Source organism: Podarcis melisellensis (genome assembly GCF_964234715.1).
Source record: "Podarcis melisellensis genome assembly, chromosome: 1".
Classification (NCBI taxonomy): Eukaryota; Metazoa; Chordata; class Lepidosauria; order Squamata; family Lacertidae; genus Podarcis; species Podarcis melisellensis.
In genome coordinates, this window is record NC_138528.1 from 12,412,259 (window position 1) to 12,556,437 (window position 144,179).

The following is a 144,179-nucleotide window of genomic DNA, read 5'->3' on the forward strand; positions in this document are numbered from 1 at the left end:
CCAAAGTTTGTGAGGCTCTTTTCCAGCCATATGTATATTACGGGACACAGTGTGTGTAAAATGCATATATTTGTGAAAATAACCACATAGAAGTTATACATTAGATTAGTGAAAAATCTAAAAATGCATTTTGGGAAAAATGGCTTGACAAATTTTGCAACAAATTCTTGTTTTTTTTTTTAAAAAAGGAATTTGGAACGTCGCTTTGCTCCTCTCTCCCATGAACTGTCCACTGGTCACTTAAGTAGGAAGGTGCTGATGCACAAACCTCGCACAGAGAGAGGAAAAACGGGGAGGATTGTCTTGCAAAGGGTGAGCATTAGGCCAAAATTTCATTTCAGCCAGTGTGGTGTTGAGAAGCAGCGCAGAGCAGTTTAACTAAGACGGGAGGATTTTTTTTTAAAAGGTAAAGGACCCCTGACCGTTAAGTCCAATCACAGACGACTCTGGGGTTTGCGTTGCTCATCTTGCTTTACTGGCTGAGGCAGCTGGCATTTGTCCGCAGACAGCTTCCGGGTCATGTGTCCAGCATGACAAAGCCGCTTCTGGCAAAACCAGAGCAGCACACAGAAACGCTATTTACCTTCCCGCCGGAGTGGTACCTATTTATCTGCTTGCATTTTTGGCGTGCTTTCAAACTGCTAGGTTGGCAGGAGCTGGGGCAGAGCAACGGGTGTTCACCCCATCGTGGGGATTCAAACCACCGACCATCCGATTGGCAAGCCCAAGAGGCTCAGGGGTTTAGACCACAGCACCTTAAATCTGTGGGGAAGATTAGGGAGGCAGGAGAGGATATATTATTTAATGATATCCTTCCTAACTTGCACTAGCAAGATCCATATTCTGGCAGAGTCCCCTTTTTTAAATTATGCAGCGATCAGCTCGTTGCTGACTCATCTGAGTCTTACTATTAAAGATTCCTTCGTGGTAAAATCCCTTCTAATCCCTCTTAAAACGAATAAACACAAGAATCTGATTAACGTTAATATAAAGTAGTTTACTTACAGATTCATTCAGGTTCACAAACATATCCCTGAAGGCAGGCTTAGGTTACATAACTACTATAACTATTCCTTAAAGGTCTGTATACTTAAAGCTATGGTTTTCCCAATAGTGATGTATGGAAGTGAGAGGTGGACCATAAAGAAGGCTGATCACCGAAGAATTGATGCTTTTGAATTATGGTGCTGGAGGAGACTCTTGAGAGTCCCATGGACTGCAAGAAGATCAAACCTATCCATTCTTAAGGAAATCAGCGCTGAGTGCTCACTGGAAGGACAGACTGTGAAGCTGAGGCTCCAATACTTTGGCCACCTCATGAGAAGAGAAGACTCCCTGGAAAAGACCCTGATGTTGGGAAAGACGGAGGGCACAAGGAGAAGGGGACGACAGAGGATGAGATGGTTGGACAGTGTTCCTGAAGCTACTAGCATGAGTTTGACCAAACTGCAGGAGGCAGTGGAAGACAGGAGTGCCTGGCATGCTCTGGTCCATGGAGTCACGAAGAATCAGACACGACTAAACGACTAAACAACAGCAACATTCCTTAAAGAAGTTAATCCCAAGTGACTGTGACTAAGCAGTCACTTCTCCAAACACACAGCAACATACAAAATGGAGAACACACACTGATCAGAACATGGAGGCCTTGTGCTCCTCCATGCTGGTACAACAGACCACACCCTCTTCAAGTCTGTCCCAGCTCAGGAGGAAACAGGAAGTCTTCTCCTGAGTGGTACAAAACATCCCCTAACATGTCGACTGAAGGAATGTTATACTTGACTGCAGTTTTACATCCCACAAAATCCCCACTTGGCCATGATGCTTCTCTGGGGTGACCTTGGGGCTAGTCACTGTCTCTCAGCATGACCTACCTCAAAGGGTTGGTGTGAGGATAAAATGGGCGGAGGGGGAAGAACCACATATGCTGTCTTGAAGGCGAGCTATAAGTACAGTAAATCCATTAATCGATCCATACATAAGTAAACTCCATTTATGTTGACTTGCAGCATGGGACAAAAAATAAATAGTCAGCTGCTCACTCGAGGGAAGATGGAGCCACCTGCTGGGCAAATTGTATTATCTGTATAACATACTTCATATAGAATATGCCTGGTTTTCTTCCAGATGTTTGTTCTCCTGTTGGTTAATTGTGGCGTTGGCGGCGGCGGTGGGGGGCACGAAAGCTGAATTAAACTAAACACCTAGATCTCCAGAGGCTGCATAATCTTGATTTTAAGAGTTTTATAAATGAAGCTACGTTATGGATGCAAGTGAGGTGGTGGTCGGAGGAGAGCTGAATTGAAAAGCTTACCAAAAAATGTAGTGTGATAAAACAGGACTGCCATGGATTTCGCTACTAAAATGAGTCTCTTGAAAGGTTGCAGACTTTGGCTCGGCAGAGGAACGTTCGCCCAGAATTGCTGAATTATGCGCTAGGAAAAGGGATGCTACGTTGAACGCTCTAGAACCTAAGATGCCTCAAACTTGCCGCTTGTTCAGATCACTTTCCTGCTCTCCAGGGCCTAAGTGTTGGACCTGTATATACTGACAGGCATCCTCTTTGACTCAGGGCCAGAAAAACAGTTGTTAGTGTGGGGGTCCACACCCTCCAGAGAGCCACCTGCAGCCTAGGCAACCCCCTTGACTCCACTGCCCATGAGCTAGGAGTGGGCTGTCCTTTCTTGAAGACATGGGCTGAGTCTTACCTGAAATTTATGAGATGGCTGAGGGTTTGTTTGTTTTTGCTCTGCTTTTTAACATCTCTGGCACCCTCCCAGGAGTGATGTGATATCATATTGCATGATGCCGCTCTGAAGACCTTCTGAGATGTGTGTCTGTGTGTGTATAGAATTTGCTTTCTGGCTTCTAACGGTGACATAGCTACAGTTTCACTTACAAACTGCTTAGTGTGTGGTTTGAGTCAGCAGCATGGAAACATTCTGTGTAAAAAACAAACCAGTGCGTTGTGGTGATCAGAGCGCTGTTCTAGGATGTGGGAGACCTGGGTTCAAATTTTCACTCGGCCGTGAAGCTCACCTTGGGAATGTCACTGCTTCTCAACCTAACCTACCTCAAAGGGGTGTTGTGAGGCTAATATGGAGAGGGGGAAGAATCCTTATCATGCCACCTTATCATAGAATCGTAAAGATGGAAGGGACCCCGAGGGTCATCTAGCCCAACCCCTTGCAATGCAGGAATCTCAACTAACGCATCCATGACAGATGGCCATCCAACCTCTGCTCATTGGAGGAAAAGGTCAGATATAATCACAAAAATAAATAAAATAACATTGAGTCACTGGCCTAGAGGGTGGGTTAGGCACTTTATTGTACGTCTCTCCTAATGTAAAGGTAAAGGGACCCCTGACCATTAGGTCCAGTCGTGACCGATTCTGGGGTTGTGGCACTCATCTCACTTTACTGGCCAAGGGAGCCGGCGTACAGCTTCTGAGTCATGTGGCCAGCATGACTAAGCCGCTTCTGGCGAACCAGAGCAGTGCACGGAAACACCGTTTACCTTCCCGCCAGAGCAATACCTATTTCTCTACTTGCACTTTGACGTGTTTTCAAACTGCTAAGTTGGCAGGAGCAGGGACCAGGCAACGGGAGCTCACCCTGTCGCAGGGATTTGAACCGCCGACCTTCTGATCAGCAAGTCCTAGGCTCTGTGGTTTAACTGTGTCTCTCTCCTAATGCACACATTTTAAATTTAGTATTTCTGCAAATGCCACATGGGTTTTGACACACTTGGAGCAAAAATCTCAATCTCACGAATTCGGAAGCAAGTAGCTCTGAATGCAAATGGGTCTTACTCTCAAGATGCAGGACTTCAACTGGGAAGAGAAGAAGCCACGTTGTGAGTGGTGTTTGATGGACCTGGAGGGGTTGGCAGATCATCACAATTCTGCACATTCTAGCACTTTTCATATTTTCATTTTTGTGTGTGCCACTTTGGGTTCTGTTTTGGGGAACCCTAAAATATAACAAACCATAATTCTCATGCAACTTTTTTTCAATTAAAAAAAGAGGCAGACTTAGAGGTGTATATTTAATATAAGCCAGTTTATTGCACTGAGGAAGTAGGCATATACAGAGAGTTGGAGAAGTTACGTTGTGAAATCATCATTAGTCCACCCAGAGCTGGACAAGGCTGCCCTCTTCCTTAAAAAACCAAGGCTTTCTACCAAAGTCCCACTGAATTCCTGCTTCTTCCATCTTGGGTTGGTGGAGGGACAGTAACACTGTACAGAAACAGGAAGTGTGGCAGGTGCAACCTGGAACGCAGGGATGTTTGACTGCAGCTACACTCTGTTCCACTCAATTGAAGGTACAGGAGTCCATCCCTCTTTGCATCTGGTTACCCTAGAGGAGAGCAGCAGCGGCGAAACCCACTACCTTATATTGAACCAGACCATTCATCCATCTAGCTCAGTATTGTCTTCTCTTCCTGGTAGTGGCTTTTCTGGGGTCTCTGGCAGGTGACACCCCCAACTCTACTTGGAGAGGCTGGGAACGAACCTAGAAACCTCTGCATGCCAGACAGATGGTCTACCACTGAGTATCGGTCTTCCCTCAATCCAGCCCCACAGCTCCCTATTGTCTATGCATTTGTTTGGTCCATGAGTTTGGTCTGGTGCTCTGTTGTTTGCCTGAAATGTGTCCCTTTCTGCTCACTATGCCTTGCAGAGATCAAGCCCTGACCTACTTTTTTGGGTTTTGCCTAGGTGGTTGGCCACAGGGAGATAAACGCCTAGCTGTTCCAAGGTTAGGTCAGGGCTAGATAACAGGACTTGGCAAACAAAACCACCTCCAAATATGACATGCACAATCAGTTTTAAGGTGCCCTAAGTATTCTCGTGATCTTTTCGACAAAATGAAATCCTGTGATCACCCAAAAAGAAATGGTCAGAAGTGGGTGCCCTCCGAGTCAGTGTTAGGCAAATTAAGCCACCATACGACACCCATCTCAGTTCAGCAGAGCGTCTAGCCTCTTGTAAGTCATTAACAAGAACGTGTGCAATTAATATTGTTACTAAGCTCAGCATATAAAATTATTTCCATACTTTCAACGTAATATTTCAATGTCACCTGGGTAAAATATACAGAAGGAGGCAGCTATGTACATATCCAACAGAAATAAACCATGACGTAAATCACTTCTTAGGATAGATTATGTAAGGTTCCAATTAGTGAACACCAAAAGGTTTTAAGTTCATTAAAGCCACATAGCCTGTACAGAATCCCTCGAGTTCAGGCAGTGAAAAACAACAACAACCCCAAACAAAGCAGGTTTTGAAATCCAGAGGTTTCTCATGGAAAAGTTTTGAGTGAAAAGCTTTTAGGGAGCTAAGGATGTTAATACTTTGGCAAGTGTTTTTTCTGGCAAAGACACACAGAGTTGTGGGGCGCAGGGTTCGTGCGTTCCTGAGCTGAAGGCAGGAAAAAAGTTAGGACACCCTCCCAGTCAAGAGTGCAGCTGATTCAGGCTGGATCTACACTGACCTGTTTAATGTTATTAGAATGATATATCATTCCAAAACATCACAGGGCATTCTGGCAATTTAAAAGCATTGTTTTCTCCGTAAAAATGCTGTTTCCCTACTGCCAGTTCCTGGTTGCTCTGCAGCGCCCTCTTGTGCCACATTTTAATAATGCATTATGAACGTTAAAAGTAGGATACAATGTGTCCACCCTTCCTTAACTTTATAAACCATGAGTTTAGATCCATCCTGTGTGAGGCAGAAGTGACTATTACCACTTCAGGCTGCAGGAAGGGGGTGGTCGTAGCTTTTGAGCGGACTTCAGTTTATAGCAACTAGCTTATCTAGAGAAAAGGGCTTTAGCCGGGTCTGTTGTGTTAGCTTCCGACTTTCAGGGATTTCTCTCTTTTTAAAAATAATAATAATCCAAGCCTGCATTCAAAACAGCCACTCCCCAGGGGGAAGGAGATTTAGCCCAGCCAGCTGTGCTAGTTTTCTACTTCCAGGGATTTTAAAAAATAATATATATAAGGCAGCATCCAAAAACATCACCTTGTTCTGATGTCATGCAACCCCATTTTATCTCTTTAGGACCTGACCACTTCATTCAGAGGCCTGCGTAGACTGGGCTTTTTGTCTGAAGTAATTGGAACATAAGAAGATCCTTGCCTGATCAGACTAAGCCCAGGATCCTGTTCTCACAGCGGCCAACATGACGCTGATGGGAAACCCGCAAGCAGGACTTGAGGACAGCTCTCTCCCTGCTTGTGATTCCCATCAACAGTGGAGGCAGAAGATAGCCATTGTGCCTAGTAGCCACTGATGGACTTATTGTCCATGGAGATGGAACACTATGTCGGGATCTGGTGGAGCTAGTATGTCTCTGTGCAGCTGTCGTGTTGGAAGCAGGCTATCAAAGCCACATACTGGAGTATATTCCTGGCAGTAAAGTATTCTTAAGTCTCTGGACTCGTCCTGCCCATCCAGGCTGTGCACAGAAGGGCTATAAATGGTTTCCTGTTGGAGCTGATTGAACAACAAGGTCTTCCTGGCTCTAAAGTGTTTCTGTGCATTCCTGGGCTTCAACTCCCTGCTGACCTGTGGTAGCTGCCCATGGCTAGTCATTGACACAGCAGATGATGTGCTTGATGCATAAATGCTGGGAGTTTATGCAAAATAGGTCTGCATGGATAGTGTCATTCTAACGTTTAGTCACTAGGTGGCACTAGATCTAGTTGTATCTGAGTGGAGTCAGGCACTTCCTTTTGCAGTTCTGTTCTTGCTTAAAAATCAATGAAGTTCTTGTTTAGCTTCCTGACTTTGGGTTCTCTAAGGCTTCCATGACAAGGTATACAGTATATCAGTGCTATTACCTAAAATGGGAACTGTGTATTATTTGGTACGTTTACAAGTTTGAAAGAGTAAGCTTTGAGAAAAAGATCTTGGGATTTCCTGTTCGCCTTCCTGCACAACTTGCTTGCTTGAGTCTGGTGAGGCCTTATAGCATTGCCAAATTTGTTATTTCAGTTGGAACAGGAGCGTGGGTCTTTGTAGGAACAGACACAGCAGAGCATTTGCATTTCATGTAACAACAGTAACAAACAACAAACAACAACACAACCTTGGTCCCGCATATCTTTCAATGGCCAGCGCCCATTTATACAGTCATTTAATGGAAGCACTTCCAATAGGAAGTTGACAGTGTTGGCTTAAATTATCCCTGCCATTGGGTCCTAGAGGTCTGCCCCGGCTTCGATCTGTGAGTTGCCCAGAGTGGTTCATCCAGTGTGGCACTGACTAGAGGCCTGTTGCAACAGCATGAAACCAGGAGGGAGTTTGTATAGAATTAGAACTTTGCATAAGGCACGTATGTTTGGAAATCTCTTGCATCTGGGTGCTACCTATTACATACCCACCGTCACCCTAGGAGAAAAAAACAAGCCCACCTCTACCCTTGTTACCATGGCTACCTTCCATAGCATATGTTACTGAAGAATGTGCTTCTTTTTATTTTTTCTGTCTCGCTGCGCCACCTGCAAAGGAAAGGACACATCAATTTCCTTAGTGCCATTTTGAAGCAAAGGGCTTCCTTAATTTGGAGGATCATGTATGATCTCTGTCCGCGCTGCAATCTGTTTAGCTCTAACACTGGTGCAGCTTCATGTGCCATTTTTTTCCTGGGGAGATGGCCGAGAGTTTTAGCAGTCTACAAACCTCCCAAGTTGAAAGGGATAATGAAATTTGAGAGTGCCACTTTGGTTCTATGTTGGGGGAGAGGGAGCAGTTTATAAATATTGCAGATAACTGAATTTTTTGCCTTGACTTGCGTTTTCAAGTAAATGCATTACTGGGAGGTGTGGAATGAAAATGTCTACAACAGCCTCCAACAGAAACAGTTTGCATGTTCGCCAAAGTCACTATGCGTATAAAGGCTATATTGACAGCATAGCTATTAAGATGAACATTTTATAACTTCTTTTAAAAACTGTACTTGAGCTTCTTGATTTTTGTTCATCTTCATGGACTGATTGGAAGATTTCCCTTTTTTGCAGGGTGTGTGATTGAGAATAGGGAACTCTGAATAGGATATCTACTGAACAAAGTGCTCTTATGGAAAAAGACTGGCCATTTGTGGACAATTATTGGGATCTCTTGGGATGTTCCATATCGTTTCCAGGACGGGTATTTATAGAGTTAGCTGGGTAAGTGTGTGGGAATGGAAGGCCTGGTAAAACAAACAGACTGGTCATGTAACAAGGCGTTTAGAGATCACATGTCATTGGTTCATTGGGTTATGTTATGGTGGCTTGCAATCAGAAGGCAAAGGAGGAGTAACTATGCAATTTCAGGATATTCTTCTTCTTCTTTCTTGACACTTTGTCCTCCCCAAACTTCTACCCTCCAGGCATGTTGGACTACAACATCCATTGTGCCTGACAACGGACCATGCTTGCTGGAAGTGATGGGACTTGGAGTGCGGCAACATCTAAAAGGCCACAGATGGGGGGGGAATGCCTGCTTTACACCACCGAAGGCAAAATCTGAGTGGAGTCTCAGTGAGCAATGGAAGAACTGAAGAGTCCTTTGGCTATCCAACAACAGCGCAAACCCACCATCAGATTATCAGGACTTTGATCCAGATTTATGTCACAGCTCCAGTGAACAGAGGAGTCTTTGGTGGTGGTGGGTTGGTGACTCACAGATACGCCCAGTGCTTTTTTTCTGGGGGCGACGCAGGGTTACGCATACCCCTAAACATTTTGTGAATCTTTGTACTTTTGTCCATTTATCCTTGGTTTTCAAACGGCCTAGTTCTCAAACGTTTTGGCTCCCGAATGCCGCAAACCTGGAAGTGACGTCCGATGGGGCTTCCGATTGGCTACAAGAGCTTCCTACAGCCAATAGCCGCGCTTTATATTCTGAACGTTTTGAAAATTGAATGGACTTCTGGAACGGATTCCGTTCAACTTCCAAGGTATGTCTGTACTGGATTTATTTTTCCCAATTTGAACTATAAAATGATGATTTTCTTGAGTCAAAATGAGAGTATCACTAAACATTTATTTATTTTTTTAGAAAAAAAGCACTGGATACGCCTGTCTGTGCACTGTGACCCTGCTGTTTGGAATAGGGTGGCCATGTGTCCTATTTCACAGAGGACAGTCCTCTATTTTAAAGACCCCTTTAAATGCAACCCTAAGAAGGCAGAGCAGGTGGGCCATGAAGCTGCTCCTCAAAAACACCTTGTAAACCTGTGGGTAAGGACTGTCTTGTTTTGATTCAACCATATATCTAATATTATACTTAATGTATATATACTATTGTGTTTTATGTGTTCTGTTTTCTTCCTACCTTCTCTACTGGCTATTGACCAATGTGCATTTTGAATTAGGAATCTTTAGTTTGAGATAACCACATTGGTCCAAGTTAAGGGGTTGCAAACATGAGAAGTGGTTTCAACCTGCCAAAGCACTGTGTGAACAATAAGAGTTATATTACTAAAGGTGAAGGACCCCTGGATGGTTAAGTCCAGTCAAAAGTGACTATGAGGTTGTGGCGCTCATCTCGCTTTTAGGCTGAGGGAGCCGGCGTTTGTCCACAGACAGCTTTCTGGGTCATGTGGCCAGCATGGCTAAACCTCTTCTGGTGCAATGGAACACTGTGACGGAAACCAGAGCGCATGGAAATGCCATTTACCTTCCCGCCACAGCGGTACCTATTTATCTACTTGCACTGGCGTGCTTTTGAATTGCTAGGTTGGCAGGAGCTGGGACGGAGCAATGGAAGCTCACTCCGTTGCAGGGATTTGAACCGCCAACCTTCGGATCGGCAAGTCCAAGAGGCTCAGTGGTTGAGACCACAGCGCCACCCGTGTCCCTAGAGTTATATTACTATAGCGTTTCAGCAATGGAGTGGGCCCGGTGTGTAGAATGGTTTGGGCCGAAATCTTCACTCAAAGCTCTATTTTGCCATGAAAGAAGGAGAACATAACTGAAATTGCATTTTTACAGGATTTTAAGGTATGGAAAACAGAAATCAAGACGAAAAGGACACCTGTAATCCCCACACGCCTGACAACATTAAACGATTCAACAGGAGACGAAAATTTTCCTGTGAGGAAACGGTGATTGGCTTGACACAAAAAAAGGTAAGACCTTGGACCCAATCCTGAGCAACTAGGAGTCTTGCTAGTGACTCCAGTAGCTACAGAGATTGGACCCGGATGGCAAAATTACACACACGAAAAGAATATAGCGCATATAATTAGCCATTACAGAGGCAGAAGCACAGCTTTACGTGGCAATGATCATTAGGCATGGGAAGTCCCAAACGCGACGGTTAGTTCACATAGAGAAGCTGCCCCCGGTGGTTTACATACCTCACTGCAACTCACAACCTCTTTTTGCTTTATTATCTCCAGTATCAACCATCGCTTTTAAATCAGTGTCAACCACTGCTTTCAAATAAAAGAGAGACGCTGAATGTAGCCAGGTGATTAGCAATACCAAAACTGTTAACAACAGGGCCATTCGGGCCGAAAGTCAGCGGGATGTCACAGAGAAGTCGCTCGATTAAAGACGTCTTAGCCGGTTAACCTCGGGAGCTTTAGTTGATCAGTCATAATTAATTAACTGATGACGCTTGCATACAAGTTAAGCAAGAGCTCTGAAGCAGAAAGGCAGACGTCCATCTATTATTATTTTTTTGTAAGATGGATGTGTGCATTTGCAAGGAATGAAAATGCAGAAGTCCAGCTGCAGGACATTGTAATTATTCTCTTGGAGGTTCAATAACTATTGTCAATGCCTACCAGCTGCAATAGTTATGATCTGCATCCTTTGGCAGAAGCAGAATGACGCTGAGTATGAGTTGCTGGGAATCACAACCGAGGAGAGTGCTGTTGCACTGTTTGTGGGCTTCCCATGGGCATCTAATCGGTAGATTAGATGGGGGGGGAGAAATAATCTAATTTAGATATACAGTGGTACCTTGGTACTCAAACGGCTTGGCTCTAGAACAAATCAGCTCCCAAACACCACAAACCCAGAAGTGAGTGTGAACATTTTTCAGAAGGTGAATGTTTGACGCGGCTTCCAATAGAGTGCAGGAAGCTCCTGCAGCCAATCGGAAGCTGCGCTTTGGTTTTTGAACTGTTTCAGGAGTCAAATGGACTCCTAGAATAGATTACGTTCGAGAACCAAGGTACCACTGTAAATAAGCTTCAGCTTCCTGTCTATTATATAAAAGTATATCTCCAATAACACAGCCAACAATTCTCAGATATTCTGTTTCGAAACGGAATTTGGTGGAGAGGGGAAGATGTTCTCCCAGCCACTCAGATTTCTCACCACTTATTTACTGGACCAGTGTGCACCTGTTGTTGTTGTTTTTTCTTTTTTACCCTCAAGATGCCAGAGGGAGGGCAGACAGAACCCTCGGAGCTGGCTACAAACATCGCCAGGCGGCCACATCTCATTGGCTGTGTCACAAAGTCAAATCAGAGTAAGGGAACGGAAGCGTCGCCCTCGGTCGGAGTTGACTTTGCAAGGACGTTACGTAGCCAATCGGATTTGGCTATGCGATGGCGACATCTGAAGCTACCTCAGGCTAATGCCAGTCCTTGCTGCCAATGGTTTTTTTATCTTGAAGTTGCGAACCGCCCTGAGATCTATGGATAACGGGCGGCACAAAAAGGTAATAAATAAATAAACAAATAAATAAATGTGCCAGGCAGAAGTCGGGAGTGTGGCTGCCATTCCCAAAGGGGATGAACGCTTTGCCCCTTTCCCCCATCCCTGAAAATCTCCAAAATAGAGAGGGCAGGTCTGCCTGAATGAAGCCCGTGAGCGAGCGAGCTAGCTAAGTTCGGCTCAGTCTTGACCTCCAGCAATTACAATTAAAAAAGGGCTTACTTGAGTTGCTCTTGCTGTGCCTCTTCTTCTTCTTTCGCTTTGAGGAGCTCCTTTGGCTCTCCTTGTCGGCAAGGGCTTGCTCCGGGGGGACTGCCGCAGAGCACGAAGAATCCGTCACCGGCTCCTCCGAGAAGGACTTCTCCTGAGAGATGTCCACCAGAGAGTCTATAGAAGGTTCTTTGTTTTCCTTGATCGCTTCTTTCGTCGCCTCCAGGGTTAGTAGCTCTGTGGTATGTCCAGGTTCTTCCTCCTTTCTGCTGCCTTTCCTGACGGCGCCGCTCACCTGGTCATTTGGATTTAAGCCGTTCTGCGAACGAACCAGTTCTGTTCCGCCAGCTGGGTCTCCAGAGCTTAATGAAATAGTTTCGCTTCCAAGGCCCGAGGTGCTGCTCCCAAACTTGATGAAGGAGGTCGATTGGGACAACACCAAGTCATTGAAGTCCACGTTGTCCTGGGCGCTACAAGGAACGGCCCCCTCTTGCATGCTTGTGCCGTTTCCTGATTTTCCGCCTCCCTCCAGTGGAAACGAATTCAAGGAACTCGTCTCAGTACCAGGCCGGGTTGGAGAACATCTCCCACTCCCCACTCCGGGAACGGGCTTGTCAGAAACCACGGGGTCAGTGACAGCCTCCTGCGTCTTAACTGGGGTCGTGACATCCAAAGCTGTTTTTTCTACTTGACCCTGGAGGCTAGTTTGCTCAACCACATCCTTTCCCCCTTCCTCCTTCGCTGGGTCTTTGGCAGGCTGGACACTTTGGCCTGAAAACAATTGACAAAATACACAAGGATCAGATCCATCTCTGACGGTTTTTGTGAATGACAAAGAAACACGCTGTCAGGCAAATGTTCAGGCTGCTCCTGAGTTTCCCTAGCACCAGCCCCCAACAAGACTTTCTGGTTTCTCCCCCTCTCTTTCTTAAAGGTAAAGGTAAAGGGACCCTGACCATTAGGTCCAGTTGTGACCGACTCTGGGGTTGCGGTGCTCATCTCGCTTTATTGGCCGAGGGAGCTGGCGTATAGCTTCCGGGTCATGTGGCCAGCATGACTAAGCCGCTTCTAGCGAACCAGAGCAGCACATGGAAACGCCGTTTACCTTCCCACCGTAGTGGTACCTATTTATCTACTTGCACATGGACGTGCTTTCAAACTGCTAGGTTGGGCAGGAGCAGGGACCGAGCAACGGGAGTTCACCCCGTCGCGGGGATTCGAACCGCCGACCTTCTGATCGGCAAGTCCTAGGCTCTGTGGTTTAACCCTTACCTCTCTTTCTTAGTAATGCGAGTTTCCCTGCCCTTCCTTTATTCTACTGCCTGCCATTGGGGGAGATGGGAAATGTGATGTGATGTCACATGCTGAGTAACTGTTGATGCGGCAGTGTTGTGCAGTGGCTAGAGCAGGCATAGGCAAACTCAGCCCTCCAGATGTTTTGGGACTACAATTCCCATAACCCTTGACCACTGGTCCTGTTAGCTAGGGATGATGGGAGTTGTAGTCCCAAAACATCTGGAGGGCCGAGTTTGCCTATGCCTGGGCTAGAGCATCAGCCTTGGAACTGGGCAGAGGTGCCCGCCTGAATAAAATATTGGGTGGGGGCAGGTACGCCCCATCCTGCATAACTGATCACATGATGCGGTACGCACACACCATTTGAATGGCAAAGCCCATCAATTTTGGGGGGCCCAGCCCCCTCAAATATTTTATTGACTCCTATGGACCTGGGAGAAGAGGGTTCAGAGCCCCACTCAGCCATGAAACTCACTGGGTGACCTTGAGCTGGTTACTGCCTTGCCGCCTATCCTACCTCACAAGGTTGTTGTCAGAGTTTAATGAGGAGAGAGAGACCAGCATACACCACCTTTAGCTCCTTGGAGAAGATGGTGGGATATAAATTGAATGTCATTGGGTTGCTGCTTTCTAGCTCAGCCTCCTATTTGACGTCTAGTCCCAGCCTTCGAAATGGTAAATTCCAGATTCCGCCACACGGGGGCTCAGTCAGATGAAACGCTACTCACACAAAGCAGCATTGCACAGATGCTCTGGGTATCAGTTGCTGGGACCTGTTGTGTTCAGGTCCTACTTGTAGACTTCCCATTGGAATCAGGTCCCGTAGGCCACTTTGAGAACAGGATGCCTGTCTAGGTGGACCTTTGCCACCTAAGCGAGCAGGAAATCTTATGTTCTTAAATCCCCACCCCACTCCTGGCTGCCGCCAAAAAGAGCAATTGTTTTATGGGAAAGGGCTGCCCATAAAATTAAAAAAACCCATTTTCATTGTAGTGATAGGTGGATTTTTGCGATTGCAAGTTGTTTAAATCTGTTTTAATGTTGTATTTTATCTTGCCATGGGATATCAGGGTAAAGGATGGGTAATAGCATGTTAGTTTTCACAACAGAAGCAGCAGCAGCAGAAACAGCAATCGCTACTACAGTCATACCTTGGAAATCGAACGGAATCCGTTCCCAAAGTCCATTCGACTTCCAAAATGTTCGCAAAATCACGGCTTCCGATTGGCTGCAGGAAGCTCCTGCAGCCAATTGGAAGCCATGGAAGCCCTGTTGGACGTTCGGCTTCCAAAAATAGTTCTCAAACCGGAACAGTCACTTATGGGTTTGCAGCGTTCAGGAGCCAAAACGTCCGAGAACTAGGCTGTTCAAAAACCAAGATACGACTGTATTACTACGACTTTTGGATTTGCTGTTCTTACCATTTTCTTTCCCTTTCTGTGGTTGACTGGGTGATGTCTTCGCGGGCGTGTCTGTATCGGCTTTGTTCCTGGCCGTTTTCCTCAGCTGGAACCCCTTCCTGATGTCAGCCAGCAAAGCATCGATAACACACACTTCGTCTTGCTTCACAGCCCCTTTCTTAACTGCTGTTGGAAATAGAGGAGAGAGTTAGCCGGACGATCAGTGTGATGGGCTGCTGACATGCTGGGGCTTCTGAATTTCAAAAAGAAGGTACTTATATTTAAGCTGCCATGAGATGTAGTGATGGCTGCCATCCTGGATGGCTTTAAGAAAGGATTAGACAAAACCACAGAGGATAACGCTGTTAATTGTTGTTGCCCAAAACATCTGGAGAGCATGTTGTATTTATTTTACTGTTGTCAGCCGCCCTGAGTCCGGCTTTGGCTGGCGAGGGCGGGATATAAATAATTTATTATTATTATTATTATTATTATTATTATTATTATTATTATTATTATCTGGTTGGTGGAAGAAGAATACAGTGGCACCTCGGTTCTTGAACATAATCCATTCTGGAAGACCATTCAAGTTCTAAAGCGCTCGAAAACCGAGGTACAAAGGGCTGCCTGCAAATTCAGTTGAGAAAATGGAAAAACACCCAGCGTTCGACTTTCAAGGCACGTTCAAAAACAGAAGCATTTACTTCCGGGTTTTCGGCATTGGGGTTCCGAAATGTTCATCAACAGAGACGTTTGAGAACCGAGGTACCACTGTAGTTTAATTGAAACTTTTTACTTAATTTCCTTCCATGCAGTGTGCTGCCCTCTGGCAGCCTACACCATTATTCTTTCCCTAGCAGTATGGCTATATGATCCCAAAATCCATCATATTGGTGATCCTGAGATGCAGAACGAGGAAAAGCCGTTAACATCGATTTCACTTGTACTCCAGGTCTCATGTAAAAATGTCATAATCTTGGATGAATTTAACAAAGGACGGGTCAGCTCCCTTTTTTTAGGCCAGCCTGCAATATTCCATGTTAGAAAGCTAAAGTTGGCTTTGGCTTTGCTGGAGTCTAATCTTTGTCAATTGTCTTCTGAAAAACTTTTGGAGTTTGCCATTTTTTGTGGCAACTGAATCCATGCACTAGAAGCAGTGGTTCTCAAAGGATGTGGTGGGAAGCTTCAAAGAAACATTTTAACATTTTAGTGTAGTACAGTATAGCATACTATCACCATTTTTTTTTTTTTTGCAGAATATGATTGGGTATCTTTTCAAAGCAGAGACATCACCTTGCCAACAAAGGTCCGTCTAGTTAAAGCTATGGTTTTCACTGTAGTGATGTATGGAAGTGAGAGCTGGACCATAAAGAAGGCTGATCGCCGAAGAATTGGTGCTTTTGAATTATGGTGCTGGAGGAGACTCTTGAGAGTCCCATGGACTGCAAGAAGATCTAACCTATCCATTCTGAAGGAAATCAGCCCTGAGTGCTCACTGGAAGGACAGATCGTGAAGCTGAGGTTCCAATACTTTGGCCACCTCATGAGAAGAGAAAACTCCCTGGAAAAGACCCTGATGTTGGGAAAGATGGAGGGCACAAGGAGAAGGGGACGACAGAGGACAAGATGGTTGGCCAGTGTTCTCGAAGCTACCAGCATGAGTTTGACCAAACTGCGGGAGGCAGTGGAAGACAGGAGTGCCTGGTGTGCTCTGGTCCAGGGGGTCACGAAGAATCGGACACGACTAAACGACTAAACTACAACCACAACAAAATCCTGTGCCTGCGTCCACAATCTTTTCAAAACGAGAGCAAGAGCAACAAGTGATACTCTTATAAACAAAGCACTGCTAGGAGTTGTTTCTCTTTGTTTTCCAGTGCATTTGTTATCAATAATAAAAATAATGAGTGTGGCCCAAAGAAAAAAAAAAGTCTGAGAAACCACTGCACTAGTGAGTACTCGAACAGATTTTCCTGATCCATATTTGTAAAAATCACCTGGGAAGACAGCAAGGCACTGAGCAGAACTTCCATGACCAAGAGCACTCTTGCTCAAACACCTACTGCATTACTTCAACAAGACCATTGAGATACTCACTGATCTTTCCATTTTCTCCTTTCTGCCTCTTCGCCTCTTCTTCCTCCAGCTGCTTCTTCCGTTTCTCAGCTCTTGCCGCTTGCTCCTTTCGGTCCTTGTTCTCCTGTAGGTAGGAGACACTGGCATGTAAAGGGCATATCAAAGGTTTGCTTTAGTTTTATTTGCAAATTATTTTAAATTGATTTTCCTTTTAAAAACCAAAAACAAATTGTCACCAAATTAATACAAATGTAATACAAACTTAAAAGCTGACTTCCCACCCCCCAGATGTTCCTTCTTTTCCCATCCTTCCGTTGCTGGTCCAAATACATTAGATTTCCCAATTTTTATTTCAATATTCAATTAAATTCAACGTAATTATGTTACAATACTTCATCTCCTCTCCCTGCACATTGGTTGTACAAGTACTAATTTCTGCTGAGACTTTTATATATTATTATAACATATCCACAAAATAATCAGGTAGAGTAAATCTCTTTTATCTGTCTATAATAATGATTACGGTAACTTTAAATCATTTCCCTCTGATACCACTTGGGTAGAGCTCTGCCTTAGAAAAACAAACCCTACTTCTTTTTTCTAAAAAAAACCAAAACACGAAAACAAAGGTTTGCTTTATTATCAGGCTGCCACAGCAGCTACTAACCACGATGGCTAAATTCTATCTCCACTGCCAGAAGCATTATCTGATTTTTCCTGCGCTTCCTTTTCTGTGCATATTGTCATCCTACATGCTAAATGATGATGCTGATGCTGATGTTGCAGTTCACAAACAGATTCCCCACCTTATCTCCTATTCCTTACAGTATTTAGGATCCCACTATTTCATTCTCAAACCTTTAACGCTTTGATGTAGAGATCCCGGAAAGTTTTCATGGTGTTAAACATATCTTCCAAAGACAACTTGTTTGGGTCCTCGCAGAGGTAGTTGGCAAGCTTTATTTTCTTCGTTTCAATGACTTCGAACTCGGCCTCCAACTTCTTGTTAGCGCTGATGCTCTCCTGAAAGACATTGGATTTAGGTCAGAATTAAAAAAACAATTCAACGAACACAGCAGCAGACTGCCCTGGCAAAATGGCGGAGGCCTCTAAGCGCAGTGAGCCTGTTGCACGCCTACCTGAATGGCTTTTCCATACTGGGCTCTCACGTCTTCCGTTGATGACGACAATTTCCGTTCAAGATCCTGCAGCTTTTTCAGATTGGAACTGGATTCAGAACGTATCACATCAAGGTTGATCCTGAAAAGGAACAGGCCACAAGTTCTGGCGTCTGGATCTGCTAATCCTGGGAAGGAACTAGGAGTTATGTGGGGCTTGTGTGGGATAAAATTCCCATTGGAAGTTTATTTATTGATAGGAGATATTTGCACCCCAAAATCCCAAGGCAAAATATAATGTGTGTGTGTTTGTGTGTGTTTGTGTGTGTGTGTGTGAGAGAGAGAGAATAATGTGTGTGTGTGTGAGAGAGAAATATATTGCAGCAGTTTACTATGCAAAAACATAAAACCATACAGTAATTTTATTTAAAAAATTAAAAGCAAAATAATTAAAAATAAAGAAACAAGCACCAACAGGTTGTACATAAAGGCCCTTGCCAATTTTACATAAAAGCTCTTTCCAGAGATCAGGGTCAGGCAACTGTAGGTCTTGGGCAGAGGATTAAAAACAATGAGGAAGTTCACTACAGTACATTTGGAAACAGAAATAGAGGACCTCTAGCCAAATCTTGGACTACAGTCTCCATCATCCTTGACAACTGGCTCTGCTGTCTGGGGCTGACGTGACTTGGCAGTTCAACAACATCTATACCGGGTTGCAAGTTCCCCACTCTGGCTCTGAAGTACAGTGGTGCCTCGCAAAACGAAACGAATCCGTTCCGCGATTCTCTTCGTCTAGCGGTTTTTTCGTCTTGCGAAGCAAGCCCATTGACGGCTTAGCGGATTAGCGCTATTAGCGGTTTAGCGGCTTTTAGCGATCAGCTGTTAAGCGGCTTAGGAAAAGGGGGAAAAAGCGAAAAAAGCGAAAAAAACCACGGGAACTCGCAAGATTTTTTCGTCTTGCGAAGCAACCCCATAGGGAAATTCGTTTTGCGAAGCGCCTCCAAAATGGAAAACCCTTTCGTCTAGCGGGTTTTCCGTCTTGCGAGGCGTTCGTCTTGCGGGCACCACTGTATGATGTTCAAAGACCAAAGTCCTGGCAGTTTATTTGCTAGTCTCAGTTTTTTCCTTGGCAACAACTTTACATTTTTTAAAACACACCCGCCCCCATGCATGCATGCACACAATGCATTCCTACCCTGCTGCCTTTGAAACATATTCAATGTCTTTCGGAAGCTGCAGCAAGTCTGTGTGGTTTTTTTCTACTTCCTAAGCAAAAAAGGAGAAGAAAACATTATTATTATTATTCATTAAATTTGTATATCGCCTTCCATCCGCAGATCTCAGGGCAGTTTACACAACATAAAATTACATTATGTAAAACCCATGAAATATCAGGAAATACCTCCAAAATATGGTGGAGCAACGTAATGCGAGTTTGGTTTGCTTTAGTTTCTGTTAGCTTGAGCAAAGTGCCAATTTTAAAGCCGTCGGCATCTCCTGTGTGACTTCCCTACGGAAAGAAGAAAAAAACCATAAGAAGAGTCTTGCTGGTTCAAGTAAAAGGCCCATCTAGACAAGCATCCTGTTCTCACATTAACCAGCCATTTGATTATGGGATGTCTGCAAGCAGGTTCTGAGTGCAATGGAATTCTTTCCACAAGGAATTGCTAGCAACTGGCATATAGAGAAATGCTGTCTCCGACAGAGTCAGTAGGGACAGGTGAATCTGCCCATTTTGGTTTCTGCCGGTTTCTCATTTTTCCAATCTTGTAAGTTCCGTTCACCAAATTTCCGCATCAGTTTGTGCATTTCTTACATAAAAAAAACTCATGAAAAATTCGCCTAAAATACTGTATTGGCCCGAATATAAGCCGCACCTGAATATAAGCTGCACCTTTAAAATTGGAGGGGGGAGGGAAAGAAAAAATACCCAAATATAAGCCGCTCCATTCCTCGCTGCTCCTGACTGCATACTGGGGGGGGGGGGGTTAGCTTTGCTGTGTTCTGGCAGCCTTTCCACTTCCTCGCTCTCTCCCTTCCAGGCCTTGGGGGAGTGGACAGGGGACTATGCGTAAGACGGACGGTGCTTTGCTGCACTCCTGGCGCTGTTTGCCCTGCGCTCCTGGCTGCATACTGTAAGGTCGCGAATATAATCTGCACTTTAACTTTTCATGGTCGGAATTTGGGGAAAACCTGAGGCTTATATTCAGGCCAATATGGTACATGTGGGGATTTTTTTGAGTGTGAATTTGGAGGGATAACTATGTTTTGGTTTGCAAGAAGCACAAACGTATGTAGGTTTGCCTTTGAAACTGAACTGAAACAAATCTCTCTCCCCCATCCCTAAATCACAGGGAAAGGAAGGGAAAGACTAAGGCCACTTCTAAAATGCATGTTTTAAACTATCACTTACGTAGTTCAAGAAGTTTCCAACTTTCAGGATCAACTGACAGAAAACAGGCAATCGTTGGCTGGTGAGGAGATCTGCGGGAGGAAAAAAATTAATTGGTACAAAGCCTGAAAACAAGACCTTAAGGCAACAGCCCTCTGCCCACCTGTGATTCCAAGCAACTGGTTTTTAGAGAAATACTGCCTCTGAGAGTGGATAGCTCAGCTGGTTAGAGCATGGTGCTGATATTGCCAAAGTTGCAGGTTTGATCCCTGTATGGGGCAGCTGCATTGCAGAGGGTTGGACTAGATGACCCTCAGGGTCCCTTCCATCGACCATTCTATGATTGTGGCTAGTAGCCATTGGTAGCCCTCTCCTTCATGAATTTGCCCAGTTCTCTTTTAAAGCCATCCAAGTTGGTGGCCATCACTGCCTCCTGCAGCACTGAGTTCCACAGTTTGTATTGTGTGGAAAAGTACTGTATTTTTCGCTCTATAGGATGCACTTTCCCCCCTCCAAAAATTAAGGGGAAAGGTGCGTGCATCCTATGGAGCGAATGCAGGCTCTCTTGGCTTCAGCGATAGCAACGCGAAGCCTGCGCTCCGGAGGCTTTGCATTGCTTTTGCTGAAGCCAGGAGAGTCTGGTCTTTGAGGCTGGTGGTGGGGGAAAGCAGCTCGGTCGAAAAGCCCGCAGGAGCCACGCGCTCTTTAAAGACTGTGCGGCTTCTGCCAACTTTTCTACGAGGTGGGGGAATTCCCCCACCTCGTAGAAAAGCCCGCAGGAGCCGCACAGCCTTTAAAGAGCGCGCCACTCTTGGGGGCTTTTCCCCAAGGAGGAAGAAGGGACTGATTGGCCGAGTCAGTCCCTTCTTCCTCTTGTGGGCTTTTGCGGGAGATGGGGGAATTCCCCCACCTCCCGCAAAAGCAGGGAGAAGGTCTGGGAAAAGCTCACAGGCTGCGTACAGCCCGCCTGCTGCTCCCGGAGCTGGGGGGCGGGGGGAATCATTCCCCCCCTTGATTTCCCCCTCTGAAAACTAGGTGCATCCTATGGTCAGGTGCGCCCTATAGAGCGAAAAATACGGTACTTTCTTTTTGTGCATAGCCGTGGAAGATTCCTATATCAGATTTAGAACCAGGAGTCTACGAAGCTTTCTTACGACGAGTAAATATCACTGGTCCATTTAGCTCAGTGCAGTTTACCCTGACTGGCAGTGGATCCCCAGGGTTTCAAAATAGGAGACATTTGAATCCCTAGATATGCGGAGAATTGAACCTGGGACCTTCTGCATGCAAAGCACATGCTCTGCTACTGAGCTACAGCCCATCCCAAATAAAGGTTAGGAAACATACAGAGAGGTGAGGCCTGCCATCGTGCCCCCAGTCCTCCCTTGCAGAGTTATCTTTGCGTGAGTAAGCAAAATGCCTTAATCTGGGGGGTTTGGAGGAGAACAGATTTCTCACCCAGGAAGCCGGCTTTCAAGTGAAGGGCAGCAGCACCTACAGCTCATTTATGGGCTGTGGTTTCTTTGGAAACTGTTGCTATGCAGATGGGATTAGCACACTGCATGCCGAACGGATCGTGGCTCCATTCCATTCACCATCACTCGGCTGATCTGTGCTAGCCTAATCTGGAGGCACCGAGTACATAAGACAGCTAAAGTTTGCATTTCCTGCACAAACACAGATCTGTGCATTAGGGAAGCGTATGACCTGGTTTCTCATTAAAAAAGCCAATTCTTGCATTCGACCGAGTCCTACCTATAAATGAACCCAAGTTAGTCATTAACTTCAATGGGTCTACTCTATATAGGACTGCCGTAGAACACCTCCTGGGGAGTCTGATTTCTTTGAACATCTCCATCTGAGATGGGATGTCTAAACATTGGGGAGCACAAAAGATCTCTTCTTCTTTGGTGATCACTCGTAGCCGTCTTCCATAAACACGGTTTTAACAATGAGTCCGTAAGTGACTGTGGAGGCCAATTCTGGACCCACACGTCCTTCCACAGTGGGGACATTGGTTCCCAGGAGGGAGTTGATCACGGTGTGGATTTGCCAAGCATGCCTTCCTCTTAGCACGTTTCTCCCTTGCGTCCTGAGTTCGAGCGTCTTCAAAGCCCATGACACCTTTGGTAAAGGCTGTTCTCCAACTGGCGCACTCATAGGCCAGTGGCCAGTGTTTCCCAGTTGTCAGTGTTTATACTACATTTTTAAAGAACTGACACAAGATCTACCTAGGGGTTGAGCCCTTGTTTACCTTCACAGGCCCTCCTGATGGTTTCGGCTTTGGGCTGCAGCATCTCCAGCAGAACGGCAGTCTCTTCGCACATGAGCATGCACTCAATCCGCAGCTGGTAGCTGGAACAGAAACAGTGACGCTGGCACAAAAACATCGCACATACACTATGCTGAAAGGATGAAAGTGCACTGGCCCTTCTCTTCCCTGCTCTCTCTTCTCCTCCAACTTTATACAGTGGTACCTCAGGTTAAGTACTTAATTTGTTCTGGAGGGCCGTTGTTAACCTGAAACTGTTCTTAACCTGAAGCACCACTTTAGCTAATGGGGCCTTCTGCTGCTGCCGCGCCACTGGAGCACAATTTCTGTTCTCATCCTGAAGCAAAGTTCCTAACCTGAGGTAATATTTATGGGTTAGGGGAGTCTGTAACCTGAAGCGTATGTAACCTGAAGCATATGTAACCTGAGGTACCACTGTACTGTAAACGGCATTAAAGTCTCACATCAAGTAGAACTGATCTGTAAAAAGGACTTTATGATCTGAAAATAGAGAAAGATGTACCGTACTTTTCTGTGTATAACACGACCCCATGTTTAAGATGACCCCTATTTTGGGGAGCCCTCAACAGTTGTTGAGCTTCTTTGATAAGTTCGCTGAGCTGTTGAGCAGCTTTTTGACGATCCCCTGCTTTGGCTGGCAGAACTGGTGCTGTAATACACCACATACTGGCACTCACCAAATACTCTTCCTAAGCTGGAAAGATCAGGTAAGAAGCCTCTCCAACATTTACCTGCTACCACTGGAACATCGGCCCTCGCTTACTTAGCATATTAATCCGTGTATAAGACAACCTTCAATATATTACATGGAATTATACATGGAAATTACACATGGAAAAATATGGTATGTACTTTTGTAACTCAAGAAAATATTTAATAAAAAAAACAACAACAACTTATTATTTATACCCCAGCCATTCTGGGCGGCTTCCAACAAAGCATTAAAAATACATTAAAACATCAGTCATTAAAAACGTCCCTAAACAGGGCTGCCTTCAAATGCCTTCTAAACATCAGATAGTTGTTTATTTACTTGACATCTGATGGGAGGGCGTTCCACAGGGCGGGCACCACTACCAAGAAGGCCCTCTGTCTGGTTCCCTGTAACTTCGCTTCTTGCAGTGAGGGAACCGGGTTGAATGACAGTGTCCGGGTTGAATGACAATAATAATAAATAGATAACCAGTGTTAAATGCTGTGCATTTAATCAGAACTAAGACTTGATATTATTTTAGGCTAGCTCTTGCTGAGGAGGAGCTTGGTCAAAGCTATGTTATGTTGATCTAAGTGGCCCAGTTTCCCTGCAGGCACCTCTAGATAGCTGAATTCTCAGGCACATTAACAGAGACAGGTCTTTTCATGGCTACTAGCCACCAGAGGCAGGTGGAACCTCCAAATCTGAAAGCAGTATACCTGATGTAGGCTGAACATATGTCACTGTCTTATACTGAACCATGTGACTGGCCTATTTAGCTCAAGATCATTTTACGCTAGAGGGAGCCAATGTGGGGACCCCAGGGGCTCTGGAGTACAACTCTAATCAGTCTTACCCAGCATGGTCAATGGTAGGAGATGATGGGAGTTGTAGTCAAACAATATATGGCAGCCTTTCTCAATCTGTGTGTCCCCAGATGTTGTTGAACTACAACTCCCATCACCCCTAGCTAGCAAGGGTAGAGCTCAGGGATGATGGGAGTTGTAGTCCAACAACATCTGGGGACCCACAGGTTGAGAACCACTGATATACAGCACCAGTGGAATAACAAATGGCACCACTATCTGAGGCAGTTCTGTTTAGGGATGTTTTAAATGTTTGATGTTTTATCGCTTTTTATTATTAATATGCTGTTGGGAGCCGCAGGGTATAAATAATAATAAATAATAAATTAATAATAATAATAATAATATCAAATATCTCAAGGGCTGTCACATGGAAGATGGAGCAAGTTTGTTTTCTCCTGCTATGGAGGGTAGGACTCCAACCAATGGCTTCAAGTTACAAGAGAAAAGATTCTGAATAAACATCCTTTCTGGTACTACAGATAAAATGCCTCCACTTCCCAAAAACTAATAAAATGCAGGCAAGACAAAACAACAACAACAACAACAACAAAAACCTTCCCTCAAAACAGACAACTCCTCACTAAGCAACAAAAGCCAAAAATTCTCAATCAAAAACAAATAAATTAGGAGGTGAACCTTGATGCCCACAGATAAAAATGTTAGGGACTCTGTCAATCTGTTAGAACATAGGATTCATTTCCTTAAGAGCCCCTGTTAAAAGATGTGAGGCTTTCCATTACCTAGGAACCCCAAGGAGCAGAAGATAGAACTGGTCTGCATTTGCTAATTTGTCCTTTTCTTCTTTGAAGGATTTCAGGTTTTCTATCTGAGAAGAAAGCAGAAGGGTTAAGTTCCAAGGACATCACTGCGTTTACATACTCACTGCAACACAGAGAAGAACTGAAATAAGACTTTGCTTATGTGTGTTTCGGGCACAGCTTACTTCATGCTTTTCGGGTAGGAGTTTCAGCAGCTGCTTGAGAACCTCCACGTCAAACTTCGTTCGGTCGCCCTTCTGGATCATGTCAACCACCTCCACATTTGGGCTATCGATCAAAGAGATTGTTGGTTAGACGCAACTACTGCCCTGCGGGGACAGGGGGTTATGAACTGGGAGTGGAGGCAGGGAAATCATATGACCTCTTCTGATAATGTTAGAATTTGAAGGTTGCCCATTGAAGTTGCCTGGCAAGTCAGTCCAGCATGGATGAATGTTAGGGATGGGAGAACCTATCAATTTTTGTGTTTCTCAGTTTCTCATTTTTCCAGCTTACGTTTAGTTTTCAAATTTCAACATCAGTCTTCATTTATTTTGGGGTTTTCAAGTCCTCACGTAAAGTCATTAGCATTATAATGCAATTTTCAGTGTATCTTTTATCTTTGTTGGAAGCCGCCCAGAGTGGCTGGGGAAACCCAACCAGATGGGCGGGGTACAAATAATAAATTATTATTATTATTATTATTATTATTATTATTATTATTATTATTATTATTATTATTATTATTTTCTTCTGATACAACATGTTTTGCATTTTCCCTTAATATACACATTTTTGTAGGCCCTAATATATTGTGCATTTTTGTATGTTAGTTTTGCTAAGAATATGTGTGTTTCTATGCACACTTTTCTTCAGAGGGCACATTCCCCCCCAACACATTACTTGATAGAAGAACTGCATTGCAAAATTCAGAGTAGTGTAGATTCAAAGGATGACTGTGTTTTGGTTCCTGTACTGTTTCAGAAAGTGTGAATAATGTGTGTTCACATCTAAATGCAAACGGAATCAAATCTCCCTCTTCCCTGTCCCTAACAAAAGCAAACTCTTCTTCATTCTGTGCATAATTGTCTTACGGAGTTCACAGCAACAAGCTGTAGTGCTGGTCACCAGCTAAGCCAGTTTCAGAAAAGAATTAAGACACATTCAAGGAGGCTAGATCAGCCAATGGCTATTAACCACTGTCTAGCTTTGAATATCTATTGCTAAGGTCAATCAACAAACTGGGGACTCAGCTATAAAGCTGCACATAAAATGTTTTAAGTGTATTGTAAAGTGCATTATACAAATGTGACACTAGATGGCGGCGGTGAGCTATGGCAAATGCAATAGATTTTTTAAAATGTTTTTTAAAAAATCATTTTTCACAATTTTTTTTTATATGTGTCTTGATTCCACTTGGGTCTAGGCTGCTGCAAGAAAAAGCCTCCCTAGAAATAAAAGTAACGTAAGTTTAGCTGCTGTTCAGACAGCTGCAGGCTCATGTTGGGGCACAATTATTACAGTCTTTGGGGGTTGTTCCTCTTATACCACCTCAATGCCAAAAAAGAGATCTGGGCTGAATACATCAGCTAAAAACTAGTCAAAATATGCCATTACTTTTATTGAAATGAATCAAAACGGCTGCTTGTGGGAATTATTTGCGTGCACGTATGAGGTTCTGGATTCAGGGCAAAATTTGCACAAATTTACAGGTTACAATCTTTTGGACAACCACATTTCCTTAAATCCTATTGAATTGCATGAATAACAATCCCCACAGGATTGCAGCATCTACTAGGATTGCTAAAGAGTGTTAATTATTCACCAACATTTGACCTTAATGCTCTTTTTCAGTCGTGAAACGAGATCTCACCACTTGAATTGCTTCAAAAAGATGTTCAAATTGAGACTCTTCTTGGACTCCAGAAACGTGATCTATTTCGGAAAAGGAAAACATTTTTGGTCATTCTTACAAAGAAGCACACGAAAGTTACTCGGCCACTTTTTCTTAATGGTTAGACCATTGGTCCGTTTGGCAGCAAAATACACGAATTGGCAGCAGCTCTCCAAGGTTACAGGGACGCGGGTGGCGCTGTGGTTTAAAACACAGACCCTAGGACTTGCCGATCAGAAGGTCAGTGGTTCAAATCCCTGCAACGGGGTGAGCTCCCATTGCTCGGTCCCTGCTCCTGCCAAGCTAGCAGTTCCAAAGCACCTCAAAGTGCAAGTAGATAAATAGGTACCACTCCAGCGAGAAGGTAAACGGCATTTCCGTGCGCTGCTCTGGTTTGCCAGAAGCGGCTTAGTCATGCTGGCCACATGACCCGGAAGCTGTACGCCGGCTGCCTCGGCCAATAAAGCGAGATGAGCGCCACAACCCCAGAGTCGGTTACGACTGGACCTAATGGCCAGGGGTCCCTTTACCTTTTACCTCCAAGGTTACAGTCAGGGGTCTCTTTTCCCAGCCCTACCTAGAGATGATGGGATTTGAACCTGCGACTTCCTGCATGCAAGACAGATGCTCTACCACTGAGCTATGGCCCTTCCGCAAGAAAAGAAGAGGATTAGACAAATTTAAAAGGGTTTAAAAGAGGATAAAACAATTTCATGGCTACTAGCCATAATGGCTCTGCTCTGCCATGAGAGTTGGAGGCAGCCAAGCTCCTGAACACCAGTTGCTGGATATCTCAGGAGGGAGAGTGTTCTTGTGCTCGGGTCCTGTTTGCAGGTTTCCTATTGAAACATTCGGTTGGCCACTGTGAGAACAGGATGCTGGACTAGATGGGCTGTTGGCCCGGTTTCCTTAAGGAAGAAAAGGCTGAAGGAGCTGGTTTGTTTAATCTGAAAAAGAGGAGACTGAAAGGAGTTATGATAGCCACCTTCAAATATCTCAAGGGCTGTCACATGGAGGATGGAGCAAGCTTGTTTTCTCCTGCTCTGGAGGGTAGGACTCGAACCAATGGCTTCAAGGAAGGAGATTCTGACTACACACTTTCTGAGGGCAAGAGCTATTTGACAGTGGAATGGGCTCCCTCAGCAGGTGGTGGACTCTCCTCCCTTGCAGGTTTTGAAGCAGAGGTTAGATGGCCATCTGTCAGGGATGCTTTAGTTGAGATTCCTGCTTTGTAGGGGGTTGGGCTAGATGACCCTTGGGTCCCTTCCAACTCTATAATTCTATCATTTTATGATAAGAAAAGAAGCAACTTTCCTCCCCAACTTTGAAAGCTTCCTTGCCTGGTCATCTAAAGGAGATTCTCCATCATCACAGGCGAGTGGCTATCTGCAAGGCAGTCTTATTGGTATCATTGGGACAGATTGCGCAGTTATCCAGATGGATCATGGTCTTACCTCCTTCGGTTCCACCTTCACCGGGGCTGCCTGTTTCTCCTTGGGCTTCGTTTGTGGGAAGCAAAACAATTGCTCTATGCTCGTGTAGTCCGGCTCAATGGTCTCCTCACTACTGCTTGTCACGGACGCCCACATAGAGTGTCCCTCTACAAGACACAAGGCATTATGGCAGGTGGCACACAACAAATTCTCCTTGCATATATCCCCTTGAAATGATGCACTGCAGGAAAATTATTAGATATTGGATGCAAAAAAGAAAAAGAAAACAGTACAGTAGAAAATGAAAAAGTTGATGGCGCTGAAGTCTTTAAAATGCCACAGGACTAGTGTAAAGTTGGACTGAATTACGGAGGCCTCTCCAGCTGTCCTTTCTATCGTGCATTAATGATAAGCTGTACTCGTTATAGTCTTGGGTGGCAGTTATTTGCTGCCCCATTTTCAACACTGTTTGGGGGGAAAACATTCTCAGAAAGAATCTGCATGGCTGTGGCTGCAATCCATCAATTTGCATTAAAAAGACATCTCAGCAGGAGAGCTGAAGATACTAAAATTGATGACGAGATATGAAAAAGAGACAGCCAAATACTTTGTTTTTACAAACACGTCAAAATAGCAGCATTCTAGAGCATATAAATAAATATGCTCTAGGCATATTTATATGCTCTAGGCATATTTCGAGCTGCCAGGCATCATGGCAGCTCGAAAGCCTATCAGGACAAGGTGGCCACATGCAGCTGTCGAAATGACAGGGAGGAAAGCGAGGCATACATCTTTGGGGAGAGAGTTCCATAGCACTGGGGCTACCACCGAGAAGACCCTACTGGCTATGCTTCAGGAGGAGCTGGCGTGTGGAAAAGGACCTGCAAGGAGGACCTTAACATGCAGGTAGGCTTGCACTGGGAGAGAATTTGCGCTGGCGACAAAGCGAACGGGACGTGGCGTTGGCATAACTTACCTCTCACCACGTTGGAGGGCAGCTTCTGCCAGTTCAGCTTCTTCATCCTTAGCGTCGGAGTCTTCACCCTCTTGTGGAAGGGCCTGTTGTACCCAAGCGGGACCTCGACATGGGCAACCACAATTTCATCCACGTTGCCTGCGAGGGGTGGAGGCGGTGGCACACCTCCCATGCCAGGGAGCGGAGGAGGGGGTGGCACACCTCCCATGCCAGGGAGCGGGGGAGGAGGTGGCACACCTCCCATGCCAGGGAGCGGGGGAGGGGGTGGCACACCTCCCATGCCAGGGAGCAGGGGAGGGGGTGGCACACCTCCCATGCCAGGGAGCGGGGGCGGTGGAGGAATCCCAGTCATGCCAGGCAGAGGGGGAGCTGGAGGTGGCGCGCTTATCATGCCAGGGAGTGGGGGTGGTGGAGGAATCGCTGCCATGCCAAGCAGAGGGGGAGGAGGGGGAGGGACCCCTGCCATGCCAGGCAGAGGGGGGGCTGGAGGTGGTGCACTTATCATGCCAGGGAGAGGTGGTGGTGGAGGCGGCGGCAGCTGTTGTGATGCCATGCTGGCTGTTCCAGGAAGCGGAGGGGGAGGTGGTGGCAGTAGAGGGACACTCGATGGAGCGGAGTTTTGCCCAGGCAATGCCGAGCAGGTCAGTAGCTGGGATGGCGTAATGCTCTCAGACATATTTGGAGCCTCTGGGTTGGGTGGGCCACCGGGAGAGCAAGTCGCGGGAAGAGGACATTTCTGGCAGGCATTTGGAAGACCCTCAGAAGCATCATTGGTCTGAGTGCTCTCATTCACTTTGTTGGCGCCTCGCCGGGAGTCTGGGCTTCTTTTCTTTGGCCTCTTCTTGATGGACAGCAGCCTCTCCATGACTTCTTCCACACTGTTGCCTTGTACTGCAATGAAGGGGAGAAGATCCAAGACATCCTTAGAACCGGTTCAAAGCCTCTTTCTGCACAAACATCAACTATTACTACTATGACTACTATTGCAGAACAAGGGATAGCCAGTCCAATGGCTGGTGGAGGGAACTTTTGGGGTGGCCGTAGAAAACCACTTTGGAAGCGCCAAGTATTTCTTCAGCTGCACCCATCTATCAAAAATGATGGACAAGTCACCTGGCTTTATTAGAGGTGCTTTGGGTTGGTGGTTTTCAAATGATGATGTTACCCTGCACCCTGCCGGAAGCTCTGCCATTCCTTCATGAGAATATAAATGATGGGTATCACAGGGGTTTGTTAGATGCACTTTCTGTTCAGATGACAGCTAGACACAACAGTGTGATGCGGCAGCTAAAAAAGCCAATGCAATTCTGGGCTGCATCAATAGGAGTATAGCATCTAGATCAAGGGAAGTAATAGTGCCACTGTATTCTGCTCTGGTCAGACCTCACCTGGAGTACTGTGTCCAGTTCTGGGCACCACAGTTCAAGAAGGACACTGACAAACTGGAACGTGTCCAGAGGAGGGCAACCAAAATGGTCAAAGGCCTGGAAACGATGCCTTATGAGGAACAGCTAAGGGAGCTGGGCATGTTTAGCCTGGAGAAGAGGAGGTTAAGGGGTGATATGATAGCCATGTTCAAATATATAAAAGGATGTCACATAGAGGAGGGAGAAAGGTGGTTTTCTGCTGCTCCAGAGAAGCGGACACGGAGCAATGGATCCAAACTACAAGAAAGAAGATTCCACCTAAACATTAGGAAGAACTTCCTGAGAGTAAGAGCTGTTTGACAGTGGAATTTGCTGCCAAGGAGTGTGGAGTCTCCCTCTTTGGAGGACTTTAATCAGAGGCTTGACAACCATATGTCAGGAATGCTCTGATGGTGTTTCCTGCTTGGCAGGGGGTTGGACTCAATGGCCCTTGTGGTCTCTTCCAACTCTATGATTCTATGATTCTTTGAACTTTCTTTGCCATAGAATGTAGGAAGGCAGAGCAATAGATGGTCTGCCTCCTTGTTGCCCTTCTGCTGGCTTTGGGGAACTGACTGCTTTCTAACCAAAGGGCTGATATCCTGTCATTCTTATTGTAATTATCTGTATGTTTCACATTTATAGAATTAAAACTATATATAAATACAATATATATATTAAGTTTGTATTTATATACAGTTTTAATTCTATAATTTTTTTTTATGATTTCCCTACCACCACCATTTTTTTAAAAAGTTTCTATTTTATCTGTAAGCTGCCTTTGAGTCCCTGTTAGGGAAAAGGGCATTATAAATATAAATATGCAGGGAAATGTTTCCCCTGTAGAATGTTTCCAATATTCTCAACATTCCCAATGTCGAAGCAGTGATTCTTCAACACCAACTTCGTTGGGCTGGTCATGTTGTTCAGATGCCTGAATATCGTCTTCCAAAGCAACTACTTATTCCCAGCTCAAGAATGGAAAGCATAATGCTGGTGATCAACAAAAGAGGTTTAAAGACTGTCTCAAGGCAAATCTTAAAAAATGTAGTATAAACACCGAAAACTGGGAAACACTGGCCTGTGAGAGCTCCAATTGGAGAACAGCCTTTACCAAAGGTGTCATGGACTTTGAAGAAGCACAAACTCAGGACAAAAGGGAGAAATGTGCCAAGAGAAAGGCATGTTTGGCAAACCCTCACCGTGATCAACTCCTGCCCAGAAACCTATGTCCCCACCATGGAAGGACGTGTGGATCCAGAGTTGGCCTCCACAGTCACTTACGGACTTACTGTTAAAACTGTGTTCATGGAAGACAATCTTATTTAGCTATGAGTGATCGCCAAAGAATAAGAAGAAGAAGACGACGACAACAACAACAACAGAAAGACAGCACTGAGGCTGCATCATAGGTTGCAGTGAGCTTCCACTTACTGTCATTTGCAAGCAAGATGGCTCTGCTTACTAGGATTTCTAAGGATTCCCACAGCAACAGGCTGGAGCGATGGGAAGGTTCGAGATGCAAGAGGCTCTGGAGAATGGACAGCAGTTGGATGGAGGCTGGAAAGCTGCTCACCTGAAACGAAAAGCAGCCGCCACAAGTTAAGCTTTCCAGATCGTAAGTCATTGTTACATGGCAGGGTGCCCATCCGGCTATTAAAACCTATGCTGTTGTAAGCTCAGGGTTGTCAAGTTATTCCTTGCTGATGCTGGATGTACGGGCCGAGCCAAATTTCCCCGTTGTGGAAGCAGGCACAGGATAAGGTGACGGGACCCCTGACCATTAGGTCCAGTCGTGGCCGACTCTGGGGTTGCAGCACTCATCTCGCTTTATTAGCCGAGGGAGCTGGCGTACAGGTTCCGGGTCATGTGGCCAGCATGACGAGGCCGCTTCTGGCGAACCAGAGCAGTGCACGGAAACGCAGTTTACCTTCCCGCCGGAGCACATTTATCTACTTGCACTTTGACGTGCTTTTGAACTGCTAGCTTGGCAGGAGCAAGGACCGAGCAACGGGAGCTCACCCTTCTGATCGGCAAGTCCTAGGCTCTGTGGTTTAACCCACAGCGCCACCCGCATCCACAAATTTCTCAGTTGTGGAAGCAGGCACAGGATACGTGTGGGCAAATTCTTGTGTGCATGTGTGACAGAGGGCATCTCTACACAAGGGATGTATAAACCTCAGGATAAATGGGCACCTTGCTCACAAACCTCCATGGTGCAGTGGGACTGTGAGTGAAACCAAGGTTTGCATTCTATATCACATCCAGTATTCATGGAGGACAAGGCTAGATGGTTACCTGCCACCTTCAGGATCTGAAGCACCATGCATAATGGTGGCAGAAGACTGTTGCCCTCACACCTTGCTTGTAGGCTTACCAAAGGTATCTGGCTGTCCACTGTGGCAAGGGGATGCTGGGCTTCACAGCCCCTAGGTTTGGCCCAGCATGACTCATTGCATCTTCTAACTTCTGCTGCAGCTGTTTCTCTTCTGACAAAGCTTTCCCTCTCCTGGCTCCTTCATTGCATATATTTAGGCACCAGGCAAAAACATTCCTCTTTAATTGTTAATTAAACAATCTATGGCCTTTTAAACTGTGTGTGTGCGGGGGTTATTTGTCTGTTATTATGGTGTGCATTTTTGCGTTTTTATATTGCAAACTGCCCCATGATCCTCGGATGAAGGGCAGTATAGATATTTAATAATAATAATAAGAGTAATAATTGATATAGTTGTTTCTAATGGGTTGAGAGGCTTTCCTTTGTTTATTGCTTTATATCCGATATTTATTAGGTTTTTAATGGATACTTGTTACAGTGGTACCTCTAGATGCGAACGGGATCCGTTCCAGAGCCCCGTTCGCATCTAGAAGCAAACGTAACCAGCGACTGCACGTCTGCGCATGCATGTGTCGCTTTTCGCCGCTTCTGCGCATGCGAATGACATCATTCTGAGTGTCTGCGCATGCACAAACAGTGAAACCCGGACGTAACGCGCTCCGTTACTTCCAGGTTGTCAGGGAGCACAACTCGAATGTGCTCATCCTGAAGCACATTCAACCCAAGGTATGACTGTATTAGCTATTTGGAAAGGGGGAGGGGACAGAACAGGAATGTTCTAAAAATGTTTAAAGCTGCATTTAAAAACAAGACCCCCCACTCACTTTGTTAAACAGGGACGAGAAAACCTCTTGATGGTTGCTCATGTCAATCCCATCGCATATCCGCAGCAATTCTTCGTCGTCTTCAGACTTGGCCTCCTCAAACGTTTCACACTGGATAAGCAAGTCCTCATCCTCTATATCTCTGCAAAGAACCCGCAACAGTAGATATTTGCAAAGCCCTCCGTTAAAAAACTGAGCTCATTTTGAGTTACATACAGGTATGAGAGGGTGTCCCCAAATCTCAACTACTTCCTGCTCTCCTTAATACAAGCATCCATACTGAGAAAGTGAAATACACATATTTAGGGAAACCTCTTCATATTTTAAGTCTCCTGAAACATTTCTGGAGGGTGGGTCAATTTGCAAATCAGAGAATCCTGTGGCTTTTCTTAGTAGCAGTGCCCTTGGTTGGGGCCATAGCTGTCAACTTTCAGATTTGTAAATAAGGCATCAGCAGCCTCGAAAATAAGGGATCAGCAGCCTCACGTGTCTGGGGACAGTCGACGGGATATCTAACATTCCGGGATAGCAGCGGGAAGCAGCGATGGAATAAGGGAATTACCCGCAAAAAAAGGGAAGCTTGACAGCTATGGTTGGGGCACAGCTACCCTCCAGACACCAGCATCACTGGTGATTACCTGGATGGGGATGCAGGTGGTGGTAAGGTTGGGGCCAATGCAGCTATGCTGGCAGGACTCCAACCATTGCAGATGTATGACTCTGACTTCACCACTGCCCTGTTTCAACTCAGCCCTGGTAAACCATTGCTACACTAGGGTCAGGAGGGCAAACCCATGGCTCTGCCTCATCACAAGTGCTGCTAGTGTCCTCTTCCATTAAAATGCACCCATGGACCAAAAATAAATGAGAAGAAGGAATAAATGGGGGTTTCCTACTGGTGAGTGTAGCTAGAGACATTAATGGATCAAATCCTGGCTCAATAACCTTGGATACTGTTAACTACTGCTTCTCATTATGTATGAACTGGGAACTGCAGTTAATGGCTTCCAAACGAGCTAGAATTTGGAAGTGGGAAGCAAGTAGTTTATTAAGCCAGTGTTTCATCATGAAAACTGGGCCACTTCCTTAGAGCAATTGTCTCAACCTAGGTCAGCTGGGACTGGAGTTGCTTGGCTGGAGTGTGAAGAAATCCTAGGTGATCACAGCAGAATCTGATGGGTTTGGAAAAAGCATGCTTCTAGACCTCATGGTAGCAAAAATCAAACTGAAAAATACCTATATTGTCATTATTTGCAAGAAAAAGATTGAGGGGTCTTAGAAAAATGATGGAGATAGTAAAAAATCTCCAACACGCTCCAGTGTTATTAGTCATTTTGACTAGAGGGGAAATTCCTTCCACGATTTAAATACGGCGATCCATCAGTCCCTAAATGTGAGCACAGCACAGCTGTTTCAAAGGAAATGTAATGGTGGTACAAGTCTATTCAAGCCCGAATCTCTTGATGCATAGGTCTGTCATGCAAAGTGGTTGGAGCTAGACAGAAATAACCACAGACATAATGGCTGGCCTGAAGATTTGTACCGACAAGGGAATGATAATCATGAAATGATGTGCTACTGCAAAATAAATCTCAATGGATATAGTCAGAAAGGTAATAAATGACTCACCTCAGCTTGGTTAAAATATCCAACAACTGCAGACCTGGAAGGAGCAAATTAAAAATGTGTTGAAGAGATGGTCTAATGCAGTGTTTCCCAACCTTGGGTCTCCAGCTGCTGTTGGACTACAATTCCCATCATCCCTGACCATTGGTCTTGCTAGCAAGGGATGATGGGAGTTGTAGTCCAAAAACAGCTGGAGACCCAAGGTTGGGAAACACTGGTCTAATGGACCCAAAGTTTCACTGACATAAAAGAACACAATCACTAGCAAATAGGGCTGGGCAATATATCAATATATCGTCCAAAACCAGTTTGAAGTCCATAGTGTGATATTGGTTTCATAATATTTGACCTTGCAATATATTGCGAATCATTTTTTAAAAAAATTATCACCATTTCCAAAATCAAATTCAAATATACATTTCCACTATTAATATCTTTCTTTATAATAAAACAATCAACGACTTCCCTTCTTCCCCTTCCCTGGTTCCTTTAATTTTCCCACTATTCCTGCATCTTCTTATACAGTATATCCATTTAGTTTGATTTCTCCCCTTATTCTTCCTTTATTACATATTTTACTGTTGAATTCACCTTAATACTGCTAGCGTTTTCACATGTTTACAGTTATTTTCCAAATACTCCACAATTTTCCCCACTCCACTTTTTATACTTGATCTTCTTGCTCCCTTATTTTACTTGTTAGGCCTGCAAACTCTGCATATTCTATCATTTTTTATCGCCAATCCTCCTTATTAGGGACCTCACTCACCCGCCATTTTTGGGCTAACAAGAGCCGAGCTGCTTTAGTAGCACACATAAATATTTTTTCCCTGATTCCTAGGTACTTCCATCTGTACCATTCCCAAAAGTAATGCCTCTGGTTTTTTGGGATTTTTTTTTAAATTGCAAATCATGATGCACATGTGTCTGTGTGCAATGCAAAAATAAAGATGTGGGACAAGCCACAAAGCCAGTCAATGCCTCAACATGGCTATTTCCTTATTTCAGACATTGTGATAGACTAGTATATTGCGATGTTTAGATGGTGATATATCATGATGTTGAAAACCAGGTTGTGTCCAGCCCTAATAACAAACTTATTTTCTTTAATTACATCTCACCCTTTCTCACAAAGGAGCGCAGTGTAGCAAACAGCAAGAGTAAAAGGTAAAGGTAAAGGGACCCCTGACCATTAGGTCCAGTTGTGACCGACTCTGGGATTGCAGCACTCATCTCATTTATTGGCCGAGGGAGCCAGTGTACAGCTTCTGGGTCATGTGGCCAGCATGACTAAGCTGCTTCTGGCAAACCAGAGCAGCGCACGGAAATGCCATTTACCTTCCCGCCAGAGTGGTACCTATTTATCTACTTGCACTTTGACGTGCTTTCGAATTGCTAGGTTGGCAGGAGCTGGGACAGAGCAATGGGAGCTCACCCCATTGTGGGGATTCGAACCACCGACCTTCTGATCGGCAAGTCCTAGGCTCTGCGGTTTAACCCACAGCGCCACCCGCGTCCCTTCTGTATATGACTAGTCTATACCTAGACCACAGCATCCTAGAACCCCAGTCTGGATCAAGGAATGGCTCTGTCATTGACGTTGCATCATGTTCTAGGTTTCCGGATTGCCGTCCTTACCAATGAACTCATTGCGGAGCTGCATCCGAGCTCTCAGTTCTTCCGTCCCCAGGATGACTGCGTTGATGGCACTCAAGAGGGTTATCATGTAGGGCACGTTGTCGGTGGTCGAGAGCTCATTCATGATGACGCTGAAGCGGTATTGTTGGTTCTTCACCGTCTGTGACACAGAAATCGAAGACGCGTCAAATCAAGCTTCAAAATCAAGAGCAACACGGGAAGCTGCTTGCATCAAAACTGCCCAGACCCTTTTTCACATCGAGCCCAGAACCGCCTACTTTTGACTGTCAAGGGCTCTCCAGAATCACAAAAGGGTTTTCTTCCCCATCAACTGCCCTTCATGGAGATACTGATGACCAACCCTGGGATTTCCCCCCTGCAGAGTAAGTGCTTTACAACTTAGCTATAGTCTCTTAATAAAACAGCTGAACACAGGAAGCTGCTTTAAAATGAGTCAGGCAATTGGTTCTTCTAGCTCAGTACTGTCTACTGTACACTGGCTGGCTGTTGCTCTCCAGCAGGAAGGAGATAAGTAAATATACAGCCTTTGGAAGACATCTGAAGGCAGCCCTGTATAGGGAACTTTTAAACATTTAATGCTTTACAGTGGAACCTCGGAAGCCAAACGCCTGTGAACTCGAAGGTTTTGGCTCCCGAACGATCGGATACCGGAAGTGATTGCTCTGGTTTTTGAAGCCAAACATCTGGCACAGCTTCCGATTGGCTGCAGGACATTCCTACAGCCAATCGGAAGCAGCGCCTTGGAAGTCAATCATTTTGGAAGCCGAACGGACTTCCAAAACGGATTCCGTTCGACTTCCAAGGTACATCTGTATTATGTTTTTGTACATGCTGGCTGGGGAAACCCAGTCAGCTGGATTAATATTAACATTAATATCAACACTGATATTAATATTGAACCTGGGGCCCTCTGCATGCAAAACAGATGCCCTACTAGATGAGCTACAGCTCTCCCCATATCGCTCTATATGAAGAGCCTACGTATGTAGATACACGGGAAGTAGCCTTATACAGAGTCAGATCATTGGTCCATCTCATTGCTGCCTACACTGACAGGCACCAGCTCTCCAGGGTTTTGGGCAGGAGATATTCCCAGCCTTACCTGGTGGTGCTGGAGATTGAAGCTGGGACCTTATGCATGTAAAGGGTGCTACAGCCCTTCCCCTATTTTTCCCCACTACTAAATCTCATTATTATTATCTATTTACATTTGCTAGGTAAACCACTTTCAAAGTGGCCAATCCACCCATCCCTATATGAAGCTCTACCTGCGGGATTCCTGGAGACATCCAGTTAGTCGCAGTGGGAAACAAGACACTAGAGTAGATAACCTTTGATCTGATTCAGCAGAGCATTTTCATACGTGTGTGTACATTGCGTCCTTAACAATACAACTGACTTTCTGCTTGCCTTGTAATGATCCAGGGCGTCCAGTGCCAGAGCGTGACCATCCACTGAGTAAATGCAGAGAGCCGCCAGGAGCTCAAACGCTTGTTTCTTGACCATGACGTTCGAGGTGTCAAGTGCTGCAGAGACAGAGGGACCGTGGTCAGCAATGAGGGTACGTCTAACCTATGGTGACCAGATTTTTTTCAGTGAATCTGGGGACACTTTTTTTTAAGCATCAGGGAGTCAGTAGTGGGGATGGGCCCAAGCACACATGCATATTGTATAAAGGTGCAAAGCCCTTCTTTCGCACCCTGTAAAACGTAAATGCACAGAGTTTTTTAAAAACTGGGCAATGGCGTGCCACCCACCCACGACTCCCAAGCCTTCCCCGATCTCCTGCCCCCTTCCTCCTTTGTTTTGACTGATCGGGGGAGGCTCGCGAGTCACGGGTGGGTGGGTGTTGCCTGGTTTTCTGAAAAAAACTCTGCACATTTATGTTTCACAAGCTGCAAAAGAAGGGCTTTGCACCTTGCCTGGCAAAGAAACCACACGCCTTGTGCACCTTCTGGGCAGCGCCCGCCTGCCCGTGACTCCCAAGCCTCCCCCGATCTGTCAAAACAAAGGGGGCAGGAGATCTGTACCACCGGACATCCCTGGTTCCCCTTCGGCAGTGGCAGCGGCAGCGAGCAGCTCCTGAAGCCAGCCAGAGCCAACTGCGCTACCAGGCTGGCTCCGGGCTGCTGAGGCTGCCATGTTTCCCAGGGACAGATTTGCAAATCTGGGGACATTCCAGGGATGGAGTTTGTCCGAGGACAGGTTTGCAAATCCGGGGACGTCTGGTAACCCTAGTCTAACAACAACTTAGGAAATGGCTTGGTTCAGGAAGGCACAAATCCCACCTGCTTGTGCCCCTGCCCAGTTTGGTTGCGTACTTCCAGTGCTTTTTTTTCTGGGGGTACGCATGCCCCTAAACATTTTGTGAATCTAACGGGAGAATAAACTAAAAAAAATTAAAATTCTAAGTTTATTCTCTAGCACGGTGAACCCAATGGCGGCCTCATTTCCTCTCACAGTGTTTCCTGAGTCTCAGACGGAAGCAAGTGTTTAATGTGTGGAGCAGTGTGGAATGTGGATGCATGGTGTTTTACGGATGAAAGTTGGGCCTCATTGAAGGGCAGTATTTCAATACGAGTTGGAAAATTACTATAATGGAGATTTTCTTGAGTAAAGAAAGTCCAGTATACCTGAAGGAGTGTCTCCACCCCCATCGTTCTGCCCAGACACTGAGGTCCAGTTCCAAGGGCCTTCTGGTGATTCCCTTACTGCCAGAAGTGAGGTTGCAGGGAACCAGGCAGAGGGCCTTATTGGTAATGGCGCCCGCCCTGTGGAACGCCCTCCCATCAGATGTCAAAGAAATAAACAACCATCTGATGTTTAGAAGACATCTGAAGGCAGCCCTGTTAGGGAAGTTTTATAACTTATGTTTTATTGTATTTTTATCTTTTGTTGGAAGCCAGATGGGCAGGGTATAAATAAATAATAATAATAATAATAATAATAATAATAATAATAATAATAATTATTATTATTATTATTATTAAAATGAGAGTACCCCTAAACATTTTTTTTAGAAAAAAGCACTGCATATTTCTAAACGTTTTATTTATTGCCTAGGTCAGGGGTCAGCAAACTTTTTCAGCAGGGGGCCGGTTAACAGTCCTTCAGACCTTGTGGGGGGCCGGACTATATTTTGAAGGAAAAAAAATGAACAAATTCCTATGCCCCACAAATAACCCAGAGATGCATTTTAAATAAAAGGACACATTCTACTCATGTAAAAACACGCTGATTCCCGGACTGTCCATGGGCGGGATTTAGAATGCGATTGGGCCGGATCCGGCCCCCGGGCCTTTGTTTGCCTACCCATGGTCTAGGTCTACTTTCATTGCATTGCAACTACATGTTTTGTGTGCCTGCAAACGCCGCATGGAACGAACGAGGGAAACATTCTCTCACCTTGGGAGAGTTTCCTGACGTAGCCTTCATTGCTCACGATGTACTCGATGCCCTTCTGGGAGTTCATGACTGCTCGCACGCAGTTGATGCAAGTCAGCTGCAACAGGGCATCCGAAATCCTGGAGACCCCTCTCCCGGAAAGCCTGTCCAGGGCCTCAAGCAGGAGATCCAGTCCGCAGAGCTCCAGGAACTGGACCATCCAGCCATCGTCGCTGCTCTCCAGCCGCTTCTTGAGCCCTGAGTAGTTCACCACGGATGGGATCTGCAGGAGGCGGATGCACAGCTCCGGCTCTGCGTTTTCCAGGTTGGCCTCCGTCTGATCGGAGTCCTGAGAACCCAGCTTCTCCTTCAAGGCAGCCCATTTCTTCTGCACACCTTCCTTCTTGAGAGACATGTTGGCCGGTGACTCCTAAAAGTGGGAGAGAGAAAGAGAGAATCTCAAGCATTTATTTATTATTGGCTTATTTACTTAAATATCCATAAACTGTACTTTTATATAACTCATCACAAGGCGGCACCACAGACTACAAAACACCGCATTACAATAAGAGGCATTGGCCATGGAAGTTTTAGATTCCTGCATTACAGAGGGGGTTGGACTAAATGACCCATGGAGTCCCAATTCCAACTCAACAATTCTACGAGTCTAAAAAATGTCAGACACATCAGCAAGAGATGGCTGGCAAAGAATCTCAGGTGCAAAAAGTCAGCCTGAATAATAACAGTTCTTAGAATACGAGTAGAGATGGCTGCTGCTGAACCTCTAGTGGCAAGGAGTTCCACAGGGCAGGTGCTGGCCCACTGGAGGTTCAGCCCCTGATGACGTTCAGCCAAACCTCAGGGGCATGGGGGAACCACAAAAAGTGCCTCAACTTTCAAAATGTTGACAGCTTTCAGATAAAACTCAGCGGCTGCTGCAAAAGCCTCTCCCCCCACAACACAGATGTGTCACCACAAAGGAATGTGCTGGACTTCCAGTTTCTCTCTGCAGAGCCTTATCCATGTGATCAAGCTCCTGTACTGCAGCCAACACACTTCAAATCCACCGACTGGGTTTCCAAACAACTCAACAGAAGTCTTCAAAAAGTGCCTGGGGTGCGTGTGGAGAGGGGGGGCAGAAACGCCATATTTCTGCGGCAAGCACTACGTGGAATGCAGTGGTGCAATCCTCAGGCACACCTACTGGCTGCGATGTCAAATGAGCAACAAATGAGTTTAGGGCAGCGGTCGGCAAACATTTTAAATAAGATGCATTTTAAATAAAAGCACGCATTCTACTCATGTAAAAACACCAGGCAGCCCCCACAAATAACCCAGAGATGCATTTTAAACAAAAGCACACATTCTACTCATGTAAAAAGACGCTGATTCTTGGACCGTCCGAGGGCCGGATTTAGAAGGTGATTGGGCCGGATCTGGCCCCCAGGCCTTAGTTTGCCTACCTATGGTCTAGGGTCTCCAACTCCCATTTTAGCTCCCAGCTAGCATGGTCAATCGGGAGATGAAGACTCACAGAATTGTAGAAGTGGAAGGGATGTCCAACCCCCAACCCCCTGCAATGCAGGAATCACAGCTAAATAATCCCTGATTACCCTGGAGAAGCCCATCACCTTCCAAGGAAGGCTGTTCTATTGCTGAACAGCTCTTGGAGGTTGTAGTCGGAGGCCAATGAGATCTGAAGATCCTCCCCACCCCCATCCCTAAGGACTGGGGAGACTCAAGTCAAAAACTCCACCCAACCACTGGGTGATCTTGGGCTTGTCAATCTCTCTAATCTACCTCACAGGGTTGTTAAGATTAAAATGGGTTGGATGGGGAGAGCCATACATGCAGGGAATAGCTGCTACCAGTCAGTGATGGCTCAGCTGCCATTGAGCCAGATGGACAATTGGTCTGGCTTGGTCCAAGGCAGTTTCCTATGTTGCTGGCATCGAATTCCTTGCAGGGAAAGGGTGGGATGAGAATGTCCAATAAGTGAAAACAGGGGTTAAGCATCAGGCTCTTTGTTTTTCGCCTTCTCTGCCACTCTTGAATTCCAAATAGCTTGGACAACAGCCCAGCTGCTAAACCACTCTGGTGGCTAACAAAAAAAAAAAAAAAAAAAGAAAGAAAAGAAAGAAAAAGAAAAGAAAGCAGGGCAGCATTGCTGGAAAATGTGAAACAGTGAATAAGCTTTTTGTGCGCGTACCGTGAAGCTTAGGAGGAGAAAATGCACATGGCAAATAAAATCACCAGGGAGCAAAGGATATGTTGAGGAGCAACTATTTCCAGCAGAAGAACTCCTTGGCTTTTTCCAAGGAGCTCTGGAAACAACCCCTTCTCCTGACCCCTTCTGAGCCAAGCCCTTCTGGCCTTGGCAGAGAAGAGGGATGAGGAATTTGTGGGGGAAGAAGAGATAAATCTGTCTTCTGCTTCTTCAAGCCTGAATGCTAAGCAGTGACTAAAAGGCTTCTTTAACATTTCCAAGCTGCCTCTTCTGACAAACCCTTTAGAGAGAGAAAATGCTGAGAGAAATAAAATCAAATGTCTTGTAATCTTCACTTTCCTGAGTGGGAGGATACCGTATTATAGGGCAGCTTTGCAGGATGAACTAACAAATACTATAGCTGTCATTTGATACAGTGGTACCTTGGGTTAAGTACTTAATTTGTTCCGGAGGTCCATACTTAACCTGAAAATGTTCTTAAGCTGAAGCAGCACTTTAGCTAATGGGGCCTCCTGCTGCCGCCACGCCGCTGGAGCACGATTTCTGTTCTCATCCTGAAGCAAAGTTGTTAACCTGAAGCACTATTTCTGGGTTAGTGGAGTCTGTAACCTGAAGCGTATGTAACCTGAAGCGTATGTAACCTGAGGTACCACTGTACTTGGAGCAAAGAATAATTTAATAAAATTAACCAAGAGCCTGAAATAATGAAATTAGCTTTATTCTTCTACCAAAAAAACCCTACCAAACAGTTTCAAAAGTTTCTAACTCCTCACAGGAGCTTTAAACAGAGCAGAGAGTACATTCTAAGGCACATTCTTGATCAGGACAGGCCCAAACCATTTTGCTGCCTGAGGCAAAGGAAAAGATGGCACTGCTTGCCGCTCCTTCCATGGGCAGAAGGCAGCTGGTCTGGCAGTCAAATCATACTTCATATACAACATTTCTCCACCGCACCTGAAGCTAGCTTAGGGAGCAAACGGTAGGCCACATGGTTACACACAGCTCCATCCTCCAAACCTACCCCACAGTTCACCATCCCATAACATTTGCTGCCTGAGGCAGCTACTTCACTTGGCCATATGCTAGGGCAGGCCCTGTTATTCATTTGCAGCAATGTGACCTAACATTATTGGAATAGTCAGGACTGATAAATTCCACTACTTCTTCACACAGCACAGAGTTAAACTACCCGGAGGCCCTGGTGGCCACCAATATGGATAGCTCCAAAAGAGGGTTGGAGAAATTGATGGAGAAGAAGGAAATCAATGGCTCTGAGGCTCCAGGGGAGAGTGCTCTTGGGATCGGGCCCTGCTTGTGGGCCCCCCCCCATACATCTGGTTCCTAAATGGGAACTAAATGGGACAATGGCTTGAACCAGAGGCTCTTCTTATGTTCTTAACATGCCTACACGAGCCAAACATGAACCAGCCACAACATGGTTCCTAATTCTCTGCCCGGTGCTCACCGTTTCCTCAACAGGTCAGTCAGGGGCTGCTTCCTGACAACCTGTTTAATGCACAAACATTAGGTGGTTTTAAGATGAAACTGACTCTTTATGGAGCGTTCAATCTGATGGCAGGGATGTTAGACAACATCGAGCAATTGTTACCCCACACACTTTCCAGCGTGTTTTTCTGCCATTTTAGTGATCACAAAAGGTATTGATTTTGAGAAGAAGTGAGCTTATTGTGGAAGAGCACCGAATTCACTTCAATTGGACAACCTGAATTTGCCAGTATGTACGTGATTGAATCCCACCAGAAAAAAATCTACTGTCTGGAAGAATAATAGTGTGTCAAAAGAAAGAAAGAAAGAAAGAAAGAAAGAAAGAAAGAAAGAAAGAAAGAAAGAAAGAAAGAAAAGCATTCCCTGAAGGCCTAAAAGGTTTGAAAGCCTCTGCTTTAAAGCCACAAATGACAGCAAGCTTATCTGTTCAATTGGCATTAACACACAGCTTTGAGGGGGGATTCTTCAGGAGAATAATAAAAACCGAGTCTCTTGAAGGCAAGGTTATCACAGCTGAAAGTAAACCAAACAATGGAACACAGTTATGTCTGCTATTTGAAACGCTCACCACTTAATACTCATCCAGGAATGGAGAAACCAAGCTATGAAACGAGGCATGCAGTGACACAGCCTTCTTGTTTTCACTTGGTTATAATGAAGTCAGACTTGTAAGACAATATAAGATTCCCCGTCACACAAAACTGAAAATAAATGATGCTGTCATTCTTGTTGATTTAACATGTCTATGCAGGGTTAGTACCAAAGTAAAGCAGGAAATCCTGGACTCGGTTTCCTGTTTGTCACTTTTCTTTAAGTAATAACATTGAGCTAAGCGTTTCCTCTCCACCTGTGTCTAAAAGACCTCAGTGTAGGCAGCTCTTTGGAATAAATCCAGGTGGACACGTGTGGAACCAAGAAAGCCTATGACTGTTGTTGTATCACAAGGGGGGGGGGGGTAGAGATCTAGGCTGAGCTTATTTCGTAATGAAAACAGCTATCACCACCACGAACATAACATTCATAGCACTTTTCCTAATGTGCAAATATGTTCCATTAATTGTGGTTTCTTTCAGCCTCTCATTTTTCCAAAATCCATATTGCAAAAATCAGAGAAGTGTGAATTTTGAAGGATAACTGTGTTTCTGTTCCCCTACTGGCTCGAAAAGTGTGCCTTGGGTAGTTTCTTATTAAAATGCAAACAACAGTGAATTTCTCCATTGTTCCTACCCACTTCCCCTCTGTCCCACTAACAGTTTGCAGGAATGGGATGTACTATGAGGTGAGAGTTGAGGAAAAGGAGCTGTATCGGGAACTGCAGAAAAAAAGGGTAAAGTATAAAGGGACCCCTGACCATTAGGTCCAGTCGTGACCAACTCTGGGGTTGCGGCGCTCATCTCGCTTTATTGGCCGAGGGAGCCGGCGTTTGTCCGCAGACAGCTTCCGGGTCATGTGGCCAGCATGACAAAGCCGCTTCTGGCGAACCAGAGCAGCACACGGAAACGGCGTTTACCTTCCCGCCGGAGTGGTACCTATTTATCTACTTGCACTTTGATGTGCTTTCAAACTGCTAGGTGGGCAGGAGCAGGGACCGAGCAACGGGAGCTCATCCCGTCACAGGGATTCGAACCGCCGACCTTCTGATCAGGAAGTCCTAGGCTCTGTGGTTTAACCCACAGCACCACCCGCGTCCCAACTGCAGAATAAATAGGTCCCAATTGAAATGTGAATCAAACCAAATCTCTCCCCAATCTCCACTGACAGTTATGCCAGCAGAATCCCATCACTTACTCCTGTGGGAGTGAGTCATATATTTTATCTATGTGCAGTGTAGTTTCATCTGTCCCGAATCTTCCAACATTTGGCTTCAATGGATGTCCACAAGTTCTGGTGTTGCGAAAGAGGTAGCAAAAGGTTTCTCTTTATTTCCTCCAGCTTCCATGGCCATTTGCCAGAAAGGATGGAAGCTGTAGTTTCACAACATCTGGAGGGCCAAAATGTCCCCATTTCAGCATGAGAGTGAGAAGGTGTGATACTGCCACAATTTGGCCACACCCCCCCAAACCACCAGCAGTTCTTGCAACCCATTTAACACCCGTCTCCTTTTAATCGCTTTTAAGCTGACCACAAGGAGAGTTTAACTGGTAAATGACTCAGTCAATGGGTTGGGAATAATGGGGCATTAGTAGGTAATGAGCACTTTGCAAACTATTGAAAGAATTAAAACTAGCAGTGGTATGTTTGCTAACTGTTCTTTTGCTTTTGTATGCAATAGAGAGTTTAATTCTGCCTTTGCAATGAGAACAGAGATCAGCTGTATCCATTTACTCTCTCTCTCCTTCACACACAGCAGCTGGAATGAGGTAAGCATCAAATAAAGCCATCAAGGAGGATTAGATTTAAGAAATTAGCTGCATGGTTCCAAAGTTTCACAGAAACAGTGAGCATTAGTTCAACAATATACAATATTTCTAGTTACAGGTAGGTAGCCGTGTTGGTAGTCAATTTTTTAAAAAATCCTTCCAGTAGCACATTAGAGACCAACTAAGTTTGTCATTGGTTTGAGCTTTCGTGTGCATGCACACTTCTTTAGATACACAATATTTTGCATCTTAATTATGCTACTTTCAGCTTTTCCTGTCAGTTGATATTTGCACTTTGCACTTACTCCCAGGATCTACCTTTTCAGTTAAAAACAAACAAAAAACAAGACATTTCCAGTGCAGATTAAGGGGTGTGTGCATGTGTGTGTGTGTAGGTGTGTATTGTGGCTTTGCACACGGTGGAGAGGAAATCGGTGAACAGATCTAGTTGACTTTCCCTTCCCCCTTGAAAATAGAGTTTTTAAACTGGAAAAGAAAAAGATCAACCTTTTGGATTGCCTCCCACTGGGATGGCTTTAAAAAAAGGATCAGGCAAAATTCATGGAGGGTACTGCTTCCAGTGGCCATCAGCCAGAATGATAACATTTCCCCTCCATTGTTGGAAGCGGAACTGTCTCTGAATACCAGGGGTTGGGGACTGCAATTAGGGAGAGAACTTTCGCACTCAGGTCCTGCTGGCAGACTTCCTATTCACCTCTGATTGGCCACTGTGAAAAAGAAGGATGCTGGACTAAATGGGCCTTTGGACTCTTGCTATGTTTACTCTCGTGTTGGGGCAGAGATGCATCGCCTCCTTACTCAAAATTACACGATGGTCTCCAAGGAAGGGTGTGATTATGAGAGCAGCGAGTGGCTAGGAAGCCCAGCTAGGACCAGGAAGTCTCTGGTTCAAATCTCCACCCGCAGTGGCATTGGAACCTGGATTCAAGGCCAACACGTTAGCCACTGGCAGTGCGGTCCTATGCACCACGTCACCTCAAAAGGAAGCCTTCTTAAATTCAGTGGGGCTTGTTGTTGTTTAGTCATTTAGTCGTGTCCGACTCTTCGTGACCCCATGGACCAGAGCACGCCAGGCACTCCTGTCTTCCACTGCTTCCCGCAGCTTGGTCAAGCTTCTAGAACACTGTCCAACCATCTCATCCTCTGTCGTCCCCTTCTCCTTGTGCCCTCCATCTTTCCCAGCATCAGGGTCTTTTCCAGGGAGTCTTCTCTTCTCATGAGGTGGCCAAAGTATTGGCGCCTCAGCTTCACAATCTGTCCTTCCAGTGAGCACTCAGGGCTGGTTTCCTTAAGAATGGAGAGGTTTGATCTTCTTGCAGTCCATGGGACTCTCAAGAGTCTCCTCCAGCACCATAATTCAAAAGCATCAATTCTTCGTTGGTCAGCCTTCTTTATAGTCCAGCTCCCCAACAAAAGTCTACAGTGTTGCCACCTGAATGGGGCTGGATTTAGGTTTGATGAGGCCCTAAGCTACTGAAGGTAATGGGGCCCATTATCCTCTGTCAACAACAAATTGTCGCTTTTGTGTGTGTTGAATATATGCCATATGGTAATTTATGGACCCAAGAGGTATCTAAAGCCATTTGCCACTGTTGCTGTATGTAGGTTTTATTTTATTTGTTTTTTTATCTTATATTTTGGAAATGTACATCCAGTTTTTTCCCCTTTAATATTTTTGGGGGCCTCCAAGAGAGTGGGGCCCTAAGCTATAGCTTGTTTAGCTTATACGTAAATCCGGCACTGCACCTGAATCAGGCAGACTCATAATATGTGCAGTGGCACAGTTCTTTTCTGCTTTAATCGCATGTCCCCATCCAAAAGGGTGTTTTTATGCCTCTGCAGGACTCTTTCTGCTTCTGACATCCTGACATGCTCTCCTCAGTAATGAGCTGTGACTCAAAAGCAGCTTATTGATTCTTCATGGGAATTGGCAAGAGGGCTGGATGCTGGGTGAATGCATTAATTCCCCCCAAATTAAGGGGGGGGGAGCGCCTTGCATTTCTGTTACTTCGTTCTGCATCTCAGGGCAAAAGTAGGTGTGACGTTAATTGCCCAAAACAATTAACATGCATGCTTTCTTGCTTCCCAAATAGCAGCTCAGGGGCAGGTCGAGCAAGTTTGATACCGATACTGCCATGTGTTGGGAAGGAAGAATTTAATTGTCTGTCTCTAAGCAATGAACTCTGACAAAAAAAACAAAACACCCCTCTTCGAATTTGCTATTTGCATTTCAAGGAAAACCTCCATGGATGCCAATGGGGGCTATCTCTTGAAATGTGATAAGCTGCTTTGGAGAGGGGATTTTAAGTATCATGGTAAGGAAGGAAAGACTTAAAGTCTACCCACAGCAGCTGATCCTTGGGGGGGGGGGGTGGAGGAGAATCCCCACTGAAGCTGCTGTTTACATTTCAAGGAAATGCAAAAAGCAGATGTGGAGCGAGCTTTTGTTTGGTCTGGTACCATGGCAGGGAAGGAAAGGGTTACATTCCACCTCCTCACCCTGCTCAGGAATCTGCTCAAGCTTCCTCAAGGCTGCTATATACATAACAAGAAATGACACATTAATTGCACCTGACATCACATTTAAGAATATTGGAGGAACACAGTAAGTTGCCTTATACTGAACCATTATTTTATCATTATTTATATAGTGCCATCAGTTTTGCAGTATAAGGAATCCTTGCCCCAATAAAGATTCCCCCCCAAAAGAAAGCATTGAAAAACAAACACCCCTTTTTATTAGACTAGAGAGAGCAACAATGGCAGGAAATTATTTGTCATAGAATCAAAGAATTGTAGAGTTGGAAGGGACCCAGAGGATTATTTAATCCAACCCTCTGCAACGCAGGAATATGCAGCTGTCCCATATGGGGCTCGAACCTGCAACCTTGGTGTTATCAGCACCAACTGAGCTATCAATGCAGAGAAGATGTTGGGGCAGGGAAAGTTGAGCTGGATCAAAGTTAAGAGTTGCAGATTTAAGTTAGATAAAATTCTGTGGCAAAGGAATTCTGTCACCAGAAAAGCAGGATTCTTGAATTTGTCTAAATTAGTTATATTGGGAACCTTTGATGCTCCAGGTTGTGCTGATCTAGAGTTCTCACCTGCCCCAGCAAGCCTGGCCAATGGTCAGGGGTGATGGGAGTTACAGTTCAGCAACACCTGGTAGTGATGTATGGAAGTGAGAGTTGGACCGTAAAGAAGGCTGATCGCCGAAGAATTGATGCTTTTGAATTATGGTGCTGGAGGAGACTCTTGAGAGTCCCATGGACTGCAAGAAGATCAAACCTATCCATTCTGAAGGAAATCAGCCCTGAGTGCTCACTGGAAGGACAGATCCTGAAGCTGAGGTTCCAATACTTTGGCCACCTCATGAGAAGAGAAGACTCCCCGGAAAAGACCCTGATGTTGGAAAAGATGGAGGGCACAAGGAGAAGGGGACGACATAGGAAGAGATGGTTGGACAGTGTTCTCGAAGCTACCAACGTGAGTTTGACCAAACTGCAGGAGGCAGTGGAAGACAGGAGTGCTTGGCGTGCTCTGGTCCTTGGGGTCACGAAGAGTCGGACACGACTAAACGACTAACAACAACAACACCTGGAGGGAGAATGGTTCCCCACACCTGGTCTAAATCGAACACATTTGCTGACTGAACGTGCTCTGCACACAGTTCATCACACGGAGGGGGTCAAGGACTGTGCAAGTTTGAAGCTCTCTCTCAAGTATTTTTCCACTTTCCAGCGTCAACATAAGTTCTGAAAAACCCTGAAGCGAAAGCTTGCATTCACTTTCCGGCTGAAATCAGTTCAATAATAGCTCTCACCATCCCTATTTTGTTTCCCTGCTAGGATATGTACAGTATGTACTCAGTACACTTCGTTTTTCTTTTCTTCTGGTCCTGTTTAATATCAATGTTCATCCGGATTCAGGAAACATTCCCAAGACCATCTGTTTTACAGCAAGGAGACCAGAAGGAGAGCCCTGCTGGAGCACACCAAAAAAATGTCCATCGAGTCCAGGATCCTGTCCCCGCACCATGGCCAACCAGATAAGCCCATAAGGAGGTCATCAAGGCAACAGTACTATGAGCTGGGAAACTACAGTCCTTCAGATGTTGCTGGGCCTGTAGCTCCTATCATCTCTGACCATGGGCCATGCTGGCTGGGGCTGATGGGATTTGGAGTCTAACAATATCTGGAGAGTCACAGCTTGTCTACCCTTGATATCTATGCCCGCTGTTGCTCCCCAGTATTTGGCACTACAGCCACATTCACCCAGTAGATTTAAAGCACTATTCCACCACTTTCAACAGTCATGGTTCCCCCAAGGAATTCTGGGAACTATGGTTTGTTATGGGTGCTGCGAGTTGTTAGGAGACCCCTACTGCTGGGATAGCTCAGCTGGTAGAACCAGAGACTCTTAATCTCAGGGTTTTGGGGTTCGAGCCCAACGTTGGGGCAGAAGAGTCCTGCATTGCAGGGGACTGGATTAGATGACCTTCGTGGTTCCTTCCAACTCTACAATGCTATGATTCCTCTCATAATTCTGCAGTTACAGAACGTTTGCTCACTGAACACAGGCACCAGCTGTCTCTGCCCAGGTACGAGTGTTTGTGTGAAAAGGGAACCTAGGAACCTGCCTTACACCAATCAGAACATTGGTCCATCTAACTCAGTATTGTCTACATTGACTTGTAGCATCCCCAAATGGTTCAGACAGGGATTTTTCCCAGATCTACAGGGAGGCCAGGGGCTGAACCTGGGACCTTCTGAGTGCAAAGAAGATGCAAGCTATGGTCCCAACAAGTGTTCATCTGCACTTCTTCAGCATCAGAGTCAAACAACTGTACAGTGGTACAGAGTCAAACAAACTGTACAGTGGTACCTCGGGTTAAGTACTTAATTCATTCTGGAGGTCCGTTCTTAACCTGAAACTGTTCTTAACCTGAAGCACCACTTTAGCTAATGGGGCCTCCTGCTGCTGCTGTGCCGCCGTAACATGATTTCTGTTCTCATCCTGAAGCAAAGTTCTTAACTCGAGGTACTATTTCTGCGTTAGCAGAGTCTGTAACCTGAAGCTTATGTAACCTGAAGCATATGTAATCCGAGGTACCACTGTACTGCTCAACTATTTCCATGCACAGGTACCAGGATTGTACACTCGTTGAATGTAACATGTGTGAACACCCTTAGAGTACCTAGCGGTTGCTGCAGAATATTCTTTTTAGCAGCTGCCCCTTCTCTGGCTGACAGATGTGCCCAACTCAGTTCTTTGTGGGAGGCAGTGGGGAACAGTGGAGGCCAGAGTATGCTGCCCTTTGGCTCTGATGTACTAAAATGACCATGTGAACAATTTTTGGTCCTGCCTTGGTTTTTTCAGATGTAAACAGGGTACAAGAAATATACGGCTATTGGGTTGTCCTAGCTTAAGAATAGTCAGGAACATATATATATATCCCAATGTTCAAGTAAAGCTTTAAATTTGTTTGAATACATTTCCAGTGTTTCCCAAACTTGGGTCTCCAGCTGTTTTGGGACTACAAGTCCCATCCTCCCTAGCTAGCAAGACTAGTGGGCAGGGAAGATGGGAATTGTAGTCCCAAAACAGCTGGAGACCCAAGTTTGGGAAACCTTGATTTGGACCATATTAAGTGGGTTCAACCACTATTTGTGTGTGGGGGGGGGGAGTTTTCAGTATATGTATACAGCCCTTGGAGTTTTATGCAATACAGACCTCATGTTGCGTAACCTCCATGTTACGGAATCTTTGGGTTATGGCCGCGTCAAACTGGGTTTTACCGCGCATGCATGTGCAGAAGCGCTCAATTGCGCCGTGCGTGTGCGCACAAGGGCGCCTCCGGTTACAAAGTTTTCGGAATATGGCTGGGCTTCCAGAACAGATCCAGTTCGTAACCAGAGGTACCACTGTACTAGTTCTACTCAAGAGTAGACTCATTGCAAGCAGTCTAATTTAGGGCTATTGATTTTGATGGGTCTACTCATAGTAAGGCTAACATTGCTCAAAAGGCATGTTATTATTATAGTTTGATGTAACAGAAGCCTGTGCTATACAATTTTTTAAAAATACATTGCTTAACCCACTTTGAATCCATTAAACTGGACACATTCAATGGGAAAAGGGGGGATACACAGGGAGTCGGCAAACCACTCCAAGAAGCCGCATTAGTTTGCTGCAGCTTGAAAGGAATCCCGGGGCGGCTTAAAGAGTAACAAATATGTTGTGAGTCATCGGCTTATTTCCTTAGAAATTCCATCAAACGTTCACCTAAACCATGAAAGCTTGCACAACAGCGAACCTGTTAGCTTTCAAGGAGCCGTAGGACTTTCTGCTGTTTTTAAATGAATAATGAGAAGTCAGGAACAGCCCAGAGGATGGCTTGACAACTGTGATATCAATGGTCACTTCAAGGAGGCAGCATAGCTCAATGGCAAATGCCCACAGAAAGTTCCAGATGCAATAGCTGATGTCTCCCCTTAAAGTAGCAGTGGGGAAGTGGACTTGGGGGGAGCTACCCACCTGTCAATCACCCAATTGATGACCCTAGAATCATGGAATTGTAGACTTGGAAGGGACCACGAGGCTCATCCAAGTCCAACCCCCTGCAATGCAGGAATGTTTTGCCCAGTGTGGGGCTCAAACCCATGACCCTGAGTCTCATTGTCTACCAACTGAGCTATCAGCTGACTGTCAGGTTGTGTGAAGGGAGGGGCACAGGGCTTCCCACAGGGTTATGAAAGGTTTTGCTTGCAAGCCTTCTTTTGGCCCAGCCACGGCTCTACCTGCTTGGCTGGATGGATGAAGGACCCTGGCAGACCTAAGCAGGTTTCCCCACTGCTGCCTTAGTATTAGGTGTAGGGAACCTCTGGTCCTTCAGATGTTGCTGAACTACAACCCCCATCATTCCTGGCGATTGGCCATACTTGCTGGGGCTGATGGGTGTTGTGGTTCAGAATAATAATAATAATAATAATAATAATAATAATAATAATAATTTATTTATACCCCACCCATCTAGCTGGGTTTCCCCCAGCTACTCTGGGCGGCTTCCAACCGAATATTAAAAACAACACCTCCTAGAAGGCTACAGGTTTGCCTTAAACAGGTAGCAAGTGATGGGAACATCGTATGCCTGAGAGTCTAGATTTAAAGGTTAAGGTAAAGGACCCCTGACAGTTAAGTCCAGTCGCAGACGACTCTGGGGTTGTGGCGCTCATCTCACTTTACAGGCCGAGGGAGCCGGCGTTTGTCTGCAAACAGTTTTTCTGGGTCATGTGCCCAGCATGACTAAGCAACGGAATGCCGAAACCAGAACAGCACACAGAAACGCCATTTACCTTCCCACCAGAGCGGTACCTATTTATCTACTCACATTGGTGTGCTTTCAAACTGCTAGGTTGGCAGGAGCTGGGACCGAGCAACAAGAGCTCACCCCATAGTGGGGATTCGAATTGCCGACCTTCTGATCAGCAAATTCTAGGCTCTGTGGTTTAGACTACAGCACTAGATAATCACTGCCAATCAGAATACACAGCATCGGCCTTGGCTGGGACTGATGGGAGTTGTAGCCCAAAACAAATGGAAAGAATCCAATTGGGGAAGACTGGGCTAGAGAGACCAACGGTCAGTCTTAAGAAAACAGTAACAGGGCGGGCACAGCACTTGATGAGCTGGTTAAAGGGACATGGCAGCTCCAAACTTTACTCCATCTCAGGCAATGAGGCTAACAGTGCAATCCTGTACTATCTACTCAGAGGTAAGCTCCACTGAGTTGAATGGGGATTACTCCCAGATAAGCAAAAATACAGGATTGAGGTGTTAATTTATTGGACTGTTCACAGTAGATTCTCCCCCCCTCACACACAGCTGTTGAGGAAAAGCACGTCACTAAAATAGCAGTGTAATGTTGCACTTCCATCATTTTTATTGCTCTGCAATGAGGGACTGCTTGCTAAAAAAAATGAGGATGGAGGAAGGAAAGAAGGCTTTTAAATCCATTATCCTGTCAACGAATTGTGCTGTATCGGAAAGCTCAACAGGATGTCAGTGCGAACATTATATAAACATCAGTCTTAAAAAGTCTCTGGAGAGAGAAAACGGGTGCTTGTCATACAGAGTGGGCTCTTCCTCTCACTCCAGCCTCCTATGCCCCCTCAAAGCTGCTCCTGAGGGTAGAAAGAGCCCCTGGACTGGGGTGGGGTGCTGCACAGATGTCCGCAGTGGGGCAGGGGAATGGGGAAAATTCAGCTAGGCTGCCTTCAGCAACTGAATGTGACTCTGAGGATTCAATAGATTCAAAGAGGATAAGGCTATGCATAGCATAGGCATGGGGGGATGCTGTGCCCAAGCACAACCTAATGCTTTTAAAAAATACTGTATTTTTTGCTCTATAAGATGCACCAGACCACAAGACGCACCTAGTTTTTGGAGGAAGAAAACAGGACAAAAAATTTTCAGAATCCCAGAAGCCAGAACAGCAAGAGGGATTGCTGCGCAGCAAAAGCAGCGATCCCTCTTGCTGTTCTGGCTTCTGGGATAGCTGCACAGCCTGCATTTGCTCCATAAGATGCACACACATTTCCCCTTACTTTTTAGGAGGGAAAAAGTGAGTCTTATAGAGCAAAAAATACGGTAATAACAGGAACAATGGAAAGCAGACAGACAGAGATGCAGGCAGAATAAAAAGGCTGGAATGGATATGGAATGGATCTGCAGCTTCTGTCTGCATCCCTCTCTGTCTGGGAGTGGAAGTGGGGTGACTGGCTCCAGCGGTGGCAGTAAGGGAGAAATGACCCCTCCATCACAGACAGAAGTTGCAGATCCATTCCAACCCTTTTCTTCTGCCTTATGGCACCACCTCTGTCTGAGCTCCACTTACCACCTTGGTGGACAGATCTGTGGGGTTGGGGGGGCCTTCTCGGTAGCAGTGCCCCCCTGTGGAATGCCCACCCATCAGATGTCAAGGAAATAAACCAATATCAGACTTTAAGAAGTCATCTGAAGGCTACTTCTGAAAGTGACTCAGAAACTACAATTAATCCAGAATGCGGTAGCAAGACTGGTGATTAGGAGTGGCTGCCAGGACCATATAACACTGGTCCTAAAAGACCTATATTGGCTCCTAGTACGTTTCTGAGCACAATTCAAAGGGTTGATATACCTGAAGGAGCTTCTACACTTCCATCATTCAGCCCAGACACTGAAGTCTTCCTCCAAGGGTCTTCTGCTGGTTCTCTCGCTGCGAGAAGCGAAGTTACAAGGAACCAGGCAGAAGGCCTTCTCAGTAGTGGCACCCTCCCTGTGGAACGCCCTCCCATCAGATGTCAATGAGAGAAATAATTACACAACTTTCCATAGAGATCTGAAGGCAACCCTGCATCAGGAAACTTTTAAGGTGTGATGTTCTGTTGTGCTTTTGTATATTCTGTTGGAAGCTGCCCAGAGTGGCTGGGGCAACCCAGTCAGATAGGTGGGGATGCAGAAACATATTATTAAATGTAGTTCTGAGTAGAAAAGAGTTTGCCTGGGTCAAATCCACGTCATACATTGAAAGCACATGGTTTACCCCAAAGAATCCTGGGATCTGTAGTTTTGCAGGGGGTTGGACAAGATGAACCTATGGAATCCCTTCCAATCCCAACAATTCTATCAATGTTTTGGGGGAAGTCGTGCACTTTTCAAATACAGTGGTACCTCAGGTTAAGTACTTAATTCGTTCCGGAGGTCCGTACTTAACCTGAAACTGTTCTTAACCTGAAGCACCACTTTAGCTAATGGGGCCTCCTGCTGCTGCCATGCCACCAGAGCCCAATTTCTGTTCTCATCCTGAAGCAAAGTTCTTAACCTGAAGCACTATTTCTGGGTTAGCGGAGTCTGTAACCTGAAGCGTATGTAACCCGAGGTACCATTGTATATGGTATGATTGTAATGTCCATGCATGGCAGAATGCTGGTTTACATCAGCAAAGAATGAGGGCCAGTGGACTTCTATCATTGCTTTACTCTCCCCAGGGCTGAATGCCCTCCACCTGGCGTTTCCATATAGACACAGAGTTTCATCCTGACCAATGGCTGTATTCTGGGTAATGAGCCACCCTCCCCAAAAAACGTTATATCCCAATCCACTTCCTCCAACGAAGGAAGGAGACTGAAGAGCTGTTTCTGTAATACAGGAGACATCATAATTTGTTATGGATTTCACATCTCTAACAGCGTTTTCTGTTAGGCTTATTTTCGGAGGCGCAATCCATAAATCCTCATAAGAATTTGCTGCTGGGCTGCGCTCCTAGAACAAATAATCATTCACTTCACAGGACACCGTCAATGGACAACAGCAAAGGATGCACAAGACAGAACGTCGATATTGCAGACTTCATTATAGGAAGAAACCCAGAGAGGTCATGGAAAACCTGCAAATTATCCTTTTATTGCTGGAGTGGCAGGAACATATGTAGCATATTACTTATACCGAAAGAGATTAGCCAATCTAATCCAATGAAACTAGCCTGTCTTTTTCATTGATATTAATAATTGACAGTAATAATAATTTTTCATTGTAATTATAAAGACCATAGGAAGCTGCCTTATGTTGATTTAGACCACTGGTCCATCTAGCTCAATACTGTTTGCACTGACTGGCAGCAGCTCTTTCCCAACCCTACCTGGTGGAGATGCCAGGGACTGATGTTCTACCACTAACCTGTGGACTACTCCCAAATGGGCCCATTTGGTCCTGGTTTTCTGGGACTTCCAGAGGAACGTAGGAAGCTGCCATTACTGCTTCCATCTAGCTTAGTACTGTCTACACTGAGCAGCAGTAGGGTTTCAGGCAGGGATCTTTCCCAATCCTACCTGCAGACGCCAGGGATTGAGCCCGGGACCTTCTGCATGAAAAGCAGATGCTGAACTGCAATGGAAGCTAAAATAGCATCCGGGTGAAAGCAAGCAAGGGAGAGACCTTTTCCCTACATCGGTGGAGAGGTTGGAGTGCACATCTGGGGTCAATAGATGTTCAATAGATTATTGTATTTTAATATCCTGTTGGAAGCTACCCAGAGTGGCTGGGGAAACAGTCAGATGAGCGGGGTATAAATAATAAATTATTATTATTATTATTATTATTATTATTATTATTAGCACCAAAGTGACTTCCCAGGGGTGCAAAGCTTATGCGGTCCAAAGGAAAGCAGACCAATACATTTGACACCAGGTGTGTCTTGGTTGCAGGAGTCGCTGGAAGGAGGTGTACAAGGGACACCATCCAGCCGTCTTAGGGACTCTACTCCGGATATCTGTAGGGTTTACTCCTTACGCTTTTCTTATCCTGAATATATTTTGCAAGGCAGCAGAAGTTTAGGACCAGAGTTTTCCTTCTCCTAGATAACTTCCCAGGTTGATGAGACCCATCTGACCCTCACTTCCCTCTACGACACATGCAGAAACCGCCTTCTTGGCTGTTGGACCCACTATTGGTCTCATCTGCCAGAGCTTGTCTTCGCATGCAGGGAAAGTCCCTAATTTACTGAGGTTTCGAGTCCGATCAGCTACTCTCACCTGGTTTAGCTGGCCAGTCGAAGCTGTTCCCAGGGTGTGGCCGCTGTCGCATGCAGACAGCTTCTAGGAGCCACAGGTGAGAGCTGAGTGCAGGGTGGGGACCAAAGATGGAGAAACTGCTCCAGAAGGAGCACAATGTGTCCCCCATCAGAGGTACTAACAACCTTTCAAACCAGTGCACAGCCTGGGAGTCATTTTGGACTCACAGCTGTCCATGGAGGCGCAGGTCAATTCTGTGTCCAGGGCAGCTGTCTACCAGCCCCATCTGGTACGCAGGCTGAGACCCTACCTGCCCTCAGACTGTCTTGCCAGAGTGGTGCATGCCCTAGTTATCTCCTGCTTGGACTACTACCATGCGCTCTACCTGGGGCTACCTTTGAAGCTGACCTGGAAACTACAACTAATCCAGAATGTGACAGCTAAACTGGTGACTAGGAGTGGCCACTGAGACCACATAACACCGGTCTTGAAAGACCAACATTGGCTCCCAGTACATTTCCGAGCACAATTCAAAGTGCTGGTGCTGACCTTTAAAGCCTTAAACAGCCTCGGCCCAGTATACCTGAAGGAGCGTCTCTATCCCCAGTCTCTACCCCCATTGTTAAGTCTGGACACTGAGGTCCAGCCCTGAGAGCCTTCTAGCGGTTCCCTCACTGCGAGAGGTAAGGTTACAGGGAACCAGGCCTTCTCGGCAGTGGCGCCTGCAATAAGCAACTATCTTATTTTTAAAAGACATCTGAAGGTAGTCCTCTTTAGGGAAGCTTTTAATGTTTAATGCTGTATTGTGTTTTTAATGTTTTGTTGGAAGCCACCCAGAGTGGCTGGGGAAACTCAGCCAGATGGGCGGGGTACTAGTAGTAGTAGTAGTAGTACAAAGAAACGTGCTTAGCATTCCTTAGAGCAGAGATGGTTACCTATGGCAGGCAGGCCGCATGTGAGTTTATTTGCGGCCCCCAAAATCAAATTTCTCATCTTTAATTTCTTGACTCCTCCTGAGGCTCCTCTAATGTGATGCCATGATGCCGAAAGGTTTTTGTGACACCCCTCCCAAGACCCCCCCAAATGTCTTTTTCTTTGGGGGTGAAAGAAAGAGAGAGAAAATAAGAAATTGGCCAGGCCCACTTTTACACTTTGAACAGGATCGTTTTACACGCAGCCCTGCAGGCATCCTCATAGGCCAGTATGGCCCTCAAGTTCAAAAAAGTTAGTCACCCATGGCTTAGAAACAGCTGCATCACAGGTAAAGAGTTAGAGAAGAAGCAGGCATTGGGGGATGAAGCTTGGGAGAGACAATGTCAGTTCAGCCTTTATGGATGAGCAGCAAGATTTTCCCCAGGGTGTCTGTACAAAGGAAGTAGCTGTGAGCCTGAGAGCGACTACCAAGGGAAGGAGAAAAAGCAGTGTCTGAGTTCAATGGGGATTTGGGTACATCGCTCTTGGGTTCAGAATCAGGAGCGCGGCCACAGCTGATATATTATTTACACAGCCTGCCTTGCAGAATGCAAACTCGCTTTTCCATCTGGATGCACCAACAGATGATGCAAATGCAACGCAAGGTTGGAGGAGGTGGGAGAACACGTCTTTTCCTGGGCTGGCAATGCATGACTTAGCAGAGTGGGAATTGGCTTCCCAGAGAGATAAGCAGGAAGCAGCCCGCAAGATGACTTCCGCCAGCACAAAGCAAAAGTCCACAGAGAAGGAAAGAGCCCCGTTTCACTTGCTAAAAATAATTCGCCGTAACTGACAGCAACCTGGTTGTTTCCCACTATCGTGGCAAACAGACACAGCTGAGTCAACTTAATATGTGTGCTGTCTCATAATGTGCTGTCTCCAGGGGTTTGCCTACACCAGAGAGGGAAGGCATGCAGATTAAAAGACAAGTTAATATAAGCACCTATGAAAAGCCCATAAAAAACACACACACACAACCAAGGCCAAAGGCCAACACCATTATTTAATCGTGTTAAAGCCACTGCATGGTGAGTTTTCTCTATTGTGCTTGCATTTTCAAATTCTTGTTCAAATGGGCCATGTGGAAGAAATGGAAACAAGAAGAAATTCCGACGAAAGAAGAATGGCAGACGAAAATAATGGACTATGCAGAATTGGACAAAATGACAGGAAGGATTCAAAACCTGCGGGACCAGAGATTTACAGAAGATTGGAAGAAGTATATGAACTATTTGAAAAGCAATTGTAACCAACAAATTATGCTAGCAGGACTGCAAGAAATTTTGTAAGGAGGAATACAAAGTAGATAAAGAATAGAGATATTGGTTATGAGTTTTAAATGTAACAGGGAAAATAAGAAATGTATACTAAGAGATTAGATTGGAAAATTTTCAGACAGGACTGATGGAAGTCAAAAAAATTGAATAAGATGTAAAAATATGTTTAATTACAGTTGAAAATGGTATGTTAAAAAAACCCTAATAAAAGTTATATAAAAAACAACAACAAATGGGCCATGTGGAAGGGAGATCTACTTATCCTTTATTTACTTCATTTGTAGCCCATGTTTTTATCCAAGGAGCTCAAGGCCATACACCTAGTTCTCCTCCCCATTTTATCCTGAAAAGAACCCTGGAAGTCAGGTTAGGCTGAGAGGCAGTGACTGGCCGAAAATCACCCAGTAAGTATTGTGGCTGAGTGGGGATTTGAACCCTGGTCTCCTGGGTCCTAGTCTGACATTCTAATCATTACACCACACTGGCCACTCCAATGAGCAGAAATACCAATGCTATATCTACATGCAAGGTCTGTATAGCTATGGTCCGTTGAGGAAATCAGCCCTGAGTGCTCACTGGAAGGACAGATCAAGAAGCTGAGGCTCCAAGACTTTGGCCACCTCATGAGAAGAGAAGACTCCCTGGAAAAGACCCTGAAGTTGGGAAAGATGGAGGGCACAAGGAGAAGGGGACGACAGAGGACGAGATGGTTGGACAGTGTTCTCGAAGCTACCAGCATGAGTTTGACCAAACTGCGGGAGGCAGTGGAAGACAGGAGTGTCTGGTGTGCTCTAGTCCATGGGGTCATGAAGAGTCAGACATGACTAAATGACTAAACAACAAATATCTACATGCAGGTGCATTTCCACCTCTGAAATAAAGGACCGGCACCTCAAAACAATGCCAGCTTATGGGTGGTCAGATCTGGCACCCATCTCCGAGTTCGTATTTAAGAGGAGTATGAAGGGAACTGCTATCCAGCTATAACCTTGGTATTGTAAAACAAAACTAAAAACCTGTTTGTTTGAATTGAACAAGAGTTTTGAATAACTCCACCAAGCATTGCCCACTCGAGCCGCTGTCTATCTTTGTAACCGCAGCAGCTATAGTAGAAACTTGTGGTTTTCTCAACGACAGGGCACCTGTGGCTTTCCAAATGCTGATGGATTTCAGCACCCACCAGCCTTAGCCAACATTGCAAATGGTCAGGGATGAAAGAAGTTGTGGTTCAACAGGCACATACCTCCACATGTGGTGGGAATGTCCTAAAATCCAACTCTTCTGGACATCAATCATACAAGAAATATGCAAAATAACTAAGCAAGTATTAGATGTCACCCCAGAACTGGCCCTACTAAACATCTTCTGAGACAATGATGCCCACTCACAACACAAAGAGCTCATAACCCACCTACTCTCAGGAGCTAGAAACATCACAGCCAGACACTGGAGAGATCTGTCAGGAGTAAGCATGGACCAATGGTATCAAATAGCATGGGAAACAGCCTTATTAGAAAAACTAACCAACAACTAAAACTGACACGGGGACAAATAAAAGAAGATGCCTTCACCCCAGTATGGTTCCCCTTATCACATACACAGCCCAACAGACAACAACAAGAACCTGCCACCAGCATTTGAATCAATCTGGCTAACCTGAACCAAACACACACACCACTCTCACACAAAAACAAATTTCACTACAGCTAATCAAAGACAACCAACCACACCCTAGGCTACCCCCAACCTCTCTCACCACCAAATAAATAAAACTAGTGAATAGTAAAGAGAACCCAAACACATGGCGCTGACGCAAAACCCCACACATACACTAAGTAGAAGAATAGAAGCATTGCCACCCGACCCCACCCCACTCACATTTCCCCCTTTTCTTCCTAACCTAAACACACACACACACATTGTACTATGGAGAATTCTATTTGGATTTCATTTATTACTAAGGCTTCCCATGTGTAAATCAGTTTTACTTGTGTAAATGAATAAAGTATGTCAAAGTGGAAAACAACAACAACAACAACAACAACAGGAAGACAGTGGGTTCCTCATCCTGCTTTAAAGCAGAGAGTGGGGGCCTTTTTCAGCCCGAGGGGCACATTCGATTCCATTCTGTGCAGCCCTTTAAGTGTCATACACCAGCAATGGGCAAGGTGTGAGGCAAAAGCACTGCAGTAAGCTTTTTACCTTTCTGCAGTAAGCTAATTCAGCCCCTACCTTCCTCCCAGACAAGCAAGAGGCATTCTCAGGGTTTAAGAACAGAGTAGCATGAGGTGGCATTTGCCATAGCTCTTTACGTCCCTCAATGGACCATATACCGTGTTTTTCGTCCCATAGGACGCACTGGCCCATAGGACGCACCTAGTTTTTTTGGGGGGGAAATAAAGGAATTTCCCCTCCTTCATTTCCCCCCCAAAACCAGGTTGGGGAATCCAAACCAGGTCGGGGAACAGTGGGATGGCGGCGCTGCGCCTCCCCGCTGTCCCCCAAGCTTGTGGGGCTGCCCGATGTCTTCCCGAAGCGCCGGGCGCTCTGCTTTCAGTGCGCCCCGCGCTCCAGGAAGCAGGCTGCTATCCGCAGCCTAGGGAGCCCTGTGGGAACTCCTGCGGGCTCCCCAGGCTTGCTGATAGCTTCCTGAAGCCTGGACCGACCCCTCTCGCTCTCCAAGCTTCAGCGAAAGCCTGCATTCGCCCCATAGGACGCACACAGATTTCCCCTTCATTTTTGGAGGGGGAAAAGTGCGTCCTATAGGGCGAAAAATACGGTAAGTGCAAAGCAATCCTGAGGGGGAAAAGTACATGAGTTGTAAAATGTATCAGCCAGTCTTCTCCAACCTACTGCCTTCCAGCACAAGTGAGATCATTGACACAAATGGCGACAACATTCATGAAATATATCGCTGCTGATCAGGTGGTCTTGAACTAGAGGAAGGGGTCAACGTGAGAGAACTCTCACACCTTTGACTACCAAGGAGTCTGGCCTGACAACATATCTGTAGAACCTTGCATGGTATCGTAAGCCCCACACAAAGTTGGCAGGGTGTGTGTGTGTGTGTGTTTGACCCTTAATTCACAATGCACCTGAGAATGATGTGTCAAGCAAATTTGTTTTCAGAACCGCATAATTGCAAACACAGGCGACACCTCTACGCAAAATTTCTTCAAAATTTGGTGTAGTTTTCTTTTTTTCTTCCAATATAGAGTGCATGCAACTCCAGATACTGTTTCGGAGGGCAGAGGGGTTGCATTCAGCTCTTGGAGACTTTGGCAGTCAAGAAACCTTTTCAATATGTCGCGGAAGCTGTCTGGCAAGCGTAGGCGCAGTGCTGATCTCATCTCGGAGGCAAGCCACCAACCAAGAACCTTCCCTGACTTTCATTCCCCCACCCTACCCCCAGAAGAAAAAGGACAAGGCTGCCAATTTGCAGCGCAGGCTCGTTAAACCACGTTTCCAATTACACTCCACGGCAATCGCTCTTGCGCTTGCATATGCTAGGATGACTCAACAGTGGGCGAGCATACATATGCCCATGCGCGCTCAGAAACTCCCTTTTTTATTCCCGTTTCTATAGCCGCTTCCCATCAAATCGGCTACCCGTCTACAGACACCGGCATCTGGAAACCATTACAGAGAAAGTCTGCGACGCGCAAGTCATTTCTTTTACGGCTTCAAGCGCTTTGTCAATGAGATAAAAATTACCCAAATCCTGCTGTGCCCTCCTGGTGCAACAACAACAACAACAACATTCCTGCAGCATCGTCACCTAAACGAGAATGGGGAAAAGGTTGCCAGACGACCACACCCAACTCACAGCAGCACTGCTGGGGGAAAAGCCAGCTTAATGAACTTCAAAAAGAGGGGGAAATAAGGATGCTAAACTTGGGAGAAGGCTCAACTTTGACCTAGCTTTCTTTTTCTGAGCCAATCTTCTGTATACTTTCCTGCCCCCGGGGCACTGCAATTGCATAAGAGCCTCCAAACAATTCAGAAGATGTTTGCAATTCCACCGCTCTCTCGTGCACTCTGGCAGGCAGCGAAGCCAAAAGGTTTTAAAATCCTTAAGAATAATGAAACCAGCAAAAGTCTGCTGCCCCTAGAGCGCCGCATGGCTGTTGGCTGTTTCATGTCTGCGCTTAAAAATGTACTGCGTGAACTCCGTAAACATGCGATGGGCTGCAGCTCCCTGTGGAACATACTGAGACAGGGGTAAAACCAGGTCATATGAGAAACAGATTTTTATCTGTTCCACGCATAGGGAACTCATTTGACCCGGTACGCCAGCAGAAGGGAACTTTAGGGTTGGGGACTGAATGTGGCCCTCCGGGCCTCTCCATGTGGCCCTCAGAAGTCTCCCCAGACCACAACAATGTGGTCCTGCTCCACACTCAAAGTGGTTTTGCATGGCTGGAAAGGGTCCTTGAATCTTGACGGTGCCTCTTGGCTAGAGAGGAGAGTGTTGCAACACAGGTCTCTCCCTGACCCTCAAGTCATGTCCAGCCCTTCACATTGTGTGTGCAAGGTTTCCAGGAGTCAGTCCATTGCAGCATCTCTCCATTTCCCATTTCTCCAGTCTTAAGCTCCGTTCTCCACATGTCCACTCCAGTTTGTCATTATTATTATTTACAGTGTCCTTGTGAAAATTCATCAGCACCATGGTGTGAATTTCTCCTAATGTACACATACAGTCATACCTTGGGTTACAGATGCTTCAGGTTGCGTTTTTTCGGGTTACGGACCCACCGAAACCTGGAAGTACCAGAACGGGTTACTTCCAAGTTTGCGGGGGTTGCGCGTACGCGCTAAATCGCGCTTTGCGAATGCGCAGAAGCAATGAATCGCAACCCGTGTGTGCGCAGACGCGCCGCTGCGGGTTGCGAACTCTGCAGGTTGCGAACTTGCATCCCGCACGGATCACGTTCACAACCCGAGCATCCACTGTATTTGATTGCTGGTTCCCCTGTGCCTAGGACTTGCTGATCAGAAGGTCAACGGTTCAAATCCCCGCGACGGGGTGAGCTCCCGTTGCTTGGTCCCTGCTCCTGCCAACCTAGCAGTTCGAAAGCACATCAAAGTGCAAGTAGATAAATAGGTACCGCTCTGGCGGGAAGGTAAACGGCATTTCCGTGCGCTGCTCTGGTTTGCCAGAAGCAGCTTAGTCATGCTGGCCACTTGACTCGGAAGCTGTATGCCGGCTCCCTCGGCCAATAAAGCGAGATAAGCGCCGCAACCCCAGAGTCGGTCACAACTGGACCTAACGGTCAGGGGTCCCTTTACCTTTACCTTTCCCCTAATATAATGAACTTTTGCATGTTTTATGCATAAATATATACAGTTATACGCACACACTTTACCCTAGTATATGCATTTTTTTTATTTTGCACACATTTCTTTACCAGAGAACTGCATTTCTAGGCAACCCTACTGTCAGGGAACTGCCATCTAAAGCGCCGGGGGCGCAAAGGCTCACTGAGGTTGAGAGAGGAGTAGCAGCGGAAGAGGGAACCAGTAGAGGGCGAGCAAGTACTCCAAGGGAAAGTGAGTCGGAGGGATGGCTCAGAGACGCTTCCAGCGAAAACAGTGGGGAGGTCTCAGGACCTCCTATAGGGACACCCACACCTCGCCGGAAACTGTCACGCCGAGAGGCCAGACGACGTGTTTCCGTTAAAGAGCTTTTATGTTGGAAACGATTCCGAAAGCAGCCACTTTCGGATTCTACTAGTGATTGACGCAGCCATGCTGGAGGGGCTCCGTCACAGGCAGAGGTTTGAAAACCTGATCAAACTCTGAGGGACTTGCATTTTACGCACAAGCAGCTCATCGTCCCATCACAGCAATCCGAAAGTCACCGAAAGCCAGCTTGTGCAGGGAGAAGCATCATGAGCAACCCAGCCGGAACCGGAGGAGCAGGAGCAGCTGGAGGGGGTCCAAGCCTGGAAGAAAGGTACAGGGCGTTGGAGATCCAGTTGGCGCTGCAAACGGCGAGGCTTGAGGAGAGGAGGGCTCAGGATGCAGAAAAGGGAAAGGAGAAAACCACCCCGCTCGCCAGAAAGGTGCCAGGATTGGTGCAGAAATTCGGGGGGGATCCCAGGAACTATCATGCCTTTAGAACAGAGATGCAATACGCTCTAAACTTGCAGTTTGATGACTTCCCCGACGAGGAATCGCGAGTGGCTTTTGTGATTGGCCATCTCGAATCCGGGGCGAAGGATTGGGTTAGACCCCTGATGGCAGCGAATAATGAGATCCTAAAGGACACGAGGAAGTTTTTTCGTGCCATGGACCTGATGTTTTCCAGCGATATTGAGCAGGGGGTGGTGCGAAGGCAGTTAATGGCTTGCCAGCAAGGAAGCAGATCTGTCCGTGAGTACTGGACTGAGTTTACTATGCTGATTCATAAATTGGGGTGGGACCTATCGGCGGAGCCCATCCAAATGCTTTTCGAAGAGGGGCTTTCTTCAACCGTCAAAGATGAGCTTTCCCGGGGGCCCAGGGCGGAGTCTATGGATCAGTTAACCAAATCTGCGCTGTGCATAGGAGCGCGCCAGGAGGCGAGGGCTTTGGAAAAGCGGGAAGGGAAAGGAGACCGTTGGAGGGAGTTCCGCATTCCAGACATTCCAGAGCCACCTTTCCCGCCGGCAGAGCCGATGGAAGTTGGAACAGCGCGGGCGCGCGCAGTTTCAAATCCCAGTGAAGGGCGGAAGAAGGAGGGAAGGAGCGCCAAGAGATGTTATCTCTGCCAACAGCCAGGGCACTTTGCCAGAGTCTGCCCACAAAGAAAGGAATGGCAAGGGATGGCAGGAGCTGTTGGGGGAAAGGAAGAGGAAGGCAAGGAGCAAGTAAAAGCCAACGCCTGGCTGCCACCGTCGGGGCACAGCAGCCAGGCCAAAGAGCAGTGAAAGTGCCCATGCCGGAACCTCCCAGACCCGCTTTAGTGATAGAGGTGTTACTAGAACTGCCAAACGGACACCCACTAAAGATCAAGGCGCTTTTGGATTCAGGCAGCTCCTTACATGAGTAAGGAGTTTGCAGCTGAGCACCAGATACAGACCATCCCTTTAAGTAACCCCTTGCAGGTGACTACGATTGACGGCAGAGAGCTGTTGGGGGGAGAAGTTAGCCAACAGACTGTCCCGATGATAATGAGGGTGGCAAGGCACACCGAACAGATAGCGTTTAATGTGGCCATCCTGGGAGGAGCGCCCATCATTTTGGGGATGAGCTGGCTGGCGCTACACGATCCGCTAGTGGGCTGGCATCAGAGGGTGGTCTCCTTTGGGTCAGCGCATTGCCTAGAACACTGCAAGGAGGGGAAGGTTTCGGGAGGAGACAGAGTCACCCTAGCCGGGATGGAAGTAATGGACAAAGGGAAGGTGCCCCCGCAATACGCAGATCTGAGCAACGTATTCAGCGAAAGGGAAGCAGACAAACTGCCACCGCATAGACCCTTTGACTGTCAAATCAACCTACTCCCTGGGGCCCAACTCCCAGTAGGCAAGCTGTACGCCATGTCAGACAGGGAGATGCAGGAGCTGAGGGAGTTCATTGACAAAAACCTGAAGCGAGGTTTCATCAGAGAGTCCCGAGCGGTGGGGGGCAGCCCAGTGTTTTTTGTGGACAAAAAGAACACAGACAAACCGAGACTGGTGTGTGACTTTAGGGCCCTCAATGCAGTGTCGGAGCCCCTGGCTTTCCCTATGCCCCGAATTGATGACATTTTGACCAGAGTAAGGAAGGGAAAGATTTTTACAAAGCTGGACCTGCGGGGGGCGTACAATCTGATACGCATAAGGAAGGGAGATGAATGGAAGACCACCATGTTTACCCCTTTGGGAGCCTTTGAATACCTCGTTATGCCCTTCGGTCTACAAGGGGGCTCCGCGTGTTTTCAAGCTTTTATAAACCACGTTCTGGGACCTTTGCTCTACAAGAATTGTGTGGCCTTTTTAGACGACGTGTTGGTGTATTCGGAAGATGAGGAACAGCATGTGAGGGACGTTCGAGAAGTGTTGGGCAGGCTGCAAGCCAACCAGCTGTGGGTGAAACTGGAGAAGTGCCAGTTTCATACCAAGGAGGTGGAATTCCTGGGGTACCGCTTGTCAGACAAGGGATTGGCCATGGATCCAGGCAAGGTCCAAGCGGTACTGGAATGGAAGACACCGAAGACCAAGAAGGACGTGCAAAGATTCTTGGGGTTTGGGAACTTTTATCGGAAGTTCATCAAGAACTTTGCCCACTTGACGGCGCCCATCACCGACTGCCTCAGCAGCAAGAAGAAATTTGTTTGGACGGTAGAGGCGGATCGAGCCTTTGAAGAACTGAAAAGGGCTTTCGCCTCGGAAGAACAACTTCTGCATGTGGATTTACGAAAACCCATGAGAGTGGAAACCGATGCATCCGACCGGGCGGTAGGGGCGGTCCTTCTTCAACCGGGGAGGAGTGCGTCGGAGTGGAGACCGTGTGCCTTCTTCTCGCGGAAGCTGAATAAATCCGAGAGGAATTACACGGTGTATGACAGGGAACTACTTGCCATTCACGAAGCATTCCGGAGGTGGAGACATTTATTAATTGGGGCACAACACAAGGTGCAAGTGTGCACCGACCACAAGAATTTAGAGTATTGGAGAACAGCTCGAGTGCTCAACCAACGACAAGTGAGATGGGCACAGGAATTCTCCAAATTCAACTTTGAAATTTGTTATGTGCCAGGCCCAGAAAACGTCAGGGCGGACGCGCTCTCACGCAAACCAGAGTATTGGGAAGGGGAGGGGGTGATCGAAGAGAGACATGTCATCCCTGAGGACCGCTGGGTGTGTGGGGCGGCGCTGGTGGGGCAACGAGAACTGGTAGAGGAAACGGAAAATGATGAATATGCCCAGGATAAGCTCAGAGGTCTCAGGGGGGAGGGCGAGAGCCCCGGAGGTTTTGAGGAAAGAAATGGGGCATTGTATTACAAAGGGGCACTGTATATACCCGAAGGTGAATTGAGGGGGAGAGTACTCAAGCAGTTGCATGATAGCCCCACGGCGGGACATTTTGGACAACACAAGACCATGTGGTTGGTTACCAGGGAATTTTGGTGGCCTAAGGTGAGGGAAGATGTAAGGGAGTATGTAAGAGGGTGTGACCAATGTCAGCGAGCCAAAGGGGAAAGAAGGGCGCCGGCAGGGTTATTAGAACCATTACCCACACCAGAACGGCCTTGGGAAGCGATATCAATAGATTTTATGACGGATCTGCCAAAGTCCAAGGGGAAAACAGCCATCATGGTAGTAGTAGACCTGTTAACTAAGATGTGCCACTTTGTAGCATGCTCACATGCAGTCACAGCGGAAGAAACAGCGAAGTTGTTTGTAGAACACATCTTTAGGTTGCACGGGGCTCCCTTGAGGGTGATCTCAGATCGCGGCAAACAATTTACTTCCAGGTTCTGGAGGAAGCTCATGAGCTTGCTGCACGTGGAAGTCAATTTTTCAACTGCCCGGCACCCTGAAACCAACGGGCAGGCGGAAAGAGCAAATGGCATTCTTCAACAATATCTGAGGTGTTATGTCAATGACAGAGAGAACGATTGGGTCGAAAAGTTGGCGTTGGCAGAATTTGCCTACAATAATGCGGAGAATGTGTCCACAGGGATGAGTCCCTTTTTGGCTAATTACGGGTGTCACCCCAGGGCATTTCCAGGGGAAGGAGGGGAGAGATGGAGCGTCCCAGCGGCTGAACATTTTGTAGAAGAGATGGAAGCGATCCATCATCAGCTCCAGCTCAACTTAGAAAGGGCTAAGGCACAATATAAGAAGCAGGCAGACAAGAACAGAAGGGAAGGTGAAACCATAAGGGTGGGGGATCAAGTGTGGTTGTCAACCCAAGGGTTGCCGTTCAAAGGGGGTTGTAAGAAATTGAGGCCCAGAAGATTGGGACCCTTTGAGGTCATTCAGCAGGTCAACCCGGTAGCTTTCAAACTCCGATTACCCAACCACATGAAATTGCACCCAGTGTTCCACAGGTCGTTACTGTCACCATACAGGGGGGGACGTGAAGGGGAGTACGTCAGGGGACCAGCCTTGGAAGAGAGGGAACGCCGCAACCATGTAGCGGAAATCCTCGATTCCAGGTGGAAGGGAAATCAGGTGGAGTATTTGGTGGCGTGGGAGGGGGAACCGGAGTCAGAAAACACCTGGGTGAATGCAGAGGAAGTCAATGACGAGGTTTTAACAGAAACGTTCCACCAAAGGTTCCCGAGGAAACCTCAGCCGATAGCAAGGTTTAGGAGGGAGTATTTCGGCACCACCGATGAGGAAGAGGAAATGGAAGGGTTCGCGGAGTCGGAGTTGGAAGAGGGAGTGGACTCCGATGACGAAGATTACCGAGAGAGTAGGAACAGCAACAAGTGGAGGGAAGTGTTCGCGACGTCGGAAGACGAAGGAGGTTCTTTCAAGGGTTTTACCTCCTCACCGCCAGTAGGGGAGGAGACGGGAGGGGGTGAAGGGGGCCCTGGAGGGGAGGTGGATGTCAGGGAACTGCCATCTAAAGCGCCGGGGGCGCAAAGGCTCACTGAGGTTGAGAGAGGAGTAGCAGCGGAAGAGGGAACCAGTAGAGGGCGAGCAAGTACTCCAAGGGAAAGTGAGTCGGAGGGATGGCTCAGAGACGCTTCCAGCGAAAACAGTGGGGAGGTCTCAGGACCTCCTATAGGGACACCCACACCTCGCCGGAAACTGTCACGCCGAGAGGCCAGACGACGTGTTTCCGTTAAAGAGCTTTTATGTTGGAAACGATTCCGAAAGCAGCCACTTTCGGATTCTACTAGTGATTGACGCAGCCATGCTGGAGGGGCTCCGTCACAGGCAGAGGTTTGAAAACCTGATCAAACTCTGAGGGACTTGCATTTTACGCACAAGCAGCTCATCGTCCCATCACACCTACCAAATTTGCACTTTCTGAAAAACCACATGAGCAAAGTTTGAAGAATTCTGTTTCAGCAAACAGCAGTTCCCTCTGGTTGCCACCCAAAGCTTCAGTACTGTATATTTAAAGAAATATTCCTGCAGAGCCTCACCCACCTGGAAAGCCAGTGTAATTTCTCAGAGGTTTCCATGCCTAAGGCACCCCTCAAAGATTTCACTGCCCTACCATTTTCGAGGCTAAGATCTGAACTGCCAAGGGTCAGCCCCTCATATCTAGACAAGTTCCCCAAGCAGATGGTGCAACAATTTCATAATGCATGTTAAACTAGGATTTATGAGCCTCTGTAAGAGGGGAAGGTTGCCACCCCTCCAAGGTCAGCTTAATTGTCTTTCTGACAACCATGTTTACTTATGGCGCCCTCAGTCACTGAACTGATTCTGCAAAGCTTGATCCCCACACAGGTTCATCTGGGAGTAAGTTCCATTGAGTTCAATAGAACTTCCAAGTTAAACAGAAGCTTAGTTTTCTTTTGGGGTGGGTTAAGGGTGTTTGAAAGTGTATGGAAGTGAGAGCTGGACCATAAAAAGGCTGATCGCCGAAGAATGATGCTTTTGAATTATGGTGTTGGAGGAGACTCTTGAGAGTCCCATGGACTGCAAGAAGATCAAACCTATCCATTCTTAAGGAAGTCAGCCCTGAGTGCTCACTGGAAGGACAGATCATGAAGCTGAGGCTCCAATACTCCCTGGAAGGGGACGAAAGAGGACGAGATGGTTGGACAGTGTTCGAAGCTACTAACGTGAGTTTGACCAAACCGCAGGAGAAAGGGGAAGACAGGAGTGCCTGACGTGCTTTGGTCCATGGGGTCACAAAGAGTCGGACAGGAATAAACGACTAAACAACAACAAAGTGTGTTTGGATGACTCCATGGTGAAAGAACATGCAGCAAGCCCTGTTCCACACTCACAGCCTCTATGTATTTTGGGGAAGTATACACACTTAGAGCCCTTTCTGATGTGCTTTGAACGCAGAGATGGTGGAAGCAGGTCCACCGTGCATGTCTGCACAGCTCCACAACCTGCCTCACAAGTTCTTCCAACATTGGGAAGGGGGGAGGTTGCAGTAGAGGTTATCTGACCACCTCTGCCCCAAATGCATCAACTGAAGATAAAATATGGTTTGAGCTGCAATGCGAAGTTGCTATGTTTTATCCTGCAAAGCTTTGGGGTGTGTGTCTCAAAATATGACTTGATTTCCCTTGCCCTGATCACCTTTTGGGGGGCACTCCATTACAGCTGAAAGAAAGGGTGGCACAGGAGAATGTTGTTGTTGTTTAGTCGTTTAGTCGTGTCCGACTCTTTGTGACCCAATGAACCAGAGCACGCCAGGCACTCCTGTCTTCCACTGCCTCCCACAGTTTGGTCAGACTCATGTTTGTAGCTTCGAGAACACTGTCCAACCATCTTGTCCTCTGTCGTCCCCTTCTCCTTGTGCCCTCCATCTTTCCCAACATCAGGGTCTTTTCCAGGCACAGGAGAATCGGATGCTGCAAATGTCAAACCAGGTTTTTAAAAAAGCATTTATTTGAGGCCGCCTTCACCCAACATTCCTTCATTGTTACAAAAGCTATTCAACTTAAAATAGCTCTTTTATGACAGCAGGAACGGTATATTGCTCTTTTATTTGATCTAATTGGCCTTTTTAGATGGCTATGTAAATGCAGCTGTCAGACTTTTTTAAAAAAAAATATTCTTGCATGCACTCATTGACTGATTGCATTTATATCCACCTTTTGCTGCAATAAGCTGAAATACATGATTCTACCAGATCCTAGTCCAACACTCTAACCACTACACCACACTGTTTTTACAGCTCCCCATGGTCTCAGGAATGGGGAGATATTTCCATTTTTGAGCTGGAGATGCCATGGGTTATAGTTTGGACCTTCTGTGTGCAAAGAATTTGCTCCGCCACTGTCTCGGTGACTTATAACAAAGAATCGCACAAATTGCAGAGTTGGAAGGGACCACGAGGGTCACCCAGTCCAACCCCCTGAAATGCAAGGAGGGTCTTTTGCCCCACATGGTGCTCAGACCCACAACCCTGAGATTAAGAGTCTCGTGCTCTTCCGAGGACAGAGCTATCTCGGTAATGCAATTACAGCAAATACAAAGCACACAATTGCCATATATCAAAACAGTAAGGAAACACACAGAGAAACTAAGTGCTAAAAATGGGAACGACACTAAAACCATCCATAGTTGCAAGAAGAAAATTAAAACAACTCAAATGCCTGGTAAAATAAAAATATATTAACTGTTCACCCAACAGGTAAAGAGAGAGGGAGCTAATGGTGGGGGCGCTACTGGGTTGTTGTTTTTGTTTTTATTATATATTTTGAGGTATTTTTTGTTGTGTTTTGTATTATTTTATATTTTATTATGTATTTATTTTGGTATTTTGTGGTTTTATTTTGGTATTTTGTGGTTTTATTTTGTGAACCGCCCTGAGACCCCTGGGTATAGGGCGGTATATAAATTCAAATAATAATAATAATAGTGATAACAGTAATAATAATAACAACTGGGCATTATGGAGAAGGGCGTTCCACAATTGTGGCACCCCTACTCACAAGGCTCTGCCTCGCATCCCAGCCAGCCACCCCTCTGAAGGCGAAGTGGAACAAAGGCCTCAAATAACCTTCATTAAAGTGGGAGAATGAGATTTTCAAGCAGATGTTGGGTGGCCATCTTGTCATGGAAGTTTTCATCGAGAGTCCTACACTTCAGGGTGTTTGACTGGATGACGCTCGGCACCCCCTTCCTCTTCTACAATTCTACCATTCTATCTGAGATCCAAGAGAGCATAGTCAAGTAATCTGTAATTCTCTGAATAAGAGAGATGAATACTTTGCCCATCCCACATCAAGCGGGGGGTGGGGGGTGAGGGGGAGAGAGCATTGGCTTTGCATCCAGCAGGTCGTGAGTTCAGTTCCTAGTGTCTCCAGGTAGGGCTCAAATGCTGGAAAGCCACTGCCGGTCAGTGCAGACAATACTGAGATAGATGAACTGCCTGACTCAATATCTTCCCGTGCTCCCATGATAGACCGCTCTATGGAGGGACTGTAGCTAAATTACAAAGTCCTGGGTGTGTGGAAATCCCAGTCCTCAGCATCTCCATGGATGACAAGATCAGGGGGCAGAGGATGGGGAAGACCAGAGCTTCCCCCCCCCCCCCAGCTGGAACTCACTGGAACTCACCTGTCAGGTGGGCGCCATTGACATGGTAAGAAAGCAAGGGAGGCATTCATCGTGGCGAGTTCTTTTTCTAGAAAAATAGCCCTGGGGAAGACCCCCCTCTCCCTGGGACCCCAGAGAGCCCACAACAGTCAAAGCAGACAATTCTGGGCTAGGTATCTAAAGAGCCGGATATGATACAGCTTTCTGCATTTCTCGTCAAGCTTGCTTTTGAGGAATAATAGCCTTTGATTGCAGACGTCTGTGATTTCTCCTCTGTGTCACAGATGGTGCAGAACCAACAGTGCTGGCTGACTGTCCTATGTTCCTAGGACCTGTTATTAATACAAGGCTGCCACGCTGCTCTGAAATTACATGATGGGGAAGGGCAGAGTGGGGATCTGTCTTCAGACCCAACCAACTCCCCACACCCTGTGGCCTTCCTCTCTACCTGAGGAAGGCCCTGACACACAGCTGTAAAGCTTGCAATTTTCTTTGGCCTACATTCCTCCCACCTTAGCATTACCTCTCCTTTTCCTCCCTCTGTTATTTTCCACACTGCTTGTTTTTGTGTGTGTGTGACTTGGGAGCACCTTGGGGGCAGGTACCTATCTAGGCCAGTGGGGTGTGTGTGTAATTTCTTTCTGTTCATCAAAACGAAAACTTTGCAGCATTCATCACGTACAACTTTAGGAGGAAGATTTGACCAGTTTGTTTAACACAGTTGTTATTATTATCATTAGGGCTTTCCCCCCCTGCCAATTCCAACACTTCTCAGGTGGGTGCTATTGTCATTCTAAGAGAACCAGGTGGTGTTCACAGAGAGTTCTGGCATCTCTTTTTCTAGAGAAATAGCACTGGTTATTATAGATCTCAGGGAAGTTGAACACGGTTTGCCATTCAGGTACACAGTGCATAAACAAACATTTCCACATCTGTGAGTCCAAATGGGGAAATCGAGATATGTAGTTCTGCAGTCCAGGTACCCTGCTGTATTCTGGACTACATTCTGTTATTCACATTTCTGTTCATATACAGAATAAAGATATACCAATCTGCAGTAAATGTCTCCATGTTTCCTTCCTTTTAACGTGCAAAGTTTGAGGTGTGTGTGTGTAAGTTTTTCAGTCAGAGTAACTGGGCATAGTTTTGTACAATGGTAGTCCATGTTTTCACCTTTAAAAAACTTTCCAGTAATTCCCCCACCTTACGCAACTCTGTACTGTGCCATGTTCTCTGATGGGATGGCACAAACAATGCCTTTACACGCTGTTAATTTCACTGCTCTTACTGGTCCCTCCCTAGTCCACCAACGGGATGTTGACAAGTCATCTCTCACTTGCCAGAGGCAACTGGGTGTGTAGCTACTTATAACTTAAGCCTTAACCGCCACCACTGCAGCTGCCACAAGAGAAAATCCTGGGCAACCAGCCCCATGACTTGCATTTTCCCTTTCCTATTTATTTCCTGCCTCAGATTTTCACAGAATCATCAAGTTGGAAGGGAACCCCAATGGTCATCTGGTCCAACCCCCTGCAATGCAGGAATCTCAACTAAACCATCCATGACAGAGGACCATCCAGTTGTTGTACTTGGCATCCGTCTGTCACGAGAGACAATGGAGTGCGCCTCCAGTGGTGAAGTCAAGCCACTGCGTCAGGAGCACCGGAATGGCCTCCCTGGGGCGCAAACCTGGAGATCGAACCTGCAACCTTGGTGTTAACAGCACCAGGCAGCGGTTCTCAACCTGTGGGTCCCCAGATGTTGTTGGACTACAGCTCCCATCATCCCTGGCCACTGGCCATGCTGGCTAGGAATGATGGGAGTTGTAGTGCAACATCTGTGGACCCACAGGTTGAGAAACACTGCGTCTAACCCAATGTGGCAAGGCTACCATATTGACAAACCGTAATATGGGTGATGGCCCCATCATATGGAGGAGGTGTTCTTTCTGGTTTTGATCTTCTATCTTACAAGCTACTTTTAGAACACAGGAAGTGCTTTTTTTAGGAAAGCAGCCCAACCCCATTTTCCATGAGAAAGTACAAATATATATTTTAGCTTATTCGTTTCCCAGCTATATTTACAATCACCGGCCATTGAAACCCTCCAAGCAGCTGCTTCCATTCCTTCTGAGTGGATGGGTGATAGAAGGGGGAGAAGCTTGTTCCCGACATCCTATAATATGACTGGACTATGTTGGCTTTGGAACTTGATGTGCACGGACGCTTCGTGTTCATATTTTGTGATCATGTTGGATGGGTATATTTCTCCATTCGTCCTATTTATATCCTGCCTCTTCTCTGAGGAGATCAAGGCTGTATGCATGGTTCCCCTTCCATGACAGGTGTGTATAAAATAATGCACAACGCAGAGAAAGGCAATCAAGGGCAAACCTCATCTCCTTATACAGAACTAGAAACCGGAGCCATCCAGTGAAATGGAAGCTTAGAGGATTCCTGGAATTCATAGAACGGTAGAGTTGGAAGGGACCCTGATGGTCATTGGGAATGATTGCAGGAATCTCAACACACGACCCCCCCCATCCAATTTGAAACCAGACCAGACCCTGCTTAGCTTTGCAAATGTACTGGCAGTTTTATTGCTGCATCACTAGGAGGATTGAGAACAGATTATCAATCCCCAAACCTTCTGCGTACAAAGGCCTTTTCAGTAGTTGCAGCCGCCCTGTGGAATGCCCTCACGGCAGATGTCAGTGAGTTAAATAACGGGGCGGAAATTGTAGATATTTGAAGGCAGCCCTGTACAGGAAGCTTTTAATGTTTGATGCTGTTGGTTTTCCTGTATTTTTGTTAGAAGCTACCCCATGTGGCTGGGGCAACCCAGTCAGATGGGTGTATTATTATTATTATTATTATTATTAATGCTCTACCACTGAGTTACAGCCCTTCCTTATGGTCTCAGGGACCCTTTGGCCACTTACATTGATAAGATTCCGCTTAGGGTTGCTTCACGCCTTGTATGTACATTGCTTGATATTTCTTCATTTGATGACAGGCAGATAAATAGCCAAACTGCCTCCGTTGAAACACATGGTTAATCTTATGTAACTGTGCGGCATAAATTAATGGATAGATAAAGTACAGTGAGATTAACTGGAAGTCAGTTTTAAATTTCTTCTCTATAAGTTTTATAATTGTGTTCAGTGTCAAGAGTATATATGATGATAATTATATTAATCTTCTTGTAGCTTATAGTGTGTGGTTTGTTTGATTTTTCTGTTATTTGTTTGATTGTATGTTTGTTTACTTGTATGTACGTCTGTTTTCTCAGAAATGTATATATTTTAAATTAATAAAGATATATTTTTTTAAAAAAAGAAACACATGGTTTATCTGTGACAATACAAGAGGGCATGCCCTCTCTATGGGGTTAGACCACAGGGTCAACCATTCACATGGGCACATTGCTAAGGAATGCTGCTGCCATCAAGGGTGGAATGTGCAGACAAAAGCGACCCCTCTGTCCGGCCACTGCTGCCCCCCACTTGGCCTGCAAGCAAGCGTGCGAGGCCTCGGGGAAGCAAGTCAGGGTAGTGGAGAAGCCTAGGTGTTCAACAGCACAAGTTGTGGAACTGCCCTGGGCAAGGGCCTTGCACTAGAGTCTCTCTCCTTTTTGTTGCCTTGCATGGTAGATTCTGGGGTCAGGCTGTGTGTTTTTAGGGGCAGCTGTGGGGAGGAGGAAGGGGAGGGAAGCAGCTATCCAATTGCAGCGTAAACAACTTTGCAAAAATAAAAGCTAATCATAAAAATCTCGGGTTTATATTTCTGGCTTAAATAAAAGCTAACGGATGTAATTTGGTACACGTACTGAAGTACAGATCATATTCAGAGGAAAACAAACTGAAAGGGGATGCGAGCTTTTATTCAGGGACAAGTGTGCGAAGCACAGAGGAGATAGATGCGTCAGCCGAAATTGGAAGGAGGAGATAACACTCTTCTTAGATTTCAATTGCATCGGTCAGAAACAGAGATGGTTGGGGTGAAAAAACTTGCTGAGGCAGCTCATAATTTCGGAGAGGGTGTACTGTTAATTGCAACTGTGCAACTTCATACAAACGTCCTATCACCATTGCAGCATTGCTCTGATATGGGGCAACAAGACGGAGCAAAGGTTTAGGACTGGGGTGCCGCTCACTGGTACCAGAGGGAAGTGGTTGGACTGACCATCTAGTTCCTAATATGCAGTGACATTACACATTATGCAAATCAAAACATAATAGTCATCATAGCACAGCAGCGTTGGGTTTAGAGCAAGGGGTCCAGGTTCAAATAAAATTAGATGATTTACAACTCTGTGATAGATCATATGATCTGTTTGTACAAAGTCCTGTGTTTAATCCTACACACCTCTCTGTCTCTCTCTGGTCAGGGATGATAGGAATTGTAGTCCAAAAACAGCTGGAGACTCAAGTTTGGAAAACTAAACTCTGGGCTAGATTGACCAATGGTCTGGCTCAATCTATGCCAGCCTCAACTCAGTTTTATTATGCAGATTCAACGAAACTGTGAAGGATAAGCCTATCAGCTATCTTATTTGAACCTCCATATTCAAGAGCAGGATACCTCCAAATATCAGTTGCTTGGGGAGGGCTGATACCTCCGTGCTCTGTGGGCTTCTCTGGTTAGCTGGAAACAGGATGGAGGCCTCAAAGGACTCATCTTCTGACCCAGAAAGGTTCCTCTTATGTTCTTATCCCCACAAAGCTCGCTGGATTGTGGATAATCTTAAATCACTGTCTCTGAGGCACAAGGGAGTAACATGACTGTCACTGTCCCATGACAGCCCCACACTGAATGTTCTTCCTCTGTTTGTTCAGCTTGCAAAAATCAGTGTTTCCTCCCCTTTTAACTGATACTGTTATCCTCCACTCTATAAATATGAGGCAATACCACTGTCTGCTTAACTACATCTTATGCTTGTTTCAGGGACACGGGTGGCACTGTGGGTTAAACCACTGAGCCTAGGACTTGCCAATCAGAAGATCGGCGGTTCGAATCCCCGCGACGGGGTGAGCTCCAGTTGCTCAGTCCCTGCTCCTGCCAACCTAGCAGTTCGAAAGCATGTCAAAGTGCAAGTAGATAAATAGGTACCGCTCCGGCAGGAAGGTAAACGGCATTTCTGTGCGCTGCTCTGGTTCGCCAGAAGCAGCTTAGTCATGCTGGCCACATGACCCGGAAGCTGTACGCCGGCTCCCTCGGCCAATAAAGCAAGATGAGTGCCGCAACCCCAGAGTCGGTCACGACTGGACCTAATGGTCAGGGGTCCCCTTTACCCCCTTTACCTTATGCTTGTTTCAGTTGCACTGTGATTTATTTTAAAAACAACTGTTAGCTGCCTTGCAAATCAGTCCCCATGAAGGGGAGAGATATCCATGTTTTTAAATAAATAAATAGCTCCGGGTCACAGCTGCAATTTCTGCCCACGTGATTTGGGGCAGATCACAGAGTTACTTACTTGACACACTAGCAACCCATCCTTCCAACGACGCATCATGTGTACCCAGCCACACATTTTGCCCTGACCAGGTGGGCAGAAGTTGCAGGTGTTATTAGGAGTACTCTGGGAGCAACCAGAGGGCAGTGAGTGGTAAACCACACCTCTCCCAATAGCATAGGAGCAAGGCCTGAGCCTAAGCGTTTTTTCATGCAGCTGTTTCAAAGATAAAGTTATTCAGAGATATATTTGCATAACCTGCCCTAAAGCGAAGGTGGGAAAGGATTTGAAGGCTGTAATTCTGAGAGGGAGTAGCCACGCTGAAATGAGTGATACTTTCAAGTAAATACACATACATTAAGTTTATGCATGTGGGAGAAAGTACATATTCATTGGAACCATACGCATGAGATTATAGTCTAGAAGGCAAATGAATGGACAGTAACTAAGCAAATATCCTCTACAGGTTTCCTACTGATCGTCACTTAACCAACAGAACGCCCATGAATGAGAAGAAGAAAAATGTGCCACCTCTTCTCTCACTCTTGGCACTTCTAGGCTGTCACAAATTTCGAGTGGGAATCAATCCCATGCCAGCAAATTCCTGTTGCACAATGAAAGCTGGTTCAGAGGTCTTGCATGTCAAACCTGATTCCACAAAAAGATAAGAGTTTGGGGGCTAAGGAAAATGACAAGGAGACACACTGCAAAGTAAGGGACAACACCTTGCTTGACACGACACCATCTAACTTCCTCGCATAGGCATCAGAATGAATGCTCAATAAACAGGACGTCTCTACACACACGCGCACACACACACACACACACACACACAGGTGAATATATCAAGGGCAATTGTGCAGCCCTCAAGATGCTGTCAGAATCCAGTTCCCATCATCCCCAGTTAGCACAGCCAATGGATGATGGGAGTTGTAGTTCTACTGCGCCACAGATTTCCCCATGCTTGCACTAAGGCACAACTAAATCAAAGTCAAGGGAACTCCAGTTGGCAACAGCCCAAGTGATGGAGTTGCTTTGGGAAAACCAGCCCTTCCATGATCGCTCAGAACTAGGAGTGAGTTAAAGAAGTCTCAGCAAAGGGAAGGAGACACAGCTGGTCAAGTGAGTTCTAGTTCAGGGGAGCTTATTCCGCAAATAAATCTGTTGCAAAGAGTACTGAAGAGAGGGAGAACAACAACAACGAGAGGAATTAAGACACTGAGCATTTGCTGCGAGGCAAAAGGAAAAAAAGGCTCCTTTGATCTATTCTCTATCATTATTTAATAATTTGCAAATTGCTATATAGTCGATAAACACAACCTTCGTATGTCCAGCATTCCTCCCACCCAAAGGCTCCCTTTTCAACCCCTGGGAAACCGAGGGGGATCTTACCCGGGTGGAGACAGCACCGCTCCCCTCCTTAGTTTCTCCTTCCTCCGCCTCTTACTTCTTCGATCCAGCCGGGGATGGCAGCCACATCCTTCGCCGCCGGCTCCTCCTCGACTCCTTCGCGGACCGAGCGCGAAAAGCTCAGGGGGAAATAACAAGGCGAGGGCGGGGGGGAAAGGGATCTAGCGGATCCCCCCGCAAACAGGCTTCCAGGATGGACGAAATCAAGACGCTGCTGCTGCTGCCGCCAGCCAGTCAAGCTCCGCTGCGTCTCCACCCTGCAAGAAACTCGCTGGGAGCCGGAGAGCCCTGCCCGCGCTCCCACGTGGAAGGCGCGGGGGAAGAGGAGGGCTGGGCGCCCGGCGGCAGCGCCCGCAAGGCGGGGCCTGGAGCTGCCTGGCAGCCGGTTACGAGGCAGGCAGGCAGGCAGGCTCGGTGGCTGCACCGGAGGTGACTTGTCCTGCCTGCTACAGAGAAGGGAAAGGCGCGTTCCGGAGGCGGCTCCGGAGAAGGAAGGTCTTTCCTTGACTCCTACGCAAGGAGGGCGCAGAGGGTCGCTTCACACGTGGCGGCTGACACGCGGGTTGCTCTTGAAAGGAACGCCTCCCCATGCCTGATGGTTTTTTTTTTTTGCCAAGCTGCCCGAATGTCACCTTTTTTCTTCCCACGCCGCACAACACGCCCCGTTCTTTTTAGTTATGGGAAAAATCGCTGGCGCGGACGTGTTCCCACGGCTCGACCCACGTTGGGATGGGAGGAGACTTTATTTGGCTGCAGCGCAAGGGTTTAGGTAGTCGGAAGTCAGTGGGGCAGCGATGAAGCCGCTTGCACGTTAGCAAAACTAAGCAGGGTCCGATATGGTTTGAAATTGGTTGACATTCCTGCATGACCGTGGATTGGACTAGATGAACCGCGGATTCCTTCCAACTGTATAATCCTATAATTCTGTGTGATTTATTCAGCCGGATTTGAAAGCAGGGCTCAGTTCTGGGATGTAGGTGTTTGTGTGCAGTATACAGTACAGTGGTACCTCGGGTTACATACGCTTCAGGTTACAGACTCCTCTAACCCAGAAATAGTGCTTCAGGTTAAGAACTTTGCTTCAGGATGAGAAAAGAAATTGTGCGGCGGAGGCGCGGCGGCAGCAGGAGGCCCCATTAGCTAAAGTGGTGCTTCAGGTTAAGAACATTTTCAGGTTAATAATGGACCTCTGGAACAAATTAAGTACTTAACCCGAGGTACCACTGTAAAGGTAAAGGGATCCCTGACCATTAGGTCCAGTCGTGACCAACTCTGGGGTTGCAGCGCTCATCTTGCTTTATTGGCCGAGGGAGCCGGCGTACAGCTTCCGGGTCATGTGGTCAGCATGACTAAGCCGCTTCTGGCAAACCAGAGCAGCGCACGGAAACGCTGTTTACCTTCCCGCCGGAGCGGTACCTATTTACCTACTTGCACTTTGACGTGCTTGCGAACTGCTAGGTGGGCAGGAGCAGGGACCAAGCAATGGGAGCTCACCCCGTTGCGGGGATTTGAGCCACAGACCTTCTGATCGGCAAGTCCTAGGCTCTGTGGTTTAACCCACAGTGCCACCCGCGTCCCTTGCAGTATACAGAGCTATGTACAAAAAACCCCACATATTGATGGGAGCAACCACGAAGCCTACCTTTCTGTTGGCATCTGTCTGTGTTGAGAGACAATGGGGTGCACCTCTGGGCGTGAAGTCAAACCACTGTGTGAGCGGCACCCAAGGGACCTTCCTTGTTTGCAAGTCTGGGCAGTGTATATGGAGGTCCTGGGCTGACCAGATGACAAGAACCCCCCCCACACACACTTTGGCCTGGCTGGTGGGGTCCAAAGGAAAGCAGAGCAATATGTTGGGCTCCAACTTGGTTTCAGGAGTTGCCGGAGGGAGGTGTACAAGGCACCACCCAAACATCTTAGGGCCCCCACTCCAGATTTGTGTAGGGTTGACTCCTTAGCGTTTTCCTCTCCCAAAGATTAGGGTTAGGGACTCATCCACTTAATCTGCTGCAGCCTGTCTTTGACTGCAGAGAAAGTCCCTAACCCACCGAGGGTTTGAGACCCATTGGTCGTCCACACCTGTTTCAGCCAGCCAGTCGAAGCCATTTCCTGTGTAGCCGCTGTCGCATGCTGACACTGTATTATCGCCACAACATTGTTTGATTTGGTGAGAGCACTGTTTTACTGCTTGTTTACCGTGAGGGTGGCCATTAGGACTGGAAGTTTCCATTCCAGGATTTCGTTAGGATTCAGCCCTGGAAAATGTTTTTGGGCAAATGTAACCTATCCATTCTTAAGGAAATCAGCCCTGAGTGCTCACTGGAAGGACAGATCCTGAAGCTGAGGCTCCAATACTTTGGCCACCTCATGAGAAGAGAAGACTTCCTGGAAAAGCCCCTGATGTTGGGAAAGATGGAGGGCACAGGGAGAAGGGGACGACAGAGGACGAGATGGTTGGACAGTGTTCTCGAAGCTACCAGCACGAGTTTGACTAAACTACGGGAGGCAGTGGAAGACAGAAGTGCCTAGCGTGCTCATGTCCATGGGGTCACGAAGAGTCAGACAGGACTAAACGACTAAACAACAACAACAAGAAGAGCCTGGGTGAGGTCTGGGATGGGAAACCTGTTTCCCTTCAGATCTTGCTGGACTCCAACTCCCATTAGCTGTCATGGCCGGAGATCATGGGTGATGGAGGCCATAGTCCAATAAGATCGAGGGGGCTGCAAATCTCCACCACCCCCACCCCGGCAGAGCTGCTGCGAGCATTTCTTTTTTCTTTTTTAGCTTTTCTTTTTTATTAAAGATTTTATTGATTTACAAAAGTGTGTGCAATATCTCTCTCTCGTATTTTTCCCCCCATGTAAGATTTTTACAAATCAGTTTCATTTGTTATTGTTCCCCTGAATGAGCCCAAATGGCTCTTAACCACAGAACAATGGATTGTAGGAGAAAGTCATAGAATCTTAGACTTAAAGGTGTTGACCTTTAAAGCCCTAAACGGCCTCAGCCCAGTATACCTGAAGGAGCGTCTCCACCCCCATCGTTCAGCCCGGACACTGAGATCCAGTGCTGAGGGCCTTCTGGCGGTTCCCTTGCTGCAAGAAGTGAGGTTACAGGGAACCAGGCAGAGGGCCTTCTCAGTAGTGGCGCCCGCCCTGTGGAACGCCCTCCCATCAGATGTCAAAGAGATACCTGACATTTAGAAGACATCTGAAGACAGCCCTGTTTAGGGAAGTTTTTACTGTGTGACATTTTAATGTATTTTTTATCTTTGTTGGAAGCCGCCCAGAGTGGCTGGGGAAACCCAGCCAGATGGGCGGGCTACAAATAATAAATAATAATTATTATTATTATTACAGAGTCGGAAGGGGCCGAAAGGGTCATCTAGGCCAAACTCCTTCAGCGCAGGGAAAGTAAGAAAGTTCAGAGGCGCTGTGTAGGAATTTTGAACCACACATGATCGGGGAGAGGGGATAATGAAAGCCCGTCCAGTTCCTACACAGCATAACCACTGCCAGCTATGCCCTGTGCACCACTACAGAATAAGGTCGTCTTAGCTGAACCTATATCAGGCTCTCTGCCTTGCCTTGCTCTTCTGCCTCCTATGGAACTCTCTGCCACTAGATATGTCCTTAAAAGGGGATTGGACCAATTCGTGGTCTATGTGGGAGAACATTTCACAATAGTACTTCTCACCTTCTTTGCGAAGTGTCTGCAGTCTACTGTCACAGGTTTCTGCCCCCTCATTTCGCTGTATGCATAATAAACCAGGAGTCGTCTTCTAGTTTGACTTTACCATCCAAGTCACATCATCTTCTTCCCTTGTTATCTGATTCAGAGATACAGTACGTCATTTCTCCCTCTAATTAGCCGAACGTGGCCGAACCTTCTCTGTTTACATTCTTAAAGCTGCATGCAGCTGCACCATCACACACCCCGTCCCCTGTGTCTGCAACAAAACTCCTGCCCAAAAATAAGCACTTTTAAACTTGCTTGGCTTTCCTTTCCAGCATGTCCATGGTGGCGGTCCATGATATATCAACAGGCCAGGCGCGTGTTTGAACGCACGTGGTTGTCAAATCCAGTTTGAGCCTAGGATAAGTCATCATTGCCTCCTTTAAATGTGGGGTACTGTGCCTTGAATGCTAATTATAGCTGCCCCCTTGGGATTCTTCTGCTGGAGGCAGCCCTGTGAATGAAGGTGGGGTGGAATGAAACTCAGGAAAGCTGAAGGGAGAGGGAGAATTGTGCTCTGCTGGTGATTTCCTTCAGAAGCTTCCAGCCCTGTCCTTTGTGTGGGCAGACACACACCTCCCCGTTCCTTGCTTGAGTGTTTTGTTGCTTCGTTCTTGATGCTTTTCAAGGCTCCTGCCTTCTAATCCACAATTGAAATCCGGCCAAAAAAAAAGCAATAATAAAGGGGCCGGGAACTATTCAGAGTCACCATACTCCCCAGGCGTTCTTAATAGGAACAAGCAGAAGCCTAATTTACAATAATTATCAACACTATGGGGATCCATCTACCATTTTACCTGCACAACTTCAAGTTCCCTAAAAAAAAAAAAAAGCATTAAACTGAACACCCGCCTCCATGACTTAGGAACCTAATGATTAAGCCTTCTTTGCAAGTAGTAAAGAAGCTGAGATATTAAAGTAGTGCTCAAAGTTTTTCAGGTTGTGGACTCTCCTTCCTTGCAGGTTTTTAAGCAGAGGTTGGATGGTCACCTGTTATGGATGCTTTAGTTGAGAGTCCTGCATTGCAAGGGGTTGGACTGTATGATTCTATGAAAAGGTGCCTGAGCTTGCTTATCTCTTCTTCCCTCCTCATCCCCTTTTCCTTTTGTGTTGTGCCTTCTAGAAAACAAACAAACACATCTACACAGATAAAAAGACAATGGGGTAGCAGACCCTACCCCATTGGTAACAAATACTTAAAAACCCTTCAGACCGAGGATGTTCACTAACAATATGCATTTATAGGTGTACTTTGCCCTACTTTATCAGTTTTAGTGTATGCAAGTGAGCACATTCCTCTGCCTGAGAACGGCATTGCAGAATTCAGAGAACTGCAGTTTTAGAATTATGGCTGCGTTTCAGTTTGTGGCTGCGTTTCAGTTTGCTTCAGAAACTGCAGATTAGGTAGGTTCATCTTTAAAAGGGAGCCAGATCAAATTTCTACCTCATCCCTATTGCAAATGTGTGCCATTTGGAAGTGGAAAAAAGTGTTTTCTGGGTTTTAGGAGAATGAAGGCTTAGAAGTTTACATTGCCAAAATTCTCTGGATTGGCATCTCTCCAGACACCTTGGCACTGGGTTTCTCATTTGGATTTCTTTCCACAGGCTAGTTCTCATAGTGGCATAGTTAATTTAATTGGTAGTGTATGGAAATGTGTGTGTGTGTATCAATTTTAACAAACAAATTATCAATCAATATAACCATTTACATTCCTCCCTTTTTTTCTCCCTCCCCCTCTCCCCAAGGACTTCCTTCAGCTCCCCTCTCTCCTTTCTTTGCACATATTGTTCTCTGCATATTATAAAACTGTACATATCATTGCCTTATCTATCATGTATTCAACTAATAAATTTGTGGACGTTTATTCTAAACCTGCCAAGGAGTCCAAATCATTTTCTTGTCTTTTTTAGATAATTTATAAAACGTTCCCATTCTTCCTTGAAGTCACGATTGTCCTTGTCACACAGTTTATATGTCAACTTAGCCAATACCGCATAGCTCATCTGTTTTTCATGCCACTGTTCTTTCATTGGGATTTCCTCATTTTACCATCCTTGTGCTAACAAGACTCTTGGACTTTCGGTTTGCAGTGTATGGAAATGCCACCATCACACCTGCCCCTCTGGACATTAGAATTCTTCCAGGCTCTAATAATCTTCCAGAGAGAGGGGGATGCATCCCAAGTCTTCAACCAACTTACACTACAATCCTAAAGGTAAAGGTAAAGGTACCCCTGCCCGTACGGGCCAGTCTTGACAGACTCTGGGGTTGTGCGCCCATCTCACTTAAGAGGCCAGGGGCCAGCGCTGTCCGGAGACACTTCCAGGTCACGTGGCCAGCGTGACAAAGCTGCATCTGGCGAGCCAGAGCTGCACACGGAAACGCCGTTTACCTTCCCGCTGGTAAGCGGTCCCTATTTATCTACTTGCACCCGGAGGTGCTTTCGAACTGCTAGGTTGGCAGGCGCTGGGACCGAGCAGCGGGAGCGCACCCTGCCACAGGGATTCGAACCGCCGACCTTTCGATCGGCAAGTCCTAGGCGCTGAGGCTTTAACCCACAGCGCCACCTGCGTCCCTCACTACAATCCTAACCATGTGCAAATGACCATGGTTAGCATGGCAACCTAGGTTTTGGGATCCAATCCATTTCCATATGTAGAATCTGGCAGCAGTTCCATGTGTAGAATTGAAATAACTTGAAAACATTCCTTTTTAAACATTTTAAAATTAGCTTTTCAATTTTTTTTCAAATTATTTTAAACAACCACCAGAACATATATCTCATAGCAGTTGACTTCCCACCCACCCTTCCACACTGTTCTTTTCTTACCTTATAAAGCTGCTATATTGCTTATATTTTACCCATTATATATGCTAATTATAAATGCTTAAACGACCACTTCTCATCTGCTGCTATGCTTCAAATCCTGCATTGGTTTCAACATAACCACGATTCCCCCCCCCCAAATATTCTACAGAATATTTCCATTCATCAAATTTTCTCTCTCTCCATTGTGTTCTTTAATTCTCATGGTTAGTCTAGCCATCTCAGCTTTTCCATCATCTTCATAAGCCATTCTTTGTTTGTTGGCACTTCCTCCTCCTTCCATTTTTGTGCGTAGACTATTCTTGCCGCTGTCATTATGCACAGAAACAGATTACACAATTCTATCAGGAAGGGCACTGCAGTTTGAATTCCCTCGTTGGGGCCCCAGTGAAGCCTCCTCCGTCTCGCAACACTGCTGCACCAAAAGGGGTGAGCAGACTTCTTGTCACAAGTCAGATGTCGCAGGAGAATGCTGGTGTAGCTCTGCATTGCCTGCACAGGCTGGCAGCATCACCCCAGGGTTTCAGACTGGAGCTATCCCCAGGGGAACCTGGCGATGGTGGGAACGGGAACCTGGGACCTTCCACAGTTGCAAACCAGGCACTAAGGCAACCAGTGTTTGCATGAATACTCGGAGTTCCCCTGAGTCATTGCCTTTGAAAGGGTGACGAATCATCATAGCATTTCCCAGGGCATTTTTTTTTCAGCAGGAAAAGCTGAAGTGAGACTCCCAAAAGGCGATGTTGCAGACTTCATCCGTAATGCAACGCATGATGAATTCTGTGGCTAACCAAACCTTTTGACATTAGATGGAGGTCACACAATCCACATTAACGGGTAAGAAGTGTGAAGTTCTTGTGATGCTGCAAAACCCTTTTCTGGGGAAATTTGATCAACTTGGCTCTGCATTTTAAGAGCATAAGGAGAGGTGGATCAGATCAAAGGACCTTCCAGTCCAGCATTGTTTTTCCGACAGCGGCTACTGAGAAGCTTCAGGGAATCTCAAAAGCAGAAAATGAAGGCAGCACCTCATCTCTATTAGCTGTTATGGCCAATAGATCTGCCTTCCTTGGGAGCTGGCGCGGCCTAATGGCCAAGGCACTGAGCTGTGAATCAAAAAGCCATTGGTTCAAATCACACCTCTGCCACAAATTCATTAGATCAGAGGGTGAGAAATCTATTTCTCACATTCTCTCCAGGACAACCTTATTTATAGGAGCTGCATGTCTGTGATGGGTGGGAGCAGAGGCAAACGTGGACAGAACAAGCAAGTAATTTTACCTTTATACCGTAAGCTGTTTTCTACGTGCATGGGAAGAACTTTCTGACAGTAGGAGGTGTTTGACAGTGGAACAGACTCAGGTGGTGGACTGTCCTTCCTCGGAGGTTTTTAAGCAGAGCTTGGATGGCCACCTGTCATGTTTGAGCTGTGGGAATGTTCAGGGATGCAGGAGAGGATATATTGTCTGATAATACCCTTTCTAACTTGGGTTAAGTAGGGACGCAGGTGGCGCTGTGGGTTAAACCACAGAGCCTAGGACTTGCCGATCAGAAGGTCGGCGGTTTGAATCCCCGCGACGAGGTGAGCTCCCGTTGCTTGGTCCCTGCTCCTGCCAACCTAGCAGTTCGAAAGCACACCAGTGCAAGTAGATAAATAGGTACCGCTCCAGTGGGAAGGTAAACGGCGTTTCTGTGTGCTGCTCTGGTTCGCTGTACACCGGCTCCCTTGGCCAATAAAGCGAGATGAGCACCGCAACCCCAGAGTCGGTCACGACTGGACCTAATGGTCAGGGGTCCCTTTATCTTTATTAACTTGGGTTAACAAGTTTACCATTTAGCAGAGTAACATTCCCTACTCAGAGTAAAGTCTCACGGAGTTCAATGAGTTTAGATAAACAGGTATAGAATATCAGCTTGAATTTTCCTTTGTATTTTCCATTGTATTTCATTCCAGAAAACAACCTGGGCTTTGTTTTTTTAAAATTTAACTCTCCTCCCGTGCCTCTGGTTACCAAGAGGGTGTGTGGACTCTGCAGTAATTTTGCATGCACTTGTTTATAATGTGTGTACATATTCTAAATCTCAGATTGGCGGAGCCATTTGAGTACAGGGTGTGTTGCCTCCTATCAGCCTTTTCCTGCTGCCTGCTCACAGAAAATATCAAAGATGAATTGTACTGCATTGTTCCCGTACAATGTACAGCGAGATTGTAAAGTGCTCCAGCTGCTGATTATGTTTTTTTTAAATAAATTTTTATTGAGTTTTCACATTTTTTGTAGACAAACACACACACAAACACAAAACACAAAACAAAACATATATAATTTTCATTACCCTCTTTCCTTGACTTCCCCACAACTCTCCTTCCCACATTCCAGTTTCAATAGTTAATTCAGCAAGTTATTTCCTCTTACTCTATTATATTGTTATCCTCTATTCTTAATATTTAACGTCTCTTGTTAGGCTCAAATTTAATTACCCAATTTTTACACATTAGCTCCTTTCTCTAAGGTCGACCTGCCTTCTCTCCCACGAAATCCTCCCTTTTTACATTAAACAGAACATATCCAAATTAAAAAATCATAAATCATAAATTTTTACTATTCTACTCTCCCCCTCCCTCCCTGGCCCGGTTTCTGCCCCTTCCCAAGTCGCTATTCTAAAAGAACTGTTTCAGCCCGGATTTCTCACATCCGAGGCTCTCAAGCCCCAGTTGGTCTCTCTCCGTCTATTTTGTTGCTTTTTGGCCTTCAGTTCTCGAAGGAGTTGTGTCCCAAACTCCCTCTTCTTTCCTTCCACCAAAGTCAGTAGCAGTTGCTGCCAAGGATCTGCCAGTCTCCCATACTCGAACTTAAAAATAGGGTCCCAGTCATGCTTGTTCTTTCCTTCCACCAAATCAGTCAATAGCAATTGCTGCCAAGAGTCTGCCAGTCTCCCATCCTTAAACTTAAGGAAGAAGTCCCAATCATGTTTGTTTATTCTTTTATATTCCGGTATTTCAGATATTCCAGGGGCTTCTTCCTTCATATGGAGAAGTGTTCAGCTACAGGACTCCCCATCTGTATTGTGAAATGGTACAGCCAGTGGTGGACCTACATTTTGAGGGGTCTTGATGCTCAAACTGTCATAGGGGCCCCTTCATAACCAGCAACCAGGTCTGGATCGCCACTGCTATCTTCTTCATTGAGGTTGTTTCACGACAGATCACCAAACCTTTACAGCATCTGTGCTACTGACTCTCAAACTTTCGGATTGTTGAAATTAATCAGTTTGAGTTGGACCACTCATATTGGGTCTACTAGATCCCAATATTTTAAGCAATGTGGACTAAAGTTGATTCTGGGGACACTCCAGAATTTGGGGTCCTGAAGCTCCATTAGTTTCACAGGAGATCTGCCCCTGGGTACACCCCAAACAGAGTTTTTCCTACTTCAATGAGAGGAAGGCCTTTATCATTCAGAGTGGCCAAATGCCCTATTCCACAGAGGACAGTCCTCTATTTCAAGCAATCCTTTGTTGGTAGGGCTGCCTGGTCTAAGACCAGTTTAAAGATACCTAAGAAGAGAATTTGAAGTTGCCCATCAACAGCATCTAGACATCTTGCATTGCGGAGGGTTGGACACGATGATTCTTGGGGTTTCCACCATTCTATGATTCCATGAGACTGAGGCCCCCATCTGTGTTGTATATTCAAAGAAGTATCATGGTGCTTTAAAACAGTCATGACTCCCCCCCCCACAAGGAACCCTGGGAAATGTAGTGTGTTAAACCTGGTGAAAATCATTATACAATCCCTATTCCTCTCGTGGAGGTACAGTTTCCAGACTTCCTAGGGAAAGGGATTGATGGTTAAACCCATCTGGAAATTTTTGCTCCTTGAGGGGGATATGGGGTCTCCTCTCAACACCTTTAAGAAGACACAGTTCCCATAATTCTTTGGGGGAAGCCATGACTTTTTAAAGTGGTATGGTACTGCTTTATATGTATAGTAGTGCAGATGGGATTTGAGCAGGCAAATCACCTAGTCACAGTCTTCTCCATTGTGATGTATGGTATTTCTAGCTGAATGATCACTGATGTTCCCCAAAGCCTGCAGACAAGTAAATTACATGCACAGCAAACTGGAACGGGAGAAAAAAATAATCAGTGAGATTTTTGTATTTCTAGTAATGGAAGTTTGTGCATTTGTGAAGTCCCCTGAGACACAATGGCTCACATGTAATCTAAACCAACCTTCCTCAACCTGGTGCCCTCCAGATGTTGCTGGACTGCAACTCCCATAATCTCTGACCCTTGGCTGCCTGGGACTGATGAGAGTTGCAGCAGAACAACTGAGCCTGGATAGCTCAGTTGGTTAGTTGGTTGCATTGCAGAGCGTTGGACTACATCAGTGTTTCCCAGACTTGGTCTCCAGCTGGTTTCAGACTACAACTCCCATCATTCCTAGCTAGCAGACCAGTGGTCAGGGGTGATGGGAACTGTAGTCCAAAAACGGCTGGAGACCCAAGTTTGGGAAACGCTGGACTAATTGATCCTTTCCAACTCTATGAAACTTTGGAGGGCTGATGCTGGAACGAGTCCATGGGCATAGCAATACTGGTTCAAAATCCTTGCTAATATGTAAGCCCTGAACAAGTCTATAGGGAAACTGTAGGGAGGAGGGTGTGTGGGTTAGGTCCCAGCATAACCATTCTGTTTTACAAATCAGGTTTGTTCAAAAATAATACCATCAGCAGTGTTCTGTTATGCACTTCAGGCTTGAAGGCAGATCAAAAGGCAACATCTTGGAGAGCCTTTGACTTGGAACACTTGGGACTTTGTTAATTAGTTTGCGTTTGGAGGAAGTTCGGAGTCTCCACACCACACTTGGCTCCGTGAATTGGGTTTTTCTAGTGCTCGTTGGATGACTCATGTTTTATGTCCTTTTCCTATAATATTATGGAGTGCTCATCAAGCCCAGGTTCCGTTTGAAGTGAAGAGCTGAGTAATCGTACAATAGCACTTCTGAAACGCAGATTTGTAGCATAATCCACTTGTAAATGTTCTTTGGCTCGAAGGCCGGGAGGCTGGGAGCAAATGCTTCCTAGCTTGGAGATGCGAAGCAGCTCTTGCCAAGATTTCATTTCCTGTAACAGAGAATCTAAAGGTGACAGACAGAGATTCAGATACAGCGTCCTTCGGGTTACCAGGGCTTCTTCCTCTTTATGCGCCATCTGTACTCCCACAGGATTAAATAACACCTGCTGGGCATAATTAATAAACCTGCATTTTAAGATGCTGATGCTACCAGTAGCCTAGAGCAGATTCCAGGTGTCTGGGATCTATTTTATGAGGGGGTTTTTTTGGGGAGGACGGGTGGTTTGCAAGCAGGTGAAGCTACACCAGCAGATGAAAAATGAGTACTCCATGTTCCTTGTGCTGGGATGGCCTGTATATACAAATACAATTCTACACCTGGAACAAGTTGCAAATATAGGATGTAATCAGTGCTTTATTTGGGGGTGGGAAGGAGCTCTCCAGGCCTCTCTGCTAGCCCTTGGGACTGTTCCTGGGCCACACCCCCTCTTTAGCCACACCCTCTCTTTCCAGGCCACACCCCTCACTGGTCTTGCATCACACCCTCTTTGACTGTTTTTGCCTGCCTGCAATATATCCTTGACCTCTGATAATGCTTCTCCATCTCCTGTTCTGTCTCATTCACACGCCACTAACATTGCTTAAAAAGAGTAAATAAAACACACAGGTCCCATTGTTTTTTTTAAAAAAAGTTCTTTGCAGTCATACCTTGGATCCCGAACACCTTGCAAGTCAAACATTTTGGCTCCCGAATGCCACAAACCCAGAAGTGAGTGTTCTGGTTTGTGAAAGTCCTTTGGAACCCGAATGTCCGACGCGACTTCCGATTGACTGCAGGAGTTTCCTGCAGCCAATCGGAAGGTGCGCTTTGGTTTCTGAACGTTTTGGAAGTCGAACAGGACTCCGGAACAGATTCTGTTTGACTTCTGAGGTACCACTGTACTTCCAATTTCTATGCATATGCAAAGATGGCTTGGGAATCAAACCTACACGGTGGAGCTAGTTTCTTATGGTTGCCCCTGCAGGAGAGAGGGAGGGAGAGGGAGAGCAGGAAAGGAAGGGGGAGAGCTTGACGGTTTTGTGGGAAACCACAAAGTGTGTTTTCCCTGATTATCTGTTAGTTTCAGCCTTGCCCTTTGCATGCGAGATTCCTTATACCCAATATCTCCTGGATTCAGTGTCAAGGGTGGTGGGGATAGATTGTATAGCAACGTCATACAAACTACACCCACAGAAATTCCCTGCTCCCCTTTTCCACCCGTGCAGCCAAGATGCCCAGATTTCTTCTTTCTTGCCTGATGTGATTGCAGAAACACGAAATAAAACACCTGGCCTGCTACAGAATCACATGCCGGGAGGAGCCGCAGCTCAGCCTCCACCTTCACAGCACCAAGAGCTTTGGTCAAACATTTGATGCGTGTTTGTGAATAAATGGTGCTGAAAACATGGACCTGAAGGCTGGGAATTGTCTCTTCAGAAAAGGTCTGTTTGTCATTCAGATGACTGGGGGAGGCGGGTTAGTTTACAAGGAACATGCAATTCTGCTGTGTTTGCATAAAAAGAAAAGAAAGAAACTCCTGGTTGGATGCAGGATCAAATTATGCCTCAGTGGCATTTGTGCAGTGTCTCCTGCATAAAGGTTTTAAAATGCACTCTTATACAGGTGAAGGCACACCAGCAGATGAAAAATGAGTACTCAATCAAAAGTGTGTTTGATGTGTTCGATGCAACTTGCTCCCAGTTAAGTGTCGCATTTCCACGATGGACTGCATTTTTTTTTTAAAAAAAAGCATCAAGAAAATTAATCAGTGTATTAATGTTCATTTCTCACAATTTACACATTTTTGTCTGCAATTCTGACTAATGTTGTACAACAACAACAACAACAATAACTTTATTATTTATACTTTGCCAATTTGGCTGGGTTTCCCCAGCCACTCAGTTCAAAATTTAGAAGCAGCTTTCCTTAGAATAATGTATTTTTGTATGTTATTTACACTAATATTTATCCATCACCTTCCACACATGTTTCCAGGCGATGTACAGCAAGCAATAAAAACAGCTAAAAATCCCAACTACTTTAAAACGAGACAGAAAATAGCAGCAGATGAAAAAACCCCAATGCCAGGTAGATACCCATCTCCGTATTCATCAAGTTGGGAAGGTCTGTCAGAGCAAAAACACCTTGTGTTGTTTCCAGAAACTATAGTGCCTGTCATAATAGCTTGACGGAACAAGGGAAGAGACACCCAAAAACCTTGCTCCAAGTTACAGTGGTGGTTCCAAGATATTTGGAATTTACAGAAGAAGCTCTCCTGCAGACGGCAGTGAACTCCTGATAAATGCAATCTCAGCAAAGCGGCACACTCACATGATTACCCCTCTGATGACTCCTGAGCATTTTCTACATCCAGAAAATGACATTTGTTCATGGCACTGAGTGAGGGTCCATTGCATGCCAAGGTCCCGTGCCCCGCACTTCCCTATTGATTAAAAAATGCAGTCAAACCTCAGATCCTGAATGCCTCTGTTTTAGAATGTTTTGGCTCCCAAACGCCGAAAGCCCGGAAGTAAATGTTCCGGTTTTTGAATGTTTTTCAGAAGCCAAACATTCAACATGGCTTCCACTTGAGTGCAGGAAACTCCTGAAACCAATCAGAAGCTGTGCCTCGGTTGATGAACATTTCGGAAGCCGAATGGGCTTCGGAACGGATTACGTTTGACAACCGAGGTTTGACTGTACACAGACACGAGTATTTAGATTTATAGGCTAAAACAGGCTTAGGCATTGGGTGAATCCAGGCTATATCTTGACTCCCACTCTTCTGTAGGGAGTCACACTAAAGGTAAACCACCCAAAGGGGGAGCCCTATGACTTACATCAAATAGGGGCACTGGGGTCATGGCATGGCCCTAGCCCATGGGTAGGCAAACTAAGGCCCGGGAGCCGGATCCAGCCCAATAGCCTTCTAAATCCAGCCCATGAACGGTCCGGGAATCAGCGTGTTTTTACATGAGTAGAATGTGTCCTTTTATTTAAAATGTGTCTCTGGGTTATTTGTGGGGCATAGGAATTTGTTCATTTTTTCCTTCAAAATATAGTCCGGTCCCCCCACAAGGTCTGAGGGACAGAGGGCTGGCCCCCTGCTGAAATGTTTGCTGACCCCTGTAGCCCAATATTTGGGCTTTGGACAGGATCCACACGCACCCCCGGATCCCTGTAACAGGATACCCTTACAGAGGAGGGGTGGGCGGAGGCTAAAAGAGTTTGGATTTGATATCCCGCCTTTCACTCCCTTTAAGGAGTCTCAAAGCGGCTAACATTCTCCTTTCCCTTCCTCCCCCACAACAAACACTCTGTGAGGTGAGTGGGGCTGAGAGACTTCAGAGAAGTGTGACTGGCCCAAGGTCACCCAGCAGCTGCATGTGGAGGAGCGGGGAAGCGAACCCAGTTCACCAGATTACGAGTCCATCGCTCTTAACCACTACACCACGCTGGCTACAACCTCCCCTCCCTTAAACAAAGGCTTACCCAATGCCTAACCTTACAGAGTTTTCATGATTGCTACAAGGTAGGCGAGAACCAAATGGCAGGTGCCAATTTGCCAAGTGGAAAAATTCCAACCCGGCCCCAACAGTAAGATGGCTGACATTTGCCCATAACCAGGTTGTATCATACCAAAGCTTAAAAAGAGGGTGAGTGGGTTGGGAGATCCGGCGAGGAGGTGAAAGAGGAAAGCCCCCTCCCCACGGCATTGATTGTCCAGGTGGGTGTGACATGGCTGGGGGTTGGCGCAAGGGGGGCGTCAATCTCCCGCCCCCAAGCCAGATCACTGCAAGGGCCCGAATGCCCGACCGCAACATTGCACACTGCGAAAGGTGAGCGGTCTTCCCAAACTCTCCAGGCAGAGTCTGGGTGTCTGATATCCTCTCGTCTCCAAGACCCAGCCTGCTTTCACTTTCTCTATGCTTCTATCCCTTCTCACCAATCTCACTCTTTCTGCCCAAACTGGAGTACAGTGGTACTTCTGGTTCCGAACAGGATCCGTTCTGGAGGCCCCTTCGCAACCTGAAAAGAACGCAACGTGCGTCTGCGCATGCATGGGTCGTGATTTGCCGCTTCCGCGCATGCGCATGACGTCATTTTGTGCGTCTGCGCATGCGTGAGTGGCGAAACCTGGAAGTAACCCTTTCTGGTACTTCCGGGTCGCTGCGGGATGCAACCTGAAAACGCGCAACTTGAAGCAAACGTTACCTGAGGTATGACTGGAGGCAACTGGCCCTGAACTCTATGCCTCCAGTTCTTTGCGTTTTGCCAGCTTTTCCTAAATGAAGCCAACATTTGGTGTAAGCACACCAGACAGTTCTCCTTTGTGAGTGGGTTTCAAACCGAATGTGTGGCTTCTAGGGAGGGGCAGGGGTGGGGGAAGGAAAGAGAGAGATGGTTGTGTCAAAAGGTCTTCGGTGTTAGGCGGGAGCAGATGTAAACAACAGGGCTCTTCTGCATACAAGGCAAGTCTTTTAATGCGCTGGGCCCTCGGCTTGACAAAGGGCCTCCTCTGCTTGTCAGCTGGAGAGTGAACAAAAGGGCAGAAAGCTTATGAATTATGCCTGTTCTGGAAAGAGAGAGAGAGAGAGAGACGTCATGTTTGATTGTAAACCAAAAGGGTGACGTCTGAGCAGCTAAAAACGAGATTATCAGGCTTCTCAAAAAAGGAAGATGCTCTGTGCTCTGTTATTGAGGCTTTATTTACTATCCAAACATACTAAGCAAAGATACAGAAATGGGTGCAATCTGACTCTGGAAAGTGACCGCGTGGCTCCATCATCGTGGACCACAGTTTGTGCTCTGTGGAGATTTATAATCGGGAGCATTCTCAGATGCTTTTCAAAGGTTATCATAGAATCATAGAACTATGGAGTTGCAAAGGACCCAAGGATCATCTAGTCCAACCCCCTGCAATATAGGAATATGCGGGTGGCCCATAAAGGGATCGAACCCGCGACCTTGGTGTTAGCAGCACTATGCTCTAGCCCGCTGAGTTAACGAGTCATCGTGGCCATTTCCTTGGAGAAGGGCCTAGTTCAGCGGGAGAGCATCTGCTTTGCATGCAGAAAGTCACAGGTTCAACCCTCACCATCTCTAGGCAGGGTTGGGAAAGCCTGTAACCTTGGAGAACTGCTGCCAGTCGGTGTAGACAGTATTGAGCTGAGTGGATCAATGATCTGACTCAGTATAAGGCAGTTTCCTATATTCCTACAACACAAAAGGTGAGAGATCCATAGTGTGTGTTAGTTACGTCAGGTGGATAATTCTGGCCCACACAATCATAGGTGTTGACCTATAGGTGTTGACCTATAAAGCCTTACATGGCTCAGGACCTCACTACCTTAAGGATCACCTCTCCCCATATGAACCGACCCAGACCCTGCGCTTGTCATCTGAGGCCCTTCTCTATGTCCCCCATCCCAGAAAGGTTCGGAGGGCGGCAACAAGAGAACAGGTATTTTCTGTGATGGCTCCCCAACTATGGAATGCTCTCCTTCGAGAGGCTCGCCTGGCACCATCATTGCATGTCTTTAGGCATCAGGCAAAAACATTCCTTTTTACCCAGGCCTTTGGCCATTGAATAATCTACTGTATGGTCTGTGAAAGTGGGGGGGAGAGGACTACCATATTTTTCTGTGTATAAGACGATATTTTCCCACAATTTTTAAAAAAGTTTTAAATTGGGGGGTCGACTTATACACGGAATGTTGCCAATAAATATACAGTGGTACCTCAGGTTACAGACGCTTCAGGTTACAGACGCTTCAGGTTACAGACTCCGCTAACCCAGAAATAGTAGTACTTCGGGTTAAGAACTTTGCTTCAGGATGAGAACAGAAATCGTGCTCCGGCGGCGCAGGAGGCCCCATTAGCTAAAGTGGTACCTCAGGTTAAGAACAGTTTCAGGTTAAGAACGGACCTCCAGATCGAATTAAGTTCTTAAACCAAGGTACCACTGTATCTATCTGCCCAAATTCTTTTTGGTCATGCGGGAGGGGGAAAGAGAGAGAAAAGGGAAGTGAGAACAAAAGGTTTTAGTGAATAAACATGTAAGTTTATGTGGAAATGATGATCTCACGGCTTAGCTGGGATTAGGCAAGACTCGTGCAGTAAGTACAGCAGCTTTTGGCACGGGTGCGAGAATCCTGTGACTCATGGCTTCCACCCAACTTGAGGGCAGTTTCCTTCACCCACGAGCTGACAAAAGAGAAGGGGCTAAAAAAACTACTATTATTGTTACAAGAAGTTTTGTGAGGAGGACTTTATAAATTATTGTGAAAAGGACTAAGAAAAACTTGGGTTTATAGCAGTAAGCATAGTAATAAAACACAAAACCACAAAGAAATTTAGAAAACCATTAGAAGGGGTTGAAGCAAGTCTTAGGCTGTGATAGCCAAAGATTTGTGATGTTGCTTTGGAGTTGTCATGTTGGAAAATTTGTGCAAAAATTAATAAAAATTATATTTAATAAAAAGAAAAGAAAAAACTGCTATTATTAGTGGAACTGTGGTGTTAGAGACATGGGGAATGCATTATATGGAGCCGTACAATATAAAGTGAAGGGACGCGGCTGGCGCTGCGTGTTAAATCACACAGCCTAGGACTTCCCAATCAGAAGGTCAGCGGTTCAAATCCCCGCGACGGGGTGAGCGTCCGTTGCTCGGTCCCTGCTCCTGCCAACCTAGCAGTTCAAAAGCACGTCAAAGTGCAAGTAGATAAATAGGTACCACTCTGGCGGAAAGGGCGACTCTGGGGTTGCGGCGCTCATCTCGCTCAATTGGCTGAGGGAGCTGGCGTACACCTTCTGGGTCATGTGGCCAGCATGACTAAGCCGCTTCTGGCAAACTAGAGCAGCATATGGAAACACCATTTACCTTCACACTGGAGCGGTACCTATTTATCTACTTGCACTTTGACGCGCTTTCGAACTGCTAGGTTGGCAGGAGCAGGGACCGAGCAACGGGAGCTCACCTTGTCATGGGGATTCGAACCGCCGACCTTCTGATCGGCAAGTCCTAGGCTCTGTGGTTTAACCCACAGCGCCACCCACATCCGGCAAGCAACCCTACTCCAGCCTTTATTGAGTGTTCATTGTGATTTGTTTGTGAGCATTCATTTATTCTGATCTGCTTATTATACATCTTCTATTGGAGAATGGTTAATCCCACACTTTTTAGTGCATTTCCCTTTCGCTCTGCAAAACGTCTCGTGTTTTTGACCATCTTTTGAAGTGGGTTTGTTGCACCTGAGTACTTTAATCCGGAAGTGAGAGCTGGACCATAAAGAAGGCTGATCACCGAAGAATTGATGCTTTTGAATTATGGTGCTGGAGGAGACTCTTGAGAGTCCCATGGACTGCAAGAAGATCTAACCTATCCATTCTGAAGAAAATCAGCCCTGAGTGCTCACTGGAAGGACAGATCCTGAAGCTGAGGCTCCAGTACTTTGGCCACCTCATGAGAAGAGAAGACTCCCTGGAAAAGACCCTGATGTTGGGAAAGATGGAGGGCACAAGGAGAAGGGGACGTCAGAGGACGAGATGGTTGGATAGTGTTGTTGAAGCTACCAGCATGAGTTGGACCAAACTGCAGGAGGCAGTGGAAGACAGAAGTGCCTGGCATGCTCTGGTCCATGGGGTCACGAAGAGTGGGACACGACTAGACGACTAAACAACAACAACAACTTTAATCCACTTTCACTGCGCAAGCCTACGTTTCCTGTATGCGACTGGAACCCTCCTGCAAAAGGCTTGACAATCTGGAGGAGACCCTAGTTTGAAATTAAACCAAAGGGGGGGGGGGAAGAAACCCTCTAATGCAGCGAATTTTTACACAACCTGCTTGCCTACTGCTTTTCTAGTCCCCCAAACCAAACAGGAACCATGACTCAACCATCCTCTCTGAGTCACCTTCATAGCTGGCCCGATCCTGGGGTGGTGCCACTGACGCATCTCTGTTTGTACCCGAATTCACAATCCCAGCTCTCTTTGCTCTGTACTGGAATGTGCAATTTCCATGCCTTATCTCTTTGTCCCCGCCCATAAAGGATTTGTTTGCACCTGGGCTGGAGCCACCAGACAAGCTGATAGGCCTTGGGTGCCCCTATTCAGAGCAAACAGGGCTGGAGGTTGGAGATCAGGAACTCTGCAGGTTTTTAGTTCAATAGCCGTTTGCAGACTCACAGGGCTGCTTCGAATGCTGCAGAAGAGGCGTTGTGGGAGAGGGTGTTTAAAATGTTCTTGCTTTGCATTTTCCCAGCTCTAAATCCCTCTCCCTGCCTCCCCCATAAATTGCCGTTAGCTCAGTATAGCAGAAGGGATGCTGAAGTTTTCCACAGCCACAGCCTCTTGGACAAATCAGTGGGACTGAGGAGGATTGGTGCAACTCCCCTCTCCCCTCTCTGAGTGCATTCAGTGTATTGTACTTTGGTTAATGATGTTTCTGCCCTTTTGCTAATGCATGAAGCGTTGCCTGTACAAGGAATATGTCCAGCTGCTACTTGCGTCCCTGTTGTCAAAGGCACAGCAGCCGTGTCGGAGGTTGGCGGGTGAGTGGGTTCAAGCTGGCAACCTTAAGGTCACCATTAATTTACTTCCAGAGGAGTCGCCATGTCAGTCTTTTGCAGCATAAACACCCAAACGTCTCGTGGCATCAGAAAGCAGGGGAGCAAACAGGATTTCCTGGGCCTGGTTCATTGTGTGCATTCTCCCTACCTGTAAAGTTGTGGGTGGACATATCAGACGACACAGCGATTCTTCAAACAGCTCTTGTTTATTCACAAGCCAGAACAGAACTGGGCTGAAGGGTTCAGCCAACCTGCTTATATAGAGCTCAACTACAAAGCAACAGTAACAACTTTCTGTAACTATCCAATCACTGAATGTCACTTTCAATTCCTTATTTGCATATGTGGACCTGAGTGAAAACTATCTTCAGTATCCCCCTGCTGGCCCAGGGTGAGAACTTCAGTAGATAACACTAACCTTGCCATCTATTGGCGGGTACTAAAGGTAAAGGTAAAGGACTCCATCTACCTATTATTAGTTTAGACAGGCTTAAAAGGGGGATTAACCAACATCATGGAGGGCCCACCCATCAGGGTGGGATCCTGCTCATGGTGCAATCCTTCCCATCTCTGCTCAATGTCCCAATTGAGATCAGTGGAGCATACTCTTAGGTTAAAAGGTGAAGGTGAAGGACCCCTGGACGGTTAAGTCCAGTCAAAAGAAACTATGGGGTTGTGGTGCTGCTCCCTAAAATATCACTGGTTTGTTCATTTGTATAGAGTGCCTACGTTCTGCATGTGCAAATTTATTAGGTCCATAAATTACCATATAGCATATATTCAACAAAAAAAACAGTGACAAAGGACAGCTGGACATATAAAGGGCCCCATTACCTTCAGTAGCCTTAGGGCCTCATCAAACCTAAATCCGGCCCTGGGTGAGGGGCTGCTGGCTTCTGCAGCCGGGGTGTGTGTGTGTGACATAACTCGGCTCCTGAGCCCCACAGGAGAGCCGCAGAAGAAATGTAGTTGGTCAAGGGAGGCATAGACTCAAAAAGGTTGAACACTTCTGCATTTAAAGTCAAATGCAGCTAAAAAACCCATCTTTTTGCTCAGGAGCTGTGCCGAGGAGAGTGGGTGGCGTTTGCCTTATTGAGCTGAAGATTAACAAGAAATCATCTGTGTAGCAGAAACAGCAGCATTTGCCATCTTACTTACTGACTGAACTGCAAAATAGAATCATCCTTCAGGAAGACATTTCTTGTTCTGCCCCAAGATGTCTTGCCTGAGGTTTCATAAGGACATAGTTTTCGTAATGAGATGCGAACCTGCGCACACATGCTCTGAGCGAAGATTCACAAAGCAAATAGCTCAGCGAGGCTCGTCTCGTTCTGCTGCTCCAGTTATTCTTAGCTCGCGGGGTCACTGGAATCTAAAACTAAACAAAAAAGGTTGTGCTCATTTCCTAGGGGAAACCACACGGAGATGACAGCCTCTCTTATCCTGCTTGAGGAAGTGATAGAGGAGCTACAGCTACCAGGAATGATAAATTCACAGCAAGCAATTTTAGGCTGTTTCCCAGGACTCTCAACTGGTCTGCCTGTCTGGTTTGGGTAGGGATGGGGAGAAATTCAATTCAATTTGGCTGTAAAGGCAAAATGATCAAACTGAAAGCTGCCATTCAAAATATTCACTTTTCAGAATTCATTCTGCAATGCAATTCCCTAGCCGTGTAATGTGTACAAAAACAACTATACTGGGGTAAAGCATACCTAAAAGTGCATATATTCATGTAAATAGCACCCCAAATGTGTGTATGCTGGGCAGAATTGCACACAAACCTGTGTATGTTGGGTTGAAATCGAAACAAATAAGTTTAAGTCAGGGGAGGGTAGATTTGGGTTGAATATAAGGAGAAACCTTTTGGCAGTAGAATTTCTTCTTGTAGCTGATATTCTGTGAAACCCTTTATCCGTGAGGCCAGTGTCACTGTGTAAGAGTGAGACCTGCCTACCAAAACTGGCAAGAATCAGTTTAGGAGGAACGTAAGACTGATTGATAGAGCGAGGAACAACTCCAGATAAGGTGTAAGGAGGTCTTTGCATACATGGAAAAAATCTGGGTTGAGTAAGTGCCTTCAAGGACTATGGTTGGATGAGAGAGGGTGCAGTACAGTGGTACCTCGGGTTAAGTACTTAATTCGTTCTGGAGGTCCGTTCTTAACCTGAAACTGTTCTTAACCTGAAGACCACTTTAGCTAATTGGGCATCCTGCGGCCGCTGCGCCGCTGGAGCACAAGTTTGGTTCTCATCCTGAAGCAAAGTTCTTAACCCGAGATACTATTTCTGGGTTAGTGGAGTCTGTAACCTGAAGCTTATGTAATCCAAGGTACCACTGTACTGGGCTGACAGATGGTTGTACAGTGGTACCTCAGGTTACAGACACTTCAGGTTACAGACTCCGCTAACCCATAAATAGTACCTCGGGTTAAGAACTTTGCTTCAGGATGAGAACAGAAATCGCGCGGTGGCGGTGTGGCGGCAGCGGGAGGCCCCCATTAGCTAAAGTGGTACCTCAGGTTAAGAACAGTTTCAGGTTAAGAACAGACCTCCAGAACGAATTAAGTTCTTAACCCAAGTACCACTGTAGAAAGTGGTTGGCTAGAGAATAAATAGTCTGTGATATGTATGTTTCCTAAAGAGTGTGTGTTCTAATGGAAATGCTCTCACAAACGTAGAATCATAGAAGGGACCATGAGGGTCACGTAGAACAACTCTCTGCAACACTGGAATCCTTTTGCAGTAGGACTTTCCCCTCCGTTTACTTACGTTGCAATAAAGTAAGGTTGGGTTTGAAGGCTCAGCAATGTATTGTTTTCTCCCCGTCGTCCACCCAGTACAAGAAAGTGGCCACCCCAGAGAGAAGGAACTGGGAACTGGGAAACAATGTCAGCGTTGTTTGTCTTGAAATTGTTTCCTCATTCAGAGTTCCTTCAAAGTAGCCTGAATAAGCAGTTGAAAGTTACATCCCCGGGCACCAGCAAACGATTAGGCCCTTCTGTGGCTGCCCCATTCGAACCATCCCAGAATTCTCTCCAGCCGCAGGTATTGCGTTTCTGGTTAAAATGTTAAAATTCTCTGGTTCAGAAGTTAAGCCTGTCCATTAAGCTGACAACACCCATTAATTATTACAGTGGTACCTCGGGATACTAACAGGATCTGTTCCAGAGCATCCTGAACGGAACGTAAGACGTGACGCGGTTTGCATCTCGCTGCTTCCGTGCATGCGCGTGATGTCATATTGACCGTCTGCGCATGCGCGAGCGGCGAAACCCGGAAGTAACACACTCTGTTACTTCCGGGTCGCTGCAGAGCACAACCCGAAAATACTTATCCTGAAGCGTATTTATCCCGAGGTATGACTGCACCTATTAATTAAGTAATAAAATTTATATCCTGCCCATCTGGCTGCTTACGGAAGATGAAGTGTCAATGGTCTGCCAGGCTAGGCAGTGTCTGAGGGCCACAGCAGCATCGAAGAAGAAGAAGAGGAGGAGGAGGAGGAGGAGGAGTTTGGACTTGATATCCCTCTTTATCACTACCCGAAGGAGTCTCAAAGCGGCTAACATTCTCCTTTCCCTTCCTCCCCCACAACAAACACTCTGTGAGGTGAGTGGGGCTGAGAGACTTCAGAGAAGTGTGACTGGCCCAAGGTCACCCAGCAGCTGCATGTGGAGCAGCGGAGACGCGAACCCAGTTCCCCAGATTACAAGTCTACCGCTCTTAACCACCACACCACACTGGCTCTCTTGCCTGTCGTAGAAGAATAGAATCATAGAATTGTAGAGTTGGAAGGGACCCCAAGGGTCATCCATTCCAACCCCCTGCAATTCAAGAATCCTGCCCGCAACCAACTGGTTAACAGCCAGATGCACTGACCTCTTGCACCACAAGCTTGTGAGCAATTTGTCCAAAAGAAGCACTTGGAAGGGAGACAACGTGGGGGACATCTCATGGGGCACAACCTCCCAATGATGTGGGTCTATGATCTGAGGTGACCCAAAGTTTATTTCAGGTTGCAAACGCCCAGTTCCTTATTCCTGAGTGCAATTTGGCGGCAACATGTCTGAATGCTTGCTCCACAAAAATAATACTTTGGGCTGGAGAGACCACTGACGCCACGGAGGATGTACGACCTGGAGTAGCCCGCAGGCTACTTTGTGGTCCAGAGCATGCAAACTTCATCTCTGTGTTGAAGAAGGAACCAGTATCTAGGAATAAGGAACTGGGACCTAGGAACCAGACATTGCAGCAACTTGGGTTCGTTTGCAGCTATGATACTGGTTTTAAACAGCTGATCTTACATCTATTTTCTTTTGAGGTTTGATATATGGCCCATCAGAAATGCGGGTGGCACTGTGGGTTAAACCACAGAGCCTAGGACTTGCTGATCAGAAGGTCGGTGGTTGGAATCCCGCGACGGGGTGAGCTCCCGTTGCTCAGTCCCTGCTCCTGCCAACCTAGCAGTTTGAAAGCACGTCAAAGTACAAGTAGATAAATAGGTACCACTACGGCGGGAAGGTAAACGGCGTTTCAATGCGCTGCTCTGGTTCACCAGAAGCGGCTTAGTCATGCTGGCCACATGACCCGGTAGCTGTATGCCAGCTCCCTCAGCCAATAAAGCGAGATGAGCGCCGCAACCCCAGAGTCGGTCACGACTGGACCTAATGGTCAGGGGTCCCTTTACCTTTACTATATGGCCCATCATCTCACATCACATCATCCAACATCACAGTGATATTAGGTGACCTGTCTTTGTTTGCACAGATAATCAGCTGATTGTGGGGGCTTGCAATGTGAATCCCTTTGGCCTCGCTGTGTCTTCGTGTTCCCCACACCTGACGTGGGCTGAAATGGTTTTGTGGGCCAAACTGGGTCACCTGGTCGACCTCATTAGGCCCTCGGGCCAGAGTTTTGCCTCCTCAGTATAATAAAGAAAAGCCAAGCTGATGGGCAGAAGCAAAGGAGGAATGCCTATGCAACTTTGCCTCACCTATGAAATTGCGTAGTTTGCCAGTTTTGCATAAATCACTGTCGCAGTCCAGCAAAAAGCTTACTGAATGAATGTGAGACATCTGGGTTCAAATCCTATCATTATGAACGACACAAAAGCCTATCTCTCCCCCCCCATCTTTCCATTTCGCTTGTGAGATGTAGAAATTATTATATTAGCTGGCCAGCTATTACCATCACAGCTGGATCTTAAAGATAGCACTTGGGAGGGGAAAAAACTTCTGCACACACAAAATGCTCTCTATAGGTGACTCATTGCCACAGTTGTGACTCCCCCATTGATGAGCACTGCCTTGATTAAAAAAAGGGACTTTTTCCTCTAGGCAAAGACTTCCTCAGCCACCTGGGATCTCATCACAGGCTCTCAGCTGCTGCATCAGATACATCTGGGATCCAGGGTTTTCCGAATGGATTAATCCCCACTTACACAGTACAGATGGCAGCTGAGCTAGGCGCTTTCCCATCCCACGGTGTAAATTAGAGGCCAATTTGCAACACACAAGCCAGCAGTTTCACAGCTGCAGCTGGCAAGCCCTTTCCAGGATCAGAATCTGGCCTCTTGACACAAGGCAGCTGCCTGTTGCCATTTTCTGGTTCCGCCAACCAGATTTGGACATAATTGAATCATTCCGCAGAATGAAAAACGTTAATGGGGAACAGCTTTTGAATTTCCTTTCCTGGTTGGCAGATTCCCAGGGACACTATACACAAATACCAATGTTCCAGACACAACCTGTTTCTACCCCCATAAAAGATAGCATTTATTCTTTCTTTCTTTTTTAATGGACTCCTACTTTGCGAGAGTTAGAACAATGTCATCCTTAAGAAAGGCTGGCCAGGGCCAGCCCAAGACATTTTGGCGACTGAGGCGAACCACAAAATGGCTCCCCTTCCCAGCCAGGGGTGATTGAAGATCTACATCAGGAACAAGGGAGGGAATAAACATTGTAAGGATGAAATGGGGAGGAGGAGAACCATGGGCACTGCTTTGAGCTCCTTGGAAGAAAAGGTGGTACATAAATGAGATTAAAATAAATAAATAGTGGGAAGTGAACAAAACCAACACACACAGACACACAAACACACTGGTCACTCCATACATTTAAAGGGCTATGAGAGCACTTCAGTCATGGCTTCCCCCAAAGAATTCTGGGAGATGTAGTTTGTCAAGGGTGCTGAGATGTGTTTGTTGTTGTTTAGTCGTTTAGTCGTGTCCGACTCTTCGTGACCCCATGGACCAGAGCACGCCAGGCACTCCTGTCTTCCACTGCCTCCTGCAGTTTGGTCAAACTCATGCTGGTAGCTTCGAGAACATTGTCCAACCATCTCGTCCTCTGCTGTCCCCTTCTCCTTGTGCCCTCCATCTTTCCCAACATCAGGGTCCTTTCCAGGGAGTCTTCTCTTCTCATGAGGTGGCCAAAGTATTGGAGTCTCAGCTTCACGATCTGTCCTTCCAGTGAGCACTCAGGGCTGATTTCCTTTAGAATGGATAGGTTTGATCTTCTTGCAGCCCATGGGACTTAGGAGGCCGCTATTCCCCTCCTGCCTATTCCCATAATATTTCCACAGCGCCTTAACCATCATTCCCTCTTCCCAGAAAACATTGGAATCATAGCTCTGGGAGGGGAATAGGGGTCTCCCCACAGCTCCCACCAGCAGACTCACTAGTCTGTTCTTAAGTGTCAGGCTCCTGCTCCAGCAAAGATTATTTTAAGGACCCTGTGAATTTTGTTTCCTTCTGGTGCTACCTAGTGGCTTCTGCAAGGTATAACAATTGGCTTTCTTCAATCTCACTTCTATAAAGCCCGTGCTGCTACCACCACCGCCTTCCAAAAGTCCAAAACACTGCTCTTTAGACATATGAAAGATTAAGTTGCAAACGACAACAACCACCCAAACCCATTATATTTAAGAGCGCTTGTAAGAGTACTGGACTAGGGCCACATTCACACCATAAATTTAAAGCACTTTAAACAGTAAATAAAGGGACACGGGTGGCGCTGTGGGTTAAACCACATAGCCTAGGACTTGTCGATCAGAAGGCTGCCGGTTCGAATCCCTGTGATGGGGTGAGCTCCCATTGCTCGGTTCCTGCTCCTGCCAACCTAGCAGTTTGAAAGCACACCAGTGTAAGTAGATAAATAGGTACCACTCCGGCGGGAAGGTAAATGGCGTTTCCATGCGCAACTCTGGTTCGCCAGAAGCGGCTTGGTCATGCTGGCCACATGACCCGGAAGCTGTACGCTGGCTCCCTCGGCCAATAAAGCGAGATGAGCGTCGCAACCCCAGAGTCAGCCACGACTGGACCTAATGGTCAGGGGTCCCTTTACCTTTAAACAGCAAATGGCTTCCCCCAAAGAATTCTGGGAGCTGTAGTTTCTTGAGGGTGCTGAGAACTGTTAGGAGATACCTATTGCCCCGACAGAGCTGTACTTTACAGAGTTCCCAGTAAAAAGAAGGATTGGCTGTTATGACTGTTATATCCAGTGCTTTTTCTTCTGTGGGGACACAGGGGTATGCATACCCCTAAACATTTTGTGAATCTAAGTTTGGCCTCATCGACGGGCAGTATTTAAATATGAGTAGGAAAATGAGAGTACCCCTAAACTTTTTTTTTATTAGAAAAAAATCACTGTTTAAATGTATTGTGTGAATGTGGCCTAGATTTGGGAGACGCAGGATCATACCCTCTCTCTGCCATAGAGTGCCAGATTAAACCCTGTGGAGGCCCCTAGGCAGTCAAAATCTTGGGCACCCTCTCCTCTTTTATCTCCTAAAACTAAGAAAGCTTGGTTGTAATTTTCTTTCAAAATCAAATCAACAATTTTTTGTTGTGGGGCCCCTAAAGGGCATGCGGCCCATTGGCTGGTGCCTATTCTATTCTGCCTATTTGGTAATCTGGCACGGCTGCCATGAAGCTCGCTAGGTGACTAGTTCTTTGCTCCATTCACTTTCCCATTTTTCTTTTCCAACTGGCAAGTTGCTATTGCAACTGAGAATATTCAATCCCCAATAGGTTGGCTTTTCTGGCAGCCCTTAAATTAGGGCTACCATGTTTCTGGGTTTCCCCGGACACGTATGGGAATTGGGTAGGAAAATGGCAGCCGGGCAGATTTTCGGCAAATCGGCAAAATGTCCGGAAAACTTGGACCTATGGTAAGAGGGGGTTTAATATTTTTTGCCCTTCTGCAAACCTCTGCGTTCCTCTGAGCATACCTGCTCTCTTGAGTTTCTCTCCCCCCCCCCCCGTGGTTATATTTCAACGCCATTTTTGTCAGAACCCACCATCATCAAAGTTGATGATGATAATTTCCATTTAGAGACCGCTTCCTATGTGAAATAACTTGAAGCAATTTACAAAAGATAAATATATAAGCCAATATGTATACACACACACACACACACACACACACACACACACGGAAAGTACTCATTCACATAACAAGATCTATAAACAATATCCATATTCATAAACATTATATAAAAACAAATAAAATCAGAGCACAAGAAGACAGTATAATGCAAATCAACACAACATGCATACAGCCCCTCCCCCAATCTCACTCACCATCCATGTCACACAACCAGTGCAACCATCCACCACCTCAAACAGTACTAAGAAAAATTGTGACAAATCACTTTAGATCCATGAGTAGGAGGATTAAATCCACCTAGGTCTTAACTGATCAGGTGCACCTGCCTCGTGAAAGGACTCTCTCCTTCTAGTCGTGTTGCTTGGATGACACCTCCTGGAATTGAGGCATCATGCCTCTGAACACTGGTTGCTGGGAATGAATAGGAAGAAAAGGCTATTTGCCTCCCTGCTCTGCTTGTGAGCTTCTCAGAGACATCTGGTTGGTCAGTGTGGGACACAGGAAGTTGCACTAGATTAGGGTTGAAGAACCTTTGGCAGGCTGAGAACAGCATGCTTTCATGGACAACATTTGGTAGGTCATGTGCCAGAGATGGTTAAGACCAAAGTGAAGGGGGAGGGGACAGAGGCAAAAGTTGCTGTGGACAGGGCACTGGTTGTACAGTAGGTAGATTCCAGCCATAGAGAAGTCAGAGGTTTGTTTTTTTTTACTCTCTCTCACACCATATTTCCATCCTCCATCCAGGGAAGCAAAAGGCATGATCTGTAGGAATGGATTTAGACACTGGGAAAGAATATATTGGTTAGTTATCATCTTTCCTTGCTCATGTGAGTGAGATCAGCAGCTAAAACTTAGAAGCTAAGACAAGTTCTATTTAACCTTCTAGAAACAATAAACCAGGATGCTCTAAGGGAGACTGGATTTTCCTGATAAACCCTTTTTCTCCCCCTTAAAACCACAATAACAAACACATTGTTTTGTGAAGAAATAAAAGTAGTATTTACTTACATAATCTAGGTCTTGAGGCTGCATTTACAGTAGCGAAATGAAGGCAGGTTTATAACGATTATCCAAGTTACAAAAGTACAAAATGTAAGTTCAAAAATGGCGCCTGAGCTCCTGATTTCAGCTTGGAAGCATGATGAAGAAAGAGGAGGCTGCCCAGGTTGCAGTGTTACAGCTTCCTGCCAAGGCAAACAAAGGAAGTGATCTCCCAGAGTTCTCTCTAGCAAATTTTATAGGGAAGCTCTGTGAGCCTCAGCACCTTCACGTGCCTATCTGGCAAAACATGAATTGTTGGTTTGAATGAAATAATGTCCCACATGAGCATAGTTCAAGGACATATTCCTGCCAGGTAAAAACACTCAAAGAGCAGGTGGAGCAGGACCAAAGATGGGCTGCAGCCTGGAGTGAGGGGGTCCAGCCTGGGGAGTCTTCCAAGGGCAAGGTAGGGACCACAATCGGTACATTGACTTGATGTTCCAGATTTCTGGTCTAGCTAGACCACATGTCAATGGTGTAAGTTAACATATGAATCTAAACTCTAGTTAGACATGTAGTCAGTTGGACAACCAGCAATGGAACAGGGAGAATTTAATTACTTATTCGGAAGCTGCATTTCCGTGTTGTTTTTTTTAAAAAAACCTTTAGCAGTCAGTACACTTTAAAGTAGTTGCAGAATGGGTGTCTTATGTTATGACTATATATACCTTGAATATGTGGGAGGAGAAACTGAAAGGTCCTCTTCTTTGATGATAGTTATGGCTGACATGGTTAGGGTGATAAATTAGGTATACAGAGCAGCTAATGATGGAATTAAATGGCGTAATGAATATGGATTAGGCATCTCTCCCAAGGTCAGAGATATGTTATAATAGCAGATAACTGCCACTCATTGACATTCAGGGCTGCCTGCTACATGGGAAGCAGAAAGGACGTTGTAGGGTGATTGAGAGAAGATGTTAGGAAAATGGAAACGTTGTCGGTTCTAAAACTTCTGTTTCCTTGACCTAGTTCCATCCATAGTTGCAGCTGGGGTGAAGAACCTAAGCACCAATGGCAGGATGCACCCCTCAGGTTAATTTCATGCAGCCCTTGGCATTATTTGATGTTGGAGAGAGAGGGGGGCATTGAATTAAGAGACAGACAGGAAAAAATGGGAGCTTCCCCCACTTTTGGCTTTTGTCCTGCCCACTGCTAGTTCCTATTCCACCCACCGCCAGAGTAGGGTTGCAGTAAATTAGCCAGTGTGGTGTAGTGGTTAAGAGCAGTAGTCTCGTAATCTGGGGAACCAGGTTCGAGTCTCCGCTCCTCCACATGCAGCTGCTGGGTGACCTTGGGCCAGTCACACTTCTCTGAAGTCTCTCAGCCTCACTCACCTCACAGAGTGTTTGTTGTGGGGGAGGAAGGGAAAGGAGAATGTAGGCCGCTTTGAGACTCCTTAAGGGGAGTGAAAGGCGGGGTATCAAATCCAAACTTTTCTTCTTCTTCTTCTAAACTACAACTAATCCAGAATGCGACCGCTAGACTGGTGATAGGGAGCAGTCGCCGAGACCACATAACGCCGGTCTTGAAAAACCTACATTGGCTCCCAGTACATAGGTAATGCCATCTCATAAAATGGAAACTATTACTAATCCAGAATGCAGCAACTAAACTAGTGTCAAGGAAATAAACAACTATCTGACTTTTAGAAGACATCTGAAGGCAGCCCTGTTTAGGGAAGTTTTTAATGACTGATGTTTTAATGTATTTTTATTCTTTTGTTGGAAGCCACCCAGAGTGGCTGGGGAAACCCAGCCAGATGGGCGGGGTATAAATTAATAATAATAATAATAATAATAATAATAATAATAATAATAATAACCTAAAAAGGTAATGCAATCTTCTATAGGGGAAAAAGTCACCTATCCCATCATTAGTAGTAATGCTATGTGTGTACTGTGAAGCCAAGCTGCAGAAGTACAGAATGAGGTGAGAATCAGGCCATTATGCAGCTTTTAAAGGGCATTAAGCACTGGGATGGGAACGCAGGTGGCGCTGTGGGTTAAACCACAGAGCCTAGGACTTGCCGATCAGAAGGTTGGCAGTTCGAATCCCCGCGACGGGGTGAGCTCCCATTGCTCAGTCCCTGCTCCTGCCAACCTAGCAGTTTGAAAGCACATCAAAGTGCAAGTAGATAAATAGGTACTGTTCCGGCGGGAAGGTAAACAGTGTTCCCGTGCGCTGCTCTGGTTCTCCAGAAGTGGCTTAGTCATGCTGGCCACATGACCCGGAAGCTGTACGCCGGCTCCCTTGGCCAATAAAGCGAGATGAGTGCCCAACACCATGGGGCCGAGGCCTCTACAACCCCCCAATGTCCACTGGGACACGGCTCAGCCCTCCCCCCCATCTTGAGGGGGCAGAGGAGGCCTGGCAGGATGTTGGCATGGGCTGTGCCCACCCACCACCCACCAGCGCATCCTGGTGGGCAAAGGTTACATTGGGAAGAGGCCGACGAGGCCTCTCCCAATGCAGCGGTCATCATGCACGCAATGCATGAAGTGCATGATGCACTTGACATCATGCGCATCACGTACGACAACAGCTCCCTCCTCCATGTTGGCCGCTACTCAGCAACTGTGCTGTCACTTGTCTGTTTGTCTGACCCCTCTAAGCAAGTCAGATGTGACAGAAGAAGGGAGAAAGAACCAGAGATGCATTTCAGACTAAGCAGCAGCATCCCTGGAGAAAGCACTATCGACTTGAGCTGTTCAACAGTGGAATGGACTCTCTCAGGAGTTTGTGGACTCTTCTGCCTTGGAGGGTTTTAAGCAGAGGTTGGATGGCCATCTGCCATGGCTGCTTTAGCTGAGATTCCTGCATTTCAGGGGGCTTGGACTTGAGGTCCCTTCTGACTTCTATGACAGGGGTCAGCAAACTTTTTCAGCAGGAGGCCGGTCCACTGTGCCTCAGACCTAGTGGGGGGCTGGACTATATTTTTTGGGGGAAATGAATGAATCCGTATGCCCCACAAATAACCCAGAGATGCATTTTAAATAAAAGCACACATTCTACTCATGTAAAAACACCAGGCAGGCCCCACAAATAACCCAGAGATGCATTTTAAATAAAAGGACACATTCATGTAAAAACATGCTGATTCCCAGACCGTCTGTGGGCCGGATTTAGAAGGCGATTGGGCCGGATTTGGCCCCCGGGCCTTAGTTTGCCTATACATGTTCTATGACTTCTGTTCTGCAGAAATGGATTGTACTGCTGCCCATTTGACACAAGAGGGAGACAACGATCCACCCACGGACATGCCAGTGGAAACCTCTGTGTAAAAGGCACATGTTATTTGGGAAATTCCAAAGAAAGGAAGCCTTAAATATTGTTCAGGTGAAAAGAAGTGATTGATGAAGTGGAGCTCACTGTCTTTTTCTCACTGGCTGGAGAACTTGGCTTTGAATGTTGTTGCCTGAGGTTTCTTCCATGAATCAAAAAAGCTGCTCTCTCGCTTTCTATTATTAGATGAACTGCATGCTTTTTAGAGTGAAATCTGGGCAGAAGTACTCTCGGTTGCAAAGTTTCCACCTTTGGAAGGTGGATACAGCTCAATGGAACAGTCCTTGCTTTCCATGTAAAAGGTCCCAGGCTCAGTCCTCTACATTTTCAAGCAGGTGAAAAGGCTCTTGCCTGAAATTCTGAAGAGCCTTGACCAATCAGAGTAGAAAATACTTAGATAGGAACAAAAGACAAGCAGAACCATCAGCAGGATGGAAAAACTCCCCTATAGTAACAACATCTAGTGCTTCTACATTTATGGAAAAGGCAAGAAAGGGGAAATATGATGAATATGTGTAAAATGATGCACAGTGCTGGAAAAATAGGTCACGCCATCTCATAATGCAGAAACTACAACTAATCCAGAATGCGGCAACTAGATTGGTGACTGGGAGTGGCCGCCGAGACCATATAACACAGCTCAGAAAGGATCTTCACTGGCTTCCAGTTTGTTTCTGAGCACAATTCAAAATGTTGGTGTTGAGCTTTAAAGCCCTAAATGGCCTCAGCCCAGTATATCTGAAGGAGCGTCTCCACCTCCATCATTCAGACGGGATACTGAGGTCCAGCTCCGAGGGTCTTCTGGCGGTTCCCTCACTGCGAGATGTGAGGTTACAGGGAACCAGGAAGAGGGCCTTGTTGGTAGTGGTGCCCTCCCTGTGGAATGCCCTCCCATCAGTTGTCAAGGAAATAAACAACTATCTGACTTTTAGAAGACATCTGAAGGCAGTCCTGTTTAAGGAAGTTTTTAATGTTTGATGATTTATTATGCTTTTAATTCTGTTGGGAGCTGCCCAGAGTGGCTTGGGAAACCCAACCAGATGGGCGGGCTATAAATAATAAATTATTATTATTATTATTATTATTATTGACGCCTGATGAAGCTGAGTGTTGGAGGACTCAGGACCAAAGAAGAAAACACTTCATCACACAGTGAAGAGTTAAAGTACAGTGGTACCTTGGTTCTCAAATGCCTTGGTGCTCAAACAACTTGGAACCCAAACACTGCAAACCTGGAAGTAAGTGTTCCGGTTTGCGAACTTTTTTCGGAAGCCAAACATGCTCCATTTGGGGAGTTACACTTCCGTTTTGAGTGCCACACTTCCATGTTGAGTGCTACACTGAGGTTTGTCTGTTTTTGCTATTTATTTTGCGTTTTTGTTTTTGTCGCCCTTTTGTTTTTGTGACTGTGTGGAACCCAGTTCAGCTACTGATTGATTGACTGTGTGACTGCAGTACATTGTTTATTGCTTTCATTTTATGGATCCATAGTCTCCTTAGATAGTAAAAATCCATGTTAAATTGCTGTTTGAGGGGTTGTTTTTAAAAGTCTGGAACGGATTCATCCATTTTGCATTACTTTCTATGGGAAAGTGCGCCTTGGTTTTGGAATGCTTTGGTTTTGGCACAGACTTCTGGGACGGATTAAGTTTGAGAACCCAGGTACCACTGTAAAAACAACAAAAACAAAGAAGAACCGCATATGGTTCACCTGTAGCCCTGTTTGACAAAGGCCTCATGCCCTATTCTGGGTCAGACGATTGGCCTGTCTAGCTCAGTATTCCGGGGTGCGGGTGGCACTGTGGTCTAAACCACAGAGCCTAGGGCTTGCTGATCAGAAGGTCGGTGGTTCAAATCCCTGTGATGGGGTGAGCTCCCGTTGCTCGGTCCCTGCTCCTGCCAACCTAGCAGTTCGAAAGCACACCAGTGCGAGTAGATAAATAGGTACCGCTCCGGCGGGAAGGTAAACGGCGTTTCCGTGCACTGCTCTGGTTCGCCAGAAGCGGCTTAGTCATGCTGGTCACATGACCCAGAAGCTGTACGTCGACTCCCTCGGCCAGTAAAGCGAGATGAGCGCCGCAACCCCAGAGTCGGCCACAACTGGCCCTAACGGTCAGGGGTCCCTTTACCTTACTAGCTCAATATAGTCCACACTGACTGGCACAGGTTTAGATGGGGAACATTCCCAGCTCTACCTGAAGATGATGGAGATTGAAGCTGGCATCACTTGCATTCAAAGCAGGAGCTGTACCCCTGAGCTGCAGCCCTTCTCAAAGACACTGGAATAGGTTCCCCAGCCTTGCCTCTCCTGTGTGCACAGAATAGAGAAAATAGTGTAATTGGCATGCAAGAGTGTGGCTCAACCTTGCTAGACTGGGGATTCAGGGTTTTATATTTTATGTCATATGTTCCTCCATAAATTACAATTCCTTATAACAGCTGAATTTTTTAGCTCCCCCCCTCCCCTTAAAATACCCACCGACTATGGTTTATGTCTCTGTGAATAAGGCATTGTGAAGAATATTGTACATTATCTCCTGGAATGTCTCTATTTATAGGAGATAAGAACTAAATGGATTTCTCCTTTGTGCTCAGGCAAACAATACCTTCACTTTTCTCCCCTTAATGCCTAGATTCCCCTCCGCCCAACTTGGCATAAAAATAGAGAAAACATTATTTATGCTGTCATGCCGTTTTCTTGCTGGTCCCACAGAAGCTCATGCATTTATTGGTATTCTGTAGACTGCAAAACAATTAAAGGCTTTTTGCTAGCAGTGAATGGTGTTGACTGTATACAAAACGCTTTGTTTTCTTGTTTGGGATTTGCATGCTGCTCATTCGATATGCTTGCTTGGGATCTGTTGCAGCGGGCAAAAATTCTGCACTTTTAAGGACATGCTTTATTCTTATACAGTCATGCTTTGGTTGTCGAATGCCCTGGAATTCTTAAGTTCTCTCTCCCGAACGTTGCAAAGTGATTGTTCTGATTTGCGAACGTTCTTGCGAACCTGAACGTCCGATAGGGTTTCTGTGGCTTCAGATTGGCTGCAGGAGCTTCCTGTAGCCAACCAGAAGCTGCAATTTGGTTTTGGAAGTCGAATGGACTTTCAGAAAGGATTCTGTTCGACTTCCAAGGTATGACTGTATTGAAATCAGTGCAAGTGAAAAATGCCCAACTATGGTTGGTTTTAGTATTATTATGAACATAAGAAGAGCGTGCAGGATTAGGCCAATGGCCCTTCTTGTCCTGCCTCCTCTTCTTACAGTGGCCAACTAGATGCTCGTGGGAAGCTTGCAAGCAGGACGTAAGCACATCAGCACTCTGCCCAAATGCAAAACCCAGCAGCTGGTTTACAGAGGCATCATTGCTCGGAGCCGAACCTATTGGTAAAACCTATTGGTGTTTCACAACTTTCTGACTAGTTGCAGGACCTTAGCCAGACCTAGCAGAGTAAACGCAGAATCCACGGAAGCAATTGGCAACTTGCCTGCAGACAGGATAGACGAAGCAGGAACCAGGAACTTGTAGTTAGGTGTTTATTATATACAGTGGACTATTTACAGGAACAGAACATGGATCTTTAGCTAGCTGTCTCTGACATGACTCACAACTCCTACACTGACACACAGAACTCTGAACCTCTGAACACACACATTCCAATTAGTAGGCCATTAATTATCACTCCCTTGAGAGAGCTTGACCAATCAGGGAGTGGTCTCCATGCCTCTGTCATGACCAGGCAGACTTACTCCTTCAGATTGCCTTCTGGCTGTCTGCCAAACCTTAATTGACTCTGTGTGAGTAGCTGCAAGTACACAGTTTCCCAACAATTCAGGGCATCATCTTCCCAGATGCCATCTTCCCATTTTTTTATTGTGATAGCACAGCACAAAATACTACATCAACTGCTGCTGTTATTGCTCACAAAGAGCATACCCGTTGACCGTCCCAATTTGACCAGAACACCCCAGAATTAGAGAAGCCATCCCAGCTTCTGATTGGATTCCCAAATGTCCGGTTTTCGATGCCACGCTTTCGTATGAGTTAGCTAGTACCTGAGAGAGATCGGCACTGAAAGATGTGTGTGTTTTGTGTGAAAGAAGGCAGCCGAGCCAGAGCCCATGGAGGGGTTGGAGGGGGAGCTGCTGGCGGTACAAGGACAGGCCGCACCCACTGGGCCCAGGCTCTGCACTGCCTCCACCCGATGCCATCCCTATTGGAGGAGGAGAAGATGATGACAGAAGACAAGGATGGGGAAGAGGAGGAGTTCAGAGGTGCTGATACTCACTGAGGGAACTGCTGCTGGTGTGGGGTAGCCCCAGCTGGCTCACACGGGAGCATGGCATCAAAAGATGTGTGTCCCTTTTTTAAGCGGCAGATATTGGAGAGTATGAAAGAGAACCTCTTTGCACCTCTCCTCTAGTCAGGATAGAAGAGAGAACCTCGTACCTACGGAACCGCCTCTCCCGGTATGCCCCACAGAGGACCTTACGGTCTGCAAATAATAACATCTTGAAGGTCCCGGGCCTCAAGGAGATTAGACTGGCCTCGATCAGGGCCAAGGCCTTTTCTTCTGTGGCCCCGGCCTGGTGGAATGCTCTGTCACAAGAGACCAGGGCCCTGCAGGATCTGACATCTTTCCGCAGGGCCTGCAAGACAGAGCTGTTCCGCCAGGCCTTTGACCGGGGTCCAGTCTGACTCCCCCTCTCTCCTTATAAGAACTTGCATGAAAGTGACCCCCCAACTTTTCTCACAGGCTCATATAAGATCAGTATAAACAGTTAGGCCTGGTGAGCATTTAAGGTCCCCATCCCTAATTTGTGGGTTGCCATCGGATTGGATTTCACATTGATTCTGATTTGATTTTAGGATGTATTTTAATTGATTACTTGATTTTATGGTAATATGTTATATATTTGATGTTAGCCACTATGAGCCTGGTTTTGGCCAGGCAGGGCGGGGTATGAATAATTTATTATTATTATTATTATTATTATTATTATTATTATTATTATTATTATTATTATTGGGTGTCCAATCCTGGTACCTGTCAAGATGCTGTCAGCGGCTCCCGGTTGGTTCCCCAGGAAAGTATAAAGAAGAAGAAGAGTTTGGATTTGATATTACACTTTATCACTAATCCGAAGGAGTCTCAAAGTGGCTAACATTCTCCTTTCCCTTCCTCCCCCATAACAAACACTTTGTGAGGTGAGTGAGGCTGAGAGACTTCAGAGAAGTGTGACTGGCCCAAGGTCACCCAGCAGCTGCATGTGGAGGAGCGGGGAAGCGAACCCAGTTCCCCAGATTACGAGTCCACCGCTCTTAACCACTACACCACACTGGCTCTCAAAGATAAGAGAAAGTTTCTTATGGTCCTTTTTTATTTCAAACTTTACACAGAGAGGCTATAGAACCCAGCCTCTTAGATAATGGTATTGTCCCAAGTTAATCTCCACACACCTTCTCTCCCACTTCGTCATTCACCACCACCATCATCACCTCCTCTACAGGTGCCTCTGAGTGCCCTCTGTCTTTGAGTTCTTTGCTCTCCTACTTTTAAGGCTCGCCGGGTTCTGGGAGATGAAGGGTCTGGGATGCTTTCTAATAACAACGTGTCAGGCAGCTGTTGCTCTGGTTCTCCCATGGTTTCCCAACTTTACCCCTCATCTGCCTCTGAGCTGTGACCTCCCTCAAACCCCTGTTGTCAATCTTGACTGTCTTCCTCTTCCTCCTCCCTAGAAGGGTCAGGATTTGAGGGAGGCGGTCTCCACCATTCTCCCTCTGCCCAGTCCCAATGAAATGTGGGCTTGTTTAAAGGTGTGTGTTCAACATAGGAGAGGCTGAGCCAATGCAAACAGGAACTGAGTTGGAAGAGCAAACCGTCGCTCATGAATTGCAGATTCTTGAGGGGATATTTACTGAGGCCTTTCGCAGATGCCGTAGGAGGTCTTAATGGGCATACTGACATCCATGGGACCATGTTAGGCGCCCGTGAACAACAACTCTGAAAGGTTAGTTGGGCTGAGAGACAGCATTGTGCCGAAAGGGACCCAGGGAACGACATGGCTGAGAGGATATTTCATCTCATTGCTCACAGGCCCACTCCAGATACTACAAATGAGCTCTAAATTGAACTTTCGTGCAGACTCTCTCTCTCTTTATTGATGTTCAATATTGGGGAAGCTTTGCAAACATCCCACCTTCAACCTGTACACGCATATTTCTCTGTAGGTTTTGGATATTTCCTCTGACGTCTCTCTCTGATGCTGTTGTTTTAAAGCCCGTTTGCATTTTTATCTCGGTGCAGCTTTGATCTAGCTGTCTGAGAGGTATGTGGGATGCAAAGTAAATAGCTTAGTCCTATCAATGAAGTTCAGGTAGGGCAAGAGGAAAATGGAACAACCGAGAACTGTTTCCCAAGCATCACTGCTCCTAATGAAATGGGATGGAATATATCAATATATATATTTCAAAAGGCCCCTTTACATGGACTATTTATGACTTGTCTCTGTAGCCTTATGAGGCTTTGCCCTCGGGTGGGAAAAATATTGTGCCCGGGAAAGGGAGATGGGAGTCAACAGACACTCAAGGAATAGTTTCAGAGAAAAAGCTTTATTTCTACCATCCATGAACTGGTAGAAGGAGCAAGTGTGATAGTTCACAAAAAGCACGCACGAGTTCACAATCATGTGCACAAGCATATATACCCCTTTCCAGTTCCCTCCTCCTTTCTCCTCCCTCAGGAGTCCTGCCCCATGTTGAGGTCCCTGAGCATGTACAGAAAGCTCTCTTGGGACTATTGTGGACTCTTGGAACCCTTCCCAGGAAAGGGGAATGAGAACAGTTCAGCATGTCCAAGATGTTGCAACTGAATGAGATAAAAGTCAGTTCTCAGGCCTGCTCTGACAGAGTCTAGTCATTATTAGCCTTTTTGAAGCTCTCTTGTACTGATAAAAGTAACGGTTTGCCTATGCATCTTGTGAGAAAACAGAGGAAAACTTTAGCTGTGGATTTTTAGAAGACAAAAGGAATTTTGGACAGTTTTGAGGCCTGGGCTGATTATTGGGGGGGGGGTGACTTCGGGCCTAGGTGGGGTCACCTGTCCTTACCTCCTTCATCTCCTTTTCCTACATACCTGGCAGTAAGCCCCACAGAATCCAAGGAAGTCTGCCTTTATGTAGATACTGTATATATAGTCTGCTTAGTCAGGTTGTAAGTTGAAGTATAGGTGGGTTCCCACAAGGCACAGTGATAACAGCAAGAACCTTTATTGAACTAACAGAACTGGACAACAGGGGCAAAGCAACTGCTTATACACATTTCTAAAGGCCTGGGCCACTCCTGCTCCCAACATGATTGGCCGTCTAAACTTCCAAGCTGCAAATCATGACTCAGAGTTTAAGGGCCAATGGCAGAGGTCCAAATCCTGAAATGTTCTGTGATTGGAGAATATGTGTCAAATCAGAACACAGGGGCTCAGAATCCTTAGTCTAGACTCAAGCACAGGCAAACACAGACCACTGAATACATATCATAAGTCGCTTTGTGTTGCCTTGGGCAAGAAAAAGCAACTAACAAATATATATACAGTGGGACCTCTGGTTGCGAACAGGATCCGTTCTGGAGCCCCATTCACAACATGAGCAGAACGTAACCTGCATCTGTGTGTCTGCGCGGGTCGTGATTCACCACTTCTGCACATGCGCGACGTCATCTTGCACTTCTGTGCATGCGCGAGCGGCAAAACCCGGAAGTAACCCGTTCCATTACTTCTGGGTTGCCGCGGGACGTATCCTGAAAGAACATAACCTGAACTGAACGTAACAAGAGGTATGACTGTATATATAAAGAGAGAGAGAATTTATATTCCTCCCTATACCCGGAGGTCTCAGGGCGGCTCATAGAACAATAATCACCCTAATAATATAGTGTTGCACTACAAGATCATAGAATCAAAGAATCATAGAGTTGGAAGGGACCCCAGGTGTCATCTAGTCCAACCCCCTGCAATGCAGGAATCTCAGCTAAAGCATCCCTGACAGCCAACCTCTGTTTAAACCTTCTGCATTAAAACACCTAACAGTGCAACTCTAACTACTTTTACTTAGAAGTGAGTCCTACTGAATCCAGTGGGGCTTACTCTCAGGTAAGTAGGGTTAGAATTGCAGTCCAAAACAACAATGGTCCAGTTCTGTGTATATATCTACACAGAAGTAAGTCCCACTGAGCTCAATGTATTTCCCTAACACAATGCATGTTTGTATGTTATTTTCACTAGTTGTTTGGTTGGAGAACGGCATTGCAAGATTAAGAGAAAGGCGGATTTGAAGGATAGCTCTGTTTCAGCTTGGATTTTGGTCAGAGAAGTGCAAATGAGGTAGTTTCTCATTAAAATGCAAACAAAAGTGAATTTCTCCCCCAACCCCAACTGTGAATTGACGCTAAAGGGATTCGTTTCTGGAGAATTCTCCACTGTGGGCTCTGTTGGAGAGCTTTTATTCGACAGGTTTCATTGATAGCAAAGTAAATGGTGTTGCCCGCCTGGAAGGATATAAATATTCTGGAAGTTTATGTGTGATTTTTTCAGGCTGCTGAGCTGGCGAGAAATGAATTGATAGTATGCAAGAGAACGGGGGAAAAACAGATAATGAATGGTAATGGAATGTGGTCTGCATTTATGGATTATGTCATGAACTAAACAGAAATGAGAATTTTATGTATGTAAGGTTTATATATTATTAAATTGGGATATGCATGTTGGGGGATGCATTCAGCAGCAATGATTAGTATTATGATGTTTTGGTTTGGATTTTATGGAGTTACAGTGTTGACAAGTGGACTCTGTATGAGAGTTTTGAAATAAAATTTAAAATGACAGCAGTAGCAAAGCACTTTGACATTGCTCCCATGATAATGGAGGAAAATAGTGCTAGGAATGTGTCTGTTATCTAAAATTTAAACTCCACAGTTCTCTTCAGGCATGACAAAGGAGGCACAAATTGTGGGTTTCTTCAGCTGCAGTTTCTCCAAACTTCTCCTCCTGCTACCTTTATACCAGAGCTGGGTGATCTATCTCAGTCTCATGGACAACTTTCCAGGGACCACATGCCAATACTGGGCAGGGCCAGTGGAAAAGTAGGTGGAGGAACAGGTGTGGCTTGGGCTGTTGTTCAATAGATCACATTCCAGCCACTGTCCTCCATTCCGGCAAGGATGAAGCACTTTCACAGTTCAAGGAACAAATTTCAGCTCGGCAAAAGCACTTGAAGAGGATGAAGATCAACTGTAGAGGTGAGGGGCTTAGGGAGAATCCTGGTGGTTTGGCAGAAGGGCCTGGAGGGTTGTATTTAGTCTCTGGGCCTGAGGTTCCCCATATCTGATATCAAAGCAGGGAGAGCAGAGATGTGCTTCTGCCAGCATAGACAATAAATAATGTTGGGAGTCCTATAGGTTCTGGTTCAAGCCAGGTTCAAAGCCTGTCAGATACAGTGCCAGATTTAAGGAATAAGCTAAACAAGCTATAGGGACGCGGGTGGCGCTGTGGGTTAAACACAGAGCCTAGGACTTGCTGATCAGAAGGTCGGCAGTTCAAATCCCCACGATGGGGTGAGCTCCCTGTTGCTCGGTCCCAGCTCCTGCCAACCTAGCAGTTCAAAAGCACATCAAAGTGCAAGTAGATAAATAGGTACCGCTCCAGCGGGAAGGTAAACGGCATTTCCGTGCGTTGTTCTGGTTCGCCAGAAGCGGCTTAGTCATGCTGGCCACATGACCCGGAACCTAATGGTCAGGGGTCCCTTTACCTTTAAGCAAGCTATAGCTTAGGGCCCCACTCTCTTGGGGCCCCCCAAAAAATTAAAAGAAAAAAATAACTTTATGTACATTTCCAAAATATAAGATAAAAAAAAACAAATAAAATAAAACCTACATACAACAACAGTGTTTTGAGTTGTGTAGGCTCTTATTTGTTATGTGCAAATGGCTTTAGATACCTATTAGATCCATAAATTACCATATAACATATAACACAATAAACAGCGACAATTTCTTGTTGACAAAGGACAGCTGGACATATAAAGGGCCCCATTACCTTCAGTAGCTTAGGGCCTCATCAAACCTAAATCTGGGGTATCAATCTCAAGTGATGTCTCCATGCATCCTCTGTCTGAAATAAGGAGGAATGAGAAATTATACATGAACAGATGAATAATAGATAGTTCTTACCCAAATTTATTAAGATGTATTTCCATCTGCCCAGATTATTTTTGGGGGGGTGGGAGATGTTTAGGGGTTTTACTTAAATATATGGCAAACCCATATGAATGCTTCATCAATATGAATGACTAATTAAACCTTAATTCAAAGTCAAGTCTTGCCTTTATTTGCTTTGGGGGAGATGATACACAAGAAAAATTGTTTTCATTTCATGCTGTGGTGATAGATCACATGGGATAGGATGATTAGTACTTTAGAATGGGATTCTTTTGGAAGAGCCTTGATTTAGAGTAGCCTTCCCCATCTTGTTCCCTTGGTAAGAGCTGTTCGGCAGTGGAACGGTCTCCCTCAGAGAGTGGTGGGCTCTCCGTTGGAGGTTTTCAAGCAGAGGTAGGATGGCCACCTGTGGGGGATGCTTTAGTTGAGATTCCTGCATCACAGGGGATTGGACGAGATGACCCTTGGGGTCTCTTCTAACTCTACAGTTCTATGATTCTGTAAGTCTCATCTGCCCCAGTCACTATGTTCAATAATTGGGGATGATGGGAGTTTTGGTCCCAAACATCTGGAAGGTCCTAAGTTGTAGGATATGCAGATGACACAACCTTGATGGCAGAAAGTGAGGAGGAATTAAAGAACCTTTTAATGAGGGTGAAAGAGGAGACCGCAAAATATGGTCTGAAGCTCAACAAACGAAGATCATGGCCACTGGGCCCATCACCTCCTGGCAAATAGAAGGGGAAGAAATGGAGGCGGTGAGAGATTTTACTTTCTTGGGCTCCATGATCACTGCAGATGGTGACAGCAGTCACAACATTAAAAGATGCCTGCTTCTTGGGAGAAAAGCAATGACAAACCTAGACAGCATCCTAAAAAGCAGAGAGATCACCTTGCCAACAAAGGTCCGTATAGTTAAAGCTATGGTTTTCCCAGTAGTGATGTATGGAAGTGAGAGCTGGACCATAAAGAAGGCTAATCGCCGAAGAATTGATGCTTTTGAATTATGGTGCTGGAGGAGACTCTTGAGAGTCCCATGGACTGCAAGAAGATCAAACCTCTCCATTCTGAAGGAAAACAGCCCTGAGTGCTCACTAGAAGGACAGATCCTGAAGCTGAGGCTCCAATACTTTGGCCACCTCATGAGAAGAGAAGACTCCCTGGAAAAGACCCTGATGTTGAGAAAGATGGAGGACACAAGGAGAAGGGGATGACAGAGGACGAGATGGTTGGATAGTGTTCTCGAAGCTACTAATATGTATTTGACCAAACTGCAAGAGGCAATGGAAGACAGGAGTGCCTGGCGTTCTCTGGTCCGTGGGGTCACGAAGAGTCAGACACGGCTAAATGACTACACAAAAACAAAAAAAACTTGTGGAAGGCTGGTTCAGAAGAGCGGCTATCTTCCTGAAACTGTTGAAACTCTGTCCCAGCTCCTGCCAGCCTAGAAGTTTGAAAGCACACCAATGCAAGTAGATTAATAGTTACCACTGTGGCGGAAAGCTAAATGGCGTTTCCGTCATGGTGTTCCATTGTGCCAGAAGCAGTTTAGTCATGCTGGCCTCATGACCTAGAAAGCTGTCTGTGGACAAACATCGGCTCCCTCGACCTGAAAGCAAGATGAGCGCTGCAACCCCATAGTTGCCTTGACCAGTGCTTTTTTTCCTGGGAGGATGCAGGGGTACGCATACCCCTGAACTTTTTGTGACTCTAACGGGAGAAGAAACTAAAAAATGTTTAAGAAATTAGTTTCTTCTCTAGCACAGTGAATTGTCAAGTCCGTTGCTATCCCCGATGGCGGCCTCATTTCCTGTCACGGTGTTGCTTGAGTTTCAGATGGAAGTGAGCGTTTAATGTGAGTACTGTACCCCTAAACATTTTTTTTAGACAAAAAGCACTGCCTTTGACTGGACTTAACCATCCAGGGGTCCTTTACCTTTTATATTTTTTACCTTTCAATGTCCATCGGTGCACTGGTGTCTTTGAGCTCTTCCCCTGTTGCCCATGAAGCATCTGGGCAAAAAGTCCATGACATAATTAACATCAACATTTTTAATTTGTATACCGTCTTTCTATCTTACAATACTCAAGGCGGTTTACAAGCTGAAGAAACAAAAAATATACATCTTATAACAATCTTTGTTGTTGTTTAGTTGTTTAGTCGTGTCCGGCTCTTCATGACCCTATGGACCAGAGCACTCCAGGCACTCCTGTCTTCCACTGCCTCCCACAGTTTGGTCAAACTCATGCTGGTAGCTTTGAGAACACTGTCCAACCATCTCATCTCGTCCTCTGTCATCCCTTTCTCCTTGTGCCCTCAATCTTTCCCAACATCAGGGTCTTTTCCAGGGAGTCCTCTCTTCTCATGAGGTGGCCAAAGTATTGGAGCCTCAGCTTCAGGATCTGGCCTTCCAGTGAGCACTCAGGGCTGATTTCCTTCAGAATGGATAGGTTTGATCTTCTTGCAGTCCATGGGACTCTCAAGTGTCTCCTCCAGCACCATAATTCAAAAGCATCAATTCTTCGGCGACCAGCCTTCTTTATGGTCCAGCTCTCACTTCCATACATCACTACTGGGAAAACCATAGCTTTTACTATAACAATCTAACGCAATACAAAAATGTGATAATAAAACATAACTTTAAAACAAACAACCTACATCAGCCTGATGGAGTCTCTCCCCTCACAGTTCTTCCTTCAGGCACAGCTTCCTTATGAGGAGACCCAGGCCCGGGGGGGGGGGGCGCAAGGCAGGTGGAAAGTTAGTTAGTTATGTTTTTCTCCCTCGAAAAGTACATAGAGCTAGAGGAGGAAGTTGGATGAGTGGCTAGAGGGGATGGTGAGCATTCGCTCAAAAATCCAAATGTGCCCACAGGCTTAAAATAGTTTGTTATTCAGGATTGTTGCACTAGACCTCCTGGTCCACTTTAATCATGCAGCCTGAATTTGTTGCTATGTGATTGAATCCCCTAAACAGTGACAGCCTGAAAGTACCAGTGCGAGACAATTTTTTTGGTTCCAATCTCCACAGTTTAGTCATCCTGATGGAAAGGGCTGGTGGATTGATAAGACTGTTTAATTATTCAGTGATTTAAATGAGATAGGCAAAAGGATCTTTTTTTATTGATTTCCATATAAAAGTTATGAAACCCAATATAATATAGGAACACAGACAAATTAGTAGGCTGTTAAAAAACATGAGTGAATCATGGTTTTATTAAAGTGGCGAGATAACAGGCTGCAACCCATCTGAAAATAAAAGGTCAAAGGGAAAAAAAACTCAGCCTACAGCGCGTTAATGGAGTAGGGAATGGGGCTTCGCTAATAACTCCCAAGCATAAAAATTTATATTTTTCAACATAGCAATCATTTCTTTTACCCTATTGGGTGTTTTAAAAGTGCTCTTGTGTATATAATATTAATTTCGCCATAAAATAAGAGGCAGTAATTCAGAGAGCAGCCCATGTGAGCTATTAAGTTTAAAAGAACCACGCAAAAGTATTTGTGGTTATGGTCTTTCTGCAATTCAGGGTATGGTGAAAATGCAATCCACTTAGGGCACAACCAGAAATGTTTGTCTTTTCAAAAACAGGTCCTCCTGCAGCTACCATCACTTCAGAAGGTCCATGCTATAGGATGTCGCAACTGGGCGCTTAGGTGGTGGTATCTATCCTTTGGAACTCCCTCCTGCTACTTATCAGACAGGCTTCACTTCAGTTGAAAAGAAAGCTCTTGAAGACATTTTTTCAATGCACAGTTAGACTATGAGACTCACTCTCACAGGAGGCATTGATGGTCGCTGTTAGAAGTTGGTCTTGAGACCTTCAGAATAAAACCTGAACCAAAATGGTGAAGCAGCAAAGAGTTTATTGATCACAAAACGTTCTTGCAAGAGCGGGTGTCCAGAGTAGGCACACCCCCAAAACTGGCAAAACACAAGCTTATATCCCCTATACTTGAAGCGCAGGTTCCCTCCCTTGTCTCCCCATTGGCTGGGTACTACAAGGGTTGCAGCCTATCACAACTGCCTAATTACCCTACTAACATTATTTATTATTTCCCTTGTTTGATCTATGTTGCTATGCATTTACATACTGACGCAAGCGACAGAGCCACATCCTGACCACTACTTGTCCCAGTTACAGGTGTGAGCGAATTCTATGCCAGCTGAAGCCCACGAATAAACCATATTCCAGCTGAAAGCTGTCCTGTTTACAAGCATCCTAACCACAAGCTGTTCAAACGATGAATGTAAGCAAGTCTGGGCTGTCTGAGGTTGTCTAGCAGTTGCAGCATTGTGGCTTACGTATGTGTAAAAGTAACATCCTCATTCCTAATAGTTGCCAACTTGGATGGCTTTGAAAAGGGAGCCTAGATATAGACCTCCTCACTCCAAACAAGTGATCAGGGAGTTATTGCCACTCTGGGTGTAAATTGAATATCAATGGTAATAGTAATAAGTGCAATCCTGGTGGCACATTTTTCTTGCCCATGTAACCCAAAGCAGAATAATGAGATCCAGTATTGAGTCTGTGCTGGATCTGGAGCCCCTGGAATGATGATGATAATAGTAATAATAATAATAATAATAATAATAATAATAATAATAATAATAATAATAATAATAATAATTTATTTATACCCCGCCCATCTGGCTGGGCTTCTCCAGCCGCTCTGGGTGGCTTGCAACAAAATATTAAAATACAGTAATACATGAAACATTAAAAGCTTCCCTAAACAAGGGTACCGTCTAGGTTTCTATTTCAGTTGATTTGATCATGGTGCTAATAACACGAAGGCTGCGGGTTTGATTGCTGTTAGACGTGGATCTTGAGATCCTCAAAATAAAACCTGAACAAAATTGGTGAAGCAGCAACGAGTTTCTTGATCAGAAAACGTTCTTGCAAGAGTGGGTGTCCAGAGTAGGCACCCCACCAAACTGGCAAAACACAAGGTTATATCCCCTATACCCAAAGTCCAGGTTCCCTCCCTTGTTTCCCCATTGGCTGGGTACTTGCGAGGTTTACAGCCTATCACAACCGCCTAATTAAACAATTAAAATCTCCACCCTTGTTGACATCTCCCATTACTCTGATTTCAATGACCACCACTCCTGTTTACCTTTTTCCTTATTTGGTCCATGTCTTTACACATTGACTCAAGCGACATGGCCACATCCTGACCACTAGCAGGTGTAAACGAGTTCTATACCTGCTGAAGCAAACAAATAAACCATATTCCAGCTGTAATTGTTGTTTAGTGATTTAGTCATGTCCGACTCTTAGTGACTCCATGGACCAGAGCACGCCAGGCACTCCTTCCTGTCTTCCACTGCCTCCCACAGTTTGGTCAAACTCATGCTGGTAGCTTCGAACACATTTATCCAACCATCTCGTCCTCTGTCGCCCCCTTCTTCTTGTGCCCTCCATCTAGTGCCCAACATCAGGGTCTTTTCCAAGGAGTCTCCTCTTCTCATGAGGTAGCAAAACTCTTGGAGCCTCAATTTCAGGATCTGTCCTTCCAGTGAGCACTCAGGGCTGATTTCCTTCAGAGTGGATAGGTTTGATCTTCTTGCAGTCCATGGGACTCTCAAGTGTCTCCTCCAGCACCATAATTCAAAAGCATCCATTCTTCAGCGATCAGCCTTCTTTATGGTCCAGCTCTTACTTCCATACATCACTACTGGGAAAACCATAGCTTTAACTATACAGACCTTTGTTGGCAAGGTGATGTCTCTGCTTTTTAAGCTGCTGTCTAGGTTTGCCATTGCTTTTCTCCCAAGAAGCAGGCGTCTCTTAATTTCATGGCTGCTGTCACCATCTGCAGTGATCATGGAGCCCAAGAAAGTAAAATCTCTCACTGCCTCCATTTCTTCCCCTTCTATTTGCCAGGAGGTGATGGGCCCAGTGGCCATGATCTTCGTTTTTTTGATGTTGAGCTTCAGACCATATTTTGCGCTCTCCTCTTTCACCCTCATTAAAAGGTTCTTTAATTCCTCCTCACTTTCTGCCATCAAGGTTGTGTCATCTGCATATCTGAGGTTGTTGATATTTCTTCCGGCAATCTTAATTCCAGCTAGGGATTCATCCAGCCCAGCCTTTCGCATGATGAATTCTGCATATAAGTTAAATAAGCAGGGAGACAATATACAGCCTTGTCATACTCCTTTCCCAATTTTGAACCAATCAGTTGTTCCATATCCAGTTCTAACTGTAGCTTCTTGTCCCACATAGAGATTTCTCAGGAGACAGATGAGGTGATCAAGAAGTGTGCAAATTTGGAGCATCTTTGAATCCTCCAACTTTCTAGTATGTGTTTGTGGGTGTATCTCATGTATCCCACAAACTTAACTTCATATACAGTTCAGGCTTGACCACTCCTGCATATGGGGAACTGGAATAGATGAACTGCATTTTAAAAAGTTTTCCTGCAGATGTTGAAGGTGGCAGCAGCAGCAGCAGCGGTTGTGGCCTCCCCACCTGAACAAGCAGAAATACATCTTGATTGCCACAGCCTCTCAAGCAGACTGGCTGACTGTGAGGCAAACTTGTTTCATGTTGAGGCTTATCAGGCATGAAATATTCACATGCATCTGTGCCGGGGAGCCTCAGCGACAATCTCCCAGGCACCCAAACAAATGGAAATAAGTAAAATAGGGCTTAATAAAATCCCTGCTGTGACTGGACCGAATATTTGCTTATGTCTTCCCTGGGAAATGAAGTTTGACTTTGCAGATTCCAGATATGCTGCTTTGTTTGCAATTTCATCGCATGAGTCTTTGTTTCCCGATGTCTCACTTGATCAGGTCCTATTTTCAAGGTAGCTCTTTCAGAAACACCCTTTGGTGGTGTAATGTCACTCTGACGCCGAACACTTTACAACCTGAGACTTGCAAACCAGAGCTGTGCATCTTAATTTTTCATGCAGTTTGCAACTGAGCAGATGAATGAAACATTTTAGTGCTTAAAAAACATGGAAGGATCCCACACTGAGCCTCCATCCCATGGCTGTATTACCTTTCCCAGACACTGTGGTAAAGAATGGGGGAGTTCTAGCATTGCTCATCCCAAATGATCTGGGTTTTGCCCCATATTATCCCACAGGTACAGGAAGAAGTCATGCTACAGCTCTTTTTTACATCAGCATTACCCATCTGACTGGGTTGTCCCAGCCACTCTGGGTAGCTTCCAACATAAATAAAAACATAATAAAACATTAAATGTTAAAATACTTCCCTATGCAGGGCTGCCTTCAGATGTCTTCTAAAGGTTGTATAGTTACTTATTTTCTTGGCTCAGGGGTCATAAAACTCCATACCCTTCAACATTTCTCCGATGAAAATAAATGTGTCCTAAGGAAAAGCAGGACATTCCAGGATCAAAATAGAAACTGGGATGGCTTCTGTAAATTTGGGACTGTCCCTGGAAAATAGGGACACTTGGAGGATATCATCCCTGTGGGATGTAATCCATTGGTGCTGTCAAATGCAACATTCCTTATTTCCCTAGAGTGGACACAGGCAGGGGGACATCCAGTCAGTGTAACTTCGTGTTCCACTGGTCTGGAGCTTCTTCCCCCTGCATGTGACCTGGGAGATGGGCATGGCTCTGGCTGATTCCATAAAAGAGCTGACTCACGCAGCCATTTTCTCACTTGCAGTTTTGTCTCTTGTTCATCTTGATACTGCTGTTGTCTTGTTCTTACCTTTTGCTGCCATGCTGCTCTCCTGCAGCTATTTTGTTGTTTCAGTGTAATTTTGCTCTCTGCTGGCTCTCAGCCAGCAGCACATGAGTTCAGGCTCCACATGAGATGAACTCACAGTTTCTTTGTGTAGCCATTAAGCAAAGCCTTCCTTTCAGGGATCAAATCGTGAACTGAAATGTGAGTAAACTTTTTGTTACTTTACTCAGAAAGACTCTTGTGTCTTTATCCTTTTAAGAGGGATCAAAGGGGACACCAAGAAAGAAACTTAACTGAGAGATTCAAACAAATCTGCAGACTAGCTTCCACATATATTGAGGGGAATGTGCTCTGCTACATCACTTACTAGCGTAAGTGAAGGAAGGATAATAGTTATTCAATATATCCTTTCCTACCATCCTTAACGTTCCCACAATCCTCTCACCCACCACACCTCCATTTTCCCAGGATTCAGAGTCAGCTGGTTGGCCCCCATCCAGCTCACTACTAAGTTTGGCCACTGGTCCACAATTTTTCCAGGTGGGAGCAGAATGTGCTTTAAATGTATAGTGCATGTTGTTGTTGTTGTTTAGTTGTTTAGTCATGTCCGACTCTTCATGACCCCATGGACCAGAGCACACCAGGCACTCCTGTCTTCCACTGCCTCCTGCAGTTTGGTCAAACTCATGTTCGTAGCTTCGAGAACACTATCCAACCATCTTCTTGTAGTCCATGGGACTCTCAAGAGTCTCTTCCAGCACCATAATTCAAAAGCATCAATTCTTCGGCAATCAGCCTTCTTTATGGTCCAGCTCTCACTTCCATACATTGTTGTCATTGTCCATGGAGTTTTCTTGGCAGGGATACTGGAGTGGCTTGCTGGTTCCTGCTCCAGGTGGATCACGTTTGGTCAAAACTCTCCACTATGACCTGTTCATCTGTGGTGCCCTGCTCGGCATAGTGCATAGCTTCTCTGAGTTATTCAAGCCCCTTCGCCACGGCAAGGCAGTGATCCATGAAGGGATATAGTACATACACAGCTTAAATCTCTTCACACAAGGGAACTGATGTTCCAACAGGCTCTGAAGAAGGAGCAACTCCAGTGGCACATAGGACTGGTGCCATGGCATGAAGCGGGAATCCTCCGTCTATTGCAGTCACAAAGGCACATCACATTCCTTCATGCGGCAAATCAATCACTTCCAAAGGCACCATTCTCCTATTTTTTAATGCAAAAGTGGGGGTGGGGGTGGTCCCACTGCCAGTCAGCAGGAAGCTTCGCAGCCCCTTTAGGCAACTTAAAGAGCCATTAATCACCCCAAAGCTCCTCCCTCTTTTGCACCATTAATGCTGCTGTTAGGTTGGAGGCAGGATAATTTATTGCTTTCCTTGATGCAGTTAGCCGGACTGTCTGATTAATTTTTGCTCTGGGATTAAATCAGCTAACAAAATTTGACTTCCATGAGCAAATGATATATATCCCTTTGCCCCCTTTGGAGGAAGCAGGGCTATCTCTTCTGACTTTTAATTTTTTTAAAATCGTATCTTCACATATAACCAGAAGAGGGCATTATGTACTAATGGATTATTACTTCCTGTTTGGACTTCTAACTGATTCTCAAGCTCAGGATGTAGCTGCCTTCTTGGTTCTGACACAGGAGAGAAAACAAGTGGATTTGGGGATTAGTTCGAAGGCCTTCCTCTGCCCCAGCTGCAACAAAACATTTCTCTTCTACATCAGTCTCTACAGCCACAGCAGGCGCTGCGACTCTCCAATGGATTGACTTTACCCCCTCCATTGTCTCCTGAGACAGACGGACACCAACCAATATTCTATTAGCCGAGGGTTGAGGGGGTCCCCTTTCTTATCCCCTGGGAAAGTCAGCAAACCTGCTGCACTTGGAACTGGGTGTGGAGAGGACAGCTGAATGGGACACAGCTGCAGGCATCCACCTTGGGCCTGCCCATAAAAAGCAAGTCTAGAGGGAAAGACTAGGGTGGTATGTGCTGTCCTTTTCTCATTGTGAGAATTTTGTGCAGGAGCTGAACGTTTGTTTGGAGCTGGGTGACAACCCAGAGAAAGGGTGTATCAGAAGGAAAATGACTTGGTATTGAGATATATATATATATATATATTAGTAATTTTGTATTAATGCAACATTTTTTAATATGAAACACTGTATTTTTGTAATATTTTATTAGCTGAATGTCAGGGGTGGGGCACAGCTGTTTCATTCTGAAGAAAGCAAGGAGATATATATATATAGAGAGAGAGAGAGAGGGAGGGAGAGAACTTTAGTCTGCTGCGCTTGAATCTTTATGGGAAGAATGGTTTGCAGATCCCCCTTTGTGTCCTTTGCAAATTATTGCGCATTCATGAAGTTTTGGGCTCATGGTGGCTATCTGGGTGGGGTTTTTTTGGGGAGTCCACTCTCACGACTGTGCACATGCAACTGTTTCGGGGTGGGCATGCCACACGGCCCATGGAAGATGTAGCGAGCTGGTTTTGTGCCACTCCAGAGAATGGGAGGCGCACCAATGGATTCAAATTACAGTGGTACCTCTGGTTGTGAACGGGATCTGTTCTGGAGGCCCTTTCACAACATGAGCAGAACACAATCTGCGTCTGCGCGTCTGTGCACGCGTGGGTTGCGATTTGTTGCTTCTGCGCATGATGTCATTTTGCGCTTCTGCGGATGTGTGAGCAGTGAAACCTGGAAGAAACCCTTTCCAGTACTTCTGGGTTGCCGCGGGACGTAACCTGAAACCATGAAGCGGATGTAACATGAGGTATGACTGTATAAGAGAGCCGATTCCGACTGAATGTGAGGAAGAACTTTCTGACGGTATGAGCTGTTTGACAGTGGAATGGATTACTCTGGAAGGTGGTGAGCTCTCCTTCCTTGGAGGTTTTTAAGCAGAGTTTGGCTGGCCATCTGTCATGGATGCCTTAGGTGAGATTCCTGCATTGCAGGGGGTTGGACTAGATGACCCTTGGGGTCCCTTCTAACTCTGTTATTCTGTGATTCTATGATGCTACAGAGGTACCTCAGGATAAGTACTTAATTCCTTCCGGAGGTCTGTTCTTAACCTGAAACTGTTCTTAACCTGAAGCACCGCTTTAGCTAATGGGGCCTCCAGCTGCTGCTGCGACGCCGGAGCCCGATTTCTGTTCTCATCCTGAAGCAAAGTTCTTAACCTGAAGCACTATTTCTGGGTTAGCGGAGTCTGTAACCTGAAGCGTATGTAACCTGAGGTACCACTGTATTTCCTTTCCAATCAGTGCATTGCTCATCGCTTCCCTCTGGAAAACTGCAACCTTTTATACCACCAATTCATTTCTTTTGTTTCACTTTTGTTGTGCTCTGGTGCAAGTCTCTCCTCCACCAACAGCAATGATGCAAATGTGACTGTGGAAGCGTCACAGAACAACTAATAAAGCAGAAAAATGAGGGGACAGCCCAAGATAAATCTACCGCTAATGCACTATTATTGCATCAACGACACGTTGAAGAATATAGCAGTGGGGAAGGAGGGGAAAAACACCCCAACTTGGCTTTCATCCTGTCCTGTTCTTCAGATTCAAAAATTGTCAGCAGGGTTCTGACAGCAGGACCTTTATTACCAGTGATAAGTGACACGTTGATTTCTGCTTTCATACTTCAGGTTACATTTACAACAGCACTGACAGGTTTGGGGTCCCCCCCCCTTTTTCCTTTTTCAGAGGGAAACATGTCTTGACTTGCAACACAGTTATATAAATCTTTGATGGTCACCACTGTGGCAGCACTTTCGTGCTGAAAGCATTTCGTGCAGAAATTACCGAGCAAGAAAAGAATTGCTGAGGAACCGTTCTTAATTCCGGCACATCCGGCAGCCTGGAAAATGAACAGTTTGCAGAGATATATTTTGCTGCATTTAAATATTCAGATTCAAAGCATGCGGTATTCAGACTGGGATTTTTGTTGTTGTTGTTTAGTCGTTTAGTCGTGTCCGACTCTTTGTGATCCCATGGACCAGCACATACCAGGCACTCCTGTCTTCCACTGCCTCCCGCAGTTTGGTCAAACTCATGTTTATAGCTTCGAGAACACTGTCCAACCATCTCGTCCTCTGTCGTCCCCTTCTCCTTGTGCCCTCCATCTTTGCCAGCATCAGGGTCTTTTCCAGGGAGTCTTCTCTTCTCATGAGGTGGCCTGTGATGGCCTGGGATTCCGATTCAGAGGATGAACCAGAGGAATCCTGGCCTGCACAGGAGTCCCCGCCTCCAGGGCCGGCTGAACTGGGGCAAGGCCTAGATGCTGAAGAGCCTGCACCTGTGGCAGAGCATCAGGAGCTGGCCCCAGGTGAAGCCCTTCTGGCCCCAGAGGGGCTTGACGACTCAGTGGCCACAGGTGAGCCTCCTCCAGGGCCCAGTAACCCTTCGGCCTCTCCTGATCTGCAGAGGCTTAGGGCAGAGAGGCGAAGGGAACTGGTTGCCCCCAGGAGGAGTGCTCGCCTTAAGGCCAGAGGAGGCGGGGCTCCTGGGGGCCGGGACCGCCCCCGGCCTTAGAAGAGGATAAAAGCCCATTCAGCCCGGCCCCAGGTTGCGGGAGCAACGTCGTTGTTGGCTTCGGACCTTCCTGTGTTCCTGATCCCTGCTCGGCCTCCTGTTCCTGCCCATCCGGTGCTCCTGTTCCCTGCTCGGCCTCCTGTTCCTGTTCATCCGGTGTTCCTGTTCCCTGTTCAGCCTCCTGTTCCAGCGTTCCTGTTCCCCACCCGGCTCTCCGCCTCGGACCTCGCCCCTCTTCATGTGGACTCTGCTTACACCCACGGTACCTTACCCCCGGGACCAGCACATGGCCAAAGTATTGGAGGCTCAGCTTCAGGATCTGTCCTTCCAGTGAGCACTCAGGGCTGATTTCCTTCAGAATGGAGAGGTCTGATCTTCTTGCAGTCCATGGGACTCTCAAGAGTCTCCTCCAGCACCATAATTCAAAAGCATCAATTCTTCGGCTATCAGCCTTCTTTATTGTCTAGCTCTCACTTCCATACATCACTACTGGGAAAACCATAGCTTTTACTATACGGACCTTTGTTGGCAAGGTGATGGGGTTGATTCCTTTTCTGTACAGTTAAGGGGAAGGGACATAGCTCAGTGCTGCAGCATCTGCATTTTAAAGGGGCATAGGATGCCAATCAAATCAACCAAAGGCCTGGTTAAAAAGGAACGTTTTTTGCCTGACGCCTAAAGGTGTATATGTTGGGAGAGCGCTCCAGGATATCCGCAGCCCGTCCCCCCCGGATTTCCAAGTGTCCTCCGGTGAGCATAGCTCTGGGAAAGGCATCCCCTTCTCCACCAGGGCACTCCAACAACATAAACCAACTTGATTTATGCACACTAGCCTTCTCTCTCGACACAGCAAAAGAAAGAGGCATCGTAGTTCTAAACTACTACAGTGGTACCTTGGGTTACATACGCTTCAGGTTACAGACTCCGCTAACCCAGAAATAGTGCTTCAGGTTAAGAACTTTGCTTCAGGATGAGAACAGAAATCGTGCTCTGTTGGCACGGTAGCAGCGGGAGACCCCATTAGCTAAAGTGGTGCTTCAGGTTAAGAACAGTTTCCGGTTAAGAACGGACCTCCGGAAGGAATTAAGTACTTAACCTGAGGTACCACTGTATTTATTTACAGACTATTTACAGACAACAGCATTCTGGCGTCTGTTCTCTCCAGCTCCGAGAACAAACAGAACAGCGTAAACGTGAAAGTATGGTTTCACAGACTCATACTAGAAGAGAGATAAGACAGACTTCCCTTCTCACACTCCATTCAGACAGGCGTGTGAAATATACCAATCATATATATCAAATATACCAATTTCTGGTTGCCCATGGTGAGAACAGGATGCTAGACTAGATGGACTCCTGGCCTGACACCGCAGATTCTTCTTAAGTTCTTAAGCTCTGTTCCTCTGTCAGACCTTCCCTTTGCTTTCACGTTCTTCAGTGACAGACATACCCTCAGTGTTGGGTGTCAAAAGAGCTCAGGGTGCTTTCTCAGAAGCATCCTTCCTGCTTGCTCCAGGCCAAACAAATCTTGAAGCAACGCCCCCCCCCCCCAAACACCTCCACCGGGCATGAGTAACACCCATGCACAGTTACGTTGTAGAACATCACTCAGCGGTGTATACAAAGTGACTGAGAAAAATTTACAATGGTGATTTTTCAACTGACGGGGAAATTAATGCACTCTATTATGGGCATTTAATCAGTGCCATCTTCTAAACACACCACAGAGATAGAAGATGGATTGCCCCGAATATATCATCTCTATAAAACAGGAATGCTAACAGGAATAACAACCCCAGTGACGTCTTGGTTTTCAACAAAGGAAGCTCTGGAGCAATGTGAATTGGTAGTGTTTGTGTGTGTGTGTTGATTTAATTTAATTTTTGTTATGTTACCTATTTTGTGTTTTGATGCTGTGTTTTATCTTGTAAACTGCCCTGTGATCTTTAGATGAAGGAAGGTATAAAAATGTAAATAATAATAATAATAATAATAATAATAATAATAATAATAATAATGTTGTATTTGTATGTCTGTGGAATTGCCACAGTTGCGATCAGCAGGGTGAAATGAAGCGTGTGGGGTTGGGGAAGCAAAAGCCAACATTTCCCACCACTTTGTGCAAATAAAATAAATAAATAGCTTTATTGTTGGGCTAGCTAGCCAAAGGCCATGACAAATTGAAAAACAGAACACAAAATGGGGGTGTGGGTGTGGTGGGAAACAGCACACGTTATATACAACTAGGGCCATCAAGGCATAAGATGGATGAAAACACATGCCTAGGAGATTCCGCAGAACAGTTCCTGTTTAGATCTCAGTGTCCCCTGAGGGACCCCTGACCATTAGGTCCAGTTGTGGGGTTGCGGTGCTCATCTCGCTTTATTGGCCAAGGGAGCCGGCGTACAGCTTCCAGGTCATGTGGCCAGCATGACTAAGCCGCTTCTGGCGAACCAGAACAGCGCACGGAAACGGCGTTTACCTTCCCGCCGGAGCGGTACCTATTTATCTACTTGCTTTTGAACTGCTAGGTTGGTAGGAGCAGGGACTGAGCAACGGGAGCTCACCCCGTCGTGGGGATTCGAACCACCGACCTTCTGATTGGCAAGTCCTAGGCTCTGTGGTTTAACCCACAGCGCCACCCGTGTCCCACTGCAAATTTGTCCAGGATCTTCTTCCTGATCGTTCTGGCTGCCAGAGCAACATTTTGAGTCACTGAGCATTGGCATTGCTAAGCAGCCATAGAACCCTCTCTGCTGGAGAGAAACATATTTCTTGGGTAAATGACGCTTCTAGGACTTTTGACTAAGATCAAGTGTAGTATCCCACTTCCTCAGCACCCCATATAACCCCCCAAAATTATATTACATCCTATGTTCCTTTCACACTGCAGTGCCAGTTGTGTTGTGGAACTGTGGCTTTTTTGACCAATATATATACCAGCATGCCATGCTAATTTCATTCACACAAGTGGGTATGGTGTGACACAAATATGAATGCCATTACTGTTGCTATCAAAGGGTTAAAAGAGTAGCAGAAACGCTCTAATCACTGAGCAGCTGGAGGTCATTAGGCTTCCAGGAACATGAGTCTGTATAAATAGTCCCCCTGCTTGTTTGTTCTCCCCCTTTCTCCCTTTGGGTGTGTGTTTTGCTGAGATGTGTGGTTCGTCGCCAGGATTGTTTTTTGGTGTTTTGTAAATAAACCTTTTTTTTGATTTACAAACCGCATGCTCCAGGACTCCTTTTTGGGAAGATGCTGCCTCTCCTGCCCTTCTTAGCTGCTGCGCGAAATCCTCTGCCGTGGTGAGACTTTTAAAGAAGGAAGTGCACTGGGCATTTACATTAAACTAATTAAAGTTTAATGGGACAGGTTATGGCTGTTTGTACGTCAAGAAGGAGATAAGGAGAGCAGTTCAGAGTGATTTATGCAAGGACTGGAGTGAAGACAGAAGCGGTTGCTGACAACGAAAGCCTCCAAAGCAGCTTGAGTCCTGCAACGTGCCTAGAAAAGTTTTAAAGAGGCACTGCGCAGTTTGTACTCGCTGGAAGACGTCTGATTCCTCAAGGAGCCACCTCAGCAGCTGGGAGACGGTCTACAGGTGTGTGAGTATCGTTCCTAAGCCCCAGGGAGGATGGCAGAGTCCCAGGAAAGTTTTACTGTCCCGTTTACGCGACTCAATGGGAAAAATTGGCAAGATTGGAAGGCTAGAGTAAGGGTTTGGTTGCAAGCAAAAGAGTTGTGGAGCTGTACTGAAGCACCGCCTTTACAGGCAGCTGCAGACGCGTCTGCAGAAGCCAAAGCAGCAGCAGCAGCTTCACAGAAACGCGACAGGAAAGCCCAAGGTCTACTAGTTTTGGCAGTGGGACCAGAGCAAATGCCTTATGTTTCTGAGTTAAAGAACACGCATGAGGTCTGGACGGTTCTGCAGCGGTTAAATTCCAGAAACACTGCGGGGGCCAAGATCCATGCTACAAGATGTTTGTTTGATTTACGTCTCCAACCGGGAGCGTGTGTGAAAGAACATATTGCCAAAATGGTGTCTGCCTTTAATCAACTAAGGCAGCTGGGCATTCCTTTCTCTATGGAGCAGCAGTCATACATATTGTTGTCTTCTCTTGATAAAAGCTATGAGACTCTAGCTCTAACTTTGGAAGCTATGCCTTCAACTGAATTAACCCTTGAATACATTTCTTCTCGGCTTGCGGATGAACAGGATAAAAGGCAAAGAGAAAGAGGTTTGTCTTTAAAGGGGAGTTATGCTGTGCCTAAGAGTGTTGATGCTGAGTTTGAGCACACAGTAAATGCTTTTGCAGCTAGACACTGTTTTCGCTGTGGTTCCCCTTCCCATCTAATCAGGAATTGCACACGTGAACCTGGTCAAGACAGCAACAAGGCCGTTACCCCTAGTTACCAGACAAGGAGTTCCAGGGGACGTCGAAGAAGAGGAGGAGGTCGTGGCTACTCCCACAGCACACAGCACATGGCTTCAGCAATGGCGTTGATGCAAGGGCGTGGCCAAGGCAGCAATCTACGCTGGTTGATCGACAGTGGTGCATCTCACCACCTGGTGGCGCCATCTAGTGTCCGTTTGCAGAATTGCAGACATTTGCAAACCCCTAAAGTTGTGACAATGGCAGATTCAACTAAACGTTCCTTAGAGACTGTAGGCACAGTGTTCTTGAATTGTTTGCAAACAGAAATTGATGCCTACGTGCTAAAGGGACTGAAGGGGTGTATTTTGTCTGTGTCAGAACTTGATAGAAATGGGTTTAAAACTGTGTTTGAAAATGGGGTTTGCACTATTTCAAAGAATAACGTATCTCTTTTGCAGGTGGAATGCAGAAATGGGTTATATTATTTTGAGACAAGTCCAGATGAAGTTGAACAGGTTCATGCTGGTTGTGTGAACACGCCTACCCATAATTCTTGTGTTCATTTATGGCACCGCCGTTTAGGGCATATTAATTTTCAGTATGTTAAAAGGCAACCTGAATTATCAGAAGGGTGCAAATTGAACAAATGTACTAAGTATTTGGATTGTACTGCATGCAAAAGTGCGAAGGTTCATAGATGCAGCTATCCCAGTTCAGATAGGAAATCTGACAAAGTATTCCAACTTGTGCATATGGACCTATGTGGCCCAATGCCTGTTGCTAGCATGGGAGGTTCGAAGTATGCACTGTGTCTCTCGGATGACAAAACAAAGGTTACATGGTTTTTTCCTCTCAAAACAAAAGCAGATACTGCAGAAACAGTTAAAAATTGGGTTCATGCAGTAGAACTTGAATTCGGTACTAGAGTACTTGCTTTTCAGACAGACAGAGGGTCAGAATTTACCGGGTCTGTGTTGCAGAATTTCTTTAAGAAAAAGGGAATTAAGCATCGTCTGTCTACACCTTATTCCCCCCAAGAAGGAGGCGTGGCCGAACGTAAAAATAGGGTTCTGCAAGAGTTGGCAAACTCTATGTTGTTTGATGCTAAACTTCCTCAGAGTTACTGGGCGGAAGCCTGGCAGGCGGCTACTCATATTCTGAACCGAGTATATAATTCGGTAATTGATACTACGCCTTATTTTGCTTTATATGGGAAGAAGCCCAAAGTTAATTACTTTCGGGTGTTTGGATCTCAAGCCTATGTACTTATCCCAAAAGCGTTAAGGAAAAAGGGAAGTCCAAGGGCTAGGAAACTCATCTTTTGCGGGTACGAACCACATGCCAAATCTTGGAGGTTTGTGGACCCAGGTGGGGATACTACAAGAGTGGTCCTCAGTAGGAGCGCTGATTTTTGTGAGCAGTCCGGATGGACTCACTTACACGCTAACCCTGACATTTTGAGAGATGATTTAGGCATTCATGCTGAGAAAGAAAGTCCAGAGAGTGATGAGCCAGAAGGGGATGGTGCACATGGTTCAGATGCAGATTCTGATCAGGCACGAGGTTCTTCTCCTAAGGTAGAAAAGCCAGAATCTAGGAGTGCTCCAACTTCGCCAGTCAGTAGGCCTAGCAGACAGCAAAAGCAAAGCAGGTCACCTGCAACACCAAGCCCAAGGGAGGTATCTAAACGGAGGTCTTTATCCCTAGGGGCGCGTCCAGACATAAAGTCTGAGACAGATTCTGACAGCCAACGGTCAGAGGGGGCACAAGAGGAGCAATTGCGCAGGTCAAAACGCGCCACGAAGGGCAAGCCGCCAGAGCGGTTTAAGGTGACAAGTGTATACGTAAATATGGCACAGTGTGAGCCAGAAAGCTATATGGAAGTACAACAGCTTCCAAGCTCAGAAGCCGTAAAGTGGCAGGAAGCAATGGAAAAAGAGATGGCTTCAATGAAGTCTCTCGGTGTGTTTACAAGTACAGAGCTTCCGAAAGGGCAACAAGCTGTAGGTTGTCGATGGGTATATCGTTTAAAGCCCACAACTACTGAAGAGTTGCAATATAAAGCCCGGCTAGTTGCAAAAGGGTTTTCGCAGCGCAAAGGTGTTCACTATTCTCAAATCTATGCCCCTACTTCAAGATCGGAGTCATTAAGAATGCTTCTAGCCTCTTCAGCTAAGAAGGGTAATAAGCTGTTTCATTTTGATGTCAATGTGGCTTATTTAAATGCAGACTTACAGGAGGAAGTCTATATGACACCACCACCAGGTTTTGAAGGAGACAAGCCAAACCAGGTCTGGCGCCTACACAAATCCATTTATGGGTTGAAACAGTCCGCCCGTAATTGGAATTCCTGCTTAAACGATGCTCTAGAGAGCATGGGGTTCAGAAAGAGCGCAGCAGATGCGTGTCTTTATCTAAAAGGCTCGGGATGTGAACAAGAAGCAGTTTTGATATTTGTTGACGATTTATTATACAGTGGAAAGGATGATAAACTTGCACAACAATTTGCCACAAAGCTTGGAGAAAGGTTTCAGATAAAATCACTAGGCAATGTATCTGTTTATCTAGGAGTTAAAATTCAGCAAGATGAAAATGGTAACTATTGGCTTAGCCAAGAAGCTAAAATCCAGCAGTTGCTGGAAAGGTTTAAAATGAACAACTGTGCTGGTGTTAAAACCCCAATGGAGTTAAGTTACACAAAGGATGCTCAAACTGAGCAAAAGGCAGAGTTCTGTAATCCCGGGGTTTACCAGTCAGCGATAGGCAGTCTACTCCACATTGCACAGTGGACTCGGCCCGATATAACATATGCTGTCAACATGCTGTGTAGACAAGCTGAAAAACCATCAATGCATGCTTGGCAAGGAGTAAAAAGAGTTTTAAGGTATCTCCAAACTACCAAAAGCTTTCGCTTAAAACTATCAGCAGAGGGCAGCACACAACTTGAATGTTGGGCCGACAGCAGTTGGGCAGATGCTGGACCAGATAGAAAATCAGTGTCAGGAATAGCGATAAAATTTGGAAATGCACTAATTGGTTGGAGATCAAGAAAGCAATCACTTATAGCTTTAAGTTCAACTGAATCTGAGTTCAATGCGTTATCAGATATATGTAGAGAACTGGAATTTTATAAGCAACT

At 46.0% G+C, this 144,179-nt stretch overlaps 1 protein-coding gene across 4 annotated transcripts; it reads right to left on the reverse strand.

The window, feature by feature from the left end:
• Positions 1–4,045: 4,045 nt before the first annotated feature.
• Positions 4,046–81,646, reverse strand: INF2 (inverted formin 2). 4 transcript variants are annotated; one of them, XM_081909237.1, is made up of 23 exons: positions 81,237–81,646; positions 40,344–40,752; positions 38,349–38,464; positions 36,918–37,077; positions 35,283–35,316; positions 33,654–33,795; positions 31,926–32,067; positions 29,086–29,976; positions 28,131–28,276; positions 26,656–26,717; positions 24,968–25,070; positions 24,765–24,850; positions 22,423–22,523; positions 20,190–20,260; positions 19,179–19,286; positions 18,972–19,042; positions 17,795–17,915; positions 17,514–17,678; positions 16,677–16,779; positions 14,601–14,762; positions 11,896–12,654; positions 10,362–10,439; positions 4,046–7,515 (listed from the first exon to the last, which is right to left on the reverse strand). In XM_081909237.1, the coding sequence occupies exons 2-22, from the start codon at positions 40,735–40,737 to the stop codon at positions 10,363–10,365; spliced, it is 4,014 nt and encodes a 1,337-aa protein (XP_081765363.1). In that variant the 5' UTR covers positions 40,738–40,752; positions 81,237–81,646; the 3' UTR covers positions 4,046–7,515; position 10,362. The 4 variants fall into 4 exon arrangements, with proteins under 4 accessions (XP_081765363.1, XP_081765361.1, XP_081765362.1 ...); XM_081909235.1 differs by having other exon boundaries at positions 14,601–14,765; positions 81,237–81,633; XM_081909236.1 differs by having other exon boundaries at positions 10,362–10,436; positions 14,601–14,765; positions 81,237–81,632.
• Positions 81,647–144,179: the final 62,533 nt, after the last annotated feature.

Coding starts and splice junctions, on each gene's coding strand:
- INF2 (XM_081909235.1), bottom strand. CDS start 40,737: ATGTCTCTCAAGAAGGAAGGTGTGCAGAAGAAATGGGCTGCCTTGAAG. Junction 33,796..35,282: donor GATATTTTAACCAAGCTGAG/GTGAGTCATTTA, acceptor GGTTCTTTGCAG/AGATATAGAGGATGAGGACT. Junction 14,766..16,676: donor AGGAGAAAATGGAAAGATCA/GTGAGTATCTCA, acceptor TATTTCCAACAG/CAGTTAAGAAAGGGGCTGTG.